The following is a 121,896-nucleotide window of genomic DNA, read 5'->3' as shown; positions in this document are numbered from 1 at the left end:
GTCAATCTATACGTCGAATTCTGTTTTTTAACATTATAATTGTATAATTACGAAAGAAAATTCCAAGGATTTACTTTTTAAGTCTATTCCCTCTGTCTATCAGATTGCACATATATTTTTTAAATTTGAAAAGGTTGAAATATTTATAGCGCTATGATAAACTATGTTTCTTTAAATTTTTCTGTCTCTAATTTGAGTAATGGTCTTACATAAGATATCCATTATTGCTCAAATACAATTTCTTATAATAGTGTTCGCGGATTATAAAATGCACTGTTTTTAACAAGCAAAAGAGAAATATTCTTAGATCCTATGAAGTAGCGAAATTCATTTGAAAATGGATTCTTGGTTGTAAAAGTTAAATAATAACCGAGTTTATATAACAAAGTTCTCTGGTATGTGGCATAATTCTGTTCTAATTCTTAAATGTACGACGTGGGTGGTAAAGCATCGTTAATAGTAGACTGTATTTCAATCCGAAAGCCATGAATTTAGCAATAAGCATTTAATGCATGGACATGATAACTTAGCTTAAACTGTATCGATACAAATTAGCGAAACATGTCGAATGTATCAAACGGGTGTGTGTGAAACATGTTATCCGTTCTAGATGATTCGTATCGATGGGATTCTTCTTGCTATTTTGTAGTTCGTCATCTGGTTGGCCTCCTGCCATACTTCCTAATATAGTGCCGCCGCAACGGTCCTTCCTTGACAGTTTTTTGCTCGCTATTATGAAATTTAAGCTAATTTTCGTTTTCACACGATACTCTAAAAAAGAATTTTTATGGAAATATTTTCTATTCCAATGCATTTATGATCATATACATAAATTCTACACGTTATAGTCTATGTGCATGCAACACGTATATGAATAGGATAATTAAAGTTAATACGTATATTTGATTATTTCGTAACATGAAACTTATTAAAAGAAAATTTATTTTAATTTATTCCTATTCCATAAGTAGAATCATCCTCTCCATACTTTTATAGATGAGATTTGAAGAACTTAAATATTCAAATCAATTTGATGATTCAATAACGTTGATTAAAAAATTGATAAATCCAATAACAAATGAACATACATATCGAATGAAGAAATTTAAAAATTAATGCCTATGTTCAGAAGAAAAACCTGATCAATTATTATATTTTGAAATAAGATTTATGAAACATCGTGTAACTTTTTGTAGATAGTTTATTAGAAAAAAGTGTGTAAGAAGATCAATTTATGTATTAATAATACTGTTAGAATATGTACTCAATCAAGATTTGAATGAATTTGCCATAACGATTTGAGAAAAAATGGGTCGTTTGGAAGGAAATGGGTCGGTGGAAATGATTTCCTTTAGCGCTTAGAGTTCCCTAGAATCGTCGATAAGAAAGTTTTTTTTAAAAAGAATACATATTTTCTGTCGGTAAATACGAAATTCAAAATTGCGAAGGTTTGGAAATATCGCATGCAGCGACGTTAAGCTACGTATGACTACGTTAAGCTGAGATTACGCTTCTATAGACAGAGAAGAATGGGGATTCGTGAAAATGAACCGTAAGGTCTTGATGGATCATATTGTGGAACGCTTGTATTAGAGGGGGCACGGCTCACTGTCCGGCCACAATATATACATATATGTATATATGTATATTATATATATCTATGTACATATATATCTATGTCAGCAAGGTAGTGTGTTCGCGGATCGTGTATGCAGAAGTGCTTAAATATTAATCACGTTACGGATGTTTTTACTGAAGTGACGCGCGTGTAATAGACGGATAGACTATCGAAATGCCACGGATGTACAGGCATAGCGCGAATGGAAATCCGTGCTAAATACGGATCGCGCAATTTGCAAATAAGCAGTGCCGATGGACGCGGCCATGTTTTCTGGTAGCAGAAATCTTACCCATTAATAATTCGTTAATCGTCGACCACGAAGTGGAGTGTACAGAATGCCGAAATGCGATGTAAAGACAAGGTATCTACCAGCTACGTTTGCCTGGACAGCCCTATTAAGCACCACGACACTCTTCTTCTGTTTTCCGTAAGTTCCGCACACATGTCTACCTTCTCGTGAGTGGCCGCAGTGTTTGCGCTCCTGTTTTCGTTCTTAAGAATATACCAATTTTTTGTTAAGACGTGTGTTCACTATGTATTACTTGGATCTTCTAGCTGTCAATATTACGTGTTTCGATGGGGGACATGGGTACCTGCTCTTCAAGGAGTCATTACCTTTTTTGTTTTGGCAAATTTTACACTAGCAACATTTATGGATCCAGGTGTTATTCCAAAAGGTATGTTTATATGTGAAGTGCAAGTTTTACAAATACAATTTACAAAAATATAGTTCCTGAAGTAGCATGATTTTCTTTTAAAGCACCTCCTGACGAGGATAGAGAAGATGATTTCCATGCTCCATTATATAAAAATGTAGAAATCAATGGCATTACAGTTCGTATGAAGTGGTGTGTTACATGCAAATTTTATAGGCCTCCACGTTGTTCACATTGCAGTGTGTGCAATCATTGTATTGAGGTATACACTCAATGTAATTTGAATAATTCTGTTGTATGAAAGTCTAATTTTCTTTTTATATTTTCAGACATTCGATCATCACTGCCCATGGGTAAATAATTGTATTGGTAGGAGGAATTACAGGTTCTTTTTTTTCTTTCTCCTGTCACTTAGTTTTCATATGCTCAGTATATTTGGACTTTGCCTATATTTTGTATTGGAACGTAAGCAACAGCTGGGTGAAGTAGATACTATTGTGGCGTATCCTTTTTTCCTAAATTAATAATTGCAATCTTATAAGATGCTGCAATTAGTTTTAAGTGATAAATCTCTTTGCTGCAAACATGACTGTATTTTATAATCCTTAAATTTAAAATAGACTTGTACTTATGGGAGTGGTTATACTTCTGTTCATTCCAATCTTTGGACTGACTGGCTTTCACGTAGTACTTGTTTCCAGAGGACGTACGACAAATGAACAGGTAACGGGTAAATTTAATGGAGGCTACAATCCTTTTTCTCATGGTTGCTTACACAATTGCTGTTATACGCAATTTGGACCACAATACCCCAGGTAATGTACTAGTTAATTTTTTATTCAAAATATTATATGGAATAAATAAGTAATTACGAATTTATAACATTTCAGTTTGATTAAGCCTGAAAAGTATTCAGGAAAACGGTGCGGAGTTTCTACATCTGAGATATCGACTATAGGCAGTGAGAACCAGGTAAAAACCTACATGGATAGCAGCAATGGTGTTAGAAATGCCAGTTCAAATGCTTACAATAAGGTAAGAGCTAGTGCAACTTTGCTTGATACTTCTGATACTACATACAAGAAGATTTTACAAATGTAAATAGCTCTTCCTTTCTAGCATGCAACTTTAACGCTTTTTTGATGTTTAACACACCAGTTGTATGTAGTTTTATTATAGATATGTAATTCACTCTGCTTTAGGACGTTTCAGGTTCATGCTAATCTATTCTTTCCCGCGCTTCAGAGCTTCAATAAAATGTATATCGCTGCTCGCAAATGTAGTGCATATCAACACATTTAAGAAGATGTTGCACGATTTTTCAAGTTTTACAAATTTTTGTTCGTTAATTCCAAGTTTTCTCCTTTAGTGTACAATTTCCAGTGACGATTCTTCCTCTACGTAATATTTTATTTTCAACGTTGGAAAAAGATGCGGCAGTTATTTTCTGTTCAGTTCCCTATTCCTTACTCATCCTGGTTGAACGCCAATATCCCTAAGAAATGTGCATTATTTATGTACAAAAGCGTGCTATAATAATTTGGTAATGAACATAAATTTTTTATTGCAATAAAGATAGCATCAAGTTGGATTATTATTTCCAGTTGTCTCCTGGACGAGATGGCTCGGATACAGACATGGAACCTACCGCATCGCAATCTGCGGATTGCGAACCCACACCTCCAGTACAAAGACATGGTTCCAAAAGCAATTTCTTCCTGCCACCTGTGGAGAATAGTGAATCTCCCAGGCACCCTCCACCATCGCAACATCGCCATCCAATGCACCACACTAGAGGCAGCCCTCATCCAAGGCCAAGGTAAAATAAAAAATGGCAGCAAATGATACATCGTTTGCTAATTGTTTTTCTAATATACATAAGGTACGTTGTCAATACCTATAGGGGAATGAATGGTTCTCGGAGCCATACGCCTGATCCTTTATCGCCAGAAGCAAGTGGTTCACCAGCCACAGCTTCTCAAAGAGGCCAAGGTCAAGGGGGCGCTAGTCCAACAACGCAACGGATTAAAGCTATTGGAGTACCAACTCCACTTGCAATTTCCAGTCCTATTCGCAGGTATACTATGCTTGTCTGTCGCTTTTGAAACGAAAATAGAACAATTACAAATTCAAATTAAACATACTTCGAAAGAAAGAAAAATATGTGCAAGTGTATATTGTATGATACCATCTTGCGTGATATAAAAATTATTAAATATTTGTTCTATTCCGTGGATATATATATATATAAAGTACTTTTGGAATATTTAACTTTTAGATGTATATTTTTCTTTTTTTTTTTTTTTCTTAATTGTACGTCGCGGCGTTTTCACATTGCACAAAAATTTACCTCGTTGTAGAGAGCAAAAGGGAAGCGCCACATTTAGTAATAGTTTACATTGCATTTCTTGAGCACGCTACCAATACAAATTGAACAGTCTCCTTTTTCAATGTCCTGTTTGCTACCTCTCAACATGATGTGAAGCCTGTTTACTTAAGATTCCCCATCCCTCACTATGAACACCTCACTCTTGCTCTTATTCTTTCTTCCTTTATTCTCTCATCAGTATTCTCACCTTCTGAATGACGAAGGAACGTGACGAAAAAAAATGTTGCGCGATGTAGATCACAATAATATCGTAGAGAATTAGTTTCTCTGCATGTACATATTACAAGATATATGGTATATAGATAAGTTTGTGTCCCACTGCAGGGGGTGGTAACTGCAAGGAGCTGCTTTCTACCATCACGTTGCAACCTACTGCAGGTAAACACGAACTTCATCCTACGAGGACATATCGTAGTTTAAAGTTATGCTTTCTTGCGTATATTCCATACATATATCTATCTATCTATATATACATATATACATACATATATATGTAGATATTACTATTATACATATTAATATATATGTATATATATTTTTAAGAAAAGTGCATACTTTAGTCTAGATACAAAAGGTGCCTATCAAGTCTGTCCACCTCAAATATCTTCATTATTTCAAGTAATAAGTGAAAATATTATTTGCAAATGTGTATGGTTGCAAGAAAGATATAACAATACAGATTATGACAATAATTAATTTCGGGGGGAGATATAATAAAAATTTGACGATTGATTTTTTAAACGGGGTATTCAACCTTTTGTCGTAAATTTCGATGAAATACTGACTTTTAAGTATAATAATTTTGTTTATTCTATTATTTTCATTATGAAACACGTTCAGTATATGTATTTGGAATATAAACAGTAGCTAATAAATATCATTCATGGTTAAATTTTCAACTTCTTAGTATTAACATAGTCTCTCATTATGACATTTTCATTCAAAGAACAAGTAAACATGTTTTCTATTTATGGAAATTTTTATTTATGGTGTACACAGAATCATTTTATCAAATTTGATCATACAAAATTGGACATTCATTTAGGAAAAAGGAATTGTGTTATATTTTTTGCAACCATGCAACTTTTTTGAATAACATTTTCATTTATTATGTGAATAATAAAGACATTTAAGATGGACATATTTGTCGGAATATCCAGTATTATATACATATTTATACACGTATCAGTCGACAAACACGCAAGTAAATGTCCACATACATATGTATATCCTAGGTTCGCTGCGTTTTTACTTTTTCTTGGATAGATGCTAATTTTTATAACAGGAATGATGCGCTGTTCTCTCTCTCCTGTATGTCTCGCCAGAGCCGTATTTGTATGGCTACAATGCTCAGCACTCGCATATTCATCTTGGTTCACTGTATTATTGTGCATTTGTCGAGTATTTAATTACCAAGTGCGGTATTTAAAAGCACGGAGATCAAAATATTGTATCTCTGTTACAGATCAAATCCAGGTACGCCGACGCAGGTTCGTCGGCCAGATTTTATAGGAGTTAACGACGCACCGACTTATTACGATGTACAGCAAGGAAATAATACCGGTATTGGTGCTGCTAGTGGTGCCGTCGTAACCGGTTATAGCCCGCAGCGACGGTTCTTGTCAGAAAGTGAGCTCGTTCGTCAAGGTACTGATCATTCATATTCAAGAACTAACAATACTGTCGACAATATCCGAGAATTAGCGGGTTCACCTCAACGTGGTGTCTATATGTGGAAAGATAATTCTCCTGGCAGCTATCCTGCTCCAACCGGTACGGCAAATGCAACGACACATCAGTCACCCTCGCAAAGACCTCCACCACCGTACGATTATTACCGTTCCAATCCAACGAGTCCTACTCAACAATTGTACGTGAATACTCCTAGAGCGGCGTACCATCCTGCGATGAGGGGTGGAGTACCGGTCTTCCCACCGCATCAGTCGCCACAGGTGAAACGAAAAGCCACAATGGCGACACCAACTACTCCGACATCAGGCGATACTCGACGCAGACCAATGTCTTTTGTTAGAGCTTTGGAAATGACGGATTCTATGGAAATGGTGTCAGCGCCTAATGAGAACAGATCACAACGGCCCACGACGCCGACACCGGATCGTGCTAGTGTTTACGATATGAACTATGAGATATCCGTATAGCCCACCTTTACGGTCTCCGCACCATCTTGCGGCTGGACGGAGATTGTACAAGAATTGCCGTCATTACGCGTCTCCTATTCCAAAGAGGAAAGAACATATGCCGCTTACGAGATATCCGTCTGAATCTTCGTGTCGAAGCAGCTAAATAATTTACATCAAATGATATTATTTCGGTCGGGATATTATAAAGTTCTTCCGGCCCAAATGTTGATTGACATTTACAGTACTCCACATCCACCGCCAACATACTTGGAACAATGTAGAGCAAGGCCAATTATTTTCCCGAGGGAACAAGGACGTCAAACGCTGTCATCGTTCATCTATGTTATTAGTGATACCCGCAGTGTACAATGCGTATTATGAACGATGGTATGTTAAAATATATTCAGTGGAATAATAATAGTCGATAGACAAGAATCTTCGGGAAAAATCGGTATCGGTGTTTAATGATTTCCATTGTGATTTACTAACAACGGAATATGCATTAGATTCTTTGTTTCGCGTTGAACTCGGAAGAACGTCAAATCGATAAAAAAAAGGTGTTCATTGCCGAGTCTACGGTTAATATAAGACTGTCTGTCTCGTTATTAGCAAAAATTTTTGATTTAGTCATTTTTTAAAGGGTGTTCATTCAATTCGATATGTACACGAAATAAAACGTGTTCATTTATCCGAGGGAGAAAGAAGCGTTCGGACCGATTGACGATCGAAGTAATCGAGTCACGAAAGCGTCAACGAAAGTAATTCCGAACGCTTAGTGATAATCGCTAAGCAAGAACAGCTGCTGACGAATTTTCCCTCGTTTAGCAGCGTACACAATTCTATTTTTTAGTACTCAGCATAAAGTCAGTTTAGATTTTGATACCGTGACGTCGTGACTCAATTTCTCGAAATGCAGCATCGATTAATTTTCCTTTTTCTTTTCCTTATCGATCAAAATACACAATTAGACGAGTAACAAAGAAAATAGGGACTATCCTTGCGCACCATTTTTTAGGGTCGGTTTTGACTCATGGTCGTATTCATTTTTCGTTGTGTAACAATACAAACGAAAGTAGAACAACACTGTAAACAGGATGAAAATCGAACCTGCTACTATAGTCTCCTATCTTCATTGATGCAAGAAGAGTTCGTGTCCAGTTAAAAAAAAGTTACTTAATCGATTTAAGTCATTATCCGGATAGAATAACAAATTCTGTGTAAAATAATCGTGTAAAATGAAATGTGTAGCAAATTTTTAATATACATATTTAACAATATTTATACGTAAATAATAAAAAAATATAAGACTTTATAATGATTTCATTTGTTTGTTATAAATAATGATTTTATTAATGTGACCACTAATATGATCAATTAATTTTTACGAAATAAAACAAAAGAAGAATGGTTAGAAAGATATACGAAAGAGAACTGTATGAATGCCAAGAGGAAACGGATGGATGGACGAATGGATGTATAACAGGAGAATATTTAGAATATTTAGGCGAGAAAGCAAGTGACAGACCAGTATGTTTTAAACGTTTACAATGGTGGATGATTACTCGATAATAGAAGAAAGAAAAGAAAAACAGAAAAAAATTAAACATAAATAACGGACTTTGTTAACACTGGGAATACAATTTTGTAATATATATATTGCATAAATTTATTGATATATCTACAGCTACTGTTAAGTTTGTAATATACCCTGCTTAAAAAAAAATTGCATGGCGATTTCTGTATTATGTATTTGTATGCGAGACCAATATTATCAATTATGCAAGCTTAAGGAATAATTGCGAACCGTGTATGCGTAAGGTAATCGTGAAATATTGCGTGCCCAGTTACCTTGCGACAAATTGGTAATCGAATTATTATTGTTAAATAGCACATATCGTTCTGCTAAAGGGCTTATCAAACATCGAATATTTTCAGGCTAAAGAAACATTTCCTCCATGAATATCCGATATCTTTGATAAAAAAGAAAGGAACAATGGACACACAAAAATGATTAGGAATATTTCTTCCATTGCTGGCGCTACTGATAAAACGCGTTGCTCATTTCCTATTTATTTTCTGATTATATATATTTTTCTTTTTCTTTACAATGAGCTGTGCCAAAACAAAGGAAACATACGATTTTCCATATTTCACTCCATTTATGTAGTTTTCACATAATGAGCACTTAAAAAAGAAGTAAATAAAAGTAAATAAATGACTGGTACAACGTTAAAACGGATTGCTTTAGAGGATTATGCGTAAGGTGTGACGAATGTTTAGTGTTTATAATTCGGTGTACTTGTACATAAATATTGCTCGTTATTATCACTTAAATGTACATACATATACATTTCGGTACTTACGTATCGTTGCAGCAATCTACAAAAATAAAATTCATGAAACACAAGCTGATTGTACTCTAATTGTGCTAGAATATCTTTGATTTAATTATTTATTGCATTTATTATTATATTTTGTAAGTATTAATTACGGGGTCTCATTCTTACAATTGGGTCAAATCAGACTTTAAAAAAGGGCAGAAATTAAATTAAAATTAGGTGGTTTCAAATGATCGTATCACGTGGTACATGAATTCAATTAAAAAAGGTAGAGATGACCTTGAAATCTATGTAGTGCCTCCACTTCCGTAGTAGGTGTAGGTATCACGTGATATATTATTGGAGCTACTTAATTTTGCCTAATAAAATCATCGTCTATCTTGTACTGTCTTAACTACAGCTTGAGTAATTATGAGTTACCAGGAATACTCTTTATAAGGAACGAATTTGAAAAGCGCGGCTTATTATAACAGTGTTCATAAAGACGATTATAAGTAGCCTTATCAGTTTATGAATGTTGATCGAAATTTACACGTGGATACATAGATAACATAATTATTAAAAGATGCTAACAATATATATCTTTAATAATTTTTAGTTTCAAGTAGTTACGGTATTAAAAAGCACGGTTTATCACAATGGTAAAATACTTTTCATGCATGTAGTTTTGAACACAACTGTACAAATAGGAAAAACGTGAATTATATTACTTCTTAAGTTCATGATAAGAGAAATTTATGATTGTTTCATGATCTTGAAACGATTCGATATTAAATGATATGCAATTTTTACATTTGTCGTTATATTTAATATAAGTGATACAAGATATAATTGAAACATAACTATGTTAATGTGCTAAAAAAATATCAAATAATAAATGTAGTTGTATCATTTATCTTGCACCTAATTTAATAGTATATAAAATGGTCGTTTTATTGTTTGGTCAGATTTTCATAAATCTTATGGTTTCAGATAATATGGCCGCAACCCGGCGGGAATAACGACGCGAGCGCCGCGTCATTTTAGTGGTAATTTTGTTTCATACACTTCATAAACCTTGTATGTTATTCCATTATGTTTCGTTGATGGAATAAAGTTCTTAATTGTCGATGATATATATTGTTTACATGCAGTATTGTTAAATACGTAACTAACAACGAGAACGTGTTCTGTGAATTGGCGACTATCTTTTAGCGGCACCGTCCGCCATTATTGGCATTTGCACGGCGTTCAACAAGATTTTCTTACGTTTATAGGGCCGAAACCACACCTATAACCTGAAGATTTATATCATACTATGATGTGAGTAATCCATATTACTTTTTTACCGTTTTGATCTTGTTTTTTTAGTTTAATCGTAACCTCGTCATTACCGGGTGTTTTCATGTGTACGTAGGGCACGCAGCCGTAAAGATAGCACGGGTAAAAGTGACTCTGAAGTCACAGATAAAGAAAATAAGAGGGAAAGAGGTAGAGAAAGGGATAGAAAAAAGCGGGCTGCCTCAACGTCCAGCAGTGGCAGTAGGTGAGGAAACAAATATTTTTCTGATAGAATTAATAATTAAAAATGAAAAATTATATTCAATATATTTCTATTATTCATATTTCACAGTTCTTCTGATAGTAGCTCAGGATCATCGTCCACAAGCAGTGGAAGCAGTTCCAGATCAAGCTCTACTTCAAGTACTACCTCTACCAGTTCAGCAAGTTCTTCTGGAAGTTCTAGGGATAGGGGAAGAAAACGAAGCAGAAGCAAGAGTGTAGATGCTTCGCGTAGACATGATAATAAAGAAAAAGAAAGGGAAAAGGAAAGAGAAAGAGAAAGGGATAGAGACAGGGACAGAGACAGGGACAGAGAAAAAGATAAAAAGAAGAGCAGTAATTCTGTAATTGATAAACCGAAACCCAAAGGACGCTCTAGGTAAAAATATTAATCGAGATCATGTGTACAAATAGCCTTACTTGTAACTTCTTTTTTATTTCATTTAATTTGTATTATAGATCACCTTCACCACGTAGAAAACGTAGGGAAAGATCACCAATTCCTAGACCAACAAAAATACATATTGGACATCTAACCCGTAATGTTACTAAAGAACATATTATGGAAATCTTTTCTACATATGGTCAGATAAAAATGGTCGATTTTGCAATGGATAAGCTTCATCCAAATCAAGGACGAGGCTTTGCTTATGTGGAGTTTGAAACAGCAGATGAAGCTGAGAACGCAATGAAACACATGGATGGTGGTAAGTACAAAATTTCGAACTTTTTCTTACTTATTGTCTTGTTAATAGATACCAATAATTTAATTTAATGAGTATTTCTCCTATATATCTATAGGACAAATAGACGGTCAGGAAATTACTGCTGCCCCAGTATTATTACCAAAACCACGACCGTTACCGATGCGGAGGATGTCACCTTTAATGGGAAGAAGAGCGCCTCCACGATGGGGTGGTGGAGGTAGAAATACTCCTCCTCGTTATCGGAGACGTTCACCGCCAATTAATCGTCGCAGAAGCCCACGGCCACCAAGACGTAGACCAAGAACTCGTTCACGTAGTCCCCCAAATAATCCACGACATCGGCACCGTCGCTACACGAGATCAAGCTCTAGCAGTTCTCGATAGCAACCTTTTTTGTACATATAAAATAAGAACTCAATTTGACCAAAGTCAGTTCGTTCTGATTGGTCGTCTTAATATATTAAGCAAAATAATTTTTACCAATTCATTCGATCGTATTGACTGGGAAAGTGTATTATGCATTCAAAAATACACTACACTTGTCCACAACGGTGTTCATGACAATTTACGTTTTCGTCAATGACTAAAACACCGTCCGTGATCCGCAAGTTCTGCTTTTGAAATATATCAATTTCACACGTGATAAGTATATTGCTATTGATTGGTACCTGAAGGCCGATGACCCCGGATAAAAGAATGTATTCTGAGACATTGTCATACACGATAGTATTAAATATAAAACATGAAGACTTCAGAAGAAATATTATTACTAAATATTATTTAGTAATATAAGTACGTAATATGTAAGCGTAATCTCGTAAAGAAATATAAAAAGTTTAAACTTTTTTGTCGTAAAGTATAGTGGCAGTGTGTCTATTTATGAACTAGTAATATTTTTTTCTGAGGTCTTTATGAACTGTTTAAATGTTTCAGGCTTGGTAGAAGTACTAGAAACGACAGATTTGATAGAAACTATGATTATTAGACCCTTTTACAAAGAATCAATTTTAGAAAAAACCTATTCACACAAAATCCTCTTTTATACTCCTCAATATCTACAAGAACAGAATCATTGCATCACATTGCAACCTTGTATCGATGAAAAATATCTACAATTTTTAACTTGCATATGGTCGTTAATTATATAATACACATTTTTTATGGTGACTTTACAATATGAACGAAACAGTTTAAAGAGCCTGATTATTTAACAGAAGTAAGTATATTTTTGGAGGCACCAGGACTTTCGAATGTAGCCTGGTCCATGGCACGAATATTTTATTTTGTTTTTCTTCTTAAGAGAGATTTTGAATTAGCTTTCTGGTAACATAACTACGTATATGGCTGATAAATTGAGAGGACGATGAAACAAGGATATAAAACAATATTTCTTTTTCAATTTTGATAGGTACAAAATCAGAAGTTGCAATATCTCTACATAGCGTTAATTGTGTTTTTGATTAAAGCACTTTGGCACGGACAAACTGCTTTTGTATCTGTTTACTCATAAATCCTATAATTTTCCTGACAAATATAAATTTTTTTTCATTTTATTTTATTGCAAAATGTATTGCAGTAGATAGATTATCCCTGCTTATAATTTCTCGAAAAAGAATTTGATTTACAATTTGTGTTTGTTATTCTCCTTATAATTACGACGAAAAATAACTGCAATACTTTTAAATAATCTTACGTTTTATACATATCACAGGAAGCACCAGAGTGCGATTCTAATTTGCATGCAAATGAAAAAGGAAAAGCGAGCTTGTGCTGCCAAAAGCCAAAGATATCAGTTTTTTTGCCCCCTCGTACGTGTTTTTTTAGTATTATTCCTACGATACAAATTAATCTCTATGAAAAAAAAGGAAACATGTAACTTTTCTTTGTTATATTATATCGATTAAATTAGGGCAACTTGTTTTACGATTGTATCTGTACGTCAGTAGTAGAGATTCGTTTATACGACGCAATAAATAAATAATTAAATAAGTTTTGAGTAGTGGTAGAGATCTGCTTAAGTTTGCTTTTAACTTGGATTTCTTTCTTTACGTAGCATCGTCTCGCATTCTACAATATCTATAATATTACACACGATACTTTTTTTTGTTAACTGTACGCATAGTTATCGTAATGATTAAAGTTTATATCGCTATGAACAGTCAGATCCCCGAAACTTATACAGAATCACATAACGACGTCATTATTTGTTTTCTCTCTTTTTGTGACCACATTATTTCAATAAATGCCTTAGTTTATTTGCATCGATGATTCGTCCTTTAACTTCCATCACGTAATCAAACGAAATTTCTATGGTCATAAACAAGGCATTTTTGTCAATGATCTTCTTACGAGCCACACGAATGCATTTGTTATTTTTAAATGTTCTATACGTTTTTCGTTTCTTCGCACTTCATCAATAACTATAAATATTATATAATCTATGTACAATTTCTTTTAAATAACGCCTCTTCTCCGTTAGCAAAATATCAGCACTGGGGTCTGAAAACTTTACGGAAATGCTCAGAATGCTGACCCTTTAGTGCGTTCACTTGCAGAAGCTGAGGACGCGGGGAGGATATATCATCGAGATTGGGAGGCATCCTCCTTCTTATGTATATCTGCGTGCATCAAAGCGGGTTCTAGTTGTCGCGTTGGCACCCCGGGTCCAGGTCCTGCTCTATGATGCATATGCAAATTACTTAATGGACCAGGACTTGGATCCTTGCTTCTCAAAGAATTTACTGGTGGTGGCGGATATCCGGCGTATAGTTTAGCTCTTTCTTCTTCTTCTGCTCGAAATGCAGCAGCAGCCATCAATGGATTATAACGTAATTGTTGTAAGGGATCGTAACGATAATCTCTGAAAGGATCCCCAGGCCAAGGACCTCCTGGTTGACCAGTAGGCGCAGATGGAGGTGGAAAATGTTGCATTGGATGTGCGCTCAAACCAGGGAGCATACTTCGTGGCATGGAATGCGGCGCAGGCATGCTATGCGGATGCCTTGCAAGGTATGAATGAGGATGAGGGTGATGATACCTTGTCTCAGGCAGTGGACTTGGTCCAGGTCCTGTTGCGGACACTGCTCCAGGCCCAGGACCCGGAGGCCTTGGAAGCATCACAACTTCGTCGTCTTTACTTCGTGGTTCTTCTTTCACGCGTACTTCCCCACTTTCTATAGGTGCAGATCCGTTTCTCAAAGGAGATCGTTCACGACCTACAACCACGTGTTGTCGATTTTGATGAAGTAACCTTTCACGTTCCATCTCGCGTCTTTCCATCTCTCGACGTTCTTTGTCCCTCCTTTCTCTTTCTCGTTCCGCAGCTTCTTGTTGTTTCCTTTTTTCTTCTTTTTCGCGCTCTCGTCTCTCCCTTTCACGTTGCTCTTCCCGTTCTCTTTCCTTCTCACGTCTTATACGCTCGCGTTCTCGTTCGCGTTCTCGTTCACGTTCTCGTTCGCGTTCACGTTCGCGTTCCCGCTCTCGCTCTCGTTCCTCGAGTTCCGCTCGTCTGTCAATTGCAGGTGGTTCCGGTTTTAGATTCCATGATACCGCTGTAGTTGGTGGAAATCCAGTCGAGGCTCGTTGTAATCTAAACAAAAAGAGGAAAGAATAATTAATGATTTACACATTTTTCTTGTAGAGGTAAATAATTAGATGCATACCCTCTCCATGGATCGTGTACAGAACCTAGACCACCCAATGGTGGCATTTCCCTCGAAGGAGGAAAGCTAGAAAGACCAGGGAAATTTGGATTCGGTGCACCAAATGTTGATGGATATCTTCCGAATGGTGACATTCCCGTTCCTAAGATATTTTCCATACGATTAATTCAGTTTACTTGCAAGAAGTAATATTTCATATATTGATCGACAATAAATTACCTAAGTGTGATGCTGGCGTGGATAGAAAACCGACAGGATGAGGTGGAGGTGGTGCAGGATGCGCTGGTGGTATATTAGTGGGAAATGGTGGTGCCATTGAAGGTGCTCCTATTCCAAGACCAGTTCCTGGGGCTCCTGGGTAAAGATGACCTGGTGGTCTCAAGAGTTCTGTTTTAGTATTAACGACACTTCCAGCCTTCGCTTCCGCTTGCTGTTTTTGTTGGTGGTGATAAATTTCCCAAGCGATACGAACATGCATTGCATTCCATTTTCCACTTTTCTACAATAAATATACAAGTTGTAGTAAATACATTGAGCAATACATAAACTTTTATAATTTATGTTCATTAAAAAGATTACCACCTTTGGTGCAAATGATGTTAAATGATTGGGAGGTACAAAAGGTGTTGAAGGCGGACCAATTCCAGGATGTAAGAGACCGGTATTAAAGCCAGAATAACTAGAAAGGTTCAGATTTCCACGAAAAAATGGAGATTCAACACCTCCCAATTTCGGGATGTCCTTGAACTAAGAGATACAATGCATGAATATGATAGTAAATGATACATGTTATTCTTACACAAATATGAGGAACTATATTACGTACTATAGGAGGCGGAAACAAAGTTGTCGCGGCCGTCGGTGGAAGCAGAGGTGTGGTGTGTTGATGTACGTGAGTATGCTGATGTTGATGATGATGCATCTCCGTCCTAAGATATGGAGGCGGACCCAGATTCCCAACTGCGACTCCAACGTTTCTGTCTTGGGATGCCAAGAATCTATTGTCAAGCTCTCGCCTTAACAGGTCTGCCTGACCTGCGACATGAGTCACCCCTTGTATCGGTTAGTGTCTCATTCGTTTCAAACTTTTATTCTACCTTTTTTCTTTTTTTTTTTCTTTCTCTTTGTTACTCGAATCCCAAACAAAATCGAAATATAGCTTATATACTTACTTGTTTGAAAAAGTGACTCGGCAGAGAATGGATTAGGATTGGTCGTTGGTGGTGGCAGTGAAGGCAGTGACGTATGTGGACTGGAACTGGATACGGGAGGAGGTAAGGGTGCCGCGAACATTGGCGGAGGAAACGTGTGCATGCCAAGTGGTACTGGTGGAGGTGTTGGCCTTGGAACTGATGTTGCAGTTGCCGGAGACAATTGTGAAGTTGTGCTGCTACTGTAAATTACATATGAAAATATATAAAAATTGTAAAAATATTTGTAAAAGATAAAGGAATTACAGGAGAGGTTTTGATTTCATTCATACCCAATCCATCCCTGTGGTTTGGTGTAAGCAGGTAGACTAGAATTGGCTGGAGAAGATGTGTTTGGCACACTTACAGGCGTTATGCTACCTCGACTTAGGCTACTGACGTTACTGCTATAATAAGTAACATTATTATAAGATATTTGTTACAAAAAACAATAGGAATATTTATGATTACAAGATTGTACCTATAACTATCTCTTTCCCGATTTGGACTGTGTCCACGAGGCGAATTATTGTTTCTTCCAGTCAAACTACAGGCTACCATGTCTCTATGGGCAATGGTATTTGCTGTAGTAACTGTATTAGTTATAGTAGACACACATGTTGTGGTGGCAGCGCTCAAAGGAGTATTATGATTTGTGGTATTATTTCCTATAGGTTGTTGTTTACTTATGTTAGTACATGGGGAAGCTCTACTTCCTCTCTAAAAATGAAAACGATTAGGATTAGCGCTTCATTCAACTATCATCAAAACAATCGATATAATGACGATAAATATACATAATATTTATTCAACTCAAACAAATTCTCAAGTATAATGCAAGGATATACAACTTACCACTTCTGCTCGTGAAGAAGCAGAATGGGAGGGAGATGGAACCGCAGGTGGGAGGTATGGACTGTGATTTAGAGCGGTGTATGGTGTATAAAGAGGTGGATAAGATGGTTGGGTCTGAGGATAAGCAGCCATGGGTATCGACGGTGGATAGCTAGTAGTTGTAGCTCCGTTTGATGGTGCTGCTGGAGTAACGCCTAAACTGGCTACCGCGGGACTAGTTGTATGACTCGATGAAACAAGGGGTACATTAGGTGGATGTAATGCAGGTATTGTTGTATGAGGCTGTTGGGGCAAGGAAGGAGGTGGCAGAGCAGGGGAAGCTGGCCGCTGCTGCGGAGCTATTGCACGTGGGTTTGCTGCCAACGGACTAGTCATCTGAAAATATATTCAATCTAATGTATATCGTTCATAGTAACAAAACTCTAAATTAGAAACATTTACTTACAGGTGGTTGGGATATGTGAGGGGGTAGAGTAGGACTGGGAGGACTTGGCGCTGTTGGAACTGGTGCAGACGCAGGCACAGGAGGTGGTATAGGCGCTGGAGCATCCGTTGCTGGATTGGAAATTTGTCCACCTGTGTCTGGAGGTGAACCTCCTGCTCCGTTTGCTGGAGGCAAAACGTGTGGTGAAGATGACGGCAATTCGTCTGCAACATAAGAGTTGGTTTTTACAAAAATGTCAAGTATTGATATAAAACAAATGTATATTATTGATTCAAGTATTACATACATTTACGTGCAAGAGGTGGTGGGGTAGAAGATTCAAAGAGTATCGATTCAGCATCCGAGCCCTAAAATAAATAGTCCAAGTTTTAACTTACAATTGCTTATTAGCTACTATAGTCTTTGTAATATGGTTACTTACCTTATCGTCTTCTCCTTCACTATCACACTGTAATGAGAAGAAAAAAAGACACAAGGTAGCTATTATAACAATCCTAGACATGTAGAGAGATATAATATTTTAAGTTATATTTCTGACACTTACGATATAACCTTTACCCGAACTGCAATGACTGCTAGCCTGTAGAACCAATGAAAATTGCACAAATATGAGAATTGATTCAAATGGCAAATTTGTTTAATATTATTCAATTAGAAGGAATAAACATCATAGTTATACAACATTACTTACATCGCTGAGGTGGTCCCTGGAACTGTCGGCGTCCTGGCAATCCCTAGGTATACCAGGGCCATGCAATTGTTCAGATGCTCTACCACTATCGTCACTTGTACCTGCATCTAGGCCCTATAAAAAAATTCAAGCACAATTAGATCATTTTTTACCTTGCACTAAAACATTAATCATGAAAAAATTACCTGGTTAATTGTAGATGGTGTCAGTATGGAATTGTGTGTATAATGGTTGTGCTTGAAATGGTTTTTGATGTGATGCTCGTTGTGTCTATTATTCTGTCCTATATCCACCTTTGGTTTCTCTTCCACTATTGACAGTAATGTATGTAATTTCTTGACATTATTTTTGCCAGCTAGTTTTATTGCACTCTGCAATCATAAAAAAGTTTAAATTATATCTTTATTTAAAAAATCTAGTTATTCAAGAATTAAATAAAAATTAAAAATATAAATTTTATTTAATATACCAGTAAAAAAATTTTTTATGTCGAATTTTGTATTTTTTAGATACATCAATAAAATTAGAAAAAGAATATAATACGCAATTAGTAATTTCAATATGAGAAATACATTTTTAAGAATACAAGATTACTAACAGATTACAAAAAGCAATCCTTATTTACATGAAAGCTAATGATGATGTTGCAAGTAGGTATCGTAATAAACGTAATGTAATTCTAACGATAGGTTTGTGTAATCGCTAACTACACGAGCTCGGTTTAAGTTAAATTCCATTTCTGGTGATCTGTACTATAATTATAACGAACTATGAAAGGAATATTTTTATGTACTTTCGGTATCGCTTGAACTCAACATGTACATACATACGAAGTCTGATTAACCAAGTAAGCGATTATATGTTCAACACGTATGGTAAACATACCACGATTTCTGCGACAGATTTACACTGGCGTAAAAAGCAAGCTGGATAATTTATATTTTCATCACTGGAAACGTCGATGGATCGTCAGGCTCGTGAGTAAGAAAGCATAAGGCGAAGATGTTGGTGCGCGCACAGTAGAAAAAGCCGTATGAGAACGCCTTTCCGTCGGTGCCTTTAAACCGCGATGTCAGTGCACATTTCTGAACGGGTGGCGCTCTACCCCCTCCTTTCTGACTTTTTCCTCTCTCAGTTTCCTCTACGTGTACCTAAGTACCGTTATCGTAATAAACGCGGTTTTCTTGTCGCTCACGAACAAAAATAATATCCGTTAGATGTTCGTTTGTGATACGGTTGATTTTGTTTAAATTCGAACTCCCTAAGACGGACGGGCGTTTGCAAAGATGACAGCAGGATTCACAAGCAGCACCATGTCTCGTGTGCGCGATGCAGCACACGAATGGTGGGGAGAATGAAAGAGGCAGTGAGCGAGGTACTGGTGAAGGGAGAGTAAGGGAGAGGGGGAAGAGATCGAGTAGAAAGTGGGGGTTAAAAAGAGACGAGAGGGGGAACGACGAGGAAGGCAGATGAGGAAGAGCGAGGAAGAAAGAGAAGACATTGACCGAACGAGCAGCCGCGCGACAAGGCCTCCTTTGCCGTGCCAGGCCAGCTGGAAGGAACGAAGTCTGAACCCTGACTTCTCTTTCTCAGCTCTGAGAGAGTATTACTTTCCTTTTTCGATAACCGTGTATTCACGCACGATCTTTTCTACCTTCTTCTTCCTTCTATCTCTTTCTCTCTCACCCCCCTCTCTGGTACGGTTGGGTACCAAAGAAACATGATGGGAAAAAGCCACTAGAACTCGCAGTGTAAAAAACTACCACCTAGCAAAAGCCATACTCCACCTGCGCACGTGTGCCAACTGCGAAGTGAAACCCCCTAGGACATGTACTGCGGTTAGATTACATATTGTATACTTCTGGCAGCTAAGCGAATTAATTGAATAAACCTCTACCTTATGAATATACATAGGAAAAACGTATGACAAAATATTCCTGTTTTTGATGTTAATGACCACTGATATAATATTACATTCTTTGGTGGCTAAACTATAGCCAGATAAGCCAATTATGAATGATTCTAGGAAGAACAGAACTTTTTGCATTTATTTCAATTAATTACAATAAATGATACACATAGAACGTGATATTTGAAAAAAATTCTTGAAATTTTAATCCTTGCTTTATCGCAGAAATCTGTGATATTTCTTACTTTAGCATTTCTATGATATCTATAACTAATCTGAGTGTTAATCATTAATTGGAGAAAAAGAAATTTCAATTTGTATCCCTCTATTGTGAGATAATTTACGTTTTAAAATAAGCATGTATACATATCCATGGCAATGAAAAATTATATAAGTATTTAATAATTCTGTAATAAATGATTATTAATGATTATTTTGTAACGATTCGGTTTAAAAGACATAATATAAATTATATGGTAAGAAAAAAATCTTTGATCGAGAACTTTTTAAGAACTTTATGTAAATATATATAGTTTTTCTTATTGTTAACCTATTCTTGAAGTTTGCAGAAAATATGAAAGACTCGCTGTTAGTATGCGTGATTTCTAGATCCAATTTTATCATAAAGTCCTTTTTATAACATTAAAAATCTTTTTGTTTGTTGAAACGAGACTGAGACAGAAATATAAAAATTCGAAAACCATAACAGGAGTAAATACGTATTTAGATAACGAGTTCTCTTAGTTTAAAGGAGGTAAAGCAGTGTTTGGCAGTCCGGGAGGCAAGGTTCCTCGACACGGGATGGGTAAAGGAAGGTCGTTCCCGGACGTACGGACGTTCCACCGGTCGGCTATTCCGTGCTTTGGCTAGCCGGCTACTAAACTCGTTCGTACAACGTTGCCACGTCTATCGTTCGGTGTTGACACGATCGGACTCTAATTCAGCTACTGGCTACTACTCACAATTCGCATATACTCGGTCGCGACGTTAATGTGCGAGACTCATATGCACATGCGATTTCAACGAATGGATGATTTTAAATGAATTGCCTTCTACGCGTTATCTCAATCGCTATGTCATTTTGATTCATCCATGCGGTATATCTGATAAATGACAGATAGAAAAAGACATAAAAACATTTTTTTTGTGAATAAATTAAACTTATGGTCGTCTTATTTTGCGAAATTATCAAAGAAATATCTAATTATCTTATTATTATATTACTTTATTTATATATATTTTTATTTTAGGAGTGAAGTAACTTGAATGCCGATGCACACAACTACCTGAAGTTTGACCATTGTTAGAAAAACAAAAGTGAAGCATCTAGTCAAACAAATATGTCTGCTTTCATGCAAATGTATGTAGTTGAAGTAGGTTCGAGTTAAAGGAAATTTACGTAAAATGAGAATTAAGTACATTTGAGATACATTCTTAAAAGCTTAAAAAATATGTTTATTATTGCGAACTATGGAATAATGTAAGTATTTTGTTGCGCATGTATTAGAAAAAATTGATGACATGTAAATTCTCACACTGTCATTGAAAATTCATAAATAGAATAATGTTTTCCATTTCAATCAAAGCAGTGACAGTGATCTAAAATATAAAATATTCAAAACATGTGATTTGAAAGTCAATTTTTTTGTAAATATGCATATTCAAGTTTTTATGAGATAAGTTATTTGCTGAGTATTTCAATGAAATGTCAACGCGGGAAACACGACTTCAATTCAATCAAATATATCACGAGTTGGCCTTTACGTTTGACAACAATGTTTCTTTTTTGGCGGGCATCACTAGCGCCGTGAGATTAAGTATTCTGCTCCGCTCTCGTTTGTAACAAGCGGATAATAACAGTCATTCGGACATCTGTTTGACGAAAATTTCGGCTGCTTGCCAGTACCAAATTGACGTGCTGAGCGTGAAACGATGTTGGCCGTCGTCCAAAAATTATCCGAAAGTAAACATGTATCATGGCACGGCATTGTTTATATTCTCAGTTACCGTCTTCGCGTTTTCTTTTCGCGTTAATTTGTTAATCCTGTCGAAACAATTTTTTTTTTAAATATTTGTTGCCACATAAAAACTATCATTTCTAGTCGACCACCATACAATTGTGTTGTAAAAGAACGTTGTAGAAATGTATAATAAGAACAAAATTATTTATTAATATTTTAACAAAATTCTATGAAAAGGTAGGAAAAGTTATAAGAAAAATGTTGTATCTTTAACAATTTCTATTAAGTATTTCTTACGATATTAAAAGATTACATTGCGCATGTTCACAATATAGAGATTTGTGAATGTGACGGTATCAAGGAATAGAACATGATTAATTCTCGTTAGGTGAGATTCTTATCGTGGATGATATACGTACATGTTCTAATACCAGTAAGTGAGACTGTCGAACGGAATGCGGAGTCAAAAAAGTGCAGTCGGTGTTTAGTGTGGGTGTCTATGTTTTGTCTAGTTGTTACCATACCAATAAAATGAATTTACTTCTACGAAAACAAAACAGAACAGAAAGAGAACGGTGTTGATGGTGTCGAGTAGAAAGAGAAAAAGAAAGAAAAAAAGGGAGAAGAAACTAGTGGCAGTAAAAAGATTTATAGTGGTGTAAATACAGCGGTAAAGCGGCCATCATTCGGCCACGTTGCAAGATTATTTTCAGACGCAAATATTTCTCGCGATTTACATAGTTTCCATCATTTTTGTTCGACGGACACGTTCCACGCGCAGTTTTCGAAGGTACGCGTAATTCAGATAATTTGAGAATAAGTGCCGGCATTATTCCGATGTGCAATGTTTATTACGGATAATACCATCTATGATAGCTTCCGCGTGAAAATAATTACAGTTTAGCTAGACATAAAGAAAAAAGAAGGAAAAGCAAATCGAAAAATTTACCATGATAAAGCAGTTGCGGATTTAAGATCGCCTTAACTTTCTTTCCCCAATACCAGTACGTTAATAGAGAAACGGATGATTGCTTTTACGAAGCACTTCCGCTTCTTCTCATTCGTACTTTTTGCATTTCGGACCTCTTCGCGTATTTAATCGTTTCTCTCTTTCTCGCTTCCGTCTCTTTTTCAAAATTTCATTCGATAAACTTATCGTGATTCAACAAATATGTGGGACAAGTTATACGTCGAACAACTATATAATCACGTCCACTCAATCATATGTTTTTCTTTCCTTTTCTAAAAGTATGAAATTGCAGATATTGATTACGTTTCAAGTTGAGGTTTTTTTCAATTGCAGCGTGATCAACAAAACCGATTAATTCGAGACACAGCGAGAGATCTGAAAGTAAAGCGTTCACCTTCCTTCGTGTTCAAATTATAACGAGAAGAACTGGGTCAACTCGCTGTGCAGGTGCACGACTGTGTTTCGTCCATCATCGATACACATCCCTTTTGTCGTTCCCGTATCGATTCGCGAGCGCACACGAACCCTTTATGTTCAACATCTTTTTGCTTTTTTCTTCGTACTGTTTGTGCTCCAAGGAAGTATTTATACATAAAAGATAGCTGGCACAAATATTATACTAAACATAAGAGATTTATGAAATACAAAGGAGAAGTTTATTAGGTAGTACATGTAATAATTGGAAATGGAAACAATTAAAAAATAACCTCAAAGGATATGTACAGTGTCTCGTGTTTGCAGGATTGCCACTACATAAATAGTAAATTTTACACGGGTTAACGAGCAATTTAAACTGCTTCGAAATTAATCTATCCGACATGTATCTGAAAATGAACCAAGCTAATCGAACGAGATAAAAATGTAAATGCAAATCTTCACGCTGTGCCGGGCAGCGTTTTATTTAATTAAGAGCATTACCGTCCGAAATCTCGTATTGATGTTGAAATCTACCAAAAAGCGGCACAGACATGCGAAACACCTACACACTGGGATACGCAATACATGGCCGAGTATTTTCCTGTTTATTATTAAAATATTCCGCCTCGTTACGTGACGGCTGATACCGGGTTGTGGTGTATCCTGTGATACAGTATATGATAGAAATTATTTCGTCGCTAATCGAGTGAATTACATATTGCCTTCGAGTGTTTCATTAATTACCGTAAATCGAGCGACGTAAAATAGTCTGAAGCACATCCGCGATCCAATGAAATTTCACGTATCCCTTTACGCCATCTTTCTGCCAGCGAGCACATTTAAAATCAATCTGTGTACCGGTTCAACCATAAATCGCATATCGATTTTCGTAGCCGTAATTCGATCAAAGATCCCTGTTTACCCTGCGCGATATGCAACGTTCATTCGATTAAAACGAGCGAGGCGTGTATATCATGAGCAACAACGTTCTAGATATATAGAGAAGGGGAAAAGCAAAAAATAAAGCGAAGAAAAAGAAGAAGTTGCGTAGAGTGAATGAAATTCGTCGGCAACCCCACTCTGCCCATGGATGCACACATACGCGAAACAATTGTTTCGCGGCAGTGTCAAGGTAACGACGCGACGGTATCGCTGAGCAATTATAAACGTGGAAAAAAAAAGAAAAAAGAAAAACAGATTGTATGAACAGGTAACAAAAAACAAGAAAGAGAGAAATGTTTGGAGGTAAAAAAGAAAAGAAAAATTAGGTCGCGAGTCAGTTTCGCTCGATTGAAGTCGGTTGATATCTGTCTGTCGTGCGCGCATCGTCGAAATTCGCCCGTCGATTTTCACCAGTAGTGAATATATCCGTGAGAAGAGGGGTGGCCCGAGCATTACCGGTTGAACTCTCTGTTGACGGATCACGTGGCAGAATTCAGGCATCTCCGTTGGCACCGGCAGCCGAGCTGATTTATTGAGTGGCGTGGCATTGCTGACCTCACTCTCGCTACGGCTAACGACACTAAGAGAGCTCTTGGTAATCTGCCGAATGCCAACGATATCTACCCAAGTCAAAATTATATGCCCGTGCAACGGATTTAGCTCATTCAGCTACCGAATCTCTCTCTCTCTCTCTCTCTCTCTCTCTCTCTCACTCTCCCTATTAAAATCTTTTTTTCTCTCCCTAAAAGCTTTTTGATTTATTTACAAAGTCGTGGTTTCTTTCGTCACATCGATCATTAAAGAATTGAATATTATGGTGCAACAGATGATTTCTTGTTTGAAAATTGGACTCAAAGTTTTGCGAAAGATACGTATGAGTAAATTAATTTGTACTGTATTGGACAACTGGAATATTTTTGGAACATACCAAGGAACGAATACTCTGAGAGTTTTACATAAAGAATTAAGTCACGTGAGTAAGTGATTCTCCAACTACTTTGATCAGTGAACAAATACATGTTCCTCGCTCAAACCTGTTTCCAGCTCCAAATTATTTTTTCGAGGGATCATCAGCGCGTGTAACAGCGTACGACAAGTGATTCGCTATAAATCAACGTTCACAGTTTCACAGAGTCACATTAAGGCCACTGGTGATGTGTCAAGTATTATTTGTAAATGATCCTTATAATAGCCAGTTACAGTAACTGACTCCGGTCGAAGGATTATTGGAGCACAAAAATGAGCTGTAACTTGGAAATAAGGTCAAATAACTCACAGGTTACTACATACGTACTACATTGTACGATGTAGTAAATTAAACATAAAGAGCATCCTCAACCCGACGACGTATCGTTTGTGTATCTCGAGTCCAAGAATAATTGTTGATTACGTATAAAGATAATCAACACACTTCTAATCAGTGCTCGATAGTGTGTACGTGCATATAATACATCTTTTTTTCAATGAATATGTAGTTAATTGATAAACCTCGATGCTCTCTACCATTGTAAGAAAAGAAAAGTTATACAAAATAAGTCTATTTCTAATTAGAAATTTCGCTTGATCATCGTTGTAAATATGTAATGAGATTATCATGAAATCATTGCGACCAATGAACTTGTTTTATTGTAACCGTACACTATGCACAGAAAGCCACATATATGTTTACACGCACCCATTGTATGTATAATTGTGTTGTCGTGTGAAAAGACTGTTCTTACGTAACGAACTCGGCAAGCTCGACGTGACACTGACCTCACTCTAAATCCATAAGTGGCTGTTAATTATCGATTGGCAACGATTTCAACGATTTCACCAATGGAGGATGAGAGCAGAACCGAAGAAGGGTGAGATGAAGGAGGATGGGGAAAAGCCAATACACAGAGTGGCCTGCTAATCAGTCCGCTTCGATATCGCAATATGTGGGATACGCTCGGTTGATTTTCAACACGACGAGTTTACCCTAACGTAATTAATGTCCGTCGTACAATGTGACGTGTAACGACAAATTCGAACGACGTCGCTATTCATAGAAAGAGAAGAGAGAGAAAGAGAAGAGAGAGAAAGAGAAAGAGAAAGAGAGGAGAGAGAGAAATGAGAGGAGAAGAGAGTAGGAGGAAAAAAAAGATTACCGGCGATCGTGTGCACGGTCTACAAAATCAATGCGGTGTGTAGCACGTTTTTAACCGAATCAATTATAAATAAATGTTCTCCTTTTAAGAGCGTCGTGTATTTTCAGATTCCATTCACCCATCGTGTTTCCATGTCCCGTGAACGAGACGAACGGCTTGCCTTGCCATAACGGTCTAGATGAATTTATAACTAAATGATGCATCAGACACACAAATACAACGAATACATCGTGCCCGTTTTGTAATGGTCTAGAGCTAGCAGATCTTTAATTGCTGGCTCGTAGACAGAATGTGACCCGATTGTGTGCGTTACAGCGACCTTTCGAGGCGCCGCGGTTGATTATAGGCCGCTCAAAATAATTAATCGATCGTTTACTTTGATTATATCGTTCAGATATATTCGTCTGGAGAACTTTGATGTCTCTTAAATATTAGAACTGAATTTAAGCAATTTAACAGATATCACTTTGCGATTTAATTTTTTCTTAACGAATAGCACTTAAATTACACTCCAAAATTATCCGACACCTCGGATTTTATTTTCAGATGTATTTTAAGAGATCCTCGTATTTTAAGTGCAGGCAAGAAATGTCCTGTATTCAAACGAAAGGATATTGTTAGCAAAAGCTCAATAGTCATGCGATTTTAAGAGTGTCTCAAAGTACATACTGTTCGCCTCATTTAAGCAACAGTGGAAGATTACTTTGAGCAATGCAACCGAACACGAAGCGGATAGGCGAGAACGGTGTAGGATACACGTTCATTTCAGAAGCGAGCTGTGTATCATCATCACCATGCACGGTCGAGTGGATCATTTTTCATTTATGCGCGCCGGATAATGTGTATCATTGAATATGTCACTAATTGCTCGACAGGAGGATAAACATTTTTTGCGGAGATAAATTAAACGGTCGCGACGCTGGACAAGATAATTAAGTATTACGGTATGGTGTTACGTATGTGATAATAATCTCGCCACATGTCGACACACTCTTTTCCTGACCCGACCCATCGGTTCTTTCTCTCTGTCCTTCTCTCGTAGCCGAAGAACGTAAGGGCACGATCAGAGGAAACGACGACGACAACAGCGGCGGCCAGCCTCCAGTCAAGAGAAGGAAGGGAGAAAACACGTCGGATAAGAAAGAATCTGTGGTAAGGACAATCACCCGGGAGAGGTCGAACGATCCCTGTATGTTGCGAGACGACGAAAAAGTCCAAAAGGATTTCCCCGCGGCGCAACCAGGAATTTGAAAAAGAAAACCATCGACGTGTGCATTCCCGATTCAGAGGATTTTTCAAAAGCTGGCAACGCACGTTACACCGAACCTCCGAACCATGTGCTTTTGTGTTTATGATGAAGAAATTTTATACGCTCAAATTAACCTGCGGATCTCGTGCGTCTCGTGCACGATGTTTAGCGTTTTGCATGTTCTCGATAACAAAAACTTAATTTTTCCAATTGTTTAAAGCTCGCTTGAAGAGACGAGAAAAAGTGACGTTTGACTAATCTTTAAAACCGTAAAGTGAAGCAGCGTGTAGAAATAAATTAGCATTCTATCATTGGAAACGAGCAGTTGGAAGAATATCATAGAAAATATGAGCAATCTGGCGGATATTTCAGATTCATCTCAGGCCAAAGCGTTGGTAATAGAGCATTAAAAAGGGTCTGGTTTTTATTCCCACGGCTTTTCATAATTAGTCGTCGTCGTCGTCGTCGTCTGCCGGAATAGCGATGCATATCTCGCTCTCCGCTAATTGTTTGACACCGAATCAACATCCTACCGTGGCGTTTACATTTCAAATCGCCTTACTCGTAGCTCCCGGGAGCAGATAACAAGGTATCTAGTAACGCGAGTACCAAGCCTGATAATTCATTTACTACTAGGTAACGATTTCTTACATTTAATTAGCGAAGGATTGTGCTTTACTAATAGAGCGAGAAAAATTTGGCTCTCCAATTGGCTTCTAATTAGACAGAAAAGAAAAGAATAGAAACGAAATGATGTACATAAAATATATAAAATAAATACAGATGAATACATGTATCGCGTTACGGTCGGACAAGATTGGTAAGCGAAGATCTGGTAAGCATTTCCTGCTAAGCGTTGCGCAGCTTACAGCTGTTCTGCACCGTCCAGAAGCTCAGGTTGGAGCGCGAACTCGTTCAGGAACAAGAGGGACCGGTTTAAGCGGTTTACATCGCGGCTACTTTCTCCGTGACAATAACAATGCACTTTGTGCTTTGATAATGCACAAGATGGACGAGTAAATAACAAGTATGCCTCCGTGAACGTCGTTTTCTTTCGAGACGTGCGACATTACCACGGTTCGGGAACCAGATTTGCGCGATGGAATTACAGTGACCAAATATGTAAGGAGGGAAAAGCACGCGTTTTTTCATTAATTTAAAGAAAACTTCTTTTTATCGTTCTTTGATTTCTAATATGAAGATAGGAAATAATTTATTAAATACGCGAATTAAGCAATTACCCAATCAAACGAGGTGATTATATCACCTATAATCATGCGTACAACTATGTCATTTTCTCTATAAATCTGTTATTTTCAGTAGCGTAGTTCCAGTAGATAAAGCGAAGCAGGAATTAAAGTAGCGGATCCTACTAGAAATTCCTCGAGCATTATCATATCTGTAAATTAACACGTTGAATACCATGGGGGTCATTAGTGACCGGCACTCAACTTGGCCGAGAGGGTCACCAGTGACCGACGCGCCAAGGTTAGTAGAAATACATAATTTGAACAAATGTCAATAGTTATAAATTTTGTATTACCATTTTTGATCACCATCGTCACTACAATGGTGTAACCAAGTTAATGCAGTATAAAATATATAAAAATAGTTTTATTTATACATGAAATATAAATCTATTATGTGCGTTTTCCACCAGTGGCTGTCGAACATGGAAAAACCCGCTTTTACCTTAGTGAATAATAGCCCTAAGAAACATTTCGACTTGAAAGATATATGATGGCAATTAAGGGTCTTGACAGTAAAGTAGACAATGCTAAATTTTGTCAAAATTCTTTAGAATTATTCCGGGTTCGAATAAGTATGACCGAGGGATGGATTATGGTAAGTCCCGGAACGTAACAACAGAGAGCTATTTAGCATTGTTATTTAGAATAATTTCTATATATTTAGAATTATTTATATATTTTTAGCACTATTTAGAATTATTTAGCAATGCGAAGAGACAATATGAGATAATTGATAATCGTAAAAAATACAGTGACCTCAGTGAGATAAATTCATTAATGATGACTATGCACCGTAACATACCTCTTGTAGGTAATATTCCAACATTATATGTATCGCATAATAAAAAATTCATTGTGACGTCAAGGTCAAACCTTGTGACATTCAACCTGTTAATAATAATATGATCAGCTGATATGGGTGAAGCAAATGCTATTTCTGCTAAGAATAATTGCATATTTTGCCTAAAATCGCTTATAGTAAGAAACAGTAACAAGCGTAGAAAATTTGCATTCGTTACACGTCGAGTTCCTTTTCTGTGTTTTTCTTTATTTTCTCCTTTGTGCATGTCTTTCTGTTTCGCGATTGCGACGATTTATACCTGTGTCGTTGATGTTTCAGTTCGAGCCACCAATTGTCTTTGTTTCGTGATTCTAACGCAGCGTACAAACTACATTGGGATGTGCGTTATTATGAAACAAGCGAATGAGTAATAAATGAGTAAACGGTGAGAGCAGCCGAGCAAATGGTAAATATTAGTGATTCATGTTTACAAGCAATGAAGATCCACTAAGTAATATTTTCTCGTTTTGTCTCATTTTCATTTATTTTTCAGATAGAAAAGAAATTTACTCATCCGGTAGGAAGAAAGTAGGAGACGAAAGGTCCAATTTCAACACTTTTTCTCCACATTATGCGATCTGTACTTTGTCCAAGAATGATCAACAGGCCGTCTTCAGAGTCTCTTTTTCAACTCCCAGTCGGAGTTCCTTTATGCGATAACAATACCCTTAATAACGCAAAAAATAGACTTAGATAATTCGACAGTAGTTTGCATGACGAACTCGCTAAGAGAATACAATGTTCCATCGCTATTGTCTCTACGATTCGTACGTGACACCGCAGCAGTTTGACCTCTACATACAATTCTCCCGTTGCGATTTCTGAACGAATAGTTGCTTTCATTTAAAAGAGACCAATAGAACAATGAATCATAATGTACATTATGCTTCGATTTCGAAACGTTGCATATGATGACCCTGTTATTTTCCGGTGACTGTGTTTGATTGTTCCATGATTATTTTTATAAAAGCGGCTGGCATAATGTTTCATTTCATAGAACCACCAGGTTTAATTTACCAGCGTTCCAATTCTCATTGATACGATGGCAAATGTTCGTTCGTTTATACGCAGATTTCATGATTGTTTATCGACAATTTCATGGTTTTTTATACATACATTACCCGTTCGAAAATGAAACGAATAACGCGTATTTAGGAAGAACCATTACATCATTATGATTTCGCGATGAAAGCAATTGGAGGTCATCTACTGATACGGTAGAGAAGCAGAGATAATAGTTTCTTTTTCCGAACAATCTGCATCGCAAATGATCGACGATATCTGTTTGTTTCGCATTGGAAAACAGTGTTATGCTTTGCGATTTGCGCGAAGGAAAATGGTCAAAACGCGATAGGCTAGTTGACCGGTTGACATTGCTGCTTTTATTTATCAATGAAAATTATAGCTCGTTAACGAAGACGAGCGTGTCAGTCGAGTTGGTATCGCAGTGTACGGTAAAAATAGCGATTAGCGATTGCGTCCGCGATAAATCATGATAAAAGGTGCTATGTAGTAGCGTGAAAGAGCTTTCGCTGCCTCGTAGACGCAATGTAACACCACTAGCGTTGCTTCTTTTTTTGGCTCACGCCGACTAGAGATAATAAGTTCGATTTATGTTCACTTCGATGTATCGTCGATAAGGCTCTGTGTAATTAAAGCCTTCTATTTCGAAATAATCTTGATTGGCGTACACCAGCCTTTTCCGCCGTACTCGAACTCGTTTTCAAACGGCGTTTATGCTTCAGTAATTTCAATCATATTTTCCAGATTATATACCTTGTTCCAAATATTCGCCTAATTGTGCGAAACAAATCGTATTTTCGACCAAAATATTTGTATACTTCTTACTTAATTATGAAATACTATGTCCCTTTTATTTTTATTTTAATCACTTCTGAGAGGTGGTAGCTCTTCGTTATTCGTACTTTTTGATAATTCCCTAACATGGACAGACCAAGATTATTCAAAAGCAGGTTTCAGCTTGTTTGAAACGGATATTACATTAACCCATTAAAGACCAGTGGTGCATTAAGACTACATTTCATATGCAATCTCTTTTCCAACCAATTTACATCATTGAATTGAATTTTTTAACATTGCGGTTATAAAAAGGAATTCCAAGGATTTGTTTAATATTATTTAGCGTAATATAATGTAATATTAATTAAATAATTAACACCGTTTCTTCCTTCATTTAGATCTATCCTTTTATAAAGTTTAAAGAAATTGAAATACTTATAGCATTATGATAAATTACACTTTCTTATATAATGAAATTTTATTGTGGCCTTTAATTTATACAGTGAGATTCTGTAAACATCTGTTATTCTAATAACAGTATAATATCTTGTATTTTAACAAAACTATATGTTGACTATATTATTTACAATTTTTAGTAATATTATGGTTACACAACTTTTATGCATTGTTTCGCAGCTTGGCCCTTAATAGGTTAATAAAATCATATTGTTCAACAATCTAAACTGAAATATTCAATTTCTCAGTATAGTATAACAAAGATTCTCTGTATGTATAATATTTCAGGGTTAATTATGTACAATATATATTTGAGTAATATATTATGAAAATGGTTTTGTTCTTCTGAATCGTTTAGACGTATTTGGTACTGGGTGAATCTTATCCATTCATATATTTACTCTACATAGCGATAAGATTTGCAATTGAAAATTTGTTTTCGAAAATCTCCTTTTTTCAAAGATAAATTTCAGTTTGCACAGCGTTGATAATCGAGAATTGGTCCTTGTACTTATTTGAACTGCTCGCGAAGTAGCACACTGCAAGATTCCAAAGAAACGCGCGATGCTCAAATTAAGGAGGTGATCTAAAAAATTGAGCCAAACATCAGATTACACATAGATATAAATATCTATAAGAAAAAGAAAAAAGCAAAGAAATATTATAAAATATTTTTATCGTAATATTATCTTGAGCGTCCTCCGAAGTGTATATTTATAATCCATGAACTTGTAATTACTTTGTATCATGTATACGTGGTATCTCTTTCATCGTCAATGCTTGTTTAGCGCTCCTGAATCGATTGGAAACACGATCCTCTAATTATTTTACCCGGCACGCAGTTGTTCAAACGAAAATTGCACCGTGGAAAGAGTTAGAAGTGTCTCCCGCAATGTCGGATATTAAACCACAACATCGGGTTTCATGTTACTTTCATCAAGGTCTCCTATTCGTCCGATGCAAATTTATGTCCGAAAAAGGAAGTAATACAACTATGACTTTATTAACGCTCTAACTGTATCATTATCATCTTTCAAAAGAATTTATCATTTTAAAGCCTAAACTAGATACTTTAAAAGGTGACGCAAATGAACGACAAATTTGTAATAAAATAACTGGAAAATGGAAGCAGTGGAAAGCATTCATTCAATTTGCAGTAAATATCAGTAGATGGTCAAATTTATTAGTGAATACTATATTGTTAGAAAAATAACGGAATGCTTAAATACTATTTTACTTATGTAATAGAGCAGAAAGTGTATCAGAGCTAGTAAAATTTGTTGGTACAATCTAATAAGTAAAATAGTTTCTTACAATATGTAGTTACGTATCTACTATTTTTTTCTTCACAGCGGTAAAATAAGCAACATAGTACGGAACGTAAAACGTTCATAAATTAATCCTGTCGAATCAACGTAGCAAAGTTAAACGCTCAACCCTTTAATTGCACGAGTTGGCAATTTGCTCTAATTGGTTTTTATTACTCTTTTCGAGCAATATTTTTTGGCTCGTCGAACAATATTGCCCCGACTGCTAGATGAATGGGAATAATGAAATTTTTAGAAAACTCTTCAGCTTTGATATCGCGAAGAAAATCTTGCCTCTATATATTTGGATGTATATATATTTATATCATTTTCTTTCACTTTTTTTTTTTAGGGATATTTCAAGGAACATGTTTGTGTAACCACATTAAAGAAGGTGATCCTACAACTTTCGACTATACAACATACATAACCGTTATAGTGAAAAGAACAGTTGTTGTCCAAGCGAAGCACGGTAAATGGAAGCCATAAAACTGTGCAAATAGGCGCAAACGAACAAACTACAAATTGCCCTAACGACTCTTAAACATAAATAATCCTGTACCGATATCCAAAAACTAAAGGGAAAAGAGATAAGATAAAATTGGACAATTAACAAAAGAACCATATACTTAATGACCAATATATTAATGCATTACCGTATAAGACTTATAGCAAAGAAATTAAAACGCAGGATGAAATAATACAATTATATAAGAAAAACAAGTTTTTATCGCTTTAAACAAGCTATAAACAAGCTTATGAAGAACTACTCGAATACATAAAAATCAACGACTTTAGGTTTGTGATATTGTTATGAAAAATTATGAATTGGCCCATTTGATGATCCTGACGATTCCAATATTAAGAACATGTAAACATTCAATGTCATTAATATTGCATATATGTATGTATATCATATACATACACGCATAAAAACATTGCTTGCTAGAAGCAATGCAGAAGGTAGGAAAAACAGAAAGAAATGAAAACGATACTGCGCACAATAGGTCGAGCAAAGTTTACGTATCTCTGCACGCGCGCACGTAAGAAACATGACAATCCATCAGCGGACAACATTGCTAGTGAATCAGTGACACAGGTGAGACTAGAATATACCCACTGATCGTAAGTATTGCACGTTAAATAAGAAAGTATTCCAGTATTAAAAGATAGCGTAAAAGTCAATACATTAGAAACTAATGTTGTTATTAAAGATGTAGGTACTCGAGTGCTTGGAGTACTTTATAATACTAGTAAGTATTTATCATCTTCCTCCTTTAATCTAAATCCATTAAGAATTAACGTAACATTTCACTTCATTTTGGAAGAAATGCACTTGAAAATTAATTAAATATGTATGAATCTAATTTATGATTGACGTTTATCATAGATGATATTATTATGACCTTTTGTACAAAGTACAATATCAAGACATATTTGCTATCAATACTTGTTAACTCGTTGCAGTAATAAATACAATAAATGCAGTAAATAAAATAAACTGAAATCAAAATATCTTATTACTATCATGTACTGATATCCACTGTGTTCAATCCCAAACTCAAAAAACTAATTAGTAATTACGTTATTGGTAATTAATTGGTTACATTATTAGTAATTACAATTATTGGTAACAAGTACTTCTTGATGTTGTACAAAAAATCATTATATCGATCAATCAGATCCTTTACTTCGAAAACAAAATCTTTAATAGAATTTTCTTTTTCTTGATTTTCGTCTTATATATCACAAATTACGTATATCATAATTTTCAGATTACACAGTATATAGTTGTCTTCTACTCTTATTATCTCACACAATGATAAAAGTTACTCGCAACATTATAAACAGCCGAGGGAAAATAGATAGCCATTTTTCATTCTTTCAGGTATCTTCCAAGAACTCGAATACCCAATGGTTTGAACAGTAACACCTTTAGCTACTGCATATTAAATAAAAAACTAATCGAAGATATTATGGCACTAAATCAATAAGACTTAACAAAGACTTAATAAATAAACTTAACAGCTGTAGGTAGAAATTCGGATATAAAGGAAAGTATAAACAGAGAAAAAAAATAAACACAGATAGAAAGAAAGGGAGAAAGAGAGAAGTAAAGAGAGAGAGAAAAAAAAAGAGGAATGTTATTGAACTCACCTCAAGTTCTTCGTAGGTGCGGAAGGCGAGTATGGCAAAGCCGTCGATAATGTCCTCTTCGAAGGGAGGCTCCTTCTGGTTGGCAGCCGCGAGGGAAGACTTCTTACGAGGCCTCGGGGGTCGCGGTGGCCTGGGCGGTCGAGAATGGCTATCACGAGGATGACCGGTCCTGGCGAGTCCGAGGCCAAGACCGGCAGCGGGGTCCTCGTCCTCGCCGCTGTGGCTGTCCTCCTCGTCGTTCGGCCGTTGTCTCGTTTGTTGTTGCTGTTGTTGCTGTTGCTGCTTCGCGCTCGCCAAACTCTCTCTTTGCGCCAACATACGCTGGGCTCGTTCTCGTCTCCGATTCCTCTGGTTCCGTTGTTTCGCCTCGATCTCCATCTCGAGGCAGACGTCCTGTTCTCGTACGAGAGGCCGTTGTCGCGCCCCGCTATACGAGAATATCGGCACGTCCACCAAGACACCTCACGATCGAGGTGCCCTTAATAACGACAACGACCAGAACCACGACGACGACGACGATTCAGCTTGCTCAATGATTCCTCGACAGAGGAACAAGCCGGGAAATAAGTGGAGACGATTCGTGAACGACGACGATGAACAAGTAGAACTGGGCGAGAACGACGACGGTGACGATGACGACGACGTGAACGATGACAACCGTTGTATTATCGTGGTGTCGTCGAGCATTCTATCTATGGTCGTCTTTAATGCAGTTTTACCATGAGAGGAAGAGAGTTCACTAGGAAAGACGGCGAAAGTATAGAATAATAAGGGAACGGTAGAGAGATGGAAAAACAGAAAACAAGAATAAATGAATAAGAGGGACACTGATGGGGCGATGGAGAAAGAGGGTAAGGGGGGGAAACGGAGATGCAGTGGAGAGAGCGCGAGTAAGAGAACACACACTGTCTTTTGGATACACACTCTCACAAGAAGACAAGACAGGACGTTTACCGACGGGACACACGCATCTATAACACTCTCGGTTCGATTCCCCCGTTTCTTCTCGTATTCCAGGAATCAGTTCTATAGATGCGAGAGTTCTATAGAATAAGAGTTAACGAGTGAGAGAGAGAGAAAGAAAGAGAGGGAGAGAGTGAGAGAGAGAGAATTTTCGTTAGTAAAAGACGTTCACACAGGCGGTCACACGGTGTCACATCGATCGCGTTGCCGAGGAAGAGGAGAGACTCCGATGTGCGTGGCGAGGAGGTACACGCGAAACACGCACGCACAGGGCGGACAACGACGACGGAAACCGTAGGTGAAACACCGAAACAAACGAAGAGACACACTGGCCACTCAACGGAGCACTATCATCAATGAACAACACTGTGCAATTATTAAACACGAATCACAGGCATGCTCCAATAGCTCCAATGTATTTATTAATATATATATTCCAATGTGCCGAGTCGTTCCGTTCAAGTCGTTTCTTTTTCGCCATGATCATCACACGATCATCGTATCATTGTATCATCCTTCTTCCTTTCTTTCTCCTCTTCCTCCACGTCGTCGTCGACGACGTCCACCAACACCAGCACCAACACCACTAGTAACACTGCCGGCTTTCACGAGCTTTCGTCTCTGGTCGTGCCCGACCAAAGGAAACGTTCACGTCTCAATGGCACGTATTATCGTTTCCCGATGGTGCCTCCACGAGTTGCCGTAGCTAGAAGTACCCTGCGAGGGCACGAAGTACACCGATTGTTTGGAATGGCGGATCGAACGGGCACGCACGGTTGCCGCATCGTGTGGTAAAAATGGCCGCGACCTGCCCACACCGTGCTCTACGGTCTCGCAACTCTTTAACGTCGCCGTCACGGGACGATGACGCGTATCCCGCACTGCCACTGTAGATACATCTTCGATACGCAACCACGGACACGAGCTAGGGAAAACGACCAACCTAGCACACGCCCCGAATTACGCGTGGACGATGCGATCTATCCTCCGTGCGCTGCTGCTGCCTGTTCTTGCTGCTGCTACCCACCACGACTATGCATTTCTGTCATTCGTCTATCTGTTTCTTTCCCACTCTTCCCCCTTTCCTTCTTTCACCCTTCCACCTCTACCACCTTTTGCTCCCTCTATCTTCTTCCTGCTTTAACTACTATTTCTCTCTGAATACAACGACCGAGAACATGGCGTACCTATGCTTCCAAGACGAACATATGAACAGAAATACGCTCGATGTGTTCTGTTGCCTGGGGTCGTGCCTCTTACACCATTATATTCCCCCCTCTTTGGCTTCTTTGTTTCTAGATACTTTTGGTTTGTCACTAGACCACAGCAAGTAGCGCCGTCTATACGGATTGAAGATGATCCTTTATTTGCTAGTGCATCTATGTGTCGTTCGTTGGCGCCACATGCTGCATATTATCTTCGTTGGCGGGTAAAAGAATCGATTCCGAAGTTTTTATATCGAACATGGCAATTTACATGTTGTTTGTAAATGTATCGTATATTCGGGAAAGCAGAGAATAAACTAACAAATACGAGGTAATAAAAATAATGATTAGTAGTCCATCTTTGTTTTCTTTCGATGTCAAGATGTTGACGACGATGTCATTTCAGAATGTTTTTAACAACGAAGAAATTGGAACAGCTATTACTGATCTTGGAGCATTCGATACTCGCTTTCATGCGATTTCTTTAGATGGACAATTACCATCGATGGACAATTAACACCTTACCAAGAAAAGCTAGTTTGCTCATATCCTTTCATTGACTTTCACTATCTCACTGTGATATATTTGAAATCAATAAACCATTTTATCTCTAATTTAATCAATAATTTCTTGTATCATCTTCAACCTCGTACAAGCTTTATCGAATGAAAATTTTTATTCTGTAGTAATATCACAATTATATCCAACGAAGGAAACGGTAGAAATTGCCGTTCGTGGAAAAAGTCACCGCTGGATCAACGCATTAGGCCGCACCTGCAAAGGCGCGCCTCTTTTGAACCAGTTCACGGGACCAATTACGCCCGCTCCGCAAACATGTCCTGTTGATTTTGTTGGGCCGCTTTTGGCGATGGCCACGTTTCCAAATCCATATAGGTAAGCTTGTCCCGACTCGCAACTGACGTGGGCCGCCTTCTTGCTTACCTACATACATGAAACATACATACGTCGTGTTGCGTACGGCTCGTCCTCCCGGAAGAATAATTCGAGGTCGATCAGGTGGATTTCCATACTATCATGGTTCTGTTTCAGACTTTCAGTCGACGATTTATGTACTTAGCGTGTCGTGCGAAGTTACAATGTATCTTGTTTATATGTTCGGCATCTGGCTAACTGCTTATACTATTTGACACGCTAGTGTTCCACTATCATTCCCGCAATTTCTGTTATTGACATTGGCATGATCACTCGATACGATTGTAATACCGGAGACCAGTGACGCGTACCTACTTCTGTCCAAGGATACTACGATTGCGAGCTGTATATAGAGAATAAGATTAGCGCCAAGGAAAACCAGAATAATGAAATTACGCGTGGGGAGCTTTAGTACAAGATCATTCATTGCTTCTAAGGTTTCCTTCAAAGCGATTGATAACTCAAATCCTACGGTAAAATTTTAATAGATCTTTGTTTGCCTTTTTAATTGCTAAATACAAATGAGATACTTTATCCTCGAAGGAATTAACTTTTATGAATTAGCCTCATTGTTGTAGTCGCTAAATTTTCAACTATTTAAAACCACGTTAATAATTTTATACATTGCTCTATGACTAAATGATAAAAATGAATATACTTAGTATTTCTAAATGTGTATACATTTCTTTAAACTGTTCTTTCTTTTTCAGTTCGTTACATTTTACGTAAATGAAATGCAAAATTCTCTGAACGCCAGTAGTTTTGAGCTATGCAGTCGTGCCAGTAGTACCTATTACGGTTTCACTGTTGAGTGTAAACAGAGCGCATCAATGCAGTATTGAGTCATGGTATAACGATCGACGGCAACGTTAAGGATAATTATAATATAATAGCGACACTGTCGCAACTGCTCTACTATGATGAAAGTGTTACTTAAGTACATCGAAGAAGAATCGATCAACACTTTCACATTCATAGAACATGTAAATATTGTTCTCTTCCCTTTCCATTATTTCGTTAAGCAACCATTTTTGGTACCGGACGAAGTAGGCGCGAACACAGATATTAAGATACAATATTTTGATTATGTTCACGGATGAATCACTTCACACGCACGCAATATAAGGTATTCACTTGGAACGTTGCATTTACATATTAACCCCCAGTGCTAAGAATAGACTTCTGAAAATGTATTTGGCGTTTCTGTTCAGATATATTTTTCGATAACCCGTGTAGGATGAATGTTAAATTTTCCTTTCAATTTGTTCAGCTTAATCGACGTTAAATTTTAAATGGCACGCAGACATGATTCTCAAATATATATTCATAGATTAAAAAAGATTGTTTAATAGAGAATTTCATATTTAAATCAGCAATTTGTTTGTAATTAAAATCTCATAACATTCTGTTGATCGTTGAAAGCTAGTGTTACATATTAATGTTGTACATGCTAATTATTCCATTAATATTTATTATTGATCAGAAGTTGAACTCGAAGTTGAACTTTGTTCAAATCTTAAAGAAATGCAGTCATTGGGATTATTTATATATTATTTCGTTATATAATACTGCTCTTAGTTAGATAGTTACTAAATAGAATACATTAATGATACTATGATAGATTTCTTATAGTCAGTTTTACAGACTTCATGAAGAACTATCTGTGACCCGCTGACCGATTTTGTCGAAACGCGGATGTCCTTGTCTCTCGCCACAATATCCCTTACAGGTATTGTCCCTGATTCGATCTTTGTCCTTGCTCTGACAAAGGGATCCTTTAGCCATATACAGTTAAGCTATCTCGTTTCTGTTCCATTCAGAATTTACTTTTAACATGTTTCGCGACGATTAGTTTCGCTACAGGAATAGTTCATTACTATGATAAAGAAATTAGAAATATAAATACTTGCCTATAATTTTTAAAATACACACCTACAAAAATATATCGATTAACAGATTCGTTACAGTTCATTAGTAAATTAAAAAAGTAGATTTCATATATCTCAACTTGACATTTCCGAATATCTCATCATACTTTATATCTTTCCCCTTTTCTTTAAACAAAACTTGGTAATGGTATATCAATTCGGACAATCGATTTGCCTATGGAACAGGCTACTGGCCCCAGATTGGATTCAACTCGATCTCATCGGTACCAATAGTTCGGGTGTGCTTCGTGCTGCTCCGGCGATCTTCGTTTCCCACTGGGAGCACTCCAGCGGCTGGGAGATCCGTCAGAAAGCGCTCCACGGACGAACAGTATCGTGAGCGCTGGCCACGGCAGCATGCGCGGGAATTTGGTTTGCTGTTCGTTTTTCGATTATCCACGCTGTGGCATTTTACTCGTCACTTGACGACTTGTTCAACGACGATTTAAACGACTTCTCTTCTTCTTGTCACGTGTGCACTCGTACTTGTAATCGAAAGAACAAGATATCGAAGAATTGTTACACTTGATCCATCTATCTACGGTTTTAAAAGCAGCGGTCATTGGAGTATCGATAGGAATCAGGTGAATGTAAACACCGCTCTTTTTTTCCTTTTTCACCCGCTGACTCTTGCTCTTCGCTAAATTCAAATGCATCTTATTCTACGTTATTCTCTTTCGTTGCTTACCGCAATTCTGAAACGCGTGTACTTTCGTAGAGAAGGCTGGCCGCTCCATCGAATCGCTTTTTGCTCGAGGATGTTACGAGACTAGCATTGTCAGCTTCTTACGTAATTTGCCGTGCACGAGTACCGATGGGAATCTTCCCAGTGCATCGGCTGTAAAGACACGTTTCTAGTCTATGCCTCTCTTTTCCTCTCATTACGTGTTCTCCATACCAGATCGATGTTATTTGATTTTGTTTACACTTGCATGTTAATTCGCAATTAGATTACCGATGTTTAGAACCGACAGTTTTACATGATTGTTAGATCGAATTAATTTCATAACGAGACTTGGTCAATGATTAGTTGTCATGGTTTGAGTACGGTTAACACGAAAGCAGAAATGCGATTTATTTTTTTTTAACTTCGCGGAAGAGCGGTCAGATATTTTCTTCCTTGAAATTCTAAATGCGTCAAGTTATTTAATTCTCTACTCCACCGCTTCTTCGTTTGGATTAGTTATTTACAGTTAAATGAATTCGAACAGTACATTTTGTTTTAAGCGATACGTTTATTTTTCTTTTATAACTTTTACAAAATGTGTAATAAAAGTGATACTTTTTCTTTTTTTTTTTTTAGAAGAAAATTGGATGATTGAGAGATATAAGAGATGTCACGTATAAACTTGCCGCGCTTATTTTTCCTCAAAATGGCGACGTCCTTGTCGAGGTCACGTGTTCATCGCATTACAGGCATACCACCCACGAGTGTCCACCTGTTCTCCGATCGCTCTATTTATCTGTCGCTTTTCGTTCTTCGGCCACGCATTTAAATCACCGACGACATGTCGAACGGTGATTTAAACTTTCATCGTAACATCTTCGATTTTTCACTTAAAAATTTAGTAAAACAGATAGAGAAAGATCTTCGATAAAAACTATCATCTCAGAAGATTCGTGGTTCACGTAGTTCGTAGTTCTCCCACTTAAAAGGATGTAAGAGAGAAACGATATTAGAATAATATTTAAAAAATATTACTAACTAGAATCTTCTTCCATGATGGAAGTCGAGAAACTTCGTTCCGTTCGCTGTGACAATAGAGCAGAAAAACGTCCTCCGCGATGGACAGTTTTCACTTGTTCAGCCGCGCACCAGTGTGACACATGCCTGACGTCACGTGCATATCCAATGAGAAAAGACCGACACGGTCGTATATAGAATCGTCGTTGGTGCGTGATGTCAATACGAATCACTCCTGCTTTTTAACTTAGTCTCGATCGACGATCGACGTCTTCTCTTCATTTACGAGATCTCTTTTCGTTCTCTCTCCCTCTCTCTCTTTCTCTCTACTTTGTAAAGTACGTTAATTATCGCTGACCGGAACGTCAATGCGTGCCAGTTTGAAGTGGCCGACGATTATTTTCTCTGGTAGCCGTCATTTGCTTTAAGACGGCACATTATAAGCCTAGATTCTAGGGAAAAAAATCGTGATACTTACGTACCTGTTCCAGCCAGGACAGGGAGAGCTCGTGCGTAATTCCAACCGCAAGGACGCAAGTGTTCAATGGCGTAGGCCGATGCTTTCGTTCAATCTTCCTCCATTAATTATAATTCTATTAATATAATGAATAGTTTCGGTATTCATCGCCGATAATATTATATTGATCGTATTTTAGATAGTTATACAAAGAATTGCACGAGTTAGAATCCAGCGTCTGAATCACAATTCATCATCTGTCTTTATTTTTTAAATCACCTGCAACTAACAAAACAAATTTCACAAGTATTTTTTCAATATATTTTGAATAATTTACGAAATTTCTCTGAAGATTCTAATTTTGTAATAGGCATACCTATACCTTCATTAGTATATTCTTGGGCCAAAGGGTTAAACGATACAAGAAATACGCCACTGTCGTCGGAAACTGGTCGTACGTGGCACACGCGTGTCTTTTAACCATCTCGATATCGTATCGCAGCCCATATCGAGGTGGCCGCGACCACAGACCCGCGCGCCACAGCGGCCTTCGACTTCCATGCAGAAAGAGCGTCCTGATGAATTATCATGCCCCGCCTATACACATACACACGATTACTAGACATACGTGGTCACGATTACGCTAGAAGCGTTAAATAGGCTGCATCTTCGATGACTTCGATCGGATCGAGATGACCCTGTTGTTTCTTACATCCTGATTGCCCCAATGATTCCCGGGACTGGCAAATTGCGGCTCGTTTCAACTACTTCATTATTCTATTCTATTTTTGAATAAATATATGTACTTTTTGTACGAGAAGTTGAGAGGAAAAGTGAATTGAAGGGAAAACTATGAGCGAACATTAATAGAGGGATCGACACGCTACTAAATATTAAACAAATTATTATACATATTCATAAAGGTCAAGAATATATAAGAAAATCTTATCCATAATATAGAGATCAGGATCATAGTGATCTTTATTTATTATATAGATTTATTTATTTATTGTGATTGAAACAGAAAACTATAACTATTTAATTAGAACTTAATGTAGTAATGTGATATAGCTAAAGACAAGTAAATTAGTAGTTCACAACTCAATTTACAACTTACAATTCACAACTCATGAGTAACAATTAACCTGCAATTATTCGCAGCTTCCTCGCAACTGCTACCAGTTGCAACTCCAACTATTGATTATTGACTATTTACTATTTACTATCTATTATTTACTATTTAATATTTACTATTTAATATTTACTATTTACTATTTACTATTTACTATTTACTATCTACTATTTACTATATACTATTTATTATTTACTACTTACTGTTGAATATTGACTATTGACCACTTTCTTTACCAAGACATTCTTTTGATACCAGAGTTTTCGGTACTATTACGACTTACACGGGTTTTACAGCTATTGACCCAAGATGGTCAAATGTATTCTTTTTAATTACCCAATGTCCTAAAGGGCCATGAGCATCTGGCCCATAAGGATTTCCCATCATTCCCTGCCTGCCAGCATTGTTCTTGCTTTCTACCTGTAGTTCACCGGGTTTTCTCCAACGGTTTTTCCCTCACACTACAATAATTTCTCTTGTCACCTAATTGTCGCCCTGTCGTCTTCTGCATAAATTCATATAATTTAGTGACGTTATAATCTCTGGAAGAAAGATATGCATATTGTTATATTGGATTATTCCAGAAAAGTCAAGTAATCGGATAAGAAGGTAGACTTTTGTTGGAGGAATCCGTGAACCAATAATCCCACTTCCTGTCACGACAGCCTCTAACAGCACTAGGATTCACCAGCAGGCATGATCGAATGATGGAGGTGATTTCAACACGGCGATACGAGGCTCGTCCACCGTCAGCGAGCGTTCCACCGATTCTCGTGAGTAGATCTTTTCATCTTTGTACCTACCTTATAAAGGTATAAATCATTTATTCCTGTGCTCACAGTCAGACGGACAGATATTGCTACAATCACAATACATATACAGTCAGAGAAACGAGTTTAACCATGCGACTACTTTTTTTACTTTTCAGATCGACCCTGAGAATTCCGTGGCTTTGGTCAAAGAAGGTAATTCCTCGAACGTGATTGTCATGCATTGTTTGTTCGTGATGCGGACGTTCAAGTCGTGATTCAAATAACTAGATACAAGATAAGAAGGAAGGCGTGTCGCGCGCGAACCGAGGTCTGGCAAACATTTACCGTGAAGCGTATTAACATCAGCGAAGTTCCTCTTATTCTTGTTCGACGTCGCGAAACGGATCACTGCAATCATCGACGTCTACTCGCACCATTTCGCCTCTCCCCTTCTCAGCTCTTCTTCGTCTCTTTTCTTTTTTTACCTCTCTTCTCTCTCTCTCTTTCTCTCTCTGCCTCCCATTCTTATTCGTTCAGTTAGAAAGATTGGTTTTTCGCAATAACGCCGGCATTGTATAGTCCAAGTGGAAAGAGTACTCGCTTCCGCTTTCAGAGGAATGGGAGACTCGAAAGAAAAAAGAAATAACGACCACCAGGCAGATCGAGACGAGAGTGAAGCGACAGGTTGTACTCGAGGATGGCGAGGTCGTGGTCGATTCAGGGCCTCTGGTCACCACGAATACTACCGAAGACGTCGAGCAACAGGAGCATACCACGCAAGAAGTAAGGCTATTTCGAATAACTGAAATATAATAATAAAACCTTCGTATTACTGCCATTTTACCGATCTTTCTTTTCAGAGACGAACAACCGGTGATCAACCACAAGAAATTGAATGGCCGACAGGTGGAAGAAACTCTGCCGATGCCGGTAGCATTGTCCAGAAGGAATTAAACGAGACGGTAGTGAGGAGTCGCGAGGAAATCGAGGAGAGGCTGGAGACAGAAGATCGTCAACAACTGGGAGATATCTCGGACGAGGTACATATATCGATGCGACACACCCACATCTAAATTCCACCTGCGCGTGCCGCGATACGCTGGTGTAGTACACGTTCTTTCTCTTTCTTGCCGCGTAAAGGTCAGCTCGCCTCTCGCCAAGGCTCATCCCACATATATTCACTACGGTAGGTACCCGTGGATCACAAATACGGTGCCCTCTTTTGACCAACTTCCTTTCCCGGTCTGGAAAGATTTCGAGTTCCGGATTTATCCAGTACACCGATTTCTGACTCGGCCAAGGCCAACGTGGACAAAACGGTACATTATGGAACTCGGGGGACGTGTTCGTTTCTATTTGGTCTACTAAATTTGCGAATGACGATTTCTTTAAAGTGTGCCGTACAAGCTTTCTCCTAGAGAGGAGAAATGTATTTGAAGTGCTGCTTAACATCATAATTGAGAAATTTTACGGGTGACGAACAAAACAAACAGAGATGCGAAGAAAGTATTCAGCACGACTAGATTAGGCGTGAACATGCAGACACTTTTCAAATGAAATGTACAGAAAGATCATGTAAGTCTGAAGTTTCTCATAGCTTGTTGAATTTGACAATGCTGACTCTTTATCTTAAAGTATACGCATACACTTAGACTAGTTGTATCCTCTTTTTCTCTTCGCACGTTCGTTTATATACCGTGCAAAAGCTCTATAAGTATCGATTCTAATAATTCCTCTGTATATTTTCATTTCACACCTTTGTTAAACTTCGCCTCACACTTACGTATGATTATTCGCAACAATGTCCGCATTACCCTTTGCTCAAGAGCGAATTCCTCTAGCGATCGACAAAGCCGGAAATTTGTAATTTTTCTGACAGTCTGTCAAACGTCGTCAAAAGGCATCTGTGAACGCTTGTCGGCGAATGATTAATGGAGCCTGAGCGGAAAGAGACGAACACGGAAGGCAGCGACTGTGCATCAAGAGGAGGCGTGCAACAGGTGTATCGTGTAGCCAATCGTATTTGTCACGTTGCTTATCGTAAATCTATGTGGTAACAAATCGAATAGATCGTAGACTCTTTTCCTCGTGGAATATCCTCGTGAAATACCAACGAACGTGCAAATAATCACACAAATCGATAATAGGTAAAGCATACTGCTTTTCTGCGGAGATTACACTGACGCTTAAAAATGAAAAACTGGAAACATCGTTAAAAGGCCGAGCTTGAAAGAACAGCATGAGGAGAAGATGGAAGCTAGTTGGAATAGACTTTAGGACGAAAGTGTGAGATCGTCTCTAGAGTCGATCGAGCGTGCAACGAGGCTTACCGGTTACTAGCGGTTACGATAGAAGAGGAAATATCTCTCGTTGGAGGGGACTGACTTCTGCATTGCAAAAGCCAGGCAACAGGTATTCGCGTTCGCGCATGAACGATTCAGAAACGAAGAGGTCGAATTGTTCTGGATGAAGAAGAACGAAAGGAAAGAGAGGCTGATCGGCTGTATCGGCTGATACGCGAAGTAGGGATACCTACGGAGAAGAAGCAGAGAGGAAGAGAAAGGAGAACTAAGGAAGGAGAAGTCACAGGAGAAAGAGCGACAAAGAGGCACGACTCATCGAGAAGTGGAAGTCGATGATCTCTCGACTTTGCTCTCCCTTCACCGAATGGCGACGAACGAGCTGAGATGCCACGATCGCAGTCATAGCAGCTGTTCCGTGCTCGACTATCTTCGACGTTCCTATCTGGTCGCGACCGACATACGTTTCACAGATTACTTTCTTTGTTCTGATCCGTTTACCGGCGATTACAGGATATTACGTGATTCTACACGGCGATAACGTTCATTCTCGCCCCCCTATCTTCTTCTTTGACAGAGCGCCGATACGACGACCAACACCTGAGATCAGATATGATTCCTCGTGGATCTTTCGCTGGTATTTTGTAAGACTGTTAAATGTTTGGTGTCGTTTGGGTGTTACAGTGGTACAAACGGTAATTCGTGTCTATAAAATGGATCATATAGGAAACTGATCGTATTTCAAGGGACTACACCCACAGGTTATTTTTTTCTCACTTATTTCTAATTATTTGTAACATAGAAAGATATCTGATGAAGTTTCAAGCGTTTCAATAAAAATGTTGTAAAACGAGGATAACTTTCTTATGATAAATACCTATTTTTATAAGCGTGTGGAACGTGCGAAGGTCATTTTAGCCTTTCTTTTTTTTTTTTCTTCTTCTTCTTCTTAATTTGGATATGAAAGATAAAGGACATCCTTATGAGTCGTCAGGTGATCTGCGTGTAAACTGAATTCATGTAATTCCTGTCAAAAAATAAACTCGACAATCTACGTTAATCACTTACATTTAATTTCAATTCGAGCTTTTCAAGTGATCAATGTCGATTAAGTGTCGAGCTTAAAAACAACCTATTCCATATGTAAAACATTAATTACTTAAGTGACCTTTAATGACCTCGACCAATGCAGGCCATTCTGTTTGCTTCGCTTAAATTGATGGCAACCTTCAAACGTTGCGAATATCTTCACCTACAAGCGAGTTTCTCTCGTTGCGTAATATCTATATTTAAAATATTTTCTTTCTTATTTTAATATCATCTTTTAATACAATTCTCTATATCAGAACTTTATATTTAGTCATTCAGGTCATATGGAAGTACTGGGACATTTGATGATATTTGATACAAATTGAACGCTTTTCATTGCTTTTACTTTTCAACTATTTTATTATAAAATAAAGTGAAATTTGTTACAGTTTTTCAAAAAATATAACGAGTAGGTGTACTGATATCTATGGCCAATAGTGAACCTAATAGCGATCAAATTTTACGTTGATATATATTTCTTTTCGACTTGATCCAAGATTGTAGCTTTACATTTATTGTCGCGGATGTCGAGTGTTGTGACCTTCGCTGTTAGAAACACCTTTCTTTCCACTTGTTCGCGAAGGGACCGCGTGCGAGAGCCGGACGATCCGGTTTATCGCGGACGAGATTTCGGAACGCGAGGTGATTTCCAGCGGATAATAACTGGCCGGACCTAACTGGCTAAACGGTGACTCGTCTGGTTTCAGGCGTACCAGAAGGCTGTAAGAAGTAACCGGGGCGATCTGAGAGTGGCCCTTGCTGAATCTTCCAAGCAGTTGGCGTCTCAAACGGGTCCCAGGGTCGTCCAGCACACGACCAAGTCGAACAAGGTGATCGACACTGAGAAAACCTTGGAAAAGAAGGAGCTTAAGGCCGATGGATTGATCGTTACTGAGAGGAAACGAACGGTTGAGCATGAGGAGGTTTGTTTCTTCAAATATTCTCTTGTTCCTAGCTATCGTGTCTTTTTCTGTGATCTTCAACGGTTTTATAATTGAAGAGTACGATGGAAGAGCACCGGTCCCTCGAGTTACATTATCCATTTCTTGCAGGAGTTTTAAAATTCAGTGCATTATCAATCAATTCGATACTACTAACATTTTCCTGTTGTCATTTAGTTTTTTACTAAACTTTGTCAAACACGAGTTACGATAATTGAATTATATAATTATATAATAATTATAATTGATATTGATGTTAATCGTAGATTAAAGACCACGAGGTTCCCGATGACGGAAGCGACATAAATGGTGACGACGCGTCGGAGAAAAAAAAGGAAAGCTCGCATAGGTTCGTTAAAAAGAGGGACGAGGACGTGGTCGACTATATCTCAGGTGGCGAAAGGGTCGCCCGTGAAATGCGCTACGTCGCAGAGACCACCGAGGGAGAACGAATCGGAGATTGGACATCATCGCCTACAGCCATGCGAACTACTCGTTTCCATAAACATTCTGGTACTTCTTTTCTTTTTTAATTTTATATAAATTTACATCAAGTTCCAAAAATGCACTTTAGGAAATTTTCTGCTATTTAACCATCGTTAAAGCGCGCTAATATGCCGCGAGAATCGGCCCATTAATCTTTTCGAGATGGACTTTTCTTTTAAAGATAAACTTTCTAATAAACGATAGAAATTCAACGATTATTATTACAGGCTTTCCCGGAGAGAGCTTTCCAACGCGGAAGGATGTTTTAACAAAAAAACCATTGGATTTTGAAGAGGAAGATGAAGCGAGAAAGTTTGAAACGTCTAAATGGTTGGAGAGCCATTTTGGTAGCGAGTCGCGTTCTTCTCATGGATCCATCGATGCTGATGACTCTCCTCTTCCAACTAGCGCGAATACCAGCTACATTAACATTACTATGAAGTCTTGTGCCCCTAAGGAACGGGATTATCAGAATGTGAACTCTAATCGACATCAACGACGCAGTACTGGTCGTGATTCAGCGTCACCTTCGGGATATTTTCACGGCATAAGCGAGTGGTCTGAGAGATACCAAGGGAAAGGTATTACAGGATTAAAATATATCTCGTCGGGGTACCATTTACAATTTTGTGATATTTTATATAATTTATAACGTACTTCGGTATTATTAAACATTTATGTATATTATCTAGAGAGACAAAGTCAAGCAAGAACGAGTTCTCCGCAATACGTCGAAGCAGTTCATACAAACGGATATGCTCAGGATCACTCAAGGAACCAAGGTGAATCGACGTACTCAAAAACTTATGAATCTGTTCTTCGTCGCGAACACCAAGAATCGTTTGATCGACCACGTACTCCACCATCTCCACCTGTTCGACGAAGGTCGAAAGAACAGGTATGTATCTTTCATATCTTTTATGTTTGTGTATCGATTATATGTTATCGACTCTGTTGCGATATATTATAAGGATATTGTTTATTTTAGTGGATAACGAGGTCCGAAGAAAAGACCAGTTTAAACGACTCGATACCAGGTCGTACTACCAGCCCAGTTCACGTCGTACAAAGAACCTGGGAAAGTCGCAATCGAAATGTCCAAGAGCAGGCAGTGGAGCGAGACAACTGGAAGAAATCAACGTCGAGATCTAGATCAACGTCACCCATGCCAGAATTGAATTTACGCGACAGTAAAAAATCAACTGAATTTTCGACTTCGACTCCTGCTCGTCCCGCAAAAAGTAAGTATTAAAGGCATTTGAAATGAATGTTCTTTTTTAAGACGATGATATTTATATATATTTTAAATGTTCAAGGTTCGGGACATTCGAAATATAAGATCGGCGAGTCTTTCAGGAAACTAGTAGGGAAATTGCGCTCTGCCAGCAGCGAAAGGAAGAATAAACGGTCTAATAGCAGCTCTATTTCTCAATTGACTCAGACTGACGACAGTGGGCCGACCTACATGCAGTACAATGTGATCGACAAAAACATTCCTCTGATAAACGAAAGGGATACCGAGGAAAAGCCTCCTGAAAGACCACCTAGGAACCATGCTACCGTGAACAATAATTCGAATAAGATCTCGAAAACAGCGAAAACTAGCACCCAAGTGGTACAAGAACAATGGCAACGCAGCGAATCAACGCCACCATTGCACAGGTATTACCTCGGAGAGGATCCCTTCGGAGGAAGCATCTACGGCCGCGAAAAAGGATACCGAGATGCGAGAAGATCTGGGAAACCACGCGGTAGAGCTACCGCTGAAACCGAGTACAGGTAACTAAACTAAGTTATAAGAAAGAAAGAATATTAAATGGCTAATCGTTGCATATATGGGTTAGCTATGTCTGCAAGTTAATCGTTAAAAGTAAGAGCAGCGGTATCGTATTGCCTGGCTGCGAAAGAAAGGCGTAATCGTATGAGCGTCGAAAGACATTTCAGTAAGCCGATACAGATTTACGTAATCGAATCCGTAGAACGGTGTGCTTCATTGCTTGTTCAATTGCGTATGTATGTAGAATAGATGTATAAGTAAGACATTTCGCGACGAAACGTCGGTCGCTTCGGATGCTGGGTGAAGGCTGCATGAAAGGGAGCATGTCTCTATGCCGCTATGTAGTTTCGTATGGGCTCGTCAGCCATCTCGGAGAACGATTGCTCCACAGTCAACTGTCGAATCGACGCGTTTCAGCGTCGCATCCAGTTCACTTGGCAGGTTTAGCAAGTCAACCAGTCGGCTAGTCAACGATCACGAGCGAGAGGAACATTTTAGGAGCACTCAAACCTTGCCGAGGAACCTGCATGCCGGAGGACAATACGTACGGTCGCAGACTCTAGCTAGACGCCAGCAACCGGTTTCTAATGCAATCAAATTGGGAACGTCACACGCCATCGTTCCGTCATCGGGGAACCAGTCGCGTCAGTACGGAAGCATGATCAATATCTCCATCAAGAATACGGTTACGTCGCCAAAGGTGGCGGTACCGACCAACGTTCAACCGCCGGCCAAGCCGGAACGAAGCTACAGATCGTCGTTGTTACGTAGCAAGAGCTTTAACGTCGAAGCTGACAGAAACGGCACTGAGACGGCACCCCCCAAAATACCGTACACATCTAACTTGCAATTAAATAGATTGGACGAGACACCTCCGTTGAAGAGTCCCGGCATTTTGGCCAGTATCAGTCGTAGCAACAGGGATTTGTTGAAAAGCAGCAGACACGAGTATTGAATAATTTTCATTAAGTCGATTTAAGTTGTTCAGTTGGAGACTTTTTAATAATTTTATAATGAACTGCTTTCTTCAATATAATTGAAGTGGAATCTATTATGCAATTATTAATTATCATATATGATTGTTTAAGATTTTCTTTTGTATAGTGTAAAGTGTAGTATAGTAATATTAATATTGTCCATGTATATCGTGAGAGATAGACACGTTTTGTATGAATCAACGAGATCGTGTTTTGTTCTAATATTTTCAGACAGGTTCTTATTACAGCACAGTTCATGCGAGATTTATTTAATTTTTTTCACTTACATATTCAATTACAATCCAAGATTACATATCAGGTTGGTAGAGGAGGAGAATGAGATAGCGATAGCGATTCATGTTTAAGAATATGTGATTGAATGTAACGTTAAATTTCGGGATATTTTATTACTATATTATATTAATACAAGGTGAAATTATAATTGTCCAGATTTGTTGCATTTATAGCATTTATTCCGTAATCATCAAATGTAATGTATTAAATAGTACATACAGATTCCTTCGATACAATGTGAAAAGTTTTTAATAAATCACAGGATATAGACGTTAAGTAAATAATACTTATGTATTAATATCATGATTAATCCATTCTTAACGACTTTGCAACAAAATTCGGAAGATTTTAGTAAAATTAGATTCTTAAAGATTCATATTTATTTCGATTTTTTCTTCTTATTTGTGCCATTGTTTCGATATAGTTTTTGCTGCTTTTTAACAGCAAGTATTAAAAGAATAGCATTTATGACATAAAGACTAACACAAACTACACAAATATTGCTTAATTTGTACAAAATGTAAGCCAGATAAAGCGTACCAAGGTTCGCACAGATTCCTAATGTTACGACAAGGGCTGATGTAACATACTTATTTGATATACCTAAAAAATTTATTAAAATGTTATTAGAAAACGAAAAATTATATTTTCTGCCCAGGGTTATGACATTATTACAATGGATGAAAATTTATTGAATCACAAATACGATACGTACTTAGTATTGCGACCAAAAGATAAAACGTTAATCCATATATAGAATTTGGCGCATATAAAAGAGATGTTTCTGGAATTATTCCAAAACCTTTCCCATATCTGTAATAAAGTCAATTAGTTATTAGCTATTTAAAAATGAATGATAATTCACCAAGTATTTTTAAGTTGAAAAATATAGACAAAAAACTATTAATGTTTCTCACAAAATTATCTTCGTTGAGTATCATAAGAGAGTTAATTCAAAATTCTATATGGACGCATGCGCAAGAATGAAGAAGGCTGATTTCTATGTAGAACACTGTACGATAAATAAACATGTAAAAACAATGTACAGTGCGTGCATTTACAGTTATAAAAATATATCAATCTACGAAGTACCAAATATTTGAAGTTAAATAAATTCGTTTATTTATAATCTTAAAAAATAGTTGCATCAATTAGAACACGAATTACGTTGTGGACAAGTTTTCTAGATTTTCTTCGTACACAAAATTGTACGAGTTTTATATCAACAAAATTGTATAATACACGTTTTAAAACTAAACAACCTATACTTACTCGGAGGAAAATGCTTTGGTGCAACTAACATGCTCGCTAATATCGCACACTGCTTCGTACAAATCATCCTCTTCCTTTGCTAATTCCACGTAATATGCATAGTAAGAAACAGCAAAACCTACGATACATGTTGTGATAATTCTAGTGTTTAATTTTCGTATAGATTTCTTGATTGTAGTCATGATTCGATTATATGAATAGCGAGTAAATTTGAATTAAATTTGAATACACTATTTTTAAAGAAAATTGACTGATCGAGTTATTTATTCACACTTGATAATTTTGTAAGCACTATGAATAGAAATTAATGTTCTTCGTGGAAGGAAATAATACAAATACGACGATCGATAATCATACTGTGAAACGAAATGTAACGTGGAACGTTGATTGGCGATGACCCTCTTCAGTATACTGAATGTCGAATGGGATTAATTTCCTTCCCACCACAAAATTATCCTTATATAAAAGCAACAATCTGATCCGAGTCAAGTCATCCAAACATCGAATTATCATATTTATACAACTGAATATGTAATTCTATTGGATTTTTTGTAAAGTTAAGATTACTTTTGGTTAAAAACAACAAAATTTGAATTAATTGGAATACTTTATTTCTTAAGATTTGTACAATCCTTACAAGACTTTAAATTCATTTTTTTTAAGAGATACTGACAGCTTATAGCCTGCAGAATGAACGAATATTTCTGATTTGTGTCGCGTTTGTTTCATTCCTTTACATGATGTACCTCATACAAAGTTTTTAGACTTATGAATATAATTGTCATTAATTCTTATGAATTAAATTTTTTACTTAAAAAAAATGCTTCTTCCATTCAGATTTTATAAATAAGTGGTAACAAAAAATTTAGCGTGACAATATGTAAAATCCTTCCTGTGTAGGATACTATCTTATTTGTTTATGTCTTAATTAGTACTGTCTATAGAGTACATGAGAACATATAGGAATTTTGTCACAAGAAAAAATGCAGATAATTGTAAATTAACTACATCATACGCTAGTGTTACTTATAAAAAGGATAAGAAATGTAGATTATTAGAATATGTTATAGATATATGATAACCTCTTTATGTAGTTGGAATATTTGAATTTAATGAGACTTAATATAGTGTTTTATTCCTGTGGAGCCATTGCTCTCGCTTGAGCTCTTACACGTTTTTCATACTCCAAGCGATTTTGACTGTAATAAAAAAGAAAGTACTTCACATTTCCCATAATAACTTCATATACACACAAGTTTTACGTCATATAAAATAAATATAATACCAATATATTGTATATGCTTCTGCTTGAGCTGGATCTTTGACATTTGGTTCATTTAATAAATCTTGTATACCAAGGAGAATTTGTTTAATTGTAATGGCAGGCCTCCAATCCTTTTCTTCGTCCAAGAGAGACAAACATACTGTTCCTGAAGGGTAGACATTTGGGTGAAATAAAGGAGGTTCAAACTTACATTTTGGTGGACTAGAAGGATAGTCATCCTTGAAGATCATGCGTAATTTGTACAATCCACCCTCCCATGGTGTCTGCGAAATTGAATGTTCAAATAATATCGAGAAAATGAATGTTAACCCTAATACTATGTGTTACAACTCACAGATTTTTTCCCTGGTATTGCACATTCCCAATTCATCAAGTTAAGTGTCCCATCTTGATTTTTAACAGGTCGTGCTACAAATCCCTTTACAAAAATTAAATTATGTCTCAATACACATTACATGCAAAAAGATTGACGTTTATCCACAACACATATACATGTATACTATATACGTCCAGAATAACGCACGCGTTTCTGTATGTAAGGTTAGGATTTTTAACTGTTAAACTATTTTATCGAAAACGATTTTCAACCTCGATAATAAACAGTTGTTCATGATCAAATAATATTATGAAGAGATGTTTATTTATTAACGCGATTTTGTTTAAATGAATAATTCAATGTTCAGACTGTCCAGAAGGAACATACACATTAATGATTGCAGTTGTAAAAAATAATATATCAAAAGGATAACTTACAAAAGGATGATCTTTCCTCCATGCTTTTCGCTCTTCGGCGAGCCTAGCAATCGCAATGCCTGACATTAATCTGCAACAATTTTACGTTATATTAGCGTAATGTATTTCGGCGCGAAATATAATCGAGACGTGGTGCGTAAACACGTATTGTGGCATTACCACTATGCTTATCGATAGCAATCCACAACTTTGAATTCTGGGCACTTTCTGCGCCGAAATTTCATCAAATACTTAGTTACACAAGGGTGAAAGCGATTCTATTAGGGTGCGTGTTCAGAAAACCTATGGATTTGTAACCGTCCTCGGTGTTGTTCGGATCTCACTGTGAATTCTTTTTCGCAAACACAGCATCTGTTATACGGGGACCTCTGCTGGTAAAAGAGGACACGTGTCTTGGACAAGTCCTGCACAGCTAAACCAATCAAAGTACATGTACATTTGTCCAATTCGTTGGTTGGCTGATCAATTTTAATTATATATATGCGTTTTTAGTTATTATTAATAAAAAAATTAATCATATCTTTAAGAAAAACAAAAATATTAAAAATAAAGAAATTAAATATATACATACTTGCAAGAAAAATGTAAGTCCTTATCATAATATTCGACTTTGTATATATGATTAAAGTAGCATAATTTATTTTTAAGTCATTTGTTCTTCACTTTATGCTTTTTTATTTTGTTTCATCAAACTTCTTACGTTTCATCTTTTATCTTAATCAGAAAGCAAAGCATTACATGCATATACATATACAAATTAAATCAATAAAAAGGCATGAATATCCAGAAAATTATTAGATTGTTACATTATTTTGTTGTACATAGCAATTAAGTGATAAATGTCGAAAAATATTCTTAGTAATCTTTTTGAATGAAATATCTTTCCAATGTATATTAACGTAATACATCTTGTATTTACACGGATATGAAATAGTAATAATATTAATAAAATATACTCTGTTTATCCATCGTATCTCCGTACCAAATAGAATTATTAAATTTCAGTAATTTTGTCGTGTTTATTTCTCCGTTTCGTGTCGTCCCTGCTTATACTTATATATACATACATGCTTTCATATCATATATCCGTTCAAAATAAAATAATTACGAAACTCGACTCAAATTCTACTTGTATTACTAGGATCGCATACTGGTATTAGAGGTTATAAGTAAGATACGATTTTATAGTTAAACTGAATTTTCCCTCAAAAGTTACTTCTTATATTGGGATAACATAAGAGGAATGGAGGTCTTTCAACGCTAGGTGGCGCCTCTGTAACTGTGATAAATTGGTTATCAAATTTCGTTCTTTGTCTTGGGATAACATAGGTAGAAAAGAGGTTCTGGATCATAAATAGCTCCGGTGAATTTTCTATTAAATTCTATCCTTTATGATAGGATAATATGATCTAAAAACAAGCTGCTTAATATCAAATATTATTCTTACTGCGACGTTAAATTTATGGTAGAAAAAATAAAGAGAATTTTATCCTGAATATCAGAATAATATAACGATGAAAGCATCTCGTCAATTTACCCGCTCATTTCAAACAGGATGTGCTCCACTGATAAAGCGTTAAAAGGTTTTAAACTAACGAGATAAAGGTGGTTAATTTTTTCCTTTTACTCAAATCTAGCTTTTTCTAAGGGAAACATGACGAATACAATCTAAATCTTATTGTAAATCGTGAACATGATATTATACCAAAAATCTAATAGTGCTAATATACGTTGTAATTAGAATACATTATAATTACAAAATTTGTAGAAGGTTTTTACATAATTCGATATGTAAGTATTACGAAATCTAACCAATATATTTATTTCTTAACATACATAAATACGTAACATACGCATGGCCATTTAGCCATAATATTCAAGTAAACGATTACAGATCATTGTTTTTTCCATTCTAACAGATCTAATTATCACAATGTGCATTGGCGCACTATGTAAATCGAATGTTTGCGTCTGCGCTCGAATCTTGCAATATGTTCTCTCGTAGTTAAACCCTCGCATCGTCTTAGTTATTCATCCGACAGAAGAGGATCAGCTTCGATTCTCTCATTAACATCACCAGGCCACGGTCGACACTTGTGCACCATTCGAATATGGTTCTTTATTTCCTGTGTACACTTACGATTAACGAATCGATGGAAAATTCTTGATAAAATACTTATAACGTTCTTGTTGAGTTCCGACTAAACACTCCATTTTTCTTAAGGGCAAGATCTGTTTAAACGATCATTTAAAATGTGGAAAGCGTTAAGTTACGTTTTTTTGTAAGTAATTTTTCATTTTTCATTTTTATAGCTTCCTATTATTATCAATCTGTCCATTAAATAATCTATTACGCGCTTTTAGTTCTCCTATATTAAATTTCAGTTTTCAAAGTAGCGCGATCACAATTTTTATTAGAATTATACTTTCTTTGATAATAAAACGGCTGATCGCACAAAATTAAAAATTGGTCAAGCGAATGTTATACTGGCGGTTAATTAAATACGGATACCGCTGCAGACGGGAAGAAGGTCAGCTTTCTGTTGCGCGTCTGCAAACTCTTTCGGAACTCGATTTCAAGCGTAAAAACTATTACTCGTCCTGATCGATCGTCTCAAAATGTACAAATCGAGAAGAAATTGAAACAATGGCGATTAGATAAGTAACGGAGGATTATTATTATTTGCGTCTGTTAAATTATGGCGCATACATGCTTCCGTGTTTGAAGAGGAATTAAGCTGCGAAAGATTAGATAATATTCTGCCACTATTTCAATACAATATTCGAAACTTACGTGACCGAAAAATGATACAGCCGACAGATATATTGAAATAATTTTATAAAACATCTTTCATATTGTCCGTCGATATTTTCTTTTTTTCGTTATTTTACTATATATACCAATTAACGCATGATCGAAATAGGATAACGTTCTTCTTGATGAATCCGCAACTCTCGTTGGCGAACACGAACGAAGAAAATTGCGATCTACGTCAAACGAACTCGAACACGAGCACCGAATGCAATTTTAAGGAAGAAGATCACCGTTTGGTTTGTTTTCATGGCCTCGAGGATAAATGGAAGACTGGGTGATTATCGCCAATGCTTCGTTACTTACTAATGAGTATTTAAATAGCTATGGTACGGAGAAAAAAGCATTTAAGTATGACTGTTTAGAGATGAGAACGTGCGAACATTGGTGCTTTGCTATTGGCCCCTGACGTCCTTCGATCCTCAGAATGTTCTACAGGGATTTTCTTCTTTGAAAAAGCTAACAATCAGGGAAGGAAACTTGACTAAATTAGTGTCATCCTTCCCAAACGAGTCTCGATCGATTGAGGTTCGGGTGTTTTGTTGTTTCATAGTATTTAATCGAGCATTTCTCTTGTCCTTACAAAAGTGATATTTTCCTTCAGAAATTGGAAATAACTGGAACTAAATTAAAAAAACTTCCAGAAAATACGTTCGTCAATCTTTCGAACTTAAAGAGCCTGGATTTTCGAAATAATAGCTTTCCAGAAATCGATGTTGAAACTTTCAACATCTCCTCGTTACGTTACATTTATCTTTCTGGTAAAAAAAAAAATGATACATTAATGACATTTTTTTATGAATTTAATTTATAAACACAATTTATTTGGAAAAAGGTAATCCTTTGAAATGTACGGAGGATACGAAGTGGATTCTAAACAGAGAAGAGGGTTCATTGGGCCACAAAATCGCTGATAAAGAACATTTACGTTGCACAGTTCCTTATGACGGCAGATCACTGATTCCAGTTGTGGAAATAATTATTGTAATCAATTTTATATTACAGTTTATTCATAAGAAGCAACGTTAATCTATGCAAACCTTTTGAACTTAATAAATTTACTATTTTAGACGTTGAAAGAGGAATGTACAAAGACTGTATGCGAGTGTGAATTAGTATACGTATTTGGTAACGGAGGGAAGCATATTCAGAAGCAACTGACGGCCTTTGTTTCGGTGAACTGTAGTCATCGTGGATTAACCGAGATGCCAAGTTTCTTACCTGCCAACACCACTACTCTTCATTTATCTGGAAACAAAGTTGCAACATTTTAAATACTATTCTTCGAGATGCTTAATATTAAAAGCTCGTTAATAACTAAAGGAGTATTCAGACGATCAATATTATTTGTCAATATTATTGTCAAGATTTAATGTGCTCAATGTTATATTAATAATACATGTATATATTGATCGACTAGAGATTGATCTTTTACTTACAATAATATTGGGAATCCTAAATATCGACAACAATGTTGGCAATAATATAGATCGGTTGAATGCTTCTTAAAAAATAGAATTTTAATTGTAGATACAGGATTTGAGGCCACTCACGACGAATCCTGTGTATAAAGGAGTAGAGGACTTATATCTGAATGATAATATGATCGAGTCGATCGTTCAATTGGAGGGGTCTAGTTGGGTGGATCGTTTTCGATTGCTTAGTCTTCGTGGGAACAAATTAACAGATGTTCGTATTATATCCTTGTCGATTGAAGACACGTTACTGGAACAAAGATATTAGAGGACTTGCATTTGATTGGAACCGGTAAATTTAATACAATATAAATAATCAAAGTTTTCTTTTATTATTTCAGTTGCCTACGTATGCCCTAGAAAACGTGTTACTACACAATGGAAACGCAGTAAGTTTGTATCTTGGAGAAAATCCATGGAGATGCGACTGTCTTTTCACACCAGGTTTCCAGGTAAAATTTGAATCATCATAGTAGATTGATATAACATAAAGAAATCAGAAATTTTCAATTAAATGCCAAGTTCCAAGGACTTTGAAAACATTGAAGTTTAATTCATTTGCAGGAGCTCCTCATTAGGTATACGAATTTAATAAAAGACATTAATGATGTCAGATGTTCGCCTACCAACGGGGATGATATTTCTGATAGAATTGTAAGTTATTTGATCATTTTTCATCACGTTTTTCGTTGAAGAATATTTAAACATTTAACTTAAACGATTCATATATCTTTTTCAAAGATAAAAGACCTGAGGCGCACTGAAATTTGCGTTTCCTCGGACGAAGATTTTATAATTCATCCCTTGGACATTTTAAATATTGTCCTAGCATTTCTGATACTTTTGATCATCGGAAAACTGCTGTACGACTATTGGTCTTTCAAAAAAACTGGCAAGCTGCCTTGGATCGTTGCTAAGATACCATAAATAAATATTTATCCATGTAAGAAATACGACTTCAAATATATTCTAAGATTTTCCTCGGATATTATATGAGATTATATAGATTATATTATAGTATCGCGTAAAAATCGTTGGCGAAATCCCGATGAACTACAAATAATCGGCAGATACGCAAATAAATACAAAAAAAGAATGGCAACACATCGAAACCAGCTGGCTGCTGAAACGAGCAAAGCCCATATAAGAAGAAGACTAAGAAAAAAACATCCTACTGACCTCACTAAAGAAATAAAATAGACAAACTGGAAGATGATATCCCGCTGGGGGTACCATCCACATGTTATTTAGTAATAAAGTTAGACAAATTTACCAAATGTCCAGCTAGACAAATTGTAAAGCACAAATTAAAAGAAAAGAAAACTACAGGTAGAAAATATAATATAATATAATAAATAAAGATCACTAGAATCCTGATCTCTGTAATATGCATAGATTATAAGACTAAGGAAGCTCACCTTCGATTCTGCTTTTTGATCCTCGCAATATTGACGATACAACTCGTCAGCGGCTGCTTTCTTTGCCACACACTCTCTCACACCACGACCTGTATTTATTTAAAAAAAAATAAGCAAGATGCAGAAAAGAAAAACGAATTAAGAAAAGTTGTTATCCAAATTTCTAGACTAAACCTTCGCTGATATAGCCTAACGCAGAGCAAGTAGCGACGTAAGTCAAACCCTGATAAGTTTTCATTTTTTCCACACAGTACTTTGGAACTGGAACTCCTTTTTTAAGACAAAGTTGATATAACTTTCTTTGAGCTGTTTCTCTCAGACCGTCCGTGCCTAGATTAATTATTTCCAACAGTCTGTAGATAACATTTAACTTATTAATTATGATCGTCTAGCATTGATAAGTAAAGGGTCAATGGTTGTGAACTAGGTTTGTACGTACTCTTCCTGTGTAAGATCCACGAGAGCACCTAGCTTTTCGTCCTTCATCTCCTGATTCGCAATCATTTGTAAAATTTTCGCGGCTAAGTCGTTCTTTGTTAATTCTTCGGTTAAACCTCTAGATGTTGCTGTTAATTCATATAAGTTGCTTTGAATGAACCCAATATTGAAATTTTTACGCAACGATATTTATTAATTGTTAATATTAATTATATTGTTGTTATCTACTTTGTAAAAAAAGATTTGGTCTATTTAAGAAAAATAGTGTTTACAGCGAAAGCAGAGCCAAACGTGTAAAGTTACATGAAGCAATTTTTCAATTTTGACGCGTCGAATGAATTCGTTAAATATTTACGTAAGATATTACCAGCAAATCCAGCGAGATTTCCACGTATTACATAGACGTTCGATTTGTGACGATGTGAACAGTCGCTTGTGTATTCATATTCAACTGATATTTTGCAACGTTTTGCATATGCCTCTAAAATGTTTAATGGCGTTCTTTGACTAACGATTTTTGATGAACTGTCGTCACCACTACCCTTTAATTGATTTTAAATTGTCCAATAAATTGTGTAAAAAATATTGTATAATAAATTGTACATATGAAAAAACAAAGATAATTGTCGTTTACTTGAATTGAAAGATTTATCGCATCATCTTTATCGACGATAAATTTTTGACTTGCGGTTCGATGGGAGCCAATTTCCATAACGGAATCACCAACGTCAGCACATGTTTCTTGGCGGTGCAGTGTAATACAAGAATCCTCGTGTTCTATAAAACGTTTGATCTTAGAAATCTAATTATATTATAGAATTGTTTACTTAAGACTAAATTGGAAATGTATGATAAAATTACTTTTTATACTGTGACTTTCCATTTTAGTTTCTTCGAAATTGGCTCGTTTTTCGAACATGTTAATTGTTTTTTTAACAGATTGCACCTCAGCTGGAAGAACAGTTGACTTAGTGATACAAAAGAGATAGTTTTATAACGATTATTAATACCAGCGTGTTGTCGCATAGCAACATCTGCTATTTTGCCCCACTCCTCTAAACTACACGTCTCTTTCATCAATTTAGTGGTATCTACATGAAAATAGTAATCAGTAATCGATTGAATAATTTTCTAAAAAGAGGATGTATAAGTCTATCGGATAGATATCGAGATGTGTTTCCTAGTCAAGTAATTGAATTATTATATAACTTTTATTTATTTTATAGATATATAAGAGCTATGTTAATTATTAGATCGCAGACTTTTTTATGCGTTTAATGCGCGATGTGCAAAAATATACGAAGTATCTAAAGTATAGTATTTATTATAGTGTTTAGCAAATAAGATAATTTCCTACGTAGATTTCATTTCTCAAACTACGTTCATAAAAATATGAATTTCGATAAATATCTACAGTCCAATAGTTATCAATTCAAATAATAATGATCGAAGACAGGAACTAAAATTTCCAATGCAATTTACATAATTCATTTTGTCTTATAGTTCTTTTTTCAGAAAGACCTTCGATTATTACACAGCATCATTTTAATCGTATCAATAAATAAGACTATGCAAACTTGTTTCAACGTTAAGAGAAGCAGATTCATCGCTTGAAAACTTCTGCGTAGTAGAACTACTCATCATCAGCGAATCACTAGATTGATTTCCTATATCTTGTTCTCTAGTAACCAAATTTTGAGTTTCATCAATTAAGTTAACTTCTCGTTCGTCGATACTGCTTTCTGAAACTTGTATCTCGGCCACGTTCTTACTTATTGCATCACTTTCTTCTATAGTCTATGGTACATGTATATTTAATCGTAAAGATCAATTTATAGTATTGGGTTTCTGATACCTACGTCATTTTCAGTGATTACCGATCCCCTAGCGGAAAACATTACAGTTGAGTCTTCTGAATCTTGTGTAAAGAACGACGTAGATGTTTCTATCGAATCATAAAGTGAGACATCTTTTTTAATACTAGAACTCATGGATAATTAAAATAAAATGAATGAAATCTTATATAAATAATCGCGATTTACCAATTTCACGACAAGGCGCTCGTAATTGCTGAAGAAGATCTTCGGCTCGATCGATAACCGTCTCCATTTCGCATAAAAGCGGTGCCGCATTTGGGAATCTTTCGGTTATCATGTTCCAGACGAACTCGGCATCCTCTGTACCTTGCAATGATTTTGGTAATTCATATTTTTGACATGTAGAATCTTGGTGTTCAGACATTCGACAACGTGGACTTTATTATATCCTATTTATAAGATATTAAGGTTTGGTCCGATTGCCAGACTGGCAACAAAAACGTATACTGTAAAAAAAGATGTGCCTTGGTTTCATTGACAGATTGACAGTATGTCAGACAATAGACGGTAATATTTATAGCAACACTGAGTTGGCTTTGATACTTTTTATACCGGCTTATTGCATTTTGCTTCAATAGTAGTTTAAATTATACGAACAAGTAATGTAAATAGAAAGTGCAATCTAAAAAATAAAAAGTGATGAATATAATAAATCTCATCTTTACACATACAACAAAAGCTCATATTTACGATTGATTGCGGTTCTAAGAAGTTAAATCTAAAATTTCTAAATTTCATCTCAAATTTTAGGTAATATTTATATAGATCAATAATTAGTATAATATAATATTACCTATCCCATTCATTTCATGTCATTATCTATGCATTGTATTATTGTCATGCAATTTTTATTGCTTTATTCTTCATTAACCCTTTTAGTGTCGACCGAAAGAATTGTACCTAAGCGAAAAATACCGAACCAATTTGATGTAATTTGGCAAGGTTTGAGAAAAAAATAATAAAAAAAAATAAAAATGATACTTACAGAGTTCAAAAAGAAACATATTACGAAATAAAGGGAGAATAAATTAATGCCAATTGTATTTCAATATTTATTGAAAATCATACCAATAATACTTATTCAAAATCATTAAGAAAAATGGAGAGGTCAGTTTTCTTTTATAAACAGTATTTGCAAATAAGAATAATCATCGTTTGATCATAGTTTGATGTAGAACATGTAGTATAAAACATAATTACTGCATTTTCAATTATTTGTAGAAAAATTTCTAAAAACAGAAATATACAAACAGAGAACTAAATGATAATCCCATGATGCGCAACAAGCGTCATGGATTACTTGCTTCAAAATAAGTGATTCGTGTAGCTCGTACAACATCATTGAAATAACATCCTAATATTATTATAAACATTTAAAGTTATCCGGTTATTGAAAATGTGTAATATTTACTTATTGTTGCTAACGCAAATAATTTACTTAGCTTTGATGATGATTGATGTATACGCCGCGTAATCCTTTCTTGCACAGATTGCGTGATCTTCGTACAGGCCTATCAAAAATTTTATTCTCGCCCTGTTGATGCAAGATTATTTTATGAAACATAAGGAAATATTTTACTATAAGCAGTGTTATCTAAAATCTGTGATTACGGTCTCAAGCAAATCTCCCGTGTCGAATTTTTATCTTATGACACAACGTATACGCAATTTCGGTATCAACCATCGCGGAATATTACGAAAAGTTAAACCCATAAACAACTTTTTCAATTTATGGAACATCTCACATAGGACTTTTGCAAAGAAATTTAACCATTTACAACGTTTCATGAATTTATTTTGTGATAAAATACTCTTGCAAAGCGATTAGTAAAGCGCCATCACACACGCAACGATATCTCTGCTTTCAGCACTGAAAGGGTTAATATTTAATTGTGTTGAAAATGACAACGTGAGTTCGTGCTCGCCATCCATATGCAGATGCGTTAGTTATAAGAAATAGTAACTAGAGGATGATCCTAGTTACAATCGATAGATTTAATCGATAGACTTAAGATGCCTTTTTGTTTTTATCCCTAGTTTTTGTAAGCGTGTGCAATAAAGATTTTTTTGGCTCAGAACGGTGTGATAGATTTATCCATTCAATAAAATAATAGATATTCCGATCTTACCTCTGAGTATAGAAATAACAACAAATTGTATCTGGCTAATAAATTATATCTTGTCATAGTTATTTAACACTAGGTTTACGGGACCCGTCAATTTGACGGATTTCAAACTTCGAAATGAAATATCTCAAAAACCCATAGCATTAATTTTAACCATTTCGCATCGTAAATTAATCATTTCATCTAAAGAATTTATATCCATAATTATTTTTTCCTAAGCTTTCTAATTTTTAAAATCTGTATGTAGTATACCTATCTCTACAAAACCCGTCAAATTGACGGGCTAGCTGATTTCATAAACAAACCGTTTTTCAAAGACAGTGTGCAAAAGTTTCAGTTATTGTAGACATTTCCCATTATTGTCTCCGCTTATTGTAAGTATTTACAATAGGATAATTGAATTTGGGCACAGTATTTTCTTTTTTTGACCAATCTGAGAATACCGCCGAAGAAGATCAATATGAATTAGGCCAAAGCGAAGCTGACAATGAAAGTTTTGAATACACTAAAAGTGGAAAGACAGAAGGATCTTCAGATAGTTGAAGAGGAAAACTTCTTGAAAGTGTGTCGTAACAAGAAAAGGATGCGTATTTTTTCTAGTCCTGACTCCGCGGATAAAAGGATGAGCATTCCAAGCACATCCCAAAATGTAATGGGTAAAATTGAAATTTTAATTGACACAGTGGATAAAACTTAAAGCAGGCGGATCTAGTATGATATTCTAGTATGATATATGATAGTTCGTATGATATTCAAGGATATCGCAGGGCCTACTGGCTATGCTAAGAGAAATATTATGTCGGGTTGTGTAACTAGTGCTCTCGAATTGATAATTGATAGACACATAATGGAACACATAAAAGATTGCACTGAAATCGAGGCGCATCAAATTTTGAAAAAAGACAGACAATCACAGCTACTGAGTTACGTAGTTTTCTAGGAATTCTATATGCCCGGGGCGCATATGAAGCGAGATCATTGAAAGCCTCCGAAAGATTATAAACAGATAAATTTGCGCTGATAACCGAAATATGGAACAGATTTATAAGTAATAGTCAGGCTTGTTACTAGCCATATGAAAATATCTCAATAGATGAACAATTATTTCCAATGAAAGCCCGATGCAGGTTTACGCAATATATTCCGAATAAGCCTCATAAATTTGACATTAAGTTTTGGTTTGTTGTTAACGTCCAAACAAAATATATTTTGAATGGTTTCCCTTATATGGAGAAAGATCAATTCGATGCTCAAGGGAAAAAAGGACAAGATGACTTTGTTTTCCTCAAATTTATACAAATCAGAAAACTGCATGCTTACTGTGTATAAAAGTAAACCTAACGTAAAAGTCCTCCTTCTAAGCACCAAATATATAGATATACAAGTAGAAGATAATCATAAACGTGTTCCAGAAACCATTGCTTTTTATAATAAAACAAAGTTTGGTGTGGACGTCGTTGACCAGATGGCACGCAAATATAGTGTGAAAGCAGGGAGTTTTCGATGGTCCCTACAAGTTTTTTTTCAATGTTTTAGATTTTGCGGCAATAAACGCGTGGATATTATGTAAAGAGTGCGCCAGATCGAAAATATCCAGAAAGGAGTTCACATTTTGCCAAAGATCAGACGCTTCATTTCTGTCACTTTCAACGTCAAAAATGCGAAAAAGTTGCCCAGTGGGCTACTGCAAAAGAAATAGAAGCGATAATTGTTGTATATATTGCAAAAAGATTGTATGTGGGAAATGCACAAACAAAATTAGTATATTTGTTAAAAATGTCCTCAATAAATATGATTACCCTATACCGTTAACATTATTGTTATCATTTCCGTGATAATTTTTAAAAAAAGACTTGGAAATGACAACTTCAGACTTCAGACTTAATTTGAATAAATCTATTTTTTTAAAGAAAATGCGTATTTTCGTTTACCCGTCAATTTGACGGGTCCTCGTAGAGATAGGTATATAAGAAACGCCCGTAAACCTAGTGTTAAGATCGACTAATATCCACAGTAAACTCTCGAAATAGCCCAATCTTAACTTTAAAACAATGTGATAAATTTATATTATGTAATCTGCAGAAATATGAAATATTAAAAACTCCTTAATAAAAATATAAAAGAAAGGTCGAAACAATAAGTAATGAAAAAAACAAATATAGCGTGAAATTTTATTGATAATAAGATACCTCTTACCACTAATTTTAATACACATCACATTTGTTGTCTTGTGAAGTAATGTGATCGTTAGGAATATATACAAAAAGCCATTACAGGGAATTCCTTGATACACGGCGATACATCAAAAAATGTGTAGAATCCGTTTAAGGTACGTATGAAGAAATCTTAATTCTCTAAATGCGTGTGGTGTTTCTTCAAAGATGACAAGTGTACAGTTAAAATTATGTGTAACCAATGTACAGTTTGGTTCAATTAAGTAAATCATGTACAATCATTTAATTATACTTAAGCCGATTGTTAACTATAATTAATTCCTTTTTGTGTTCCACATTTTACAAGTTTCAGAAATTTTACCTTTAAAACGATATATATGTTAATTACAAGTAGTAGTAATAATGTCACCAAAAAATCGAAGATTTTTTAAAAACAAAGACATGAAAAATTGGCTTCTTGAATGCATTTAATCGTAGAAAAAAAAGAAAACAAAAAGAGGACAAAACTCCTTTTTCCAGATATTTTTCTTTCACATAAAAGTTCCTCCTTTTCTTGTTTCACGTTTTCTTTAATCAGCTTTCTGCTTATTACTTTCTGGTGATTTGTCGCCATTCATTGGTGATCGAGAACGGCTACGGCTTTTGCTATGTTTGCTGCCTGATCGAGATCTCGATCTGTCGCCTCTTGATCTTTCGCGACTAGATCTATCTCTGGAAGAAGAGCTAGATTAAAAAAATGACGATAGATTTGCTTTTCTTGCGCTAATTATATCAATTGAACTCACTTCGAGGGAGACTTGGCTTTGGATTTGGACTGCGACCTGGACTTTGACCTCTCAGCCTTGGACCTAGAACGAGATCTGGATTTGGACTTTGACTTAGATTTCGACTTTGAGCGGTCTCTTGATCTGCAAAATTATAGTTCAAATGAAGAGGATGCAGGGAAATATAATTAAAATTATAAAAATCTGTTTTTCTCTTTTATATAAACATGAAAAATGCCGTAAGAGGTTTCTTAAAAAAAAATCAGCCCAAACACAATGCCAAAGAATGAAAGTGAAATACATGTGAAACATAGGAGATATTTACATAACATTCGATTATTGATAATTGCGCAAGAAACAAAGCAAATAAATAAATTTTACATCACAAAATTAGAAGTGACATAACACAAATACAGAAGAACAAATACTCACTTGGATTTAGATCGGGTTCGGCTACGTTCGGGAGATTTGGATTTGGACTTTGATTTTGATTTAGTATGTGCCCTTGATTTGGAACGGCTGCTGCGACGGCTACGACTGCGAGAACTGCGACGACTCCTGATACAATTAAAATATATATCATTGCAATATGTTTAAAATATACTATATACAAAATTGATCTAGTTACTTTAATAACTGTCATCATATCAGTTGCAATTGTTCTAAGTTATTCTAGATGAATGTTCTTGTATTATGCGCGAGAACTGAACATATTTAACATATGATTAAACATTAAAAAGTGTAAAATAATTTGAAAATTTAAGCATGAAGTATGCAGTAAATTTCGAAGTAATCAAAATTAGAATTTAGTATGCTACAGGTATGGTTAGTATTAAAGTAAAAAATGATGGAGACATTGCCGCCCCCCGACAGTACCTTGATCGGGATCGAGAACGACGATAATACCTTGAGCGGGAGCGGGATCGGCGACGAGATCGAGATCGTGACCGTGATCTTGATCTCGAACTCGAGGATCTTGAGCGACGACCACGTCTTTTATCTTCGATAAGTCTGATTCTACGTCCATTTAGTTCTGTATCGTCCAATTTATCGATGGCGTTCTTCAAGTCAGAATATGTTGCAAACTCTACAACCCTGTAACATTAAATTATGCCATTAATCAAACTACATCAATATAACGAAATAATTGTAAATGAAAATGTAACTTACCCTTCATTCCTGCGCTGTTTGTGTGCATCTGCATATGTCACTTCGCCAGCTTGTCTCATATAATCCTTCAAATCCTGAGCATCACACAAGAAGATGAATTAGTATATTACAATGATAAAAAAACGTGTCTTACATTAAATTATAATGAGATACGGTTAATATTCACGTATGAATAAGACTAAGTTTTGTGTTCCTATACTAAAGATTACGCATAAGTTAAAATGTGTCCTGTGCACTTTTGTCCACTATACTTCTCCTATCACGTATTAAATATAGCAATCCTCCTTGTCCTGAAGTATATACCAAAAACTCTATCCTTATTGAAAAAAACCATGTTATATCTCCTGTCTGTCCATAATCTTCAGTGTGGAGAATATATGTTGAAAGCATGTGCTCGAATTTAGTATCTGCGGTTGATGCAACCTTTCTTTTTATGCAATTCAATCTTTAAAACAAGTATAGTCATTTGTTTCATAGAAAACCTCCACCCTGCAGAAAAATAATACATACCGTGAAAGGCATCTTTCAGTAATTAACGAAAATACTATTTTTTTACTCAAACGAATATATCATCGAATATATCATTTCTGCAGAGCAGCTCACAATAAAACTCCACCAAAATCATGCTGCATACAAAGAAGTTTCTAAAAAGTCAATTTTTCTATCATCTATTTAAATCGGAAAGAAATCGTAAACCGTAGGTTCGATCAAAAACTATATGGATCGTTGAAAAGATGGAACTGCATAAGGCAGAGAGAAGACAGTTGCCTGTGAAATCAAACAGTGAACAATGAAAGACGAATATGGTTCAGAATATGTTGAAAAAATATTCGGTTTCTTTTAGAAAGTCTCCCACATTGCAAAACCTGTATTTCAAAGATGACAAAAATAAATGTAATTCGTGTATACAGAATGAGGAACATATACTTTATATTTTCTATCACACCTTAACTGGAAAATGGAATTCGAAAAATCCAAAGAAATTGGACCGATGCTGAAAGTAAGAACATTTTCCAATTATTTTCCTTTAAAAATAACCAACGTAGAGGAGAAATCATTTATTTGCTATGATATTCATCGAGAATCTCCCTTTTGGAAACTGTATATTCCTCTTGATGTAATATTCTTTTCCTATTATGTCTTCTATGATTTAATGATATGAGTGGATGGTTCTTATCTATTCTTCATGATTCATCGTCCATAACGAGGAAAAAATCTCTGTTTGGTATCCACTGTATACGTTCATGGTTGAGACTGTTTCTTGTATTTGTGGGAACCAGGTACGGCTTAATGTCGTGGACTCTCTCTTTCTCTCTCTTGTTAGGTGCGTGCGTGTAGGTAACTCTTGTCTTTCGATCTTGATGTTTCTTCGGAATCATGCATGATAGGTCAGTTTTTCAAAACAAATTCTTATTCGATGCGTTCAAAAATCCTAAATATTGTTCTTGTATCCTGTGTGCATAGTAAAGCGTAACAATAGGAATCATGTCGATACATCAAATTGTTTTCCTTTAATGGATAACCTGCAACGACGCTTGACGACTGAAATGTCTCCTTTGTATGTTTTATACACAAACCCAAAAGAGAGAAGGAAACTGAATTTTACGAAAAGAAATAAATTGCCTTGCATAAAGAAAAGTTGTTTTTTTGTTCTCATTCAAAAGACACGTAAAAAGCGTCCGTTTCATGAAAAACGTAAACGCTGAGTTATTTAAAAATCATGATTTATAATGACCAACGAATATATACACAAAGTACAGAAAAATAAACCAACTACTACATATATCGTTATTAAACGGACGGATGCCTAATTTCGAGCACACTTAATATATATATATATATATAATATATATCATATATATATAAATATATATATATACATGATATATATCTAATATATATCATAGAGGTAATTTGTTAAGCTGATTCCCTATTTCCGGTATTGGTTTTTTTATTGCGTGTGCACGGCTCCAAGCTCGCTGAACATTCTCAGTAGAGATCTATATTGATATAGAGGATGTGTATATATATACACACATATAAAACACCTGAACTATGGTGCACAGTTAATAGATATATAATATATATCTTAAAAAGATATCAATAAATAAGAGAACAAGTTACAAAAGTGTGTAAGTGTATATAAGATATATAATAGATATAATGTATATATCTAAAGAGTACACTCGGTTAAGGTGACGCATTTACCTTGGGCCCAGGCACCACCTTGCTTACGGACAGAGAGAAAGGCCAGACACAACGGCGCTTGGTTGGGTCGAACGGATCTGTGTGGCGTAGTCGCGGATGGTTCGGGTTTCGGCCCGTGTATGCCCTCATGGGTGGCCGCTGCCTGACTTACTAGATGGCTAGGTTGGTGACGTACCAGTAGCAGTAACAGTCGTGGTGTAGTAACAAATGTGATAGTGATAGTAGTAGTAGTAATAAGTAGTAGTAGTAGTAGTAGTAGTAGTAGTGGTGGTGGTGGTAGTAGTAGTAACAGTAGTGGTAGTAGTTATATTGTGGGTTGTTCATTATGAAGAGTAATATAAAGGGTCAATAATAAAGTTGAGTAATAAGATGTCAAGAGTATAAATGTAATGCAGAAGGATCAAAGAGTGATGATGATGATGACGAAATATTTCATAAAGGATATAACAGATAGAGAATATGTGGTAACAATGGTAATGATGGGAGGGAAGTATGGAAATATAATGAGAGTAAAATAGTGGTGATTGTTGTTGTAACACATCCAGGCAAAGATACAGGTCAGAGTCATTGATGATCGTAGAAGGCAGACGACGTTTTTCTCTCCCAGCGATCACGATGAGAAGATCGCAGATACGTAAGAACCTATCTCATCACTGGGTTTCACCACGTATCACTGCGCAAGTAGTAGAAGGTGGTAGGTAGTAGGTGTACCCAGTGCCACGCGGCTATCTCTCTCACCCGGGACACCTCAGAAACCAACCTGGTGCCACTTGACCTTAAGGCGGGCCCATCGCGTGCATCGTCATCTTTATCATCGCACATCATCAGTCTATTGGCCCTACCGGTCGCCCCTCCTCGGCGAAGAGGACATGGCTCTTCGGAAAGAACATCAATTTTATTGTTTTTCTCAACTGTTGGCCGAACGTAAATGAAATAATAAATTGAAAAAGGAACGTCGAAGAATTGATTGAGCGAGAGAAATTCATAGATAAGTATACTTTTTTTCATCAAAAGACAACCAATCATCCGAAAAGTACGATTAGAGGATATATATGTTTATATATATATATGCAATGTATATTGATCAAGTAAGACTTGGTCCACATGCACACAAAGGATCTCTATTTCTGTCTCATTTTTTTAATTCGTTGGCATGGATATTTAGAGTTTTGTGTACACAGATGTATACGTATATACATCTCTTTTTTAAAGATCAGAGATTTCTAAAAATGGAGTGCGTCCTGGTATTTCCCACATAGTTCGCATTTCCCATTGTTTTCCCAAGATTGCCCTTCCGATTGGTCTATCTCGTGTCTTCCTCTCCACTGTTCATTTGCTCGACGTCTTCAAAACGTACACACCTCTTCTTCCAAATAGTACGCACAAAGTAGCACGATCCGATTTCTCAGTGTCATTCTAACTTTTACTCAGGAATCAATGTGCAACACACGTTATACGTGATATTCAAGTGATTCACATGCCTGTTCTTTTCAATATTATGGGGGTCGTGTATTTTCCATATTCATCCCTCTATGTTTCTGCACCTTTCGTCTGGTACTTTCTCTTTTTCCGTACGTTTTCACTTCTGCTCACCACCGAGCGAAAGTAATTAGGATAAAAAATTTTGTTTCGAAAATATGCCATAGACTTACTTGATCAAAATGTACATCTTTTTTTGTAAACTCGGATTAGAGTTTCAGATATGCATAAACGAACTTAAAAATGACGAAAGAAAAATCGAATAAAAACATTAATGCTAAAAATGCCGCGCGTGTAAGTTTGGTTCAACTCGGGGAAAACACGAAATGCGGAACGATCGAACGCTAGCGAGAAAATATATAGGGATCGGTTACCCGCGCACATTTTCGATAGAATATTCGCATATCGGAATCATTCTGGAAACCTCGAGTAGCAATCAAACTCACGAAAAAGCTATCGGACGTATTGTAAGTGCGAAGCCAAGGGTACAGATATTACTTACCTGCCAGCTAACGCGACTCGAGAGATTCTCCACAGTGAGCCGGTATTCGGTGCGTGTTGGTGGTCCGTATCTACAAAGGGAAAAGTACGGATATTATCTACTTTGTATTATTTCAATAGAAGCAGGTTTGTCTTGGACCTGACTTTATACGTAACAATAGCGAAACTCTAAGAATGGAAACGTAAAACTTGAGTTGTAATATTCAATATTGTAATTATTTAGAAGAATAAATTATAAGATGTATCGTTAGAGCGTAACATTGGATGTATGTACCTGGGCAATGATTGCTTGTAGCTAGATGCAGTCCTCGTGTTTCTGTTCACACTATCTCTGCAAAAAGGGATGTCATGTGAACAGAAATAACGGATTGTTGGTTAAACCTTCAGCAAATAACTACAGATCTGCACTCATTGCTCAGGCACACAATCAATCACCTGTTCCAATCGAATCAAATCTACTCAAAATGCAGCAATAGCGTACCTGTCGTGCCGCATATCGTCTCGGCTGTAACAAACACAATACCACACATCTATTAGTCGCCAATTACATCGATCCACCTCTCTCATCTACCAGTAATAAACATAATGTCTGGGAGGGTATTCACTAGGCATTATAATATACTATTATGTGTTAGATTTCTCAGCTAGTGAGAGTTTTTTAAGACTTCCATTAATTCGACGTACTCGGGAGAGCAGTCAAATCCAAGACAACCAATTCAAACTAATTAGAATTCGCCGGTGCCTAGACGAACTTTCATCGTATGCAAATTGGCAAGCTTTACAACATTCACTCGTTCTCTTTCGTTCTCTTTCACACTCTCTTTCATACTCTTTCTCTCTCTCTCTCTCTCTTTCTATTTTAGAGCTTATCATATCCAAGGTTACGTTCTTCCCTGTACGGGCGATATGTAAAATCATTTTTCATTACATACAATCGAATTGAATGTACATTCAAAGAGAACATTTTCATCTATTTTATTCAAATATCAAAAAAAGTATTGAAGTTAACTCGAAAAAATTTATTCAAGATTTTGCATATCTCAATTTAATTGCCTGCAGGGGAGGAGGGGATAATGATCGCTCTGATAAAATAAAAAAAAGGATAGCGTGTCTTACGCAGATCGCCTCGAGTCCCCATAACCACCACGGGAGTCACCATAGCGCCACTGGTCACTACCCCTAGGTGTCCCCCTGGCCCTCTCTACAGTAATTCTGTAACAAGACACATTGGATATGCTTACTTGTCTCTCCAGGAGCGTGAGCGTCCGTAGCCACGGTCGCCTCGCCTCCCTGAAACACCCCGTGCTATCTCCACCGCCACTCTGAAACACACCCAACAAAACCCCGCCTAAGTCCTCGACTAATTCTTACTCTAAAGCTGCTTCCTTCCCTCCATCCTTCTTTCCATTTTCTTTTCCATTCCTCAGCCTGCTCTCGAAATCCGTTCAAATATCATCCGCCTCGTTCTTTATCTACAAAGTCCAGCCATTGAGGCGCTGTCCCCTCATCATCGTATTTGTCTCTTCATCCCCTCTCTAATTTTTCTAGTTGCTGTCCACTTATAATTCGCAACTTATTCATTAATCTAAGTTATACATTCGTATAAAATTGCTCTAGGCTTTCTCATAATTAACTGGGATCACTTTGTATTTATCCTTTTCTTTTACACCTCTTTTAGCTTCGTTCTTTTACCACTTCGAGGAATTAGACAAAAAAATTGTTCATGATCACCAGAGAATTATGAAAACGCATTACGAAAGATACATATTTGTATTTTTCTCTCGTTTTGTTTGTTAAACAATTTTTATCAAAGAAGCAATATACATTATGTAAAATTCTGAGGCATTCGTTATAAAGTATATCAATATAGTCTCTTTAACACATATATCGGGGAATTGATGGAAGTAGTTCAAAATGGCGGCAAGTCATATCGGCTATTTAAGTAAGATGCACTTTTATTGCAGAACAAACCCAATCAATAATTTGGAGGACAGACGCCGTTTTGTTAAACTTAAAGATAATAATCAAAAAAAATTTTTTATATATGTTGCAATTATACAGAAGCAACAGCAGATTATTATGTCAATAAGATAGAATTCAAAATACTTTAAAAAACATTAAAAATATCTAAAAACTTGAACATAAACAAAAGTAAAATAAGACTTTAAAAGCGCATTTACGATTTTCAATTTGCAAATGCTTTATTCCCAAAAATAATATCGACTTTTTTACATACAAAGATATTTAATATTCAACTCTTTTCCCTTATAGCCAAGAATTCTACTTTGCCTCTAATCGCAAATAACTAGGAAACATCTAGAATGAAACTATTATCCAATAACGCATAAAAGGTTATTAAAGTAAAATAAATATCAATGCTATTGCTTCTCATGTATAATCCTACCTATTTTACATAACATTAACAAAGTTATTTTAATCTCCAAATCTTTCAAAAAATGCTTAAATATATGTCCATTAAATCAAAGTTTTTAATATTATAATCAAACAGGTTAATGTTACATTTTTAATATATGTTTAAAATATAATAATAAATAAATGGCAGAGATTATCAGTAATTTAAAAAATTGTAATATAAAAAAGAAATGAACTCTTGTAATTTCCAATAATCATTATATTTTGCAAACTGTGCAATTGAAAATTACAAGTTTTAATATATAAATGTGAATGTATAAAACAAAATTTAATAGTGAACAAACTAATCATGCAAAACATGCTACCTACACCATTCTTCATACTTCTAATATATTTGTATGTATAAAATATGTATAACAAATATGTAATATATATTACCTTTCTCCTAGAAGCTCCTTTCCATTGAGCTCATAGACTGCATCATCTGCATCCCTATAGTCATCAAACTCCTGTAAACAAAATAGATTTATTACAAATCACAATAAGGGGGAAACTTGTCAGTTCCAATTTTTACATGCAGTATTATATTGTATTATTCATGTTATTCAATACACCTTATTAATTCATAAAGTACAGCTAGTGTGTAACACATATATGAACCTGCAGTTATTAATATTCAGAAATATTCCACCAGTGCATACTAACAAAGTGGAGTAATGATCTATACAGGGAGAAGATTCAATTAATAATTTAATAATTTAAATAATTTTGATTTAGTAATGCAAAATTTTTAAGGAATTGTTTAATTTTGTAATTTTATGGCCTTTAATTTTATAATTGGTATTTTGTCACAAAAGTAAATAGTAATTAAATATTTGATATAAGTAACACGATTCCCCTTTGATAATACGTAACTTACAAACATTTTGTAGATTAATCGATGAAAACCAGCACACAGTTCCATTAAGCAGCCACAGTACCAATGTGTTCAGGGCTCAAGGTAGGTCAGATCAACTCACGAGTTCAAGTTATTTTTTAAGTAAAACACTTTACCCTCTACACATGTTGGTCACAAATGAAATAATAAAATAATTCACAATTTTTCTATGAAGCAACAAAAATGTGTAGAAACGGTTTCTGCACTTTTTATTACTAAATAATAAGACCAAATTGAGTAGAGTAAAGTGTTGGGTATGTGTATAAAATTTGATTTAGGTACTTACAACAAAGCCGTAACCGTTCTTGATGAGGACATCACGGAATCGACCGTAGCCTCTGAAAAATCTCTCAAGGTCTCTTTCCCTGGTGCCGTATGGAAGCCCACCGACATAGACCCTTGTCCCTACCATACTGTAAAAAAAACAATTGAACCACATTAGACTTACCACAAAGGCAAATCCATTCTTCATAGCGACCTCCTTGATTCTACCATATTTCCGGAAGAACTTCTCAAGGTCGCGCTCTCTCACCCGGTATGTTAATCCGCCAACGAATACTCGGGTGCTCATTCTTAAAGGAAAATATAAAAACACCATACATAACAGGCTACTTTAAGAACCTGCCATTTAGTCACATGACAACATAAGAACTGTTACGTTAATTTCCAATATTCTGGCTGAGAATGGCAATGCAACTTAATAAAATTGACATTGGTGAGTTTACTTTATACTTCTGTCGAAACTTTAAAAATTTATGTCAAAGAAAGCTTTACCAGTTAAATTTGTGCCTATTAAACTGACGGCAATAGGTCACAAGTGCAATATAGAGGTGCTATTGTAATACAAAACTATGAAATTTGCTTCCAAACCTAACATTCCATGTAGTCGATAAATATAGTACTTCAGCATACATTCTTTTATAACAATCACACAGGGTTGTTTTTAATTACAGAAATAGAAGTTATATTTACTAACAAAACATGTAAAACTTCACACGTATATTAAGTTAATATACAAATAAAAATTCATTAATAAATAAAGCAAAAATTATACTTCAATACTCATGTTTATATATAACTTGAGTATAAATATAATTCACATTGGGTTACATGCTATAAATTATATACAAATATGTAACAAATATATGATTTGAAGCCATATGATTTATTGCATGTTAAAAAAAATTCTGAGAAGCATTAATATCTATAGTTGCATAATCTAATGAATCTAACAACATTAAGTGACATATAATAATCTAAAAATGACAACTTACTGAATATTAAGTTTATTATTTATTTTCAAGCAAAAAAAACAAGACTGAATATTTACAACTATATTAAGCACATCTCATGCACTTGTGGATAACATAAAACATTCTTTGTCTATGTATAACTAAATAAAAAGTGTTTTAATAATTTGCACATTGAAACAAAATATGATTTAACATTACTATGGTATTCATCTTCATGCTTACTCAGCCAAAAAGTTTACGCAAGTATTAAGGAAGTATGAACATTAGCCGTGTTCGGTATTTACAATTAATTATTCTGAATAGGAGAAACAATGCAAAGCGGTAAATTTTACTATACGTACCGAACTCGTCTGATGTTGTAAACAAACAATTAGGAATGGCAAATATGTAAAACAATTTTCGATTTATGAAACTTAATTTTCAATATGCTGCATAAATATTTACCATCTGAGCACTGACTTTTAAGCTACGATATAGACTTATAGAGTATACTCATTCGTGGTGTTAAAAAGATAGCTTTCTACTTTTATTGCGAGATTTTGACTGTACTTTACGACAACGTATCAATACATATATACTAATACATGATACACGGGTCGAATTATTTTCCCTCCTTCGCCTATCACAATTTCTTTCTACGATTAAAAGAGCTCTACAATCCTTTTCCTTTTGTCCAAATTTTAACTTGCTTTTTGATTCATGTTTAAGTAAATAAAGTAAGTGTGACTTAATATAAAAAGTGTAATACATATTTCAAACTCCAGCGACAAACCATGTTTTTAGTGGGCACTCGTTTCATAAAATGGCGGTCGTGTGATTGCTTATCGTCCTCCTTTTCTGCTACGTAATTTACACGATTATATGCGGATAAAAATGTGATAACTGTATTTATAAAAACATGTTACGATTATATAAAATAATTATATCTATTGCGAAATATTATTTTTTTAGTTGTGGGAACCTCTCGAAAATTATCAGTATGATGTGCGAATTAACGATAACGATAACGCTAAGATGGAATTTATAGAACAATATACATAATATCTAGACTATATATATAATAGCTATCTAAGAAAAACGATTAATTGCGACGTGCGCATATCCATTGTAATTAATTCTAGAAGGTTTTGTGAGCGAGCATCCATATGACGTAGCATTCGGAGCGCTTCTGCCACGTCATTAACGTACAATTTAAAATAAACAAATAATATAATAAATGAATTTTTTTAATTATGAGAAATGCAATTGAAAAATTTGTATCATCGATGAATTATCGTTAAACCATCATGATGTGATATGTCGAGGGTACTTATCATGAAACGCGGCCGTTCCATCCGTAAAATAAAGTATTTGAAAACAAATCACTTTTTTAATGCATATTTAGTATCATAAGGAAATATATGTTTACAAACTTACCTGAATATACGTAAAAATAGGTTGCTTTATTTGCCAAAGTCTGCTTTCACGATACGGCACCACTCAAATTACTAGAAGTAATGATCGGCGTCTGAAGTGAAATGGCTCGCTGCAATAACGGAAACAGAACGGGGCTCACACAGCGAGGAACAAAGTCACTGGCTTGCCAAGCCTCGATAACAGACGCCTAGTAGCAGAAATGCAGCACATTTTTAAATAAATTTTACGAATTCTAAGCAATAATATAAGATTATTATCTATCAATAAGATAATAATTTTAATTTTAATATATAACATAAAATTATATTACTTAATATGTTTTACTATAATTCACTATCCCCACCTTAACAAAAAATTTATTTATAGATAGGTTACGCATTTACTACGTTTAAAACAATAAAGTTTATATTTATTCATTGTATCCCATTTTTACTTAGTATCGTAATATATGTATAGCTGATAATAATTTTTATCAGATTGGCGGACCGATATAAATGTATCCTAAATACAATTTGTATTCGGGGTAGCATACGCAGCAATGTAGAGCGCGATATTCAAACGACCATATTAGATGACAACAATGTCTAAATATGTAATGTTATTTTCGAAGTAAGTTTTGCATATTTTAATACAGAATACTATGAAAAAAATACTTATTTTCTTTGATATAATTCAAATATTATAAAATCAAATACAAATGAAATTTTATTTTATCATAAAATTAAATTACAATTGTTTATCGTTATAATTTCTTTTAGGCCGATGGTATACAATAACAGAAATTTTTGACAGCAAATTATATTAAGACATTAAAATAACATGTATGAAATATTATGAGATACAACAATATGTATGATATTAAATTTAAATAAACAATAAAATTATTAGGTCGCGGCAATAAACGTTGGTAAAGCTATGGACAGAGCTATGGTTCTCCTATACGTTGGTTAAGCTGGCGCCACCTACTGAAAACAAAAATGGTGGCCAACAATATGCCCTATCCCTGCCCTGGTTTTATGGCACGCCAAATGTCTGCGTTCTCTAGGCTTCTTTCTACTATGTATTTCCCTCCGTCTGATACACCCAATTTCGATGTGAACAAAGGGAATCATTTCCTCGCGGTCGACCCTATCTTACGTGCTAAATAAGTGGGGCTACTTCTAACCAAACCGAAGGTGATCCAAAACTATCGAATAATTTCGCGAAATTATAACCGCACCAGCTCGATTCATCGTGTCATTCACCTTATATAATGTAATTGGTTACACACAATTCCATACGGCGGTTACATGCCTTTAACATGTATTGCCCGTTACAGGAAACACAAAATAAACAATCTAGCATTGTGGCAATGCAGTAAGCAGCAAAATCCTATATGCTTTACTAATACAAAACGCAAGATAGATGTTTTTATTTTGCTACATGCTGCGTACGAATTACGTAAAAAAAAATTTCCTGTCGTCTATGTAACATGTATCACCAAAATCATTTAATATGTTTTATGAAATGTCAAATAACCACAGGGTCATATTAGGTTCGTACTATTACAGATAAAATATTTGTTTCCTTGACAACGGGCTCACTAATACTAATATTTTTAATAAATTTCATTGAGTGATTCATTAAATGAAGCTTGCAACTTTGAATAGTTCTTTTTGCTATTAGATCTACTGAATATGATATGTTATAAAAGATACGATAGAGATTGATTCTTTTATACTAATAAGAGACTCCAATATCTATTACTGACGATATGCTTTCATTATTGTAGGTTGTTGAATTTTATACAAACTGGTAATGACAGATAGAGCAAACACAATGAGGTTGGAAGCGGAAATGGCTGCTCCTTTGCATTTGCAAAGATTGGAGCGTAGTCTTAATGTACAGCCCTTTTTAAGGCAAATTAATGAATTGTTTCAAGATCCTACTAGGTAGCTTCTTTTTTATATTTTATGAAGTAAGAATTATAAGGAATCTTATAAAAAATTGTTACTTTGTTAATATTTACAGTGAGGATGATAAATCTGTATCATCAGAATCTTCTGAAGGATCAGATAATTATCTCGATAATGTTCTGATTCGAAAAGAAGGTTTGTAGATTTTTTTAGTATTTTATAAAAGGTCATTCTACACTTTGTACAATAATTTCATAACTATTAATTTTACAGAGGAACGAATTAATAAACTGAGGCTATATAACATGTCAAGTGTGGGAGAAGAACGTCGTTGGTTGCAGGATATCCTATTAAGTGACTCATCGGATAGCTCAGCTTCAGGATCTGATACAGATAGCCCCATTACGGAAGAAGATTTTCAGGAAATGTTAAAGTTTCACATACTTAGAAAAAAATATCAAGCACGTTTTTACCAAAAACCAGAGGTGAAATTAAAGTTTAAATTAAAATCAGTAAAATATACATATAGAATTGTTAACATTATGAAATTTTTGTTTTCAGAATATTCAATATCAATATTATAGTGCTGGATTATTATCCAATTACGATAGGTTCTTAGAACATCAAAAATTAATAGTAGGAAATAAAAAGAAGAAAGAGAAGAAACCAGAAAAGAAAGTTATGAAAATAAAAAAGGAAAAATTACCGCGCCATAGATCTTTGGAAGATTATCCTGTACGTAGAATAAAAATTGATACAATGTATTTCAGAAATAAAATGCTGTTATAAATATTTTAGGAAGGCGATTATCCAGATGATGAATGGGATCGCACAATTCCTAGAGAAGAAGAATTAGATGAAGCTGAGTTGGAAGCAATAATGCGCCATCAACCACGCCAGCGTGGTAGAAAAAAGCATAACAATAAAAGTCCAGAAGTGATGGCTATGAGAAGAAGAAAAATTTGGGTAATGATGTCCAAAAAAGAACTGGGAAAAGTACAAAGAGCAAAAACCAATAATCATAAGGAAATATTAATTAGTTGTAAAAAAGTAGCACAGCATTGTATGAAATATTGGAGACAAAAAGCTATGCAAGTGTGTATTACTATATTTATTGTTATTTGTTTTTATGCAAAATCATTTTTTGAAACAATTTATTTTTTTACATTTTACAGTCCCAAAAGAATATGAAAGAAACTATATGGAGAGCTAAACGCCTCACAAGAGAAATGCAATCTTACTGGAAACGTTATGACCGAGTCGAACGTGAAACAAGAAGAAGATTAGAGAAGGAAGCTGAAGAACAGCGAAAAATGGATGTAGAGCTTATTGAGGTGATCAACACTGGTTTATTTAATACATTTATATAATTATATATTTAATTAACACATTTATATAATATGTTTTACTTATAACACAAAACGCAAATACACTTTATTTATCTTATTTCACAATTTAGGCGAAACGACAACAAAGGAAATTAAATTTTCTTATTACACAAACTGAACTTTATGCACATTTTATGTCTCGAAAATTGGGGAAAGCTTCTCCTGAAGAGCAACTGCGGATTTTAAATCAATTAGACGAAGAAAAAAATCCAAGACTTGTTGGAATTGATGATTACGATAGGTAAATTTGTTATTTTTTTTATACATACTGGTAAACAAATATATGTTATATATTGGCATGTTTTGATGTATGTACAAACAGTGAAGCTATGAAACAAAAAGCAAAAAAGAATGCTACAGAAGCATTTGACAATGAAAAAGCTCGGGCAAAACAGTTCGATACGGCAACTGCATCTCAGGAACTACGGCTTAGCGATACACCCGAAAATTTAGAACATCCACAACCTTCGATTTTTAAAGGAAACCTTAAAGGTTATCAACTGAAAGGAATGAATTGGTTAGCTAATTTGTATGATCAGGTTGGTGCACGTATTAAATTCTTGTAATATATAATGCAATATCAGAAATGTATTTATGTAAATATTCTTGACATTTTCTTTAGGGTATTAGTGGAATTTTGGCAGATGAAATGGGTTTAGGGAAAACTGTACAATCCATAGCATTTTTGTGTCATGTTGCTGAAAAATATTGTAAGTTACTTAATAAATACTCGAATCTGTGTACTTCAAAAACATCTAAAACTGTTTATTGTAATATAATGGACTTACTTTTTGGTAGCTGTATGGGGACCATTTTTAATCATATCACCGGCTTCGACGTTGCATAATTGGCAGCAAGAAATGGCACGATTTGTCCCAATGTTTAAAGTAGTTCCTTATTGGGGCAATCCGCAAGAGCGTAAAATACTAAGACAGTTTTGGGATACTAAAGATCTACATACGAAAGAAGCTTCATTTCATGTAGTGATAACGAGTTATCAATTAGTTATTACTGATTACAAGTACTTTAATAGAATAAAATGGCAATATATGATCCTAGATGAAGCACAAGCTATAAAAAGTACCAGCAGGTTGGTGCTTACTCAGATGTTTATTTATATTTTATAGGAATGATATTATAATATCTATTTTACAGTATGAGATGGAAATTATTACTTGGATTCAGCTGTCGCAATAGATTGTTACTTAGTGGTACACCTATTCAAAACAGCATGGCAGAATTATGGGCTTTGTTACATTTTATAATGCCTACCTTATTTGATTCTCACGATGAATTTAACGAATGGTTTTCTAAAGATATCGAGAGTCACGCGGAAAATAAAACAGGGATTGACGAGAGTAATATATTTTTGTTGTATATTTCTTATTTAATGATATAGTAAAATAATATTTCACAAATCTAATACTTTTTCCTTATATTTAGAGCATTTATCAAGATTACATATGATTTTGAAGCCTTTCATGTTACGTCGAATAAAGAAAGATGTAGAGAATGAATTGTCTGATAAAATTGAAGTGATGGTATATTGTCCTCTTACTACTCGTCAAAAATTACTTTATTCAGGTAAGAATGTAATGTTTTTACATATTAGGAGTTTACGTTTTTTATAGTATTAAAAAATCATAATGTATTTTTTGTACAGCATTGAAAAAGAAGATTAGGATAGAAGATCTCTTACACTATACAGTGGGTGGTGGTGATACTGCATCCAATGATAAAAATTTCACATCAAATCTTATGAATCTAGTCATGCAATTCCGAAAGGTAATAATCGATATATTTAAAATTTAACATATTCTTGATGTTATCCACATGCTATATTAATATCTATTTCATTAATTTTAGGTTTGCAATCATCCAGAACTCTTTGAGCGTAGAGATGCAAAATCTCCATTTTTCATGCACACTGAATGTTATGAAATGCCTGCATTATTATATACAGAAGGATTGAGGCACCTCTCATTGCCATCTAAAGATTACTTGTTGTATAATAAGCTATTTATATTTGCTACTGAATATATACATCGGACTCTTCATGATGGCAATGGAAGCTTTTCTCAAAATTCTTTTTCTTTTAGTAGATTTATAAATTTGTCCCCAATGGAAATGAATAAAGTGTTTATCGTTGGTATTATATTCAGGTACATAACTCTTTATGTTAAATACGGAGTAATTAAAAAAGAGGACTCATCACGTCTAAGGTAGATCTCTAAATGATGAAAAAGAGTCCAAACAAATTTGGCTCAAAAAATTAATATTTTTAAAGTTACAAACAATTTTTTGTTTCGGTTAAAGTGGATGATTTTCTTATAATGTACTCTTCAATAATCAATAACATAGATCAAATACGTCGGAAAATACAAAATGCCAGTGAAATAGTTAGAACATGTCTAGGATTTTTTGAAAGAGTACACAATTCTCTGGTAGGAAAATGTCAAGCGTTTGTGGAAATGGACGAGGAATATGTTAAAAAATATTCTGTAACCAGGAAAAGACGAAATGATAACGACAACCCTTTGTTTAACCGAAATAAAAGATTATTTATAATTTTGAAAATATTAATTTTTTGACCCATATTTATTAGGACACTTTTCCATCATTTGGTCGCTATTATCTACCCTAGAAGTAATGAATCTTTTCTTTTATGACCTTGTATATAGTATACTACATTTTACAATATTTATTTTATCATTTACGCTTAGATTGTGTCTCGCAACTATAATGGAGAGGAGAATAAAAATGATGCATTACTGGGAGGATTGGAATGCTGATGAGAGGACAGAGATACCTATGAATCAGATGTTCCTTTTATCTAGAAAAATTGACTCATCAACGAATACATTGCAGGATTTAATATTCACAAGAAAGATAATTGAAGGAGAACCTGTATATACGCATACAACTCATGTTATTCATTCAATGCCCGAGACTGTCGCTCATCGAATTTTACGTAGCAGTAAAAAAGTTGCTAATCAATTATTGAAGGTACGGAATTAATATTATTCCTTCTTTCTTATATTTATTTAATGGGTTAATCCAATTGACATATATATATATATATATATATTGCAGAGAATACTCCCTTCTACCAAAGCTGAACAAGAAGACTCAAAAGTGACTTTATTACCGGAGCATCCCCATTTTCCTAGGCCACCAATAATGCGACATTGTCAACAGACCACCATTCCACCATTTATTTGCGATACTTTTCCTAAGGTTTTTAAATTGATACAATAAATCAATTCAAAATTAAAACAATGGAAGATCTAATATAATTAATGAATATTAATTTCAGGTACAAGCTAGTCCTCGAAAATTATACGTTAGTAATAGTTCCGCAGCGTGCGCATGGAGAAGGCACGAAGAATGCGGTGGGAAGTTTGGTCAACGACTTCTTTGGCTTGGTTGTGAACGAGCTTTTTCTATTACAGCGTCACAAGAGAACTCGAGCTTTCGTTTAACACAGATGACGTCAACATTTTCTGTAGAACCGCATGGTGGAATTTCTGCATGTACTCCTATAAATGGATGGTCAAATATTATAGTACCGGGTAAGAATTTTTTTTGATTTGTAGTAGATTTTTCATATGCATTTTAATACAACATTCTTTTTATTTTTAATATTGTTATAGATAAGCAAACTTTAGTGACAGATGCTGGAAAACTTTCCGTTTTGGATAGTCTTCTACGTCGTCTAAAAGAACAAGGCCATCGAGTCCTTATTTACTCTCAGATGACAAAAATGATCGATTTGTTAGAGGTATTTTTACTTAATCTGGATCTTTGAAGAAATAGTCATTACAAGATTTTATATCATGTCTTCATTGCAGGAGTACATGTATCATAGGAAACATACTTTTATGAGATTAGACGGTTCTTCTAAAATCTCAGATCGACGAGATATGGTTGCAGACTTTCAAAAAAGGTAATTGTTATATTTCTTTCTTAATTTTTGGATAACATAGAATTTTAGATTATTTTATGGAAATTCGTAAATATTTCGCATGTAATTTTATGCCGGTTAAAAGTTGTAATACCTATTGATCGAAACGAGCGTCGTCTATTAATTTAATGAGAATATATCATTAATAAACCGAATGAATTTCATTCATAGCATGTCATTCCTTTGTTCACTCGCGCATAACTAACATGCGAATTAATTGGCGAATCGGTCCTGTCTCGTAGACAGCTACAACTTTGGCTGCCCGCCATGAATGCCATTTTAGCCATGTCATTATCTGTTAACATATTCTATTTCAAACCTGAGTTGAATTTCGAAAAAGCAAAGAAGAAAAATGTAATATCCTTTCACCTATGTTTCCAATTATCAAAATTACAATCGGATCATGGAAATCTTGAAAGCGATAAAATATATTCAGCTTATATATTTCATACTGGAAATCCTCTAAGTGCACCACCAGCGTACCGAATTAATTTACATGCAAAACGTGTCGTACTCGACTGTTCGATCTACATGGACTGTTTCGTGTTTCAGGGCGGACATATTCGTCTTTCTGCTGAGTACTCGAGCCGGGGGCCTGGGAATAAACCTCACTGCAGCAGATACGGTTAGTAATCTTATACTATGCTTTATCGGTTCGTACCTTGTACGTATTCAGCTTACGATTTCACAAAGTCGGGCGTTCGCCTTTTGTTTTTTCTTTCGACGTCCAGGACAAATAGCACGAAACTTAGGGAACGATTGTAATTGATCGAAAACGAAAGAGCATAGCGTGAGAAATGGCGATTCTATTTTTTTATCGAGATAACGTTTAATCACGATATGCATTGGCTTTCACTATTCAACTTTGCCATCATCGATTTAACAAGGCTGATATCCTACCTAATCTAATATCGTCTTGCGTGATACATAAAAACACTTTAAAAAAGTACAAATACACATGATAGATAAACATTTATAGAAAATTCTTAGATCATATATAAAAGTATATCGTTTTAATAATTGAATAATTGAATAAATTGGTCTTTTCCTGCAAGAACGTATTCATCGATGAGACAGTCTATTGTGATTTTAATTACAGCGTAATTTTACTCGCATAAGTTTCTCCTCTGTCCAAAGAAACTGTGACGGTAGATCGTATATCTTGATTACAAATAAAGCGATACCACAGATTAATGGTAGAATCGATAAGAATCTTTAGTCAGGGTCGTTCTCCTGCATTGCCGAAACTACATTCTGTTACGTACGAAAGTGCACGAACATAGACTGCAGGCATTCATTTAGCGAAGCCTACGATTTGCATATGCCCTCGTTCGAATATCGAGTGGAAAGAGAAGTGTCCTTATTTAGAGCGTCGCGTATGATATATAAATATGATCTGAATTTCAATCATTAATTTTTGTATTAAAAGATGGTATTTTTTACCACGAAAGCAGTTGTACACATTTTTTCATGAATGATGATTTAACTGCAATAGAAATAAATCTTATTTCACAGGTAATCTTTTACGATAGCGACTGGAATCCTACGGTGGATCAGCAAGCTATGGATCGAGCCCATAGGCTGGGTCAAACGAAACAGGTTACAGTATATCGATTAATTTGCAAGGGAACTATCGAGGAAAGGATACTACAACGTGCTCGAGAAAAGAGTGAGGTACACTTGATTCAAAATTGAAAATTTACATCAGAATCATCCTCGAAAGATTACATTTTTTAATAGTAAAAGAAATGTAATTTTAAAATTTTTGCAGATACAACGTATGGTAATTAGTGGAGGAAATTTCAAACCAGACACACTGAAGCCCAAGGAAGTCGTTTCTCTTTTGTTAGACGACGAGGAAATCGAAGCCAAATGTGAATATCTTTATTTAATTTTTATTCGAGCGTTAGTTGATTTATTAGCGATTTTTTACAATTTAATCTATTACATTGTTACGACATGTTTACAATTATTGAAGTGTAAATGGGTAAAATGAATAGCCATAGGATATTATAAAGCCAAGGATATTATAAAACAAGTAACTCTATAATCTTGCTGAATGAAAGTTTGAATGCAAATAAAGAATACTATACTGCATTTTTGCTTGCTGAAGCGCGATTTCAGTTGTATTCTCGTGCCGGGACGCAAGCTGGCACACAATAAGATAGAGAGAAAGGGAAAGAGAGAAGATAGGGGAAGGAAAGAGCGTGGATGCAATTACATTATGCTCGTTAGGTTATGCTAATGCTCTAATAACGAATAATAATAAGAAAAGAAGTAACGAACGTCCCCGTATATAAGCCTGTCCGTATATTTCAGACAGCCAACGGAGCGAGGAAAGAAAGCAGCACGCGGAGGATACCCGACTTGAGTCGAACTTATACCACAAGGAGAGAGACCGGAAGAGGAAGTTAACCGCGCTTCCGGTCAAGGTAAGCCTGGCGCCCTTAGTGCCGCTATTTTCTTTTTCATCCTCAATTTTTCCCATTATTAATGGAATGTTTCTTATTTTTCCTTAATTTCTATCTTTTTTATTTTTATTTTTTTTTCTGATTTTTTATCAGAGTGATGTAAAGAAGCCTTGTCTGTCTGATGCTAACGGTGACAAGATTGGCGACATTGTTCAAGCTAATTCCAATGAAAGCACTCTAGTCAGTGGTGGTGTTCCATCATATCAGATTAATAATCATCAACAGATCCTCGATAACGCAGACGACTATAGCGTACCAACCAGTCCTGTTAAATCAGAGGTATGTGTCAGTACTGTTCAAGAACTGACGAAGCATTAGATCTGTCAAAAATGATAATATAATAGAATTAATAAATCCGGAATACTTTAATGTGTTCAGGACGAGACGAGCAACGATGGCCTTGTTGTCGATGTGGATGGTCCAGTGGGAGTATCTTCTGGCGACAGTCGACAATCCAGAGCGGGTCAGTTTGCAGATCCTGGAAAAGTCAACCGTCTCGATCACCACATGTCTTTCAGCAGCGGAAGTAGCGTTCGGATGAGGCCTACGATTCGTGGTACTAGCAAGAGGGGAAGACCTCGTGGTTCTCGTAGAGGAGGACCCGTTGGCGGAAAGGGTCGAGGCCTCCTTCTGCTTCATCCACCGTCCAAAGGTCTTGGAAGCAGTCCTCAATCACCGGTATCTTTATCTCCGACCAGTAGTGGTGCAGCTAACGATCACGCTCTACAACATGGCAAGTATTCAGTATGTTAGATTTGTCGCTTAAAAGGAGTATCCACTATCGTTGATGGTGGATAGCATCATAGGCTAAAACCTATTAAAAAATTAAAGTGCATTAGTAGCTGTATAATAATTCGTGCCAAGGATTTTTCATAGGAACGTACAGAAATATAGATTAGATCACTTAATCCAGTTGAATGAGTAGATTCATCGCCGATACGCGAAATTGTATAATGTCTCCTAATGAATATTTAAGCATGCACTTTGGACGTAACGCAACGAGTTCATTAATATAAAATATGCATTACTCGTAATCCGTTACCACGAATAATGAAGATTATCAACGAGATTAACAATTATCTAATATCCCTGTTTGTACACTGCAGAATGCGTAATACGTTCGGGAAGAGAATTTTCTATGAACACAGTTAGATTTCAAGCGGTCCAACAACATTCACCTTTGAAACTCGAGCTTAAATCGCTGAGAAACGCATGCTGACTCTGGTAGAGTATTGGACGATACGGCTAAGAGGATTAAGCAAGAACTTTCGGGGGCCGACTCGAAATGTCCCCCTTGCCTGATCCAAATGACTTTTCGTGACGCACCCTCAAATCGATACACCGTTAATCCCGACTGACTCTTTCATAGATCCAGAGCCCCCTTTGCATCTACTGCACCACTTGGTTCAGTTCTCATGGGATTTTGGTCTCGGTGCGAAAAGAAAACACCCCTGGGCACCGCGAATATCCCTTGACTGACGTGAAATCCACCGAAATTCCCTCGCGGTTACATGTGCGCGCAAGTGTTGCGACGAACAGTTGGCGCTCTTCCTAAGGGTACGCGATTTACCCTTGGAGATATCCACCCTCTTTGTGACTCACTCTTTCGCCCGCAGTTTTCATACGCTCGAGTACTATGTAGCGTCTTCTGGGACGGGGATATCTTGGTTTTTTTGTTAGTTGGTCAGTGGTCATGTTCTGTTTTGCAAGAATGAAGTGTGGTTTGAATTGACGAGGATGACGGATTTAGATGGACTTGGGACTCTTTATTCTGGTTTTGTTTTCTCTTTTTTGTTACTAGGTTACATGTGTATATACGTGATGATTATTAACGGGTGAATGTGCTCGAGAAGACTGAAATTTTTAGACATATAATAACATTAAATCTAACATTCAGATATATTCTTTTTTTGTAAGTAGTCCTTGCAAATTTTTTACCGAAGATAACTGAATGATATTTCTATACATTTACATATTTTCTATAATTATTTTTATTAATTATTTATTCGAAACTATTTTAAGTTATTCCAAGCTACGGAACGGTTCGTGTCAAGCTACTTCAAATTATATTTGAAACGTTATTTCGATCGTCGACCATTTGGAAGATTAATTCGGTGCCGCGATCCTATCGTTGCATAACGCATTGTGTCGTGTGAGATGCAAGTTTCGAACGACAAAGAAGGAGAGGAAAGAAAGTTCCACGAGTAAGCAAGATAGAGAGAGATAGGAGCGATGGAGAAAAAGAGGAGTGAGAAGAGGGCCCGACGAAAGCGAGCCGCACTTAGGTGGCCCTCACGCAACGACACGTGGACCGAAGTTTACGCGGGCAACGTACACGCCACCTTCATGCACGCGCGCTCGCTCGTACGCTATTTCGTGCTATATATACGGAAAGGAAAGGGGTCGTTCCCTCTCTCACTTGTCGTCGACTGGAAGGCGAGCGGACAATAGCAGGTGCGGAGCGAACGCGACAGCTGCGATCGATGATGTTCTTCTTAGGTTTTTGGAACTCGCTCGCACCCCTCTCCATCTTTTCTACCTTCCCCTTTCGACTATCACTTCGTTACTCTGCCCCCTTTCTTTTGCCTCGTTTCTTTCTCTCCTCTATTCATTTTCCTTATGTTTCTTTCGCTTTACAGTTTCCGTGGATTATTTCCATCAGTGATTCTTTTTTAATATTAAATAGCTGCATAAGTTCTGCCAACTAAAGTATATCTTCTACAAATTCAATTTACACTGTCCATCTACGTATATAGATATTGCGTCACTATATCTTTTATAAAAATCTTTGGATTTGTCACTAAGGAAAAAATTTATTCCTATTATTTTGTGTAATGTGGCTTCTATCCCGCGTGCGACGAAACAATGCCTCATTAGTCTGATATATGATTCTGTTTCGTTAGTATCGATCATTTCTGTCAATATTATTCTATTAACTTTATTTGCTAATTATAGGTTTTCACGCACTGGTTATTTGACATTATCTTACAATTAGTAACTTAAAATGCACAACAAGAGGCGACACTGCATTTTCTGATTTGTTTGAACTCTAATGAAAATACATCATCTTCTGTCCTTTTGTATCGTGAGACGATAAAGGATTCCGTTTCACATATATTTTGCGAATAACAGCAAGACATATCGATCGATGCATCCATGAAAGTAAGCGATATAACGCGCTCTCTTCTCCGCGAGACGTTCTCTTTTCTCATCTGCGTTTCTAAAATCTGCTCGCACGATACTTCTCGAAGAAACCTATTTTCTTTAACATATCTACAAATGTAACGAAATCAAACGGTTTCCATTGAATCTCGTTCAATCTTCGTTTCCCAGAGTCGATCAAATTTCGTTAGTTAAATTGCAAATATCCAAGTATCGGCGTGTTCGTCGTTCGAGTAATCGTTTGCATAATTTTTCGCCACGAGTAGGTAGTCCTGCTTGCACCGAGAATAGGAGTCTAAGAGGGTTGGATTTTGTGGATTCGTGCCGTACCTCACCGTACCGTACCGTACCGTGTCATCTTGTTCGTCCGCATTGCTTTCATCATATTTCCGTGTCATGTAACGGAAAGTAATTCCAACCAGTTCGAGTGGTTGAGACAACCTCTGTAGCTACGAGCTTCCTACTTCCGCGATGATTCAGCTACCTACCATTCAATCCAATTGTTCTTTCTCTCTGAAATGTTATCAGACGTAGAATGTAATTGCTCTTGAGCCTCTCGGTACCGAGTTTTTATCAAACTTTTCGAAAAATTTATTTTTGTCAATTATTGATGAAAGGCAATCCTGCTAAAAATACTTACGTTTAACATTTAGCCAGTTAATCATTTATTTTTGTTCTTCGTATGAGAAGAATTTGGAAAGTCAACGTTCAAATACTTGTACACACTAGTGTATCGTACTTCAAAGGATCATTTCGAAACGTTCCGATAATCCAGTCCTTTTAGAATCACCGAAAACTCCTCTCTCTCTCCCTCTTTTTCTCTCTCTCAGGGACATCAAAACACCTTCCCTTAGCTGAGAGGCCATTCGTCGGCATTACGATAACGAGAATCTGACGATTCATTATCCTCATTGGGCAGGAACGACGGTCGTTTAGCCGGAGGGTAGCGGCAAAACTATTTCACTGTCTTCTGCTTTAGAATGCAATAATTTTCTTCGGTTCCAGGGTGCTCGAGGCGAGAGAGCATCTCGAGACACCGCGAAAGAAGCCGCGCCATGGCAAAGGACGAAAAGGGGCAGGGAATGAGAGTTTGGCTGTGTGCTGTACGGCTGAGATACGGCAGGATAATGCGGCAAGATAGGACGGGGCAAGGATATTGCCAGCCGGACGGTCGACATTCCGCGGATCCTCGCGTTCCATTCGTCCTTCCAGCTACCTCGAAACTTCTCGAGAACCCTCCTCTTCGTACGCGTACACCAAACTCTATCTCCCGCCACGGATCTAACCCACGCGTGCTTCTCGCGGGAATCGCGGGACCCTCGATATGCGAAAATATTTTAACCGACCCCTCGGTGTTCTTTCTTCCTTTCAGATTTCGTTCTAGGTTGAATATTAAACCAATTAGGCATCGGCTCTTCCTTCCTTTAGGTTTTCGTTGAACGATCATGTTATGGCAGACTGTGAATGTCGAGTTAGGATTTGTTAAAAGTTTTCAACATTTTTCGTTCACTTGATCAAATTTTATTTCATTTTTTATTCGTTAATCCTATTCTGAATATTAAAATAGGTAGTTTTTAATTTTAGGAACACATTGATATACTAATTCTTTCGCGTTAAACTTTCCTGTGTATACTACTTTTCCTGAACCAAAATTGTTATTTATTGCTATTAATGAGCAATAAACGAATTTTCTCCCAACGCTCAGTCTTGAAAGCGTTAAATATTCCTTGCAGAGGAAACAAATGTTCTTCAATTATAACATGGTCAAAGAATGTTTGATTTAGTAAAAGGTTAAAACTCACCTTGACATTTTCAAACGATACCATGTGCATAATTCTTTTTATTCACTACTGACGGCGGCAAACACACAAACTTAACGATACCGTAAACGGCTGTTTCTCTTCAATCACGGCGAACATCTTTTACATTTGTACGAAAACGTTCAACGCCCTTACTTTTCTTTTACCATTTCCCCCTTACTACTTCCTTTAGAAGTGGTTCAACGCTCTGCAAACTGCGATCGCGTCAGCAGCACCAAGTACACCTCCAGGACGCTCTTTGTTATCCGAAGGAATTGGCGTACGCGTTCGAGGATCCGCATGCAGAAGCGCTGCTTGGAAATCTCGTTAGAATCGAGCGCACGGAAAACCAGAAAAGCGCGCCTGCTATAATGAGAAAACGAGTCCCTCGTGCTTTTCCTACCTTCTTCAGCCTTTTGTTGCCGAGTGGCCACTTCAACTTCCTCTCTTTCGCCGAGGTGGCTGAAGAGCGTCTCCTGAAAGGATCGAAAACGTGCCAAGGAATGTCGACGACTCGAACGAGTGCGAAGCCTGTGTGCGAATGGGAAAAAGGGAAAAAGAATAGGCGAAAGGAAAGAAAGGAAGGAAGGAAGGGAAAAAGGAAAGAGAGAGAGAGACAGACAGACAGAGAGAGAGAGAGAGAGAGAGAGAGAAGGAAGGATGGAAAGAAAGAAAAGAAGGGAGAGAAATGCTAGCTGGAAAGAGAAAGAAAACGTCCTCTTGTACATCCTTGCTCGGCTACTGACCTCCGACCCTGTCACTCACCCTCCTCCTCCGCTAGCCAGAATTTTTCTCTCTCGCTATCTCATTAAATTCTTCTACCCTCTCCTGGCCCCGCGTGCTCGTCCTCGTGGCCGGCTCCTGCGCTTACCATCAGTCGAATAGATACCGTGACACGATCCTCGAGTTTGTCTTCGTACCGTGCCGCGGTGTACCGGTGAATAACCGATTAACTGGTCAGACCACTCCACGTTAAATGGAGGGCCCCGTTCGTACCCTGCATCTGCCATTATAATCGTGAAAAGTTGCAGGAGCCCGCGTGGTGTTCGCGTCCTCTTTCCCGCGAAATTCGTACCTCTAAGGCATCTCGCTTGTTATCTTGCGACCTATCGTCTCCATCGCGCGTCGAGCACGCCGATTTTCTCCGGTGATCTTCGCGCCAACAAACTTCCAATCGATTCTCTACGGCGCATTGAGAACGTTCCTTGCGTACGATAACCTTTCATCGATTCGACGTGTGGTCTCTGATGATTGTAGTTCTGGAAACGTGGGGCTCTTCGTATTTAAGAAATTCGACCTCGGCAATCTTCTTCAACTTCTTCTTCTGAATCTTTCTCCTTTTATCCATATTGAGTTATGGACTTTGTTTGATTTAGTTGTGTTTTGTGAGGCGGTATAGAAATGTTATTTGTAGCAGTTTTGGCGGATAAACATCATAGTATGGATAAATATCGTTTGTATTTGTTCGTACTTAACGACAAGCTACTTAATTTACAAAAGCTAATAGAACAAAATAAAATAGACGTCGTCGTCGATTAAATAGTGTGCAAGAATTGAATATCTTTGAATAGTTTTACAGTTACCAGACTGTGCAGTGTATGTAAACGAATAACGTAAAAGGTAACATTTTAAAGATGATTATTTGATGTTATAGGGGTACAAGGAACTTCCGGTTCAACAGAAGGTGATGGTCCCAGTTCGGTAGGTCCATTGGGATCAGTGGGAACATTGGGTTCTCTTCCAGGCAGAGGAGGAGCACCAACGATTCGACGCGGTCCAGGACGACCTCGGTTAAGACCAACGGGTCCCGGTCACCAAGGATATCGTACTACCGGCCATCATCACAGTCGGAAGGTCCAACGGCCACTTCCGGTTCCTCTTAGATCCCAACAGACGATCGCGAGTGTGAATCAACAGAAATCCTCAGCGCATCGAGCCTCAGGATCTGGTCCATCCATTTCTTCTTCGTCGATGAACACCGGTGCATCGTTTTCTCCGACGACAGCAGAATCTAGGCCATTCGGATTCTACACGCAACAACAACAGCAACAACCGCGCGGATCGTCCTAGCTTCCGCAGGGAGAGTTCCTTAGAGTGATCCTCGAAGGAGATTCCTGAACTGTCGGAACTCGACAATCTTCGTGAAGTGTTGCCTAAAAAGCAATTGAATCGCGTTCGTCTGAAATTTTTGCGAGACGAGACCGTTTCTTTGCTAATTTCTGAATAACATTTTAATTAATTTAAATGAAAGGGAAAATACTTGGATCCAAAGGAATTTTGAACTTTTATGAAGGAACCTCGAGGATTCAATCGATTCTACTCTAATTTTAAACTAAGCAGTTTTCGATTGTTGCTTATTTAAACATAGAGACATTGTGCATTCTTCGACGGATCAATTCTGATTTCGTCGGATGGTTAGATGGATTTTTAAAAGAAGCTTCTAAAAATGTGTTCAGTGACCAGTAGCGAGAATGCAATCGTCATTCTCTTGTTGCTGTTTTCTTATACACAAAAGTACATACATAGCAGGTATATCTATGTAGTTCTTTTTTGTTAAAGATCCTGGACTTGATTTACGGTGATAGACTTTACTCGCGAGAACCTTACGCTCAAATAGTGCAATGGAGATCTTTTAAAGAAATACATCCAGTGTTTGTTCACAGCGACGTTCTCCGCTCGCGAATGAAATTAGCCTGCGTTAGTGAAGTTAGATCCAATTAGCTGGCACAGTGAACAACACGGAAGTGATTCCAGTCACCCAGATCTTTCCGTCTTCGACGAAAGGATTTTTATCACGTGATTTCGATAATTCGACGTTTGAATTCATCGTATCGAAGCGATGTTTCAGAACCGAAGTCGATTAATTAAGAAATAAAGGAATTTTATCGATCGCAACCTTCCTGTATTTTAAGCGATTTCGAGAAGTGCTGGTATAAAATTCTCGAGCCGTGTGTAAAGTATGTATAAAATTAAGATAACTTGTCCATATTTAAATAAATCATTAAGGAACAATTAACAATCTCGTGCGTATCTTCTTAAGAAAGGGAAAAATGGTCGAATAAAGTAAGTAAAAGTTAGTCTTGAATTTTTTCAACACGCGCGCTATCCTTTAGGCAATTTGTACAAATTAATCGTGCCACTCGTTATTAGGTACTTAATGAAGCAAGTTTGAGCTTGCTCGATTAAAAGCAAGTGACAAGGAAATTCAACGAAGAACTAAAGTAAAGAGAAAGCAGTAGCCGAAAAGAGAAGAAGCAAAAAAAAAAAAAAGAAGAGTAAGAAAGTACGTTTAGGGAATACAAATAGACAAAAGTCGACCGATTCAAGACACGGTTATTACCGGAAGACTTGCCAAGGAAGTTCTTTGCACTTTCTCGAAACGGAAAACGAAGAAACGTGAAGACGAACAAAGCGTCGAAACAGCACCGTGGAATAGCTTTTAGATTTTATTTTATGATTAGTTAATTGTTGTGTATAGAATCGTTCGATCTACACGATAAAAACGTCGAAATATAGCCAGGAATTTGAAACGAATAAAAATACGAGGATGTTCGTGCAGCGATCGATAAAGGAAATGTATTATATATCATATATTTTCTTTTTTTTTTTTTCGATGATCGATAAAACGATTGTTCGACGAAGTGAAGGTTGAAAAGAAAAAGAGAACATTCTTCGTTGCAGTCCTCGTTCTTTCACTTTTTTCTCTTGTCTCTCTTCTTCTGACTCATTCTCTCTCTCTCTCTCTCTCTCTGCCTTTCTCTCTCTCTCTCTCTCTCTCTCTCTCTCTCTCCTTTATCTCTGTCTGTCTCAATCTTTCTTTTTCTCCATTCCTCTCAACGTATTACAACTTGTCAAACTCAGTAGCATTATTCCATCATTAGACTCGGTTAGACGATATTTTTTATGCGCATTATGGACCGTCATTGGGTCGATTCGATCTGTAAAAGAATGGTATTTATATTAGCAATAAACGATTCAAATGGCCACTAACTGTCGAAGTTTATTTTATACCGAACCTTTCCCCGTTTTCCGAAGACTTTGGTGCCCTTAAATTATTATTATTATTATCGTCAATATGTTATACAATGAACGATAAATAAATAGTTCTTGATAGTTGGCTAAAACTTTCAAAAAATGTGTATTTTATTAAAATTTGTATTGTATTAACCCGGTTATATATTAGTACAAATAAAATTTATTTAAAATTTTAAAATAACTGAAAATTGAGAATCAACTGTTTTCTACCCGACTTCACTCGCGAATAGAAGATAAAAGGGAAAAATAGTTTCTAAATCAATGAAAAAATAAAGTTGAAGAAGAAAGGGTCTTTCTCAGGAATGGGATTTCTGTGTTGTTGCGTTTATTTTCCACGGTACATTCCTTGAATCGTGACGTGCGCGTTACGAGTGTCCGGTTACTGGTTTTTGTGGCGATACAACCAAGTGAACGAGGTAAATGAAGTAAATGGATGAACGGTGAATAATGGATGAACCGATGCTAGTGTCACCGACGTACGGACGAGCGTTATTCGCTTCTTGCTTTTAGCGCACACTCATCTCTACATCAACATCGTGAAATACCATTTAAATTCAGCTTATCATCGACCAAACCATCGTTAGTAATTCAAAAAGGTAATATTTAAAGTTTTTACGATCGAATATTTTTTTATTTATCATTTTGTTTTCTCTGATTATTAACAGCGATAAACAGCAATGTTAGTTGAAAAAAAGTAATATACGCAGGAACGTGCAGCGTGACGAAGATAAAGTATACTGGTGATTAGTATAGAAGCGTAAGAGAGCCCTGAATATATGATTAGCGTTTAATTTTCCAAAAAGCAAACGTTTAAACTCGATCTTAATCAGTTTGTTTCTGCGTAGCTGGAATTTACGAACACCGCTGACCTATCGTTGACAGTAGAAGATGTCGAGAGAAAGTCAGACAGCCGGGTATTTTAAGTGTTCCACGCTGATTCGATGGATCGTGATAAAGAGGAACAGAAAATGATCTTGGATCGTTACATGGTTACGAATCGAAATTACAGACACGGCCAGACTGCACAGGACAAATTGCGATACGATTTCTGCTATTTTGCCGCTTTCTACGCTTATTTACGTGCGTCGAGAAAATAGCACGCGATACGGGGAAACCCATAATTCAGTTACCACGGAATTATCAGTTCCGTCCCCTTTCGTCGATCCTCTTAAATCATACTCCCTAATCGAACGTTAATAATAAAGGGAAACGAGCTGGTTTGATAGTGATTTAAAGAACCAGTTGCAATTCTTTTACTGGCTCTTTACACCGTCACGAAGAAACTCGTATACACTGTCACTCATAAGTATGCCGATTCTATATAAACATTTGTCACTTGCAATTTTCATTTTTTCTAAATACTCCAAACGATAAAATAAAATGAAACAGACCAAACGACCGGAAAGTCCATACGTTTTCATTCCACGATATCCCACTGTATTGTTTTTGTAAGAACCGATTTATGTAATCAACGATACAGTTTCCATTAGTCTCTGCATATTAGCGTCTCCCATCGTTCCACGATCTTATTAATACCAATTGTTAGAATTTTTGTGGCTTGGACGAGGAACATTCTTCAAGGGTATCGTTGAATTCTTTATAAGTTCTGAACCTTTTGCCATTCAGATAATTCTTCAACAACCTGAACATTCGATACCCAGATGGTGCGAAATCGGTGCAGTATGATAAATATTTCGCAATTTCTGTTTATAAGTTTTTTTAGTTTACAATCATCCTGATGGAAAATGTCTTCTTTCCTATTGACGAGATGTGGCCGATCTATCGTCAAGCATTGGTTACAATAGTTCACGATAAATTGCTGAATTAATCTGGTCTGGTTTAATTGCAAAAGTTGGTAACTTCATAGCAGAACAGTACGAAGAAATCTCCTCAAGAACGCAGCAACCTTCCGTTCAACATATTAAATATTCATCCTATGTAATATCTATATCTATTTATTCTTCATGTAAATTTTTTAGAGATTTCACCCACTACGCAGAGCAACTCGTAAAATTTCAAATTCTGCAGCGAAACGAAAAGGCCATTGTCGTCTTATGATCGTCGATTCGCACGTAATTACGCGAAAGAACCAAGAAATTCTTTGAAAATGAGATTGCTGTATAATCAAAGACGGCAGAACACGACAGACGCACGGTTGAAAGCCGAGGGCGGTGATCATCGACGCGAAGCAAGCAGCTGCTTGCTGTAGTCGCGTCATCGTCTGTGTGATTGCCTTCGGTGGCGATCATTCTCGCTGGTTCGATACTCAAGGAACCAACAGTTGAAATGGGCCAACGCGTTTCGGTTCCCGATCATACACCGCCTCCCGTACCACTCGATTTACGCCCCAACCACTTGGTCACTCCACGATTATTACGTTTCCGTTTTCACGCCCCCTCATTTTCGATTCTGTAAAGCCCAGTCGGCTGTCGATGAAATGAAAGCCTCCGTAAGCGACGAATTACCGTCACACCTGGTAGAGTAAACGATTGCTGCGTGATCGTGATTCGTCGAATTTAAATGCATCTTCTCCCATTGTTCTTCGCTTATATATCTTCTATTGTTTGTTATTTGATTGAAATACAAGTGTTTAAATTAGCCCTTTGATGCTTGATGTTGTTTAAGTGATTTCAAATTTACGTCTATTACGTCCTCTTTATAAAACTTTCCTCTCCTTCCTTCCTTGCACATCTCCTGTTTTTTTTATTTAATCTAATTACTTGATTACGTTTTGCGCTCGATATCACGTATACCTGCGAATACAATGCATATTTTACAAAAAGACGTCGAAATCCTCCAAAATACACCACTGTAAGTCCATAAAGTTTCTATGAGAACTTATTGGCCCCTTTGATCACTCTAATAGGATCATTATAGTATTAAAGTGCTAAAAATAATCGACAGAAGTCGTAAATATCCGACGGTGGAAAACACTAGCAAATTCACTTGTGAGAATTGCGAACATAAAAGGACGAGTTTTCAGGAGTATTCGATACCAGCATCTTTCCTCGTAGATCTTTTAATGCATGGACTATTAATGATCGTAAATGAAAAATACACACATACAATTAAGGTGCCCGCATGCGTTATGCAGACTGCGAATTCTCGAAGGTCGCGGGGAAGTAGAAAGAAGAAAATCGACGGACTTTACATTCCGAAAAACAACTGCGAATTATTCCACCTTACACGGTCAATGTATGTGTCGCACCGAAAGTGCATCGTGTTGTAGAGATCGCAAGAAAGCAGATTCTCTCACGTTGCACGGTAGATTAATTCTACAGAAATTCTAAAACAGTAAACTACGATTATTTTGCACTTAGAGCAACGAATAGAAAATTTGTTAAATTTTACCCTACGTTATATTAGCATGTTTAACGTGTTAAAAACGAAGCTAAAGCAAGTGAAAAATACCGAACTAACACGAAGAATAAAAATGAAAATCAGCGTTGCATATTCCTGAAACCAAGAAAGAAACTCCATGCATTGCGATTCAGTGAACGAAGCAAACGCGACAAAACTCGGCGAATACGAAATTCCAGCTATGTATCACACAAAGCACCGAATTATCCACAAGAGTGCCTCTTCTTTCTATAAAACGAAAAGGAAAAGGGAAAGACAATCGACTTACCGAAATTCTAGCATCGAATCAGTCATCGCGCAAACTGGTTCGAATAGCAGCAGCGGTCTGCGCTCCGATGTTTAATTTTCCAATCGGTCAGCCAAGAGGAAAGTCTGGGCAGAAAAGGAGCGAGAGACGAATGGCAGGATCGACGAACCGGACCCGATCAATTTTATGTCCCTCAGATCGATCGATTGTCCGACAGTGGCACGAGAGAGAAAGAAGAAGCAACGAGAGGACCGAGATCTTGCGATGCACCTGCTCTTAGCTGTACACCTCCAGTCCACACCTTCCATTCGCGCGTGCAATGCATCTTTTCTTCATCTTTCTTCCATCTTTTCGCATCTTTTCCTTCTTCCTTTCGTTCTTTCCTGTTCTCGCAGCTCGCAGAGACCAATCTTACATTTCGAATATTGCGAGTGAATGTACGAGAGACCATGTTAATTCTCGGTCAAAGATTTCATGGTCGAGCGTTGGTCAGCGACGACTATCTAGGAGATTCGATGGCTCTTTAAGACATTCGTGCCCTTCGTTCGTCTTTGATGCAGAAATTTCCAGCGATTAAGGTGTCGATAAATTTATCGGCCGGGTTATTTTCGGATAACGACGTAACGTGGATTCGGTGGCCAGGTGCTTCGGAATCCGCGTGGGTCTACTTCTCGGCCAACGAAAGTCTGTTTACTGTACTTCGAGATGGCAGAATTAGATTGACGGTTTTCGCAACGATAGAGTTTTTCGTTATACGAATTGAGTTTTACTGTTTTCTAGGAGTATGAAGAAAGTGTTAGAAATATGAGATATTCGTTTCGTTTATTGATCAACAGAACTTTGGAATAATCGGAAAGGATTTGCTCGGGAAGGATAATAGAAAAAGAAACATACGCCGTTGATTAAATAGATCTTCTGTAAAGTAATAACTTTCAGTGCTGTTTCAATGAAATATAAACGAGCTTATTACACTACTAAATGTTTGCTTCTTAGTGAATCGCATCTTTCGTGAACCAAAGTCCAGTTGATTGTGTCGAATTGGACAACGGAACTGCAGATTTTAAAGGGAGACGTTATAAGGAAGTAATCAGAAGAAAGTACTACATTTTTCAATCGCTGAATATTCTAGCGTTTAAGGTAAGAGAAAAATCTGTGTCAAACGCGGTGAGAGATAGAAAGCACGAAAACACGTACGGGACAATGTAACGATCCTGTAAATTAAAAGCGTGACGAATAGAAACCGGTTCATTAATATGTATGGCTGTAACTGCGGTATTTTAATAATTCCTACGATAGTAAAACGCGAGCCGAGCAACGGTGAAACGGTTCCTTCGTGGCAAAAATGCCGCGATTCTCGCAGACCTTACGCCACCGCGTTTATTGAATAATACTATTTATACATTATTTCGTTAGATACAAGAAATGGATCAGGAAGAAAAATCTTTTTTTATTATATACGACCGGACACTTCTAAATAGTAGCATATATCGAAGAGATTGGACATCCAAACGACAAATTAATATCTCATCCTCGATGAACACTTTAGTCATTTATCGGTTGACCGGTTTATCAAGAGAATAATTTTTATAAACTGATCGGTTTTCAGATCCGTGAGAGCAGCAATTAGCCATACAACGCTTGGCGACACTCTTTCAAATTCCACGAACAGTCCGATTGGTTATTTAACCAGCGGAGGTGCAATCGATTCACGATCTCATCGAGGACACGTTGCAACCACGACTGACAGGTGTTCGATTCGGTGGCGAATAATTCTCTTCGTTTCTCGAAGGTTACCGGCTAAATATTTCTGAATTTCCGGTCTTCCAACTAACGAACAGTTCGTTCTCCTGGTACAGATTAATTCCAAACGTTGCTCCTCGATCAAGTCGGAACTTTTTTCAACGTTAATTGCCTGTCCATTCAATGGATAAGTTACAAGTTCAACGTGCTTTTGAACGACGTCTTTCTTGCCTGTTCATAACGCCGATCTATCGAGCGGCATTCATAGACTACGAATATTTATGTGAATTCCTATTTAAGATCACAGTCAAAGAAATGGAACCTGAACAGTGATTTCTTTCTTCTTATTCCTAAATATTATAATGAGTATTGTAGTTTTGGTACTTTATATGAAGAGTTGCCATTAAGAATTGATGCAAGAATCTCCAACCGATTATCCGAGAAATATTCCATAGTCTATAAAAATTGTAAATGATCGAACACGCTGTTTAAAAGTTGGATATTTTATTAGATGTATGAATTGATTTACTAACTTCCTTATTTTAAATTTGAATTTTCCCCGGTCTTACATTATGAGAAACATTCTGAATGAGTGCGATCTGCGTTCATATAACTTCACGAGACTTGCAATTTGTTACTTGAATAATGTACGAAGAATATCGTAACGCTGAACGTAAAATTCTAATTTTATTTTAAAATCTACCGAACCAATTCACATACGTAATATTAGTTTCTTCCTTTTATTGAAATTGAAAATTTTATTGAGAAATTGAAATTTCAAAAAGAAAAAAGAAATTGAAAAAATTATGCAGTTAGTCTTGTAGAGATTGAGAGAGATTGTTGCGTAAAAGTGAAGAGTTTTGATATGGTTAAAAGAATTGAAAAGACCAATGACAGATTTACGAGTTAGCTGAGTATACCCACTTCGAAAAGACGCGTTTTCGTGAACAGACAGGAAATAATCCTCTGGAATCAACAGGTGAATCGTCTCGTAACAGAAATATCCCTCGGTCGCCGTGTTTAACTAAAATTTAGCCAATTACAGAGACAACGATCGTCGGTGAGTGATTAAATTTTGATCGGCGGAATACTGGCACGCTTCAGCCCCATTCGACTGGTAGGAAAAAATAGAAAGAACGTATTGTAATATAATTTTTAAGATCAGTTTCATTTTTAAAAAATATATTCTCTTCTAGCTGTTGAAGTATGAAAATTAGTGTTGTTGATAAAACGTGTCTGATAAAAAAATAAAAAGAAATAATATTTTATAGAATGGATATTTAAAAAAGTGTGCAGATAGTTCGATGAAATGAATTCTTCATCAACATTCAGTCTTTAATCAGTACATAGCAGCCTAACTGCGCAAGATATCACGATGAATTGGTAAAAGATCAATTAAGAAGTAGCTGTAACATCCAACCACTTTCTTACGCTTCAGTATTCAACAACCAAACTGAGTCATTAAATCTACCGCGTTTAAACTATAACTCTCCATCTATGCTTCTATTGTACGACTTTTACAAGACGTTACAAGCTATTTATTTCAAGCTCTATTTATCACTGAATAGTGATCTCAATTAGATAAAGATAGTCTCACTAAATATTGTCATACCGCGTAATAATTTGATAGATATCTTTTATCTTTTATATATATTTACGAATTGATTGGAAATTTTATCAATATAATTGCGATAATCGTGTCTCGACACAATGTCAATGAAATTGCGACAAGTTTCATATAATGCTACAGTAACATTTGTATATAACACAATCTTTGTTCTATCTATGACTACATCTTTCCCAGTGACTATAATTGCTCTAGTTCAGACTGCAAGGGCTGCGCAACCATAGTAGATATCTAACTATCTGTGACTCTAAAAAAAGAAAAAGGGAGATGAGGATCGCCGTTAGTTCCAACGTACGGCAACCGTCGAGATACCGGCCAGTTACGAAAATTCGGCGCTGTTCGGTCGCATTAGAATTCAGGGCGCAATTATCGGTCGACTAATTATAATTAGGGTGGCGATACAACGGTGGATACTGTGTCCATGCCGGTGTTGATCGCATCAAAAGTCGGTGAGCCGTTGTGTGCAATGGTTCCCCCGCACTTTTTCGCTTGGCAATTACGCTCTTCTGTCTGTTGTGGCGAACCACACTGACGAATCGAAGCTTTTATTTCGGTGTGCGAACGAAGGAAAAGAAAAGAAAAAAAAAGAAAAAAGAGTCGGAAAGATGGGGTGAAGCCACGAAATTAACGGAGTGAAACGGTATACCTAACCGCCCTATGGTCATGTTCAACGTGATGATCCAGCGAGACACCGATTCGAGGAAGGAAGTCGTACCGTGATGTCGGCCTTCGCTGCGTTTAGAACACGGCTTCGCCCCGATATTTGCATATGTATCGTTCCACTCGTTCCTCTTTTACGTTCGACCGTAACGCGAATACGTGAAACGCGGCTTTTTGTTTCTCGACGGATTGCATATTTCGAACGATTCGAACTTTGCCAAATTGGCGGTATCATAGTAAAATCCAATATCATAGAGTTTTCTGATTTTTAATATTTTGTCCAGTTGCATCTAAAGTACACGATATTTTCTCATTCCTTCGTTGGTATATTAAAGTTTGATTATTCTACGGAAAGCTCGAGAATGAAGTTTAGGAAAACTGAAACTTAGGTGACCCAAATAATCCTATCGTAATACAAATGGAAGAAGTCAAGAGAAGCATGAACGTAAGTAATAAGGCCGATGATACTATCTGGCGAATTAACAATGTCCCAAAAGGGAGCAGAGAAAGGTAGGAAAGTAGCGAGAAACAAAAGAGGATTATCGTACTCCAATTATAATTAATCATTCGGTAATTATAGGGCTACCGCTATCGCGTGAGATTATTGATATGCCAGATGCGAGATTTTAACGCGGCCAATTAGCGTCGAAGAAGCGGAAAGCATATCGTTCGATACGAGGGCTGACCGTGGCGATATCATCGTGTGATTGCTGTATCGTGGATCGCATGAAAAAACTGAATATTCGCTATAAATTTGCTTATCTTGTATTATTATGAAATTCGTTCTCTTCGTTGTAATAAATATTCCATCACTGTTCATCCAGCTGCATACGCCAACAAGAATCCATCCAATTAACATGTGACAATTCTTTTCTTGTCCGTTTCTTAAGGCTTATATAGATGTTTTCCAAGATACAAATTAATTCGATAACACAATTATAAATAGAAATGTTATAGTCTGTCAAACAGCGTGAAATAGCACAAATATCAACAAGAGTCACTGTACATACAACTGAGAAAGTGATCCCAAATCTTTGGCCAATAATGTATAAGTATACACTATGGCTTTAGGATTTAGCAATTTATTAATAAGATGATTATTAATAAGACGATAAAGTTTGTTCTTCGAGCCATCGTCAGTGGCTAGTCATAGGGTTTTTGCAGCGGAGTTGATCCATTTCCCTAGACATCTACCTAGCTGGCTAGGTAGAATACAGTTACGCGTTCGTAGCACAAAACAGGTTTAACGTGGTTACGTTTGACAGAAAGCTTTCGTGAACTCGTTGTCTCTCCACAGGGACAATAAACGATGTCGTTAAGTCGCGAGGCTCGTCTACGATCATAGAATAAATACTCTATTGCGTAGATTTCGCGTCGAATGAAGCGAGAGAGAGAGAGAGAGAGAGAGATAAAACTCGAGAAAGAGGGAGAGAAATGGGAGGTAGTCTTTGCGTGCGGGTCAATTAACGGCATCGTTAAGCGGCGTGACTTGTTCGTAATCGCGAGAAGGATTTCACCGAAAGAAATGGAACAACGTATACGCTCTTCTTATTGTGAATTATTTAATAAGTACAAGCTGTAAGATCAACTCGGCCCAACGATCAGCGGAGTTCACTTTCTAGTGAGATTCGTAAGAGATTTCTAACAGACATCGTAATAACACGTTCTCCATTGTTTCTCTTCGTTTTATTTTTATCTTCCTCCCTGGTTACGTGGAGGTAGTAGCAGGTAATAAATTCGAATGGATGATAGCTTCTACTCGAGTTCATCAGATGATACGTTGTCTCTATGATACACTTTCGATGGTACACTTTCGCTTTCCGTTTCTGCACGTCGTGCCTCAGCTGCTTGTACAGGTGCGTGTTAGGCTGTTAGAATAGAGATTGGAGAACTGAAGATGGAGAAGTTAACCTCCATTAAGAGTTAATTAAAGAAGGTAGTCGTTCCAGTAAGACCAAGATCCAATATGTGATATCCAATATTGTATATCACATAGGGCAATTAAGGTAAGTGGACCACCGAGAAAGATGAAACTGATAAGTAAGCGTGTACTTTTTCAGCTATTTGTAAAACACATAATATGTCAGTGTTAATTTGTTGCAGTGATTATAATTGAGCGTGTCTATGCTCTTTACATGATATTCCTATTTTGATAGAAATCAATATGTTAATTTCTGGTAAGAATAATTCTTTACACGATCATAAGTAAAGCGAAACTATGTTTATAGATGCGATTAAATGTTTCATCTTATAAATACTATACACTGTTCTTTCTTTTTTTTTTTCTAAATCAAGGAGGAAATGAAAAAGGAACGAAAGAGAAGAGGATGGTGTGAAAACGGAGGAAAGGTTGGCCCGGATAGAATGACCTTGGAAGAAGGTTCCTCGAGCGAGGAGCGCCGAAGGGCCTTCCACGGAGAGCAGCAACGAGGCAGAGGAGAAACTGGGTAGCGAGACGGTGTAGATACGCGTAAGGAAGCGTAACGCCTACGTAGAGCCGAGCCTCTGACTCGCGACTTCCGGTCAAGCGGCAGGAAGCACGCTCAGTGCGTCGCCGCCATCGACGTCGACTTTGCGTCCTTAGACCTATCCACGAGCTACGAAATATTTATTTAATCTCTTTACGATTTGATCGAAACATTCGAATTTGTCACTCGTTTCGTCTCTCAATACCAATGTAAAGAGAAATGCCCATTTTCTGTTATGTCACGAGTGACTGGCGAAAAATTCCAAAATATGATGAAATTTTCATACCATCGTGAGATCACGTGGCGAGATAAAGAGTATCGTGGAGTTATGTGGCTTAATTAATACAGCGCAGACATAAGGCGGCAACGCTGAATTTTTATACATAACAGAAGCAGCGGATGAATTTTTCTGTAACCGTAATCTATCCCTTGGAATTTTATCATCATTTACGGAATTCTTGAAGCAGGCCAGACCAGAGACTATATTTTATAACTTCAAATAACAATCTTCGGAAAGAAACTTTATTTCGTTAAACGAGTTGTCTTTCTATTTAGTTAGCGATTAATGTTTAAATGATTTTGTAATTCTTCCGAGCATTTCACGCCAATTTTATTGTATATAGATACACTGACTTTCGAAAGCATTTGAACACCTATCATAGAAAACTTTTATGTATATATTTGGGATGTATGTTATACAAACATTTTCAAATTTCATTCTTACTGCAACGAGGCACGGCTGTCGTAATTGTATTGGTAAAATTTCAAACTAATCTGAAAATGCATATAGATGTTATGAAATTTTGTAGGAATTAATTAGAAAGAAATTAAAGAATGGAAAATAGAGGGCACAGGAGAAGGTACATGGACTGTCGAAGTTCGTATTTTGAGGAAATTTTTATTCATCAGGCGTAACGTATTACGAGCGTTGGCAAAGTATAGTATAAGGCTTGAGTATATCAGTTTTATGAATCAACGTGATCTTTAGGGAGGAAGATGATGTCAGAAAATGAAAAATGATTTGAATCGATCGACGTCCGAGTTCCTCTTGATTTTCCACTTTGATGGCGGCTCGTTAACGTTAACTGGTTACTTTACTACGGGCATGAATATAGAACGAAGGGGAATGCCACGAAGGTGGCTTCAACCGTACATCCGGACGATATAAATGAGAAATTGAATTTCCTTGGTAGCCGCTATTAAAGTTCATCCAGCTTCGATGTTGTCTTAACCCATGATTGGAATCGTTATTTAACACGCGATATCTTTTTTGTCCTTCTCATTAAACGACGAATCTTTTTCATAAAATTCATTAACCTTTTGAGGAACGCTGACACATTGAGTTCCATTCAAGCACTATTAGGTATATTGTGGTGCATACGCTGCTGCTCATTAATACCATTAATTAATAATATGCAATAAATAATAATGACAAACTAATGACCAAAAGCAATATTTGCTTATAACCGTATAATATTATACACTTAAGCTTATAATTCAATATTTTCGAAATGCTCGGGAGGCTGGCAAAAGCAGCTAACTTAATCCTTAAAACTAAATAAGGCACAATTTTGAAATTAGTCGACAGTATGATAGAATTTTTAAACATTTTTTTTTTACAAAATATGGGAATGTGATTTGTCATGATCTTTGCCTATGTTCTTCAAATACAGTGGAAACATTTAATCCTTTACTGGTTTTAAAAAATTCGTCCCTGAAGAAATTATATAACTATAAATTCCTAAATTTTAATTAACTTGAAATTTACTTGTGTAAGAGTCCGGTAATTAGAAATGGCGAAAAGTCTCGTTTCTCCAACGAATACATTGTTACGGTAGAAACTTCGTTCCAATAAATAAAAGAAGAGACCTGATTTCTCTAATGAAGATTCACGGGTGAATTAAAATAGAACTCGGGGAAATCTGATAATCCTGATCGTAATGGATAAACTTTTTGAAGCGTTGCGCATTGCACCCAAGTTTTCAATCGTAGATCGATCTAGATTAAGAAGTAGGAAGAGGAAGATGAAAATGGGTCGCCTGGTTCAAAGGGAAACTTTCTCTAGCCTTTAATACCCGTGAAACTTGGTCGGGAAAAGAGCAAGAACGAGTAGTGTGATAAGAGAAAGAATAATTCCTTGTTCGTACGACTTTGTGGCTCGGAAAGGAATTATCTTTCGGTCCGTGCACTCGGCAGGAAACCTAATTTCAGTCTTCCTGTCATGGGAATGTGCGCACCCTGTATCGCGTTTTATAAGAACACGACTGGCTCTGGCGTCGTTTTCGTTCGATTCCAGTCACAGATCATAACCGGTATAACGAAAACTAAGAAACTTATAGTATAAGAACCTACCTATTCATTGATTTTTCCATTTAGATAAGAATTAGCTTTTCTTCGATGAACTTTTTCGTAAAAATGTTAGAAACAAGTGTTACCTTTGGTCTTTGATCGAAGTCGACCTCGTCTCGTTGTTGGAAAACGGCGATTGCATTACTGTGAAAAAATTTAGCAGATTAAAAATAGCTGAATGAAAAGGAACGGTTACAAGAATGGAGAAAAAAACGTAAACGCTAGTTGTGTAGGATCTATATTGTTCGAGACAATTGTGAGAGTTAGTCTGGTGTCGCAGACGAAAGAAGTAGTGTGAACTCGGTGCAATATGTATGTCCTATCTTGCATTCAAAACGGTGCAGGAAAAGATTAGATCGGTCTCAAATTTTCAGCGCTTGTTCCTTCGGTGTCATAACACTTACTGTCACATTCTTTTTGTAAAAAATTTTGTCTGCCTTTTGTAAGTTTGAAATTCACATGAGTTTGGACTCTTAACTGAGATTATCAAAAGGGAACAGTTATTGTAAGGTGCATTTCTACGGGGTGTTTCAAAATAACAATCGCACGAAGCAATTAACCCATTAAGAACGAGGATTATAGTTGCAACGTCAAAATAAAGAACACGACACGCCCATGTTTACTTGTGTAAAGCAGGACGACGAGTGCGAGTAAGGTAAAAAGCTAAATTAGCTAAAAATATCTACACAATTGAAAAGAGCGTGAAAATAAAGCAATCAAATTTATTGTTGACCAGTAAGATAGTAGGAAGATACGAATTTGTAAGAACAATTCCGCGAATCAAGAAGATAAGAATCGAGTTAATGATGTGGTTTAATGACTTTCCCTTGGCTCGGCTGCATGTGCACAATTCACATCACGAAGTCTCCCGGTGCTTTCGACTGCCCGTTTTCGGGCAACGACTCGAATGATTTTATCGTTGCATCCTCCTTCTTCTCCTTCCTGCTTCCTGGGCGTGCAAGCACCGGTCGTTTCGAGATCGTTCAGTTAACCTTATACTTCGTTACGGGAATTAACGATTCACGGTCGAATCCGTCGTACGAACTCTCCAGAGGGTTATTTCACCGAAAGCTGGCCCTCTTGTTGGCTTTGTAATGTTGGCACCGTTGTTACTCATATGCATCGATACAATCGTAGCCTCTTATTCTATTGGATTGTTCGAAAAGTTCCTAGCAAAATTTACGAGATATCTCACAAGAACTAGAGATAAACGCTATTAACAGTGTAACATCGCTATGAGCGTTACAAGAAATTTTTGTATAAAGACCACTTTAAAGTTGTCAATAACGAGCACTTTTAACGTTGCATCATCGGTAATGCAATTGTCTAGTACCGTCGTTAATACCATTGGTCCAATAATTATCAATATCAATGATAGGTGGCAGCAATATCGATAATGCAGTTGCCTTCGATTTTAAAGACTTACAACAAGCAGCATGTTGTTGGACGAGGATGAATAAATGAGTCAATGGAGCATTGTTCGGACGATCGAGCCGGAAACGAGAAGGATGTCTAGAGAATTGGACGAAGTGGTGTTCGATGTCGTGCGACAGGCGGGTCGCGGCCGGAAAAGCGCGAAAATAGGAAGAGGAAGCGAGTGAAGAAAGAAAGAAAAGAAAGGCGGAGAAGTGGAAGTGGCGCGTGGCACTGCCGAATAAGTATCGGATGCCGCCAGATGTTGCGGTGAAGCCAGCTGCTGCACCTCCGCCACTCTGCCCTCTTTTGCTTTTCCTCGCGGTTTTTCGAGAGAGCCGAGCAGGTACACACACTGACCAATACAACGTTGGTATTTGGTGTTCACTGGTGGTACTGCCGTGTATCAATTATTTTTCCCATTTGTCACTTACGAAATTTTGTTGAAGCAACGTCAATTAAACACTTTCTTGCAACATTACACTCGCGCCATTGTACCTACTTTGATTGATAATTCAAGTATGACGGATATCCAAAGATTTCGTTTCGCGTGATTTTTATTAAAATTCGGGACGTTTTATGTTTCCCAAGTGCGCTGTAGTTTCAGTTTCTTCATTCTTGTATAAGATAAAGGAAGTTTTAATGATAGGTTTACTTCGAACTGCGCTCGCTGTGATAGAGGTAATCACGAGAGGTTAAGCTGAATTGAATAACTGCGACAAACATAATTAGATTGCGTGATGATACTAACAAGGTTTATTACGAAAGTTCTTGAAGGTTCATGTCAAGAAGGAATACCGCAGAAATGCAAACTGTTTAAACGAACGGAAATTATGGATGTAGGAATCGTAATAGACTATTTTTTCCCTCACTTTTCCCAGTGCTCCTTTTCTATTTTCTTCTTGAAATTTGAGAATGCTTATGGAAGATATAATATATGATATAATTTCAATTATAATTAAAGGTTTTTGATGCAATATGAAACACTAGTGAGCATTTTGAATTCATGAATGGAAAGCTATACTATTACACATAACATCGTCCCGTCGGTAGTAAAAATGTTAATTACAAATGTTTTATAATAAGCGCAGAAAACTTGTTCGTGTTGTTTTTATCGAAGATACATAGCATTTTAATAATTGGAAAATAAGAGTGCAGTAATTTCTTAAGAGGAAAACCATTTCTGACGAGATTAATATAATTATGTAACTTACATGTTTCTCATGCAGCTTGTTTATTATGCCTTAAAACAGTTGATTCTCACATCCAGAAATTGTTGCCACGTTTAATCTTCAAGCGAAGACGTAGAAATCGCGCGATAAGCATCGTAGCATTTTCCTTTTCCCGCCAAATTAAACTCACGTAAAACGGAGTCGCACTCATTATTTATTTACTTACTGCTTTATCATTATGAATCCACGGTAAAATAACGAATTTATTCTAGATAAAAATAATGTTTTATCAACAAATAGTTTTATAGTTATGTAGGATATGTTCAATGTGCATAGAATTAAAGGGCCTTGAGGTTATGTTATATACAATCGTCGATATATTTACGTTAGAGGTTTTGTAATTTCAATAGTGATTTTTTTACATTTGCAAAGACTATGAAAATTCATACGTTAAATGAATGGAGAACTATGGAAAACAACTGTTGCTATACAATTTTATCGTAATTCCATCTATTACACGCGGCGCGTTGCATTGTATATACTTGCTAAATAAGTACACACGCTTGCTTTACATAGGTTGTACATAATTCCCGCGAAATATACGAATTAAATCTTTAGTTTACGCAATCTTGAGAATATATTGCATGCAATGTATCTTTGCGTACAAGGACATAATTATATATCATTGACTATGAATGGGTTTGATTAAATTTACAATATGAAACATTTGAATGCGATTCTGTAATATCTATTATATTTTAAATATGTACATAGTATCATATTTAGCAGCCATATTGAAATTTGAATAAACACAATTATGATCTTAATAGAAGTTATAAAACTGTATTTATAATTGAATGAATTATATGAAAATAAAAATTGAATAAACTATATTTAGTCTAGACAATCTAAAATGCATATTTCAGCTTTCTATATTGTGTAATATTAGCGCAGTATGTGATTCGAACTCCGCTCAATTCTGCATGATGAAATAGTTTATAAAAATATGGTACAAGAAAAAACGTTAAATTCCTCGTATGTATTATGAAAGAATAAACAATTACAAATGTCCGCTGTATTGTAGCATTAATTGTAGCATTAACTTTCACGTCATGATATTCTATTATACGTAGCTATGTAGCTATGATTGCCATTACAGACAACATCATTGTCGTTTGATTTATCCGTAATTTCATAATTAAACTATATCTTAGAAAATATGAGCAAGCGTGCATATAATTTTAGGCGTTGTACATCGATCCTTCGTTGGAAGGCTCTGGAAACTTTTCTTTTTCATAATTCCTTTCAACTTGACCTATCTATATTTACGTATATATTCGTGAAACCAGGATGAAATCAGAATAACGAACCCGTAAGCATTACCGGCATCCCTTCCACTTTGGTATCGTAGAACTGGCGTGAAAACCGAAAAGGGACAAGGAGGAAAAGAAAAAGGAGGGCCCTTGCAGCCAGGAGAACGAGATGGGAAGGAAGTGGCGGAGGGGGTCGAAAGCGAATATCCTTCCTGCCGGGGCAGCAAACAGGCAGCTGCTCGGATTTGAGCACGTGCTACCACCGTGCTGCCACGATGAACCTCGTCTTAGATAGCCGAGGTTGGTAGGTTGCTTGGTAGATATGTAGGTAGGTGTTATACACCGGCCCTGTGTGACTGAATACGATCCAGGTATCCGGCATGAGCCGAGTATTTTCGTGCGTGTTCCGGTGATCTTTGCACGTGCTACGTTTTATTTCTTTTCCTATTCAAATTCATCGTGAACCTTCCTAGTCTTCCATTCTTCCAGTAACAATTGAGCTACGGTTGAAGATGTTTTTTTCTCTACTTTCCAAGATGACAATGATCCCTTCGACGGTTTAATTCTCAATACTTGACGAACTCAATTCTCTGTCTGCAGATGCTTCTTAACAGATGTCGTTACGCACTGAAATTTAACATTTAATTTAACATACTCAAATTTAGCAAGAGCTTGTTTGAAAATTCTGAAACAATTAGCTTGTATCTAATTCTTCTAATTCAGTCACATAGAATCACTTCTATTGGAATGATCCATCCGGATTTCGTAGGAAATTAAACGCCAATCGTATATTTTGCTTTTCTCCGAATTGAAAAATTTGAAAAGGTAGAGTTGATCGGTTTATCTTCCGAATTGTTTGATTTGGATAACAGGCGAAGTGAGTGGATAGCACGTGCTACGATTCCGTTTTGCTCGTATGGAAAACCGACCGACAAAGGTTGCTAGGTTGCTGGGTTGATCGGAAGAAGGTGTTATGCACCGACTCTTTGAATAGGAGGTGTATACAAGCACCAGGTATCGCCAGGAAGGGGTACGATCGTGCATGCATGCGTGTCTCCCTTCGTGGCATGAACTCTATACAAGTTTTCCTTTTCGGGCTGTTAATTCCCTCTCAAGGTGGTCTCTGATTTTGCAATTTTACACCGTCTGAGTTTTATGTGCCTTCTTTCCTTTACGCGACATCAGCGGACGTATTATAATTAACAAACGATTAACTCACGTAATGAAAACTGGGAAAATTGTAATCTTGAATTTTGGTCACTTATGTGCTATTAATCTCGATTAACTACTTTGCATTGGGTTAAGGGGAGTAGCAAAATAATTTAGCTACCGATTTCTTAGGTGATTAGCATATAGCAGGCTTAATAGATAAAATAATTTTTCGTGCGTCAGTTCGATAATTAAATCTTCAGCGAATCGAAGATGTCCTTATCTGATCATGCATCCGCACGCCTGGCGTTATTAATTTAGTAGAAATCCGCAGGTGCTTCTACAGAAACTTGGTTGACGGCCAATGTTGTATCGGTGGCGGGCATGCACGTGATCAGATCCGCGTCCAGAAAACCATCAGAAGAATTTTATCGAGTTTAAAATGTTTTAATTGCAAACGATCAATGAAATCTGCATTAATAATTAAGAAACATCGACTTTTCTAAATAATCAAAGAATTTCGATATCAATTACGAGATAAATATAATGTCTAATACCGGACATTGGTCCAGATTCGCTCGAGTTAAAGATCTGAATGAAACGCGATGAGTAGCGGATTTACTAAGATCATTGGTTCATCGATTATCCCGCAAGGCAATATTGTTCGTCGTGTATCAATTAATTTCATTTTGATCGACTATTGTTAATTAATCAATTTCATTTACAAAACAACGGAAGATTGTTTCAAAGGTAGCCTGTAGACGAGCTCACGACTCATTATTTAGAATATTGCAAACGATATTTATTGGCCGATCTTCTGGTATCTGATAATCATGCGACACCTGTTACGACACAACACTTACTTAATTGGAGGCTACGAACAGCTGCCCACACGACGAACCAATCACGGCTGTTTGCCTGAAATTCTTCTTTACCCGCGACATCCCTGGCGAGCACCTGTTCCAATTCGGAATACACCGACCGAGGATCCTTGACCAGGATTTCGCACGAAAGGAAAGTTCGCACTGATTGCCGGATTCCGATTTGTTCGATCGACAGGCCGTGATTTCGCCTCACTGTGACGCAACCGGCCAATTAATTAAAACACGTGGCCACGGAATTGTATATACATATTATATATACTAGCAGTGAAAAGTTTGGAATTTGGAATCACTACGTGTTCTGTGGAACTCGAGGAAGAGTTCAACTTAAACTTCTGTCATCCTAGAGAAGTCTTTCGTTAAATTATTATCAATACCTGCAGCATTAATTGGTAGTAAAATTTGTTATTAAGCAGATAATTTAATACATGTACAGCTAGGAAAGTGATTGTAAACTTTTCGACGGCAATGTATATCGACCGCCGTTATTTAAATTACAAAATGTTTAATATAATAATATTGTCAGAAGACGGAATATTATCAAAAATAAGCAAATGTCCAGATACTTTTGTGCGGTAGTGTAGATTCGTGGAAATCACCGAATGAAGTGACAGATATAGAAGCGAAATCTGGCGACAAAACTTTCCGAACAAGCAAATGCAAACAAGCGATTGCATTTAGCTGCTACTTAAGTTCTACACGCTTACGATGGATATCTTATTTCAACATTTCACGAATTCCTTATCGCGAGTTTATACGCACATTTTGCAGCTGCCATAGCTGAAGCTGAAAATTTATCCGACTGATGGAAGCGTATCGTGCTCAAATATTCGAGGAGGCTGCAGCTAGTTCCTTAAGTCCTTCGCCACTTCACAACGACACTACGTAACTAACGATGCTGCACGCATAGCGGCAGCTGTTGGCCCGTGTCCACAAGAGGACCAAGCTCGAATTCTACACCATCCACGGTATCATACTCAAATATGTATTCGAACCGTATATACCGCTATGGCAGAATTTCTTGATGTTACCTCACCATACTTAATGACGCGTAAGAGGCCTGCGTATTACACCTGTCAGGCCACCTTTACCAAAAATTGCTCAAATTCTGTGCCTTGCGATGGGACACGTTCGAGGACCAAAACCAGCTGGCGCTATCGCGAGTTTACGCGATTTTGTAATATTTGATCAACGAAATTATCTCCAGAAAATTGATACATTGCGAAGAAATTACCAATCTCGACGATCGAATCGATGTGAATATATATTGCTAATTAAACGCATCTTTAATCGGAGAGCGATTAATGAAAATAAGAAAGTTTTATATGCAGACCATGTACAGAGGGACTGAAGGATTATGTATGGAGATCATATGAGAAAACTATGATGATCAATTTTTGTTGGTTTTCCAATCTCCGTCGCTTAATTGCTAAAAATATGTATTTTAATATGAAATAGTTGAAGAAACTAAAGCGATAGAAAAAACAGTATACGTTGTGTTAACATTATCGAATAGAAGATCATGCGAATGACTGCTCCGGTAACACGAGTCTTTGGTATTCGAGAAATTTCTGGCTCACATGTGTGCGTAAACACACGACTGGTTGATTCACAAAACAGGTGCCAATACCCGTGCAAGGAATAGCACGAACGAAAGAAGAGGAGACAAGCTGATGGCAATCTGACGCAGCTTCAAATCGAGCGAACGCTTGCCGCGGAAATTTGACGCAAAGATCATTTCGCGAATAACTAGGAAACGCGAGCTTCTTACGCGCCAAAAGTTTAGCCTGCGTGAAATTCAACCACTGAATCGAGAAGAAGGTCAGAAGCCAGCGGCAGATGGTTCTTGCTCTCTGGCTTCACGGATGCTGCGTCCGGCTAGATGCATCGTTGCACAAACGCTTATGGTTTTAATTGTCTGACTTTAAGAGCGGATCTTGATTTATGACCCTGTTTTATCAGCTTTCTTCTTTTTAAAATACCAAAGAGAATCTGAAAGCTAAAAACTAACCACCAAACATCTACAAGAGATTGAAAACCAAATAGTGGAACACTGGATATATTCATTGCTAAATTCATGGATAAACAATCGCGTTCCATCCTTATCATCGAAAGAAAGTCAAATCCCAAAAATCTATTCAACCTCTACCAAGTCTCTACCAACCAACCAAGTTTCGATAAATTCTAATTTACATTTTCCCATGTTCGAAGCTCCGTCGAAAATCATCCAACTGAGAGCAGCATAAGGTCTCCGTAAAAAGCGGCGGTCTATAATTGCTTTCGTATTCGTAGTCGACAGAAGGTGAAGCGAATGTGCGCGTCGAATGCTGGCTCCGTGGATCAGGTAAGGATTTCTATGCTGCGAATAAACCAAGCCACGTCTCGTCGTTCATCTACCAAGCACAGATGTCGACGCAGCTTTTCTTCTTTCCTTCTCCCTTTTCATTTTTTCAATCGACCAGAAAAGAAAAATCATTTCTGCCGGTAGAAGAAGGAAAGTGGAGACATGATCCGGCTTAGCCTGATCCGGTTCAATATGGTTGGCGGAACATTGGCCGCGGATCGGCGGCGGCAAAGAAGCGTGGCACGTGCCACGGTACAAAGAAAAACGCGTCCCGTCGAACGCAGCATCCGCAAGGTCGGTGCCATCTGTTGCTACTCACGGCCTGGAAACTGAGCCCGCTGGCCCACTTCGAACGAATTCTTTTCCGGTATTTTATCGGGGAACCTTCTGCGCCGCTCGCGTGCCAACCTCCATCCAGCTCCTGTATATGTACTTACATGGTTTAAAGTTACCAACGTTGTCGGACATTCCAAAAATGCCGCGGGATGCGACGCATCCGTGAGACGTTCAAGTTCCAACAGCTGTTGGGTACATCGATTGTGACATGTCGTTGCGATTGCGTAGAAAGACTACGCGAGAAGAATATCAAAACAATATAGAAACATCAGAAAACATCTGTTTTTGACGTTAATAATACTTCTACAATTAGAAATTTATAATTTTGATTGATCCTCTATTTAATGAATATCTCAATATACTCAATATACACATATATCGTATTATCGATTATTTACCATTATTTATCACAGTTGATCAACGTCAACGTCTTCAGAATCGTTTTACACGATAGTATTAAAAAAAAGAAAAGAAAAAAGGCACCGTGTTGTTTTAAATGGATTAAAAAATGGCCGCGTCGTTCGGGATCTCCAGTTTCTTCGCGGCTGGTCAGCAACCTATCGTTTTCTCCATTGATAACGAGATTCATTCAGCAAAACTTGGCGGGAAACGCGAGACGTTCGATGTTGGTTCCGTGTAAATTCGAGTAAACGACCGCGACTGTAAAATTAGACGGGGGAATAACGCGAAATCGATCGATCTCAATTCGAGGGACTCTTGCCTGACTACAATAACCCGATGATAACGATCCCCTGGTGTCGGATTTGTCGAAGTTTTCGATTACTCCGATCGATATCTCGTCCTTGTGGTTTTCTACCATCACGGTCATTCGAAATTGACGACCACCTTGCGCTCGAGGATCGTAACTGGCGCGTACAGTGCAATGTGTTTCTGTTTTAATGGTTTTTATTTAGCTTACTTTTCTGTTTATCTGTTTGTCTTGGTGAAATTTTTTAAGCGAAACTTCACCCACTTCTCGACCGGATAGAAAGCGGAAATTTGGAACGTACACTCGTTTCCGATGTCAGTACAGTATAATTTAAAAAAAAATTTAACAATGTAGTCACTGGTAATAATTGTCTGGTTAGCTGAGGTGAAATGTGAAAAAATCTTTTTATCGCACAATACGATCCAACGTGTATTATCGGATGGCAGTTAAAGACTAAAAAATAAAAAGTAAAATACATAAATCTAAAAAATTACAAAAATATGGTCTTCCTTTAAAAATGTGCTAAAAAGAAGAAGATCATTTTCTTAGTCAGGTATCATTAAGTCATTGAATGGAATAATAATATGGTATACAGGGGAACCTGTATATGTTGAGTACACGAAGTAATCGTATAAAAGGGTGTCACTCAATTATTGATATTATTAATCTAATTCCGAAGTTTTCACAATTTTAACACAATCAAAGACTATCTATTGGATTAGATAAATCTCGGATTTATGATTTCAGTCGAATGTTCTTTCATTCCTCTCGTAATCGTAAGGGAACCTTATCTTTCTTATCTTCGTTAGAAATTTCTTGAACCAAAAAGTTCGTTCAAAAGAACAGAAGAGACATTGTCCGAACGGGGGATGCATCGCAATGTTAATGCAACGAGTTTTTTTATTTTTAGTAACACGAGTTCAACAATCGAATGATAGCATATTATTATTACATTCAATTACTTAATGATACCAAATTAAGATAATTATTTTCTTCATTTTAGTAGATTTTAAAATAAAATAGATTCTTTAATTTTTGAAATTTATATATTTTATTTAATTTTCTGCAACGATAAAATCATACGAGTTTCACTTCGTCGTTCAAGAATTTTAAATCATTTTCATTTTCGATATTCA

General features: G+C 36.6%; 11 protein-coding genes across 40 annotated transcripts; 6 read left to right on the top strand and 5 right to left on the bottom strand.

Annotated features, from left to right (window-relative positions):
- The first annotated feature begins 1,906 nt into the window (after positions 1 to 1,906).
- On the top strand, positions 1,907 to 9,214 carry Zdhhc8 (zinc finger DHHC-type containing 8). 3 transcript variants are annotated; one of them, XM_069109332.1, is made up of 10 exons: positions 1,907 to 2,048; positions 2,177 to 2,298; positions 2,382 to 2,539; positions 2,607 to 2,779; positions 2,898 to 3,092; positions 3,168 to 3,312; positions 3,882 to 4,096; positions 4,160 to 4,354; positions 6,132 to 6,313; positions 6,407 to 9,214. In XM_069109332.1, the coding sequence occupies exons 1-10, from the start codon at positions 1,957 to 1,959 to the stop codon at positions 6,823 to 6,825; spliced, it is 1,896 nt and encodes a 631-aa protein (XP_068965433.1). In that variant the 5' UTR covers positions 1,907 to 1,956; the 3' UTR covers positions 6,826 to 9,214. The 3 variants fall into 3 exon arrangements, with proteins under 3 accessions (XP_068965433.1, XP_068965432.1, XP_068965430.1); XM_069109331.1 differs by having other exon boundaries at positions 4,181 to 4,354; positions 6,132 to 9,214; XM_069109329.1 differs by having other exon boundaries at positions 6,132 to 9,214.
- Positions 9,215 to 9,686: 472 nt separating this feature from the next.
- Positions 9,687 to 12,041, top strand: LOC138177962 (RNA-binding protein with serine-rich domain 1-B). Of its 2 annotated transcripts, XM_069109355.1 has the most exons (7): positions 9,687 to 9,842; positions 10,119 to 10,174; positions 10,403 to 10,448; positions 10,543 to 10,671; positions 10,759 to 11,067; positions 11,148 to 11,395; positions 11,490 to 12,041. In XM_069109355.1, exons 3-7 carry the CDS (start codon positions 10,444 to 10,446, stop codon positions 11,777 to 11,779), a joined length of 981 nt encoding a protein of 326 aa, XP_068965456.1. In that variant the 5' UTR covers positions 9,687 to 9,842; positions 10,119 to 10,174; positions 10,403 to 10,443; the 3' UTR covers positions 11,780 to 12,041. The 2 variants fall into 2 exon arrangements, with proteins under 2 accessions (XP_068965456.1, XP_068965455.1); XM_069109354.1 differs by having other exon boundaries at positions 9,688 to 9,842; positions 10,119 to 10,448.
- Positions 12,042 to 12,356: 315 nt separating this feature from the next.
- tay (tay bridge kinase) lies at positions 12,357 to 37,808 on the bottom strand. 5 transcript variants are annotated; one of them, XM_069109322.1, is made up of 16 exons: positions 35,630 to 37,808; positions 18,424 to 18,609; positions 18,239 to 18,352; positions 18,092 to 18,127; positions 17,969 to 17,995; positions 17,834 to 17,894; positions 17,548 to 17,750; positions 17,103 to 17,477; positions 16,729 to 16,967; positions 16,541 to 16,654; positions 16,230 to 16,450; positions 15,884 to 16,110; positions 15,640 to 15,804; positions 15,277 to 15,556; positions 15,058 to 15,199; positions 12,357 to 14,984 (listed from the first exon to the last, which is right to left on the bottom strand). In XM_069109322.1, exons 1-16 carry the CDS (start codon positions 36,005 to 36,007, stop codon positions 13,976 to 13,978), a joined length of 3,777 nt encoding a protein of 1,258 aa, XP_068965423.1. In that variant the 5' UTR covers positions 36,008 to 37,808; the 3' UTR covers positions 12,357 to 13,975. The 5 variants fall into 5 exon arrangements, with proteins under 5 accessions (XP_068965423.1, XP_068965425.1, XP_068965426.1 ...); XM_069109324.1 differs by having other exon boundaries at positions 15,884 to 16,092; XM_069109325.1 differs by having other exon boundaries at positions 15,884 to 16,038.
- A 3,196-nt stretch (positions 37,809 to 41,004) lies between these two features.
- On the top strand, positions 41,005 to 52,429 carry chas (chascon). The gene is made up of 12 exons (XM_069109328.1): positions 41,005 to 41,242; positions 44,516 to 44,704; positions 44,860 to 44,896; positions 45,297 to 45,466; positions 45,544 to 45,723; positions 48,780 to 48,995; positions 49,280 to 49,526; positions 49,727 to 50,080; positions 50,192 to 50,397; positions 50,488 to 50,740; positions 50,816 to 51,278; positions 51,694 to 52,429. The coding sequence occupies exons 2-12, from the start codon at positions 44,636 to 44,638 to the stop codon at positions 52,229 to 52,231; spliced, it is 2,733 nt and encodes a 910-aa protein (XP_068965429.1). The 5' UTR covers positions 41,005 to 41,242; positions 44,516 to 44,635; the 3' UTR covers positions 52,232 to 52,429.
- Positions 52,430 to 52,633: 204 nt separating this feature from the next.
- On the bottom strand, positions 52,634 to 54,242 carry Vkor (Vitamin-K epoxide reductase). Its single transcript, XM_069109358.1, has 3 exons — positions 53,820 to 54,242; positions 53,263 to 53,360; positions 52,634 to 53,150 (listed from the first exon to the last, which is right to left on the bottom strand). Exons 1-3 carry the CDS (start codon positions 53,999 to 54,001, stop codon positions 52,927 to 52,929), a joined length of 504 nt encoding a protein of 167 aa, XP_068965459.1. The 5' UTR covers positions 54,002 to 54,242; the 3' UTR covers positions 52,634 to 52,926.
- A 173-nt stretch (positions 54,243 to 54,415) lies between these two features.
- Positions 54,416 to 56,206, bottom strand: lwr (ubiquitin conjugating enzyme lesswright). The gene is made up of 5 exons (XM_069109359.1): positions 56,017 to 56,206; positions 55,858 to 55,927; positions 55,439 to 55,522; positions 55,105 to 55,367; positions 54,416 to 55,018 (listed from the first exon to the last, which is right to left on the bottom strand). Exons 2-5 carry the CDS (start codon positions 55,921 to 55,923, stop codon positions 54,952 to 54,954), a joined length of 480 nt encoding a protein of 159 aa, XP_068965460.1. The 5' UTR covers positions 55,924 to 55,927; positions 56,017 to 56,206; the 3' UTR covers positions 54,416 to 54,951.
- Positions 56,207 to 57,809: 1,603 nt separating this feature from the next.
- On the top strand, positions 57,810 to 61,409 carry swi2 (Protein singed wings 2). Its single transcript, XM_069109297.1, has 11 exons — positions 57,810 to 58,139; positions 58,782 to 58,946; positions 59,035 to 59,197; positions 59,274 to 59,430; positions 59,505 to 59,653; positions 59,740 to 59,928; positions 60,200 to 60,358; positions 60,486 to 60,596; positions 60,709 to 60,798; positions 60,886 to 61,087; positions 61,163 to 61,409. Exons 1-10 carry the CDS (start codon positions 58,111 to 58,113, stop codon positions 61,069 to 61,071), a joined length of 1,398 nt encoding a protein of 465 aa, XP_068965398.1. The 5' UTR covers positions 57,810 to 58,110; the 3' UTR covers positions 61,072 to 61,087; positions 61,163 to 61,409.
- On the bottom strand, positions 60,262 to 66,709 carry LOC138177939 (uncharacterized). The gene is made up of 12 exons (XM_069109298.1): positions 64,671 to 66,709; positions 64,043 to 64,323; positions 63,860 to 63,945; positions 63,578 to 63,797; positions 63,011 to 63,091; positions 62,862 to 62,951; positions 62,635 to 62,777; positions 62,368 to 62,542; positions 62,002 to 62,128; positions 61,737 to 61,915; positions 61,563 to 61,651; positions 60,262 to 60,394 (listed from the first exon to the last, which is right to left on the bottom strand). Exons 2-12 carry the CDS (start codon positions 64,239 to 64,241, stop codon positions 60,392 to 60,394), a joined length of 1,392 nt encoding a protein of 463 aa, XP_068965399.1. The 5' UTR covers positions 64,242 to 64,323; positions 64,671 to 66,709; the 3' UTR covers positions 60,262 to 60,391.
- Positions 66,491 to 66,943, top strand: LOC138177995 (uncharacterized). The gene is made up of 2 exons (XM_069109390.1): positions 66,491 to 66,659; positions 66,744 to 66,943. Exons 1-2 carry the CDS (start codon positions 66,491 to 66,493, stop codon positions 66,941 to 66,943), a joined length of 369 nt encoding a protein of 122 aa, XP_068965491.1.
- Positions 66,944 to 68,160: 1,217 nt separating this feature from the next.
- On the bottom strand, positions 68,161 to 80,437 carry B52 (serine and arginine rich splicing factor B52). 20 transcript variants are annotated; one of them, XM_069109337.1, is made up of 12 exons: positions 80,279 to 80,437; positions 77,896 to 78,022; positions 77,111 to 77,181; positions 75,541 to 75,621; positions 74,781 to 74,804; positions 74,574 to 74,630; positions 74,301 to 74,370; positions 70,112 to 70,185; positions 69,818 to 70,036; positions 69,374 to 69,499; positions 68,963 to 69,085; positions 68,161 to 68,900 (listed from the first exon to the last, which is right to left on the bottom strand). In XM_069109337.1, the coding sequence occupies exons 2-12, from the start codon at positions 78,019 to 78,021 to the stop codon at positions 68,747 to 68,749; spliced, it is 1,125 nt and encodes a 374-aa protein (XP_068965438.1). In that variant the 5' UTR covers position 78,022; positions 80,279 to 80,437; the 3' UTR covers positions 68,161 to 68,746. The 20 variants fall into 20 exon arrangements, with proteins under 20 accessions (XP_068965438.1, XP_068965434.1, XP_068965436.1 ...); XM_069109333.1 differs by lacking the exon at positions 75,541 to 75,621 and adding an exon at positions 75,416 to 75,511; XM_069109335.1 differs by lacking the exon at positions 75,541 to 75,621 and adding an exon at positions 75,416 to 75,511 and having other exon boundaries at positions 68,161 to 68,888.
- An 807-nt stretch (positions 80,438 to 81,244) lies between these two features.
- On the top strand, positions 81,245 to 98,947 carry Ino80 (chromatin-remodeling ATPase INO80). 4 transcript variants are annotated; one of them, XM_069109318.1, is made up of 28 exons: positions 81,245 to 81,453; positions 81,597 to 81,812; positions 82,050 to 82,209; positions 82,289 to 82,368; positions 82,447 to 82,658; positions 82,735 to 82,908; positions 82,972 to 83,268; positions 83,349 to 83,507; positions 83,633 to 83,802; positions 83,884 to 84,100; positions 84,184 to 84,271; positions 84,360 to 84,651; positions 84,717 to 84,919; positions 85,005 to 85,145; positions 85,225 to 85,346; positions 85,428 to 85,723; positions 86,285 to 86,567; positions 86,655 to 86,798; positions 86,878 to 87,133; positions 87,215 to 87,342; positions 87,413 to 87,507; positions 88,078 to 88,150; positions 89,041 to 89,199; positions 89,297 to 89,399; positions 89,845 to 89,957; positions 90,090 to 90,275; positions 90,375 to 90,729; positions 96,612 to 98,947. In XM_069109318.1, the coding sequence occupies exons 3-28, from the start codon at positions 82,076 to 82,078 to the stop codon at positions 97,025 to 97,027; spliced, it is 4,896 nt and encodes a 1,631-aa protein (XP_068965419.1). In that variant the 5' UTR covers positions 81,245 to 81,453; positions 81,597 to 81,812; positions 82,050 to 82,075; the 3' UTR covers positions 97,028 to 98,947. The 4 variants fall into 4 exon arrangements, with proteins under 4 accessions (XP_068965419.1, XP_068965420.1, XP_068965421.1 ...); XM_069109319.1 differs by having other exon boundaries at positions 81,245 to 81,532; XM_069109320.1 differs by lacking the exon at positions 81,597 to 81,812.
- Positions 98,948 to 121,896: the final 22,949 nt, after the last annotated feature.

Source organism: Bombus flavifrons, chromosome 3, assembly GCF_040668555.2.
Source record: "Bombus flavifrons isolate JBK064 chromosome 3, iyBomFlav1_principal, whole genome shotgun sequence".
Taxonomy (NCBI): domain Eukaryota; kingdom Metazoa; phylum Arthropoda; class Insecta; order Hymenoptera; family Apidae; genus Bombus; species Bombus flavifrons.
The sequence above is the reverse complement of the archived record's forward strand: the minus strand, read 5'-3'. Positions and strand labels throughout refer to the sequence as shown.

Bases quoted from the DNA above. Each gene is read 5' to 3' on its own strand.
- Zdhhc8 (XM_069109329.1), top strand. From the start codon at position 1,957: ATGCCGAAATGCGATGTAAAGACAAGGTATCTACCAGCTACGTTTGCC. The intron at 3,313-3,881 runs GTAAGAGCTAGT...TATTATTTCCAG, and splicing joins GTTCAAATGCTTACAATAAG to TTGTCTCCTGGACGAGATGG. The intron at 4,355-6,131 runs GTATACTATGCT...TCTCTGTTACAG, and splicing joins ATTTCCAGTCCTATTCGCAG to ATCAAATCCAGGTACGCCGA.
- LOC138177962 (XM_069109355.1), top strand. The intron at 11,068-11,147 runs GTAAAAATATTA...TTTGTATTATAG, and splicing joins AAACCCAAAGGACGCTCTAG to ATCACCTTCACCACGTAGAA. The intron at 11,396-11,489 runs GTAAGTACAAAA...ATATATCTATAG, and splicing joins AATGAAACACATGGATGGTG to GACAAATAGACGGTCAGGAA.
- tay (XM_069109322.1), bottom strand. From the start codon at position 36,007: ATGGAGATCGAGGCGAAACAACGGAACCAGAGGAATCGGAGACGAGAA. The intron at 18,610-35,629 runs GTGAGTTCAATA...TTATGATTGCAG, and splicing joins GCACCTACGAAGAACTTGAG to AGTGCAATAAAACTAGCTGG. The intron at 17,478-17,547 runs GTAAGTAAATGT...ATATATTTTCAG, and splicing joins CTCACATATCCCAACCACCT to ATGACTAGTCCGTTGGCAGC.
- chas (XM_069109328.1), top strand. From the start codon at position 44,636: ATGATGGAGGTGATTTCAACACGGCGATACGAGGCTCGTCCACCGTCA. The intron at 44,705-44,859 runs GTGAGTAGATCT...TTTACTTTTCAG, and splicing joins CGAGCGTTCCACCGATTCTC to ATCGACCCTGAGAATTCCGT. The intron at 50,741-50,815 runs GTAAGTATTAAA...TAAATGTTCAAG, and splicing joins TCCTGCTCGTCCCGCAAAAA to GTTCGGGACATTCGAAATAT.
- Vkor (XM_069109358.1), bottom strand. From the start codon at position 54,001: ATGACTACAATCAAGAAATCTATACGAAAATTAAACACTAGAATTATC. The intron at 53,361-53,819 runs GTAAGTATAGGT...ACTTTATTACAG, and splicing joins ACCAAAGCATTTTCCTCCGA to ATATGGGAAAGGTTTTGGAA. The intron at 53,151-53,262 runs GTACGTATCGTA...TAAATTTTTTAG, and splicing joins TCTTTTGGTCGCAATACTAA to GTATATCAAATAAGTATGTT.
- lwr (XM_069109359.1), bottom strand. From the start codon at position 55,923: ATGTCAGGCATTGCGATTGCTAGGCTCGCCGAAGAGCGAAAAGCATGG. The intron at 55,368-55,438 runs GTGAGTTGTAAC...TCAATTTCGCAG, and splicing joins CAATACCAGGGAAAAAATCT to ACACCATGGGAGGGTGGATT. The intron at 55,019-55,104 runs GTATTATATTTA...TTTTTATTACAG, and splicing joins GAAGCATATACAATATATTG to TCAAAATCGCTTGGAGTATG.
- swi2 (XM_069109297.1), top strand. From the start codon at position 58,111: ATGTGGAAAGCGTTAAGTTACGTTTTTTT. The intron at 59,654-59,739 runs GTAATCAATTTT...TTACTATTTTAG, and splicing joins CAGTTGTGGAAATAATTATT to ACGTTGAAAGAGGAATGTAC. The intron at 59,929-60,199 runs GTTGCAACATTT...TTTTAATTGTAG, and splicing joins TTCATTTATCTGGAAACAAA to ATACAGGATTTGAGGCCACT.
- LOC138177939 (XM_069109298.1), bottom strand. From the start codon at position 64,241: ATGTCTGAACACCAAGATTCTACATGTCAAAAATATGAATTACCAAAA. The intron at 61,916-62,001 runs GTACGTACAAAC...TGTTATCTACAG, and splicing joins GTGGATCTTACACAGGAAGA to ACTGTTGGAAATAATTAATC. The intron at 61,652-61,736 runs GTTTAGTCTAGA...AAATAAATACAG, and splicing joins GTTAGGCTATATCAGCGAAG to GTCGTGGTGTGAGAGAGTGT.
- LOC138177995 (XM_069109390.1), top strand. From the start codon at position 66,491: ATGAAAGTTTTGAATACACTAAAAGTGGAAAGACAGAAGGATCTTCAG. The intron at 66,660-66,743 runs GTAAAATTGAAA...GATATATGATAG, and splicing joins CACATCCCAAAATGTAATGG to TTCGTATGATATTCAAGGAT.
- B52 (XM_069109333.1), bottom strand. From the start codon at position 78,021: ATGGTAGGGACAAGGGTCTATGTCGGTGGGCTTCCATACGGCACCAGG. The intron at 74,631-74,780 runs GTACGCTATTGC...CCCTTTTTGCAG, and splicing joins GACGATATGCGGCACGACAG to AGATAGTGTGAACAGAAACA. The intron at 70,186-74,300 runs GTAAGTAATATC...TGTGATGCTCAG, and splicing joins CGAGTCGCGTTAGCTGGCAG to GATTTGAAGGATTATATGAG.
- Ino80 (XM_069109320.1), top strand. From the start codon at position 82,076: ATGACAGATAGAGCAAACACAATGAGGTTGGAAGCGGAAATGGCTGCT. The intron at 88,151-89,040 runs GTTAGTAATCTT...CTTATTTCACAG, and splicing joins ACCTCACTGCAGCAGATACG to GTAATCTTTTACGATAGCGA. The intron at 90,276-90,374 runs GTATGTGTCAGT...TAATGTGTTCAG, and splicing joins CCAGTCCTGTTAAATCAGAG to GACGAGACGAGCAACGATGG.